The sequence below is a fragment of the Leucoraja erinacea genome, unplaced genomic scaffold (genome assembly GCF_028641065.1).
Source record: "Leucoraja erinacea ecotype New England unplaced genomic scaffold, Leri_hhj_1 Leri_223S, whole genome shotgun sequence".
NCBI lineage: Eukaryota > Metazoa > Chordata > Chondrichthyes > Rajiformes > Rajidae > Leucoraja > Leucoraja erinaceus.
The window spans coordinates 61828-196637 of NW_026576124.1; the positions used below are offsets into that span (position 1 = coordinate 61828).

The 134810-nt window shown below is 46.0% G+C and overlaps 2 protein-coding genes, 1 long non-coding RNA gene and 3 other non-coding genes across 11 annotated transcripts; 5 read left to right on the plus strand and 1 right to left on the minus strand.

Annotated features, from left to right (window-relative positions):
• The first annotated feature begins 29482 nt into the window (after positions 1–29482).
• On the plus strand, positions 29483–29564 carry trnas-gcu (transfer RNA serine (anticodon GCU)). The gene has a single exon. It is a non-coding gene; the product is annotated as a tRNA-Ser (tRNA).
• A 1276-nt stretch (positions 29565–30840) lies between these two features.
• Positions 30841–30922, plus strand: trnas-gcu (transfer RNA serine (anticodon GCU)). The gene has a single exon. It is a non-coding gene; the product is annotated as a tRNA-Ser (tRNA).
• Positions 30923–33934: 3012 nt separating this feature from the next.
• On the plus strand, positions 33935–39077 carry LOC129716377 (uncharacterized). The gene is made up of 2 exons (XR_008726627.1): positions 33935–36763; positions 37058–39077. It is a non-coding gene; the product is annotated as an uncharacterized LOC129716377 (long non-coding RNA).
• A 20586-nt stretch (positions 39078–59663) lies between these two features.
• Positions 59664–89842, minus strand: LOC129716374 (E3 SUMO-protein ligase KIAA1586-like). 4 transcript variants are annotated; one of them, XM_055666246.1, is made up of 4 exons: positions 89597–89842; positions 71516–71717; positions 60716–61067; positions 59664–60140 (listed from the first exon to the last, which is right to left on the minus strand). In XM_055666246.1, exons 3-4 carry the CDS (start codon positions 60882–60884, stop codon positions 59728–59730), a joined length of 582 nt encoding a protein of 193 aa, XP_055522221.1. In that variant the 5' UTR covers positions 60885–61067; positions 71516–71717; positions 89597–89842; the 3' UTR covers positions 59664–59727. The 4 variants fall into 4 exon arrangements, with proteins under 4 accessions (XP_055522221.1, XP_055522219.1, XP_055522223.1 ...); XM_055666244.1 differs by having other exon boundaries at positions 60716–61119; XM_055666248.1 differs by lacking the exon at positions 59664–60140 and having other exon boundaries at positions 60787–61067.
• On the plus strand, positions 76337–76418 carry trnas-gcu (transfer RNA serine (anticodon GCU)). Its single transcript has one exon. It is a non-coding gene; the product is annotated as a tRNA-Ser (tRNA).
• Positions 89843–90692: 850 nt separating the features above from the next.
• LOC129716375 (NACHT, LRR and PYD domains-containing protein 3-like) lies at positions 90693–119331 on the plus strand. 3 transcript variants are annotated; one of them, XM_055666249.1, is made up of 10 exons: positions 90693–90832; positions 91160–91252; positions 94709–94966; positions 101239–101378; positions 104756–104930; positions 105030–105095; positions 110978–112718; positions 117520–117606; positions 118238–118405; positions 118550–119331. In XM_055666249.1, exons 2-10 carry the CDS (start codon positions 91192–91194, stop codon positions 118635–118637), a joined length of 2784 nt encoding a protein of 927 aa, XP_055522224.1. In that variant the 5' UTR covers positions 90693–90832; positions 91160–91191; the 3' UTR covers positions 118638–119331. The 3 variants fall into 3 exon arrangements, with proteins under 3 accessions (XP_055522224.1, XP_055522226.1, XP_055522225.1); XM_055666251.1 differs by lacking the exon at positions 117520–117606; XM_055666250.1 differs by lacking the exon at positions 105030–105095.
• Positions 119332–134810: the final 15479 nt, after the last annotated feature.

The following is a 134810-nucleotide window of genomic DNA, read 5'->3' on the forward strand; positions in this document are numbered from 1 at the left end:
GATTGAGCCTCTGTGACGTTACAGCAAGTTAAGATGACTACACTAATAAAAGAATACATAGTGGATGCCAGAAAATATGTAATATCTATTTACCTTCCTGAATTCTTGGACTCCCGTTCCGATTCCAATTGTATATCCGAGTGACAATCGTGCCCCAGTATTATTTTACTTCGGAGTCACGTGAGTGATTCCGTGAAGAACCCGTTCAGCACGCATGCGCGCCATTACGTCCAGCAGAGCAACAGCGGCAGGCGGGAGTCGGGCTCTCCCGCTATGGAGGTGAAAGAACGGACCGTCAGGTAAGCTGACGTCAGTTTTCTTTCACAGGGAGCCTTCTGCTGTCCGGCAGAGAGGAAAGGCTCTGCAACAAAGCTGTCCCCCGCTCGACTCCACGGAGGAGCGTTTTCCATCGCGGGGGCAGCAACAAGGCGGTAGGACCGCTAACCCAGCGCTCCGCTATCCCGACACCGCGCCGAGCCCAGCCCCGCTAGCGCCTCAGCAGCGGGCTGGAAGTAACGCCACGGAGGCGTCCGGCCGGTGGCTCCGACTTATCGGACGGGACGTCTTTCCACCCGCCCGGGAAGAAAGACAGCCGCTGCACAGACCTATCCCCGCTCGACTTCACGGAGGAGCGTTTCATCTCGCGGGGGCAGCAACAAGGCGGTAGGACCGCTTACCGGGCGGTCCGCTGCCCCGACACCGTGACCGAGCCCAGCCCCGCTAGCGCCTGAGCAGCGGGCTGGATGTACAAGCCAAGGAGGAGGCTTTCCGGCCGGTGGCTCCGACTTATCGGACGGGACGTCTCTCCACCCAGGCGGGGGAGAGACAGCCGCCTGATGCGGCTCTTGGAGCAGGAGCTCCAGCGAGGTGCACCCCAGGAGGGGCGCTCTCGCAGAGGGAGGTCAGGCACTCCCTCCACAGTGCCTTGTGCACTGTCCATTGCTTCCTCCTTTCCAGAGGATAGCTTTGGTGACCAGGACTGGGCTGGTCAAGAACAGGGGCAATGGCTGAAGATCTCGGGAGTATGCAAGGGGTGCAGGAACAGGAAGAGCTGCTAGGTGTGGTGGACAGCTACGCGGAAACCCCACGTGCAGGAGGCCTTTAAAAGCCTGACGACAGCCATCACATCGTTTTTTCTCCTCGTTCCATGGACAAATACGGAGAGACCACAACCTTCGTAAACAAGTCATAAGACCTGCCATAAAATCCTACATTACGGGGTTGTGCATACCCCAGCCACTGAGCCAGACACACTGCTCTTTGGGGAAAAAGCCTCACAAAGCATATGAAGGCATGCAAGAGGTTTTACAAAACTTTCGGCTCATGAGGGCAGGGCCGGGACGAGTAACCAAAAACAGTAATTCCTACGCATCAGCACCCTATCACATCCATCAGTCAACGTCTACCATATCGGACTGATGAAAGCTCGGGGTCCGCATCTATCACCAAAAGTCTTCTTTAGATCAGGGCCCAGAGCGAACCCCATGGAAAATGTGCCACCCCCCAATGTCACCGCCACGTCAGACGGCGTGCAACACTAGTTGGACCGGCAGGAAACAGAAGAATACCCATAACCATGGAGGTAGGTGGGTCTGGTTCCTACCAGTATATAGAGTAATACTACCACATGGGAGTCTATCACGAGTGATCAGTATATACTCAACGTCATTAGTGAATACATTTCATACCAGAAAAATGAATTTAAAAAAAAAGCACAAACACAGAAAGTCCAATACACAACATAACATAAATGGCACCAAGGTGAGGATGGCACCATAGTCCAGCCAGCCTCCCCTCCGTGTTCATCCGTGGTCGGGGCCTTCCGAGCACCCGCAGTCGCCGCCCCGGGTGGCCCGATGTTCAGGCCCTCACGCCGGGCTGGTGGAACGCCGACGCCGAACCCCGACAGTGAGCATCCTCCTCCTCAGCGGCCCGGACCTCCTGATCAGCCACCTCCTGCTGCCGGAGTCTGCAATTCCTGAGTCCACAGGCCGAGCCGGGCAGAGTCACAGGACCCAGCGCTGTCCATCCGCAGCTCCATGATGTCGGTGCAGCAGGTCCAGCACTCCGGGCTCCAGACGGCGACCCCCGGTAAGGCATCGCCAGCCCCGCGATGTTTCAGCGCTGTCCCGCCGCTGCTGGAGCTCCGGTCGATCCCGGCAGGAAAGGCCGCGCCAATCCAGGTAGGTAGGCCGCTGTGGGGGGAGGGGGGGGGGCGAGGACGCAACTCGAATAATAGTCGCGTCCTCACCAGGAAGCGGCTGAAGGACGGTATCCCCCGCACCGTGCCCTCTTCCCCCACATAAAAACACCAAAAAAACACAAAAAAACACACTTTTTCATAACTAAATAAACAAAAAAACAAAACGATACCGGGCTGTAGGTGGAGGCTGCTGGCACCAGCGCCACCGGAAGTACAGTGATATTGGGGTTAGAGTATTACATAGAAACATAGAAATAGGTGCAGGAGGAGGCCATTCGGCCTTCCGTGCCAGCACCATATGGATTGGCGCGGCCTTTCCTGCCGGGGTCTTATAGAAACATATGAAATTATAAAAGGACTGGACAAGCTAGATGCAGGAAAAATGTTCCTGAGTGCAAATGTTGGGCGAGTGCAAAACCAGGGTACAGTCTTAGAATAAAGGGGAGGTAATTTAAGACTGAGGTGAGAACAAACTTTTTCACCCAGAGAGATGTGAATTTATGGAATTCCCTGCCATGGAGGGCAGTGGAGGCCAAGTCACTGGATGGATTTAAGAGAGAGTTAGATATAGTTCTAGGGACTAGTGGAGTCAAGGAATATGGGGGGAAGACAGGCACGGGTTATTGATAGGGGACGATCAGCCATGATCACAATGAATGGCGATGCTGGCTCGGAAGGCCGAATGGCCTCATCCTGCACCTATTTTCTATGTTTCTATGTTTCTATGTAATACTCTAACCCCAATATCATGTGCTCCAATTTTGCCCACTAATCTCCTGTATGGGCCCTTATCAACGGCTATCTGAAAGTCCAGATACACTACATACACTGGCTCGCCCTTATCCATTTTACTTGTTACATCCTCAAAAAATTCCAGAAGATTAGTCAAGAAAGGTTTCCCCTTCATAAATCTATGCTGGTTGATCCTGTGAATGCTATCCAAATGCGCCGCTAATACATCTTTAATAATTGATTCCAACATCAGGCCACCAATGTCATGAAAACTGGTGTATAATTCCCTGTTTTCTCTCTCCTTCCTTTGTTAAAAAGTAGGATAACATTAGCTACCCTCCAATCCAAAGGAACTGATCTAGAATCCATAGAACATTGGAAAATGATCACCATGATTTCTAGAGCTACCATCCTGAATACCCTACGATGCGGATCATCTTTGCCCTGGGGATTTATCAGCCTTCAGTCCCATCAGTCTGCCCAACACCATTTCCTGAATAATGTGAATATCCTTCAGTTCCTCCGTCACCCTTGATCCTCTGTCCGCTAGTACTTCTGGGAGATTGTTTGTGCCTTCCTTGGTGAAAGTACCTGTTCAACTCGTCTGCCATTTCCTTATTCCCCAAAATATATTCACCTGTTTCTGGCTTCAAGGGATCCACCTATCCAAAGTCTTAACTAATCTTTCCTTCACATATCTAAAAATGCTTTCTCTATCATAGAGTCATAGAATGATACAGTGTGGAAACAGGCCCTTCGGGTCCAACTAGCCAAAACGGGCCAACAATGTCCCAGTTACACTAGTCCCACTTGCCTGTGCTTGATTCATATCTCGCCAAACCCGTCCTATCCATGTACTTGTCTAACTGTTTCTTTAACGATGGGATAGTCCCAGACTCAACTACCCCCTCTGGCAGCTTGTTCCATACACCCATCATCCTTTGTGTGAAAAGGTTACCCCCTCTGATTCCTATCTTTTGCCCTTCACCTTGAATCTATGTCCTCTGCTCCTCGATTCCAAAAGACTATGCAAAACTCTGGGCAAAAGACTCTGTGCATCAACCGATCTATTACTCTCATGATGTTACATACCTTTATATAAGATCTCCCCTCGCCCTCCTGCGCTCCATGGAATAGAGACCCAGCCTACTCAACCACTCCCTATAGCTCACACCCTCTAGTCCTGGCAACATCCTTTTAAATCTTTTCTGAACCCTTTCAAGTTTGACAATATATTTCCTAAAGCATGGTGCCCAGAACTGAACACAATAATCTAAATGCGGTCTCACCAACGTCTTATACAACTGCAACATGACCTCCCAACTTCTATACTCGATAATCTGATTGATGAAGGCCAAATTGCCAAAAGCCTTTTTGGCCACCTTATCCACCTGCGACTCGATCTACAAGGAACCATGTACCTGTACTCATTGATCCCTCTGCTCTACAACACTACCCAGAGTCCCACCATTTCCTGTGTAAGTCCTTCCGTTGTTTGACATCCCAAAATGCAACACCTCACAATTTCCTGTATTAAATTCCATCAACCATTCCTCTGCCCAGATCCTGCTGCAATCTTTCACAACCTTTTTCACCATCTGCAAAACCGCTAACTTTTGTATCATCAGCAAACTTACCCTTTATGTTCTCATGCAAATCATTGATGTAGATGACAAACAGTAATGGGCCCAGCACCGAACCCGACGGCACATCCCTAGTCACAGACCTCCAGTCCGAGAAGCATCCTTCCACCGTCTCCCTCTGCTTCCTTCCATGGAGCCAATTTTCTATCCATTCAGCTATATTTCCTTGGATCCCATGCGATCTGACCTTCCAGAGCTGCCGGCCATGCGGAACCTTGCCGAATGCGTTACTGAAGTCCATGTACACAACATCTACAGCTCTGCCCTCATCAACCTTTTTGGTCACGTCTTCAAAAAATTCAATCAGGTTTGTGAGACGCCACCTCCCACATACAAAACCATGCTGACTATCCCTAATCGGCTCTTGCCCACCCAAATACCTGTGTAACCTATCCCTCAGAATACTCTCCAGTAACTTACAGATGTTAAACTCACTGGTCTATAGTTCCCATCATTTTCCCTGTAGTCCTTCTTGAAAAGAGGCCCAACATTTGCCACCCTCCAGTCTTTCGTCAACTCTCCTGAATTTAAGGACAACTCGTAGATTTCAACTAGGGCTCCCGCAATTTCCTGTCTAGTGTCCCACAATGTCCTCGGATATATCTGATCTATCCTCCTTTATATTATTGGCTAGCTAACCTTCGTACTTCATCTTTTCTGCCCGTATTGCCTTTTTAGTTGCCTTCTGTTGATTTTTTAAAAGTGTCCCAAACCTCTGGCTTCCCTATCATCTTTGCTATGTTATACGTTTTCGCTTTTAGTTTTATGCAGTCTTTGACTTCCCTTTACAGCTACGGTCGCCCTTTCCTCCCCTTAGACTCTTTCTTCCTCTTTGGAATGAAATGATCCTGCATCTTCTGCATCATTCCCAGAAATTCCTGCCATTGGTGTTCCATCGTCATCCCTGCTAGAGTCCTTGTCCAGTCAACTTTCAGCAGCTCCTCCCTCATGCCTCCATAGACCCCTTTGTTCAACTGCAATACTAACACTTCTGATGTTACCTTCTCACTCTCAAATTGCAGATTAAAACATAATATTATGGTCACTACCTGCTAATGGTTCCTTCACCTTGAGTAGGACGACACTCCGTGCGCATATCCTGTGCTCCTCTCCACGCTGCATCACCAGCACTCACAGGCATAGCAAACGGTCTGTGACTTTACCCAATGAGTCAACGTGCAGACAGCTTGGGTCCATGGGCGACGGAAGCAAAGCGCGTTATCTTTACTCATGCTGATTACACTTAATCGAGGAATTTGGAAATCTTTGCAATTGACACTGCATGTTTCATACTGTCCCGCGGAAAGTGTGGCCTCTCCAAATGCGTCACACGCTACCTGGTGGGCAGCAGATCTGATGGTTGTTGTTATTTCTGTTATAGTGGAGCAGAGCAATAACATGGATGACTTTGCTCACTTCCTGCTCATAACTCCAATTTGCGCATTAACCAATGTTGTGAGGATGGTCGCGATGGACTGTTCCGTTTGGTTTACTGTGGCTTTCACTTCCGATCGTGGCATCGCCATCTGTTGTCAGAAGTTACGGAAAGAATATTGTACCGAGAAAACTGCGGCTGTGGTGATAGTAGCAGTGACGACGGTGAGCTGTGTGAGCCCTTATTCTTCACCGTGGAGCCTTACGTTGTAATTGACAAGGTCTCTTGGCGTTGCATCCAGACAGTTGAATACTTTACAGCATCCATATGGAAAATATACGAGATATTTGACAATATCACAACACCATTATTACCAATAACTTTCATTCTGTTCTTTAATGCTTTAACAGTCAGGCATATTATTGTGGCAAACAGAGTCCGCCGGGTTCTACGGAACAGCAGCGCCAATCAGAGGGATCCGGAGGTGCAGAACAATAGAAAGTCAATGATGTTCTTGTTCGCTCTATCGGGTAATTTCATCTTGCTATGGATGCCCTATATAGTACACTCTGTCAACTGGCAAGTGGAGAATTATTTTTACGCTGACAGATTTTTAACTACCCCTGTATACATCCTGCAACAATTTGGGTACATGTTCCGGGTTCTCAGCACCTGCACCAACACGTGTATTTATACACTGACACAAAGGAAATTTAGGGAAGAAATGAAGAATGGAATGATATATATATTCACAATAAACGGGCGGCTGTGTAAATAGCAAGCAACCCGACTGATATTGCAGTTCCACTAAATATTCCATGAATGCTAGTATAGAAACATAGAAAATAGGTGCAGGAGTAGGCCATTCGGCCCTTCGAGCCTGCACCGCCATTCAATATGATCATGGCTGATCATCCAACTCAGTATCCTGTACCTGCCTTCTCTCCATACTCCTGATCCCTTTAGCTACAAGGGCCACATCTAACTCTTTCTTAAATATAGCCAATGAACTGGCCTCAACTACCTTCTGTGGCAGAGAATTCCAGAGATTTACCACTCTCTGTGTGAAAAATGTTTTTCTCATCTCGGTCCTAAAAGACTTCCCCCTTATCCTTAAACTGTGACCCCTTATTCTGGACTTCCCCAACATCGGGAACAACCTTCCTGCATCTAGCCTGTCCAACCTCTTAAGAATTTTGTAAGTTTCTGTAAGACCCCCCCTCAATCTTCTAAATTCTAGCGAGTACAAGCCGAGTCTATCCAGTCTTTCTTCATATGAAAGTCCTGACATCCCAGGAATCAGTCTGGAGAACCTTCTCTGTACTCCCTCTATGGGAAGAATGTATTTCCTCAGATTAGGAGACCAAAACTGTACGCAATACTCCAGGTGTGGTCTCACCAAGACCCTGTACAACTGCAGTAGAACCTCCCTGCTCTTATACTCAATTCATTTTGCTATGAATGCTAACATACCATTCGCTTTCTTCACTGCCTGCTGCACCTGCATGCCTACTTTCAATGACTGATGTACCATGACACCCAGGTCTCGTTGCATCTCCCCTTTTCCTAATTGGCCACCATTCAGATAATAGCCTATTTTCCTATTTTTGCCACCAAAATGGATAACCTCATATTTATCCACATTATACTACATCTGCCATGCATTTGCCCACTCAACCAACCTATCCAAGTCACCCTGCAGCCTCCTAGCATCCTCCTCACAGCTAACACTGCCCCCCAGCTTCGTGTCATCCGCAAACTTGGAGATGTTGCATTCAATTCCCTCATCCAGATCATTAATATATACTGTGAATAGCTGGGGTCCCAGCACTGAGCCTTGCGGTACCCCACTAGTCACTGCCTGATATTTTGTGAAAAGGACCCGTTTATTCATACTCTTTGCAGTATATGCCTACTGGTGGTGCTCCGCAATTGGGATCGTTACTCTCAAGCGAATACGGACAAATGGATTTGTTCAAAAAAGAAAATGGGCTAAAAACCAAAGTTACTGGCGATGCAGATGCATTAGTATACTCATTTCGGAGAACTCTCAGATATTTCGTACGTGAGTTTCAATCCCTGTGTTGCAGTTGTAGAAATCTAACGCGACATTAACATTAGTGTCCCGAGCAACTTCTCCCGGCAGTCAGTGACTGTGTGATATTCTCTACCCCAGAGGTTTATGAAGGTCACCTCACCGGGACATTTCAATAAGAAGTAGATATGTTCATCAATGATCGGTAAATGTGGGCTTTGGGGGTTTGTGTAGAGGTGATGTTGAGGCCTGTGGGGATCAGCCGCGATCAAATTGAGCGACGAAACAAGCCCGAAGGGAACATCTACAGCTTTGCCCTGGTCGATCTTCTGGTCACGTCTGTAAAAAAAATCAATCATATTTGTGAGCCACGACCTCCCATGTACAAAACCATGCTGACTATCCCCAATCAGCCCTTGCCCATCCAAATGCCTGTATAACTTATCCCTCAGAATACTCTCGAGTAACTTTCCAACTACAGATGTTAAGCACACCGGCCTATAGTTCCCAGCATTTTCTCTGCAGCCCTTCTTGAAACAAGGCACAACAATTGCCACCATCCAGTCTTTCGTCACCTCTCCCGTATTTAAGAAGGACTCGTAAATTTCAACCACGGCTCCCCCCAATTTCCTCTCTTATTTCCCCAAAGCCCTAGGATATATATGATCACGCCCTGGTGATTTGTGTAATGTCATACACGATTGTACCTTCAGTACTTCTTCGACAGTAACATTGACTGCTCTCAAGCCACTTCCATTGACTGCCCCAAGTTTCTCCGTCCTACTGTCTTTCTCCTTTAGTGCAGTTTAGTTTCGAGATACAGAGCTGAAACAGGCACTTCAGCCCACAGGGACGGCCAATCAGTGATCCCCTCATATTAACACTATCCTGCATGCACTAGGGATATTTTTTTACATTTACCAAACTAATTAACATAGAAAATAGGTGCAGGAGGAGACCATTCGGCCCTTTGAGCCAGCACCGCCATTTATTGTGATCATGGCTGCTCGTCCCCAATCAATAACCCGTGCCTGCCTTCTCCCCATACGTACATACATGTACGTCTTTGGAGTGATCAAGAAGGAACTGTAGATGCTGGAAAATCGAAGGTATACAAAAATGCTGGAGAGACTCAGCGGGTGCAGCAGCATCTATGGGGCGAAGGAAATATGTAACGTTTCCGGCCGAAACCCTTCCTCAGACTGATAGGGGTTGGCAGAGAGAAGGAAGGAAAAAAAGGGAAGAGGAGCCCGAGGGCTGGGGGACGGGAGGAGATAGCTCGAGGGCTAAGGAAGGGGAGGAGATAGCAAGGGCTAACACAATTGGGAGAATTCAATGTTAATGCCCCCGGATGCAGGCTCCCCAAGCGGAATATGGGGCACTGTTCCTCCAATTTCCGGTGTTGCTCACTCTGGCAATGGAGGAGACCCAGGACAGAGAGGTCGGATTGGGAATGGGAGGGGAAGTGCTAAGCCACCGGGAGGTCAGGTAGCTTCTTGCGGACCGAGCGGAGGTGTTCGGCGAAACGAACGCCCAACCTCAGCTTAGTCTCACCGATGTAGATCAGCTGACATCTAGAGCAGCGGATGCAGTAGATGAGGTTGCAGGAGATACAGGTGAACCTCTGTCGCACCTGAAACGACTGCTTGGGTCCTTGAATGGAGTCGAGGGGGGAGGTAAAGGGGCAGGTGTTGCATTTCTTGTGGTTGCAACGGAAAGTGCCCGGGGAGGGGGTGGTATGTGAGGGAAGGGAAGAATTGACAAGGGAGTTGCGGAGGTAGCGGTCTTTGCGGAAGGCAGACATTGGGGGAGATGGGAAGATGTGGCGAGTGGTGGGGTCACGTTGGAGGTGGCGAAAATGACGTAGGATTATTTGTTGTATGTGACGGCTGGTGGGGTGAAAGGTGAGGACTAGGGGGACTCCTTGTTGCGAGTGCGGGGATGGGGAGAGAGAGCAGTGTTTCAGGGTATGGAAGAGACCCTGGTGCGAGCCTCATCTATGGTGGAGGAGGGGAATCCCCGTTCCCTGAAGAATGTGACATTTCTGGTGTGGAACGCCTCATCCTGGGAGCAGATTCGGCGTAGGCGGAGGAATTGGGAGTGGGGGATGGAGTCCTTACAGGAGGCAGGGTGGGAAGAAGTGTAGTCCAGATAGCCATGGGAGTCAGTGGGTTTGTAGTGGATGTCGGTCAGAAGTCTGTCACCTGCGATGGAGATAGTGAGGTCAAGGAATAGTAGGGAAGTGTTGGAAATAGTCCAGGTGTATTTGAGTGCTGGATGGAAGTTGGTGGTGAAGTGGATGAAGTCAATCAGTTGTGTGTGGGTGCAGAAGGTGGCCCCAAAGCAGTCGTCGATGTAACGGAAGTAGAGGTCGGGGATGGGGCCCTGGTACGTATTGAACAAGGAATGTTCGATGTATCCGACAAAGAGGCGGGCATAGCTGGGGCCCATGCGTGTGCCCATAGCTACGCCTTGTGTTTGGAGGAAATGGGAGGAGTCAAACGTGGTTATTGAGGGTAAGGACCAGCTCCGCTAGGCTGAGGAGAGTGTCAGTGGCTGGGTATAGGTTGCTCCTCTGGTCGAGGAAGAACCGGTGAGACTAAGCAGAGGTTGGGTGATCGTTTCGCCGAACACCCCCGCGCGGTCTGCAAGAACCTACCTGACCTCCCGGTGGCTCAGCACTTCAACTCCCCCTCCCATTCCCAATCCGACCTCTCGGTCCTGGGTCTCCTCCATTGCCAGAATGAGCAACACCGGAAATTGGTGGAACAGCACCTCATATTCCGCTTGGGGAGTCTGCATCCTGCGGGCATGAACATTGAATTCTCCCAATTGTGTTAGCCCTTGCTGTCTCCTCCCCTTCCTTAGCCCTCGAGCTGTCTCCTCCCATCCCCCAGCCCTCGGGCTCCTCCTCCCTTTTTCCCCCTTCATTCTCCCTGCCACCCCCTATCAGTCTGAAGAAGGGTTTCGGCCCGAAACGTTACCTATTTCCTTCGCTCCATAGATGCTGCTGCACCCTCTGAGTTTCTCCAGCATTTTTGTGTACCTTCGTCTTTGGAGTGATCTCGGTGAAACCCCACGCAGGTCGCTGGGAGAACTTGCAAACACCGTACAGACAGCTCCCGTACTCGGGATCGAACCCGGCCACCGGCGCTGCATTCGCCGTAAGGCAGCAACTCTGCGGACCTTGCCCATCTCCTGTGGCTCCACACAGAATCAACCATTTTGATTCCTGGAGGTCCCACTCTCTCTCTAGTTATCCCTTTCTCCCTTATGGCGGTGGTGTCTGCCTCTACATCAATCCACGCTGGTGCAAAACAGTTGTTGTCAGAGAAGAACTGTGCAACCCTGACATTGAACTCTTGGCTGTCTCCCTGTGTCCCTTCTACCTTCCCAGGGAATTCCCACAACTGTTTTTCATTCTGGTTTATATCCACCCCAGAGCAAATGCATCCACTGCTACGGAACATATAAGAAATATGGTCGACAGACTCGAACTGATATCTCCGGATGCCCCCAAATTCATCATGGGTGACTTCAATCACTGTTCAATTGACAAGTCACTTAAAGGATTCTACCAGTATGTCAACTGTACCACCCGTCTAGGGAAAACACTGGACAAATGCTATGGGTCAGTTCCAGACGCCTACAGAGCCGTCTCCCTCCCTCCCCTAGGCTCTGCTGACCACAGCAGCATACTGCTCGTTCCTGCCTACACACCTGTGGTAAAGAGAACAGAGAAAGTCATCAAGGACATCAAACAGTGGACACCGGACAGTATTGACAGGCTTCAAGGGTGTTTTGAAATCACAGACTGGAAAACCCTCACATCCTCCTCCACCAACATCAGTGAGCAAGCGGATATAGTCTCAGCATACATCACTTTCTGTGTAGACAATATTATCCCCTCCAAGAAAGTCACAATCTTCCCTAACAATAAACCCTGGGAGACTAAAGATCTAAAAAACATATTGAATAAGAAAAAGAGAACATTTTTTACCGGTTCTGAAGCTGAGAAGAAGGAGGTAAACAGAGAGGTCAAGCGGGCCATAAAAATTGCCAAGCTGAAATACAAGAACAAAGTGGAGCAGACCTTTGGAAAAGGGAACCTCCGTGCGGCTTGGCAGGGCCTCAAGAACATGGCAGCAGTGAACTCTGTCTCTACCAGCCGCAAGCCCATTCAGGTAGCAGGAAGCAGCTTCACTTCACTCCCGAATGATCTCAACTGCTTCTACACCAGATTTGAAAAGGACAATAGCACCCAGCTAGAATCAATCGTCTCCACACTCAGACCTGATGACTCCGGCCTCAACATCAACACATCAGAGGTGGTGAGAGCCCTCAAAAGGACTAAAAAGAACACAGCTCCAAGGCCAGACAACATCTGTGGGCGGACCCTATGGCACTGTGCTGAGCAGCTGGGAGGTGTGTTCCAGCATCTGTTCCAGGGCTCTTTGACCAGCAGCACAGTCCCCGCGATGTGGAAAAACTCAACAGTGATTCCCATCCCAAAGAAGGGCACCACCAAGGTCCTGAATGACCTTAGACCGGTGGCTCTCACCTCCCTGATCATGAAGGCCATGGAGAGGATCATCAAGGAGCACATCACCAAGGCAACTGGCTCGATGATGGATCCATTGCAGTTTGCTTACCAGGCTGGCAGGGGTGTCGATGACGCAAAAATATTCATCTTAAACACCATCCATAAGCATCTGGAAATCCCCAAGGCCACAGCCAGACTTCTGTTTGTAGACTTCTCATCAGCATTCAACACCATGCAGCCACATATTTTGGCTGAGATGCTCATCACCCGCTTCCACCTCAACCACCAACTCACTCTGTGGATTATAGACTTCCTCACCAACAGATCACAGAGGGTGTTGGTGAACCACACCTTGTCCGACACCCTCTTCACCTTCACTGGCTCTCCACAAGGCTGTGTCCTCTCCCCACTTCTCTTCATTCTCTACACTGATGACTGCAGATCCACCCAGCCAAACTGCCACTTTGTAAAATTTGCTGATGACACAGTTCTCCTGTCTCTTCTTCCCAGCCACACACAACATCACAGCTCAGCCCTGCAGGACTTTATAGTATGTGGTGAAAAGTCTTGGCTTGAGCTAAATATAAGCAAAACCAAGGACATGATTGTGACTTTTTCCCCCACAACAGAGACAGATGGCTGAGGCAGCCACCACTATCATCCAGCAGGAGCCAGTGGAGATAGTGGAGGTATACAAATACCTGGGAACAGCCTTCGACAACCTGCTAAGGTTTTCCTCTAATATAGAGGAAATCCTTAAAAAGTGCCATCAGAGACAGTACCTACTCAGGAAGCTGAAGTCATTTGGGATTAACAAAGACATTCTCACTACATTCTACTACGCATTCATTGAAAATGTAATAACCTTCTCTTTCACTAGCTGGTTCCACTCCATCACCCTGCAAAACAGAAACCGCCTGGTGAATGTGGTCAAGGTCTGCTCAAAAATCATTGAGCAGCCCGTCCGAACTCTCACTGCCCTATGTGCCCAACAGTCTGTAACGTTAACACGCAGGATTCTTCAGGACCCCTCTCACATCCTGTTTCCTGAGTTTGAGTGGCTCCCCTCAGGACGCAGACTCCGCTGTCCGGGTTGCCGGACACAGAGGAGGAAGGCAACCTTCATCCGCAGGGCTGTCCAGCTTTTTAATGCTGATCACTGACTCATGAACATATGAAATTAAATAACCTTCTATAATTGAACTTTTTAATTGAAGCACTTAGGAAGCACTTTAAAACTATTGCTATGTGTTGAATGTTGATGTGCGGTGTGTGTTGTGTGATTGTGCAGTGTGTCTGTGAAATGCGTGTGCTGGTTGATTGTGCAGTATGCGTGCTGCTTATGTTTGTTGATTGTGTCCCTTTTTAAAAAGCTACTGTAATGCGCCTTTTTAAATTGCCCCTCGGGGACGAATAAAGTGCTTTGAATTGAATTGAATTGAATTGAATTGAATTGAATTATGTATTTATAAAAAAAAATTGGGATTGTCCTTAATGCTAGCTGCCAGGGCCATCTCCTGGCCCCCGTTTGCCCTTCTGATCTCCTTTTTCAGTTTACTCCTTAGTTCCCGCAACTCCTCCAGGAATGCACTTGACCCCAGCTGCCTAAACCTGTTCCATGCATCCTTATTGTTTTTGACCAATGCCCCAATTTCCCACATCAGCCAAGCTTCCTTACATTTGCCTGCTTTGCCTTTCACTCTAACGGGTACATACATATCCTGAGCTTTCGTCAGCGCACTTTTAAAAACATCCCACTTGGCCGAGGTTCCGTTCCCCTCAAATAACCTGCTCCAGTCAACTTGAGCAAGACCTTCTCTCATGCCCTCAAAGTTGGCCTTACCTCAGTTGAGCATTTTAACACGTGGACCCTCTCGATCTCTATCCTTAACTATCTTAAACCTTATCGAACTGTGGTCACTGGTCCCAAAAGGCTCCTCCACAAACACTTCATTAACTTGCCTTTCCCAATTTCCCAATACTAGATCCAGTGTTACCCTCTCACGTGTGGGGGCCTGCACATCCTGCTTAAGAAAATTCCCCTGGACACCCCATTTAAACTCTTCACATCATGATTTACCCAGTTTACATTGTGAAAGTTCAAATCCCCTACTATTTGACCCGCATCTGTCTGCAGTCTCCCGGCACATTTGTTCTTCTAATTAACGTTGACTATATTTGGGGGTCTGTAATAGACTTCCAACAACGTGACCACCCCTTTCTTGTTCCTCAGCTCCATCCACATGACCTTACTGGACGAACCATCCGTAATGTCACCTCTGATCACTGCAGTGACAGCGTCATATACCAACAATGCATCCCCTGTCCCCTCCTCTTTTTCCTTCACTCCTGTCTTTCCTGAAGCTCTTGTACCCCGGAACATTGAGCTGCCAGTCCTGCCGCTCCCTTAACCAGGTTTCAGTCATGGCTACAACGTCCCAGTTGCTCGTACTTATCCATGCCCTAAGCTCATCTGCCTCATCAGGCCGCTTGCATTAAATGCGTGCAGTTTAAACCAACCTTCCTTCCTTGCGCTTCGTCTTTCACCTTCCTATTCTGTCCACCAACCTTCCCCACACCACACTCCATAGCAACTTTGAGCCTCTCACTGCCTCTGTCCTGTACGAGATCCCAGCCCCTGCCAGTCTAGTTCAAACAGTCCCGTGTAGCATCAGCAAAACTGCCCGCTAGGATGTTGGTCCCCGATGCAACCCGTCTCTTTTGTACAGGTCACCCTTGCCACAGAAGAGATGCCAATGATCCAGAACTGTAAATCCATGCCCTCTGCACCAACTCCTCAGCCACACACATTCTTCCTGTTCTTATCTTCGCCAGCACGATGTATTGGAAGCAATCCATTGTCTATTGTCTATTGTCATCCTGAGATCACTACTCTGCAGGTCCAACTTTTCAGTCTAATGCCTAATTCCGTAAACTCGTGTTGCAAAACCTCCTTCCTCTTCCTACCGATATCGTTAGTGCCAACACGCACAACAACCTTCGGCTGCTTCCCCTCATCTTGAGGATGCAGTGGAACCGGTCCGAGACGTCCTGGACCCTGGCACCAGGGAGGCAGCACATCATCCTGGAGTCTCGCTAGTTGCCGCAAAATCTCCTGTCCGCAACTCTGACAATCGAGTCCGCCACCAACACCGGATCTGCCTGAGGTCACTTTTCCACGTTGAGCCTCAGCACCAGGGTTGGAGTCACAGCTCAATCTTCCCGTGTCAGCCACACCGACTGCTCCCAAGAGCGTGTACCTGTATTCAATGGGTACAGTTTTCTAAAATTGCGCAAAACGGTACCCTATATCGCTAAGATGTTTAAGCCACCTCACTCACCGTTCTCCTCTGTTCCTAGCGCACAATAAGTTTTGATCCGATCGGTGAAATATTCGAAAAGCTATTGGTGTGTTCTTCGCCAGGATAGCGACGCCCAGTGCGAGCGGGGGCTGTGTTCTGCGAGCGGGGGCTGTGTTCTGCGAGCGGGGGCTGTGTTCTGCGAGCGGGGGCGGCGACCACCACGACGAGCCGGAAGCCGATGTGTGCAGCCGCGGGTCCTGGAGCCGATGAGTGCGGTCGGAGTCCCCCCCCCCCCCCCCACACACCACCCCCTCTCACCCCACATCACCCCACACCACCCCCTCCCCCCCAACCACACACACCCCTCCCCCCCTCCAACATATACCCCTTCCCTACCTCCACAACCCCCACACGTTTTTTTACGTTTGTGGTTGTTTAAGCCACAACCAAAAACGTAAATGTATTTTATTGGGATTTTATGTGATAGACCAACACAAAGTGGTGCATAATTGTGAAGTGGAAGGAAAATAATACATGGTTTTCAAATTTGTTTACAAATAAAAAACTGAAAAGTGTGGCGTGCAAAAGTATTCAATACTTTGTAGAACCACCTTTCGCTGCAATTACAGCTGCAAGTCTTTTGGGGTATGTCTCTACCAGCTTTGCACATCTAGAGACTGAAATGTTTGCCCATTCTTGTTTGCAAAATAGCTCAAGCTCAGCAGATTGGATGGAGAGCGTCTGTGAACAGCAATTTTCAAGTCTTGCCAGAGATTCTCAATTGGATTTAGGTCTGGACTTTGACTGGGCCATTATAACACATGAATATGCTTTGATCTACACCATTCCATTGTAGCTCCGGCTGTATGTTTAGGGTCGTTGTCCTGCTGGAAGAGGAACCTCGCCCCGTCTCAAGTCTTTTGCAGACTCTAACAGGTTTTCTTCCAAGATTGCCCTGTATTTGGCTCCATCCATCTTCCCATCAACTCTGACCAGCTTCCCTGTCCCTGCTGAAGAAATGCATCCCCACAGCATGATGCTGCCACCACCATGTTTCACAGTGGGGATGGTGTGTTCAGGGTGATGTGCAGTGTTAGTTTTCCGCCACACATAGCGTTTTGCATTTAGGCTAAAAACTTCAACTTCAATTTTGGTCTCATCTGACCAGCGCACCTTCCTCCACATGTTTGCTGTGTCCCCCACATGGCTTGTGGCAAACTGCAAACGGGACTTCTTATGGCTTTTTTTCAACAATGGCTTTCTTCTTGCCACTCTTCCATAAAGGCCCGATTTGTGGAGGGCATGACTAATAGTTGTCCAGTGGACAGATTCTCCCACCTGAGCTGTGGATCTCTGCATCTCCTCCAGAGTTATCATGGGCTTCTTGGCTGCTTCTTTGATCAATGCTCTCCTTGCCTGGCCTGTCAGTTTAGGTGGACGGCCATGTCTTGGTAGGTTTGTAGTTGTGCCATACTCTTTCCATTTTCAGATGATGGATTGAACAGTGCTCCGTGAGATGTTCAAAGCTTGGGATATTTTTTTATAATCTAACCCTGCTTTAAACTTCTCCACAACTTTATCCCTGACCTGTCTGGTGTGTTCCTTGGGCTTCATGATGCTGTTTGTTCACTAATGTTCTCTCACAAACCTCTGAGGCCTTCACAGAACAGCTGTATTTACACTGAGATTAGATTACACACAAGTGGACTCTATTTACTAATTAGGTGACATCTGAAGGCAATTGGTTGCACTGGATTTTATTTGGGGGTATCAGAGTAAAGGGGGCTGAATACTTTTGCACGCCGTACTTTTCAGGTTTTTATTTGTAAAAAAATTTGAAAACCATGCATAATTTTCCTTCCACTTCCCTGCACCTCTCTGCGAGTAGCACTGTCTCAATCTGTCGGTATTCCTGCCTCTCACTGTGAGTGTTGTTTCCTCCGTCTGTGAGTGTCCCTCGCTCCATCTGTCACTGTTTCTGCCTCGATCTTTGACCATTCCTCTCACTATCATTTCTTGCCTTTGTCGGTGAATGTATGATTTTTGAGTGATCATGACTCATTAATTGTGTTTCTGCCAGTGAGTATTCATGCCTCTTCCAGTGAGTGTCACTTCCTTTGTCGACAAGTGTCCCTGCAACTATCTGTAGGGGTCCCTCACACTGTGCTTGGATATCGTGATTTTTCTCTGTTACTATCACTGCCTCTCTCTGTGATAGTGACTGCCTCTATCTGTGAGTGGTTCTGCCCCTGCCCGTGACTCCACCTGCTTCTGTCTTTGACTGCTCCTAAGATAGATAGAATGCTACAGAATGCTGGAGTAACTTAGTGGGTCAAGCAGCATCTCTGGAGAAAAGGAATAGGTGAATTTATCGGGTCAAGGTCCATCTGCAGATTGCTCCGGCCTCAGGCTGTGTGTTTTGTTGCCTCTGTCTGTGAGTGCTCCTGCATCTACCTCAAGTCAAGTCAAGTCAAGAGAGTTTATTGTCATGTGTCCCAGATAGGACAATGAAATTCTTGCTTGCTGCAGCACAACAGAATATTGTAAGCAAAAATACAGAACAGTTCAGTTCAATATACACATAAATAAGCAAATAAAGTGCAATAGGCTGTTACAGTTCAGAGTCTGTGTGTTGGTGAGTTTAATAGCCTGATGGCTGTGGGGAATTGCTATTCCTGAAGCTGGATTTAACAGATTTCAGGCTCCCGTATCTTCTGCCCTGTGGTAGCGGAGAGATGAATGCGTGGCCAGGATGGTGTGGGTCCTTGATGATGTTGGCTGCCTTTTTGAGGCAGCGACTGGGATAGATCCCTTTGATGGTGGGAGGTCAGAGCCGATGATGGACTGGGCAGTGGTCACAACTTTCTGCATCCTTTTCCGCTCCTGGACGCTCAAGTTGCCGAACCAAGCCACGATGCAACCAGTCAGCATGCTCTCTACTGTGCACTTGTAGAAGTTCGAGAGAGCCCTCCTTGACATGCCGACTCTCTGTAATCTTCTCAGGAAGTAGAGGTGCTGATGTGCTTTCTTTATAATTGCATCAGTGTGCTGGGACCAGGAAAGGTCTTTGGAAAGATGCACGCCCAGGAATTTGAAGTTCTTGACCCTTTCCACTATCTTCCCGTTGATATAAACGGGATTGTGGGTCCCTATCCTACCCCTTCCAAAGTCCACAATCAGTTCCTTAGTTTTGCTGGTGTTGAGAGCCAGGTTATTGTGCTGGCACCATTTGGTCAATCGGTCGATCTCACTTCTATACTCTGACTCGTCCCCATCAGTGATTCGACCCACAACAGTGGTGTCTTCGGCGAACTTGATGATGGAGTTCGCACTATGTCCGGCTACGCAGTCATGAGTATACAGTGAGTACAGCAGGGGGCTGAGCACGCAGCCCTGAGGTGCTCCCGTGCTGATTGTTATTGAAGATGACACATTTCCACCAATACGGACAGACTCTGGTCTGTGGGTGGTGAAGTCGAGGATGCAATTGCAGAGGGATGCGCAGAGACCCAGATCTGAGAGTTTGGTAACCAGCTTGGAGTGGATGATTGTATTAAATGCCGAGGAGTCAATGAATAACAGCCTGACATATGAGTTCTTGTTGTCCAAGTGGTCCAGAGCAGGGTGGAGAGCCAGCGAGATCGCATCCACCGTTGATTTGTTATGGCGGTAAGCGAACTGCAGTGGGTCGAGGTTCTTGTCGAGGTAGGCGTTGATTTGCGCCATAACCTCTCAAAGCACTTCATCACCACAGACGTTAGTGCCACTGGTCGATAATCATTGAGGCACATCACCTTGCTCTTCTTGGGCACCCATGAATCTACATGTCTATGAATCTACGTGTGTGTGCGGGTATTCCTGCCGTTTACTCCATATGCCTTACTGTAGTTCTGTGTTGACTTCTGTGATACATCTCCCAATGTTTGCCTTTGTCGTTATCAGCCAGTATTTGTTTAGTTGCGTCCAGTTGTGGAAATGCCCGTGACAATTTGGAACTGTATCCGTCTCTTCCTAAAATTGTGCCTGCTTCTTCATCTCTCTGGGTGATGATCCTTCAAGTATCCTGGCTGATCAAAAGCAATTACCGTTCCCCTGTGTCCTTTTCTACCTCCATCTTCCCGTTTTATCCCTATGTGCGTGTGTGTGTCCCAATTTGTGTTTAGCCTCACTGACAATGGAGGAGGCCTAGGGTACAAAGGACAGTGTGGATTAAATGGGAATGAAAATATTTTGCAACCGGGAGATCGGGCAGCTCCAGGTGGACTGAGCGAAGCTGTTCATCGAAACAATCGCCCAGTCTACGTTTGGTCTCGCCAATGTATAAGAGTCCATATCTTGAACAATGGATACAGAAGATGAGGTTGGAGGAAGTGCATGTGAACCTCTGCCTAACCGGAAAGGACTGTCGGGGTCCCTGGGCACAGTCGAGGGAGGAGGTACAGGGCCAGGTGTGCAATCTCCTGCAGTTGCAGGGGAAGAGTGGTTTGGGTGGGAAGGGATGAGTTGAGGTAGAAGTTACGGAGGGAATGGTCTCTCCAGAAGGTGAAGACGGGTGGAGATGGGAAGATGTGACTTGTGGTGGGATCCTGTTGGGGTTGGCGAACATGTCGGAGGATTATGTGTGATATGCGATGGCTGATGGGGTGAAAGGTAAGGATCAGGGGAGCACTGTCCCTGTTGTAAATAGGGGGAGGGAGAGAAAGGGCGCAGATGTGAGATACCGAGGAGACACGTGTGAGGGCTTCATCTATCTTGGAAGAGGGAAACCCCCGTTCCCTAAGAATTAGGACATCTCGGAACACATCATCTTGGGCGCAGATGCCGCATAGACGGTGGAATTGGGAGTAAGTGATAAGATTGGAGGAAGTGCATGTCTTTGCAGGAAGCAGGGTGGAAAGATGTGTAGTCAAGATAGTTTGTGGGAGTCAGTGGGTCTCGACCCGAATCGTCACCCATTCCTGCCACTGCTGCATGGGTGGGTTTAAACTAAATAGTGGGGGGGAGACAAATTGGAAATACAAGGATGGAGTTAAAGGGAAAGTGAGTATTGGAAACGTTAAGAAAGACACCAGAATGAACGGGACTGAAGGCTCACAAAGGGATAGGAGAGTATGGCCAAGTGAAATAGGAATCGATGTGAAAGGATAGGTGAGTATGAGTAAAAGTATTATATATATGAATTCGCAGAGTATAAGAAGTAAAGTGGATGAGCTTGAGGCTCAGTTAGAGATTGGTAGATATGACATTGTGTGGATTATAGAGACATGGCTGCAGGAAGATCGGGACTGGGAACTGAATATTCAGGGTTATACGTCCTCTAGAAAGGACAGGCAGGTGGGCAGGAAGGTGGGGTAGCTCTGTTGGTGAGGGATGAAATTCAGTCCCTTGCGAGGGGTGACATTGGGACTGACGATGTAGAGTGGCTATGGATAGAATTGAGGAATTGTAAGAAGACACTAATGGGAGTTATCTACAGGCCCCCAAACATTAGCCTGGGGATAGGGTGCAAGTTGCAGCAGGAGTTAATATTGGCATGTAACAAAGGTAATGCCACTCTGGTTATGGGAGATTTTAATATGGAGGAGGACAGGGAAAATCAGGTTGGTTCTGGACCCCATGAAAGGGAGTTTGTAGAGTGCATATGAGGTGGATTCTTAGAGCAGTTTGTACTGGAGCCTACCAGAGAGAAGGTAATTCTGTATTTAGTCTTGTCCAATGAACCAGATTTACTAAGCGAACCCGAGGGTAGCTAATGTTATCCCACCTTTCAAGAAAGGAACGAGAGAGAAAACGGGGAATCACAGCCCATGTTCAGGAAGGAGCTGCAGATGCTGGAAAATCAAAGGTAGACAAAAATGCTTGAGAAACTCAGCGGGTGCAGCAACATCTATGGAGCGAAGGAAATAGGCAATGTTTCGGGCTGAAACCCTTCTTCAGAATTATAGACCAGTTAGCCTGACATCGGTGGTGGAGAAGATGTTGGAGACAATTATAACAGAAGTAATAACGGCGCATTTGGATAGCAGTAGACAGATTGATCCAAGTCAGCATGGATTTATGAAGGGGAAATCCTGCTTGACTAATCATCTGGACATTTTTGAACATGTGACAAGAAAAATGAATGAAGGAAAGCCAGTGCATATAGTGTATTTGGACTTTCAGGATAAGGTCCACCACAGGAGATTAGTGGACAAAATTAGAGCACATGGTATTGGGGGTAGGGTATTGATATGCATAGAGAATTGGTTGGCAGACAGGAAACAAATAGTTGGAATAAATGGGTCCCCATCAGAATGGCAGGCAGTGGCGAGTGGAGTGCCTGAAAGCACTTATGCCTGGGGCCGCAACTATTTACAACGTATATTAATGAGTTTGATGATGGAACTAAAAGTAACACTAGCAAATTTGCAGATGATGCAAAGCTGGGTGGCGGTGTGAAATGCGAAGAGGATGCTTGGGAGATTGTAGGGTGACTTGGACAGGTTGAGTGAGTGGGCAGATGCATGGCAGATGCAGTATAATGTAGATAAATGTGAGGTTATCCACTTTAGCGGCAAGAATCAAGAGGCAGATTTTTTAATCTCAATGGAGTCAGATTAGTAAAAATTAAAGTGCAATGAGACCTGGGTGGCCTTGTACACCAGTCACTGAAAGTAAACATGCAGGTATAGCAGGCAGTGAAAAAGCTTATGGCATGTTGGACTTCATAACACGAGGATTTGAGTATAAGAGTAAAGATCCTTCTGCAGTTGTACAGGGCCCTGGTGAGTACGCATCTGGAGTGTTGTGTGCAGTTTTGGTCTCCTAATTTGAGGAAGGACATCCTTGCTATTGAGGCAATGCAGCGTAAGTTCACGAGGTTAATCCCCGGGATGGCAGGACTGTCATATGAGGAAAAATTGGACAAACTGGGCTTGTATTCACTGGAATTTAGAAGGATGAGTGGGCATCTCATTTATAGAAACATGTAAAATTATAAAAAGACTGGACATGCTAGATGCAGAAAGAAAGCTATGGAAGAAATTAATGTAGAGGGAAATTAAAGGAAAATGAAAATCAACAGACCTCGTACGTTTGCTTCAAGAGACTTTATAGCATGATATCACGGAGAGATGCCGGCAGTAAACTGCCCACCAGTTCTCTGACTTTACAGCAGAATTAGCCGACAGTTATACTGCGGAGTAAACAACTTTATTTGTTATTTTTTAATGCTATCTATTGTCTTTTCAGGTTTATTATACCACTGCAAGAAAGCATTTTGCTGTGTCATTGTGGTTACATATCACAATTAAACACTCTTGACTCGACTCTCTGGAAAAGAATGGAAGGGTACGGACCAAGACGGGTAAATCGACATGGACATGGTGGGCCATGAGGGCCCGTATCTGTGGTGAACGTTTCTATATTTATTTGAATCTAATGACGAGGGCCTGTCCCGAGATGTGCGAGGAAATTACGAAGCATCTAAAGCTTTAAAACTGGTGCTGATGACAGAGGGAGAGATGATGTTCAATACCATTGTCCCCTCCAGACTTCCTGAGAAGCTGCTGGAATTGGCGCTGAACACTCCCCTGTGTGCCTGGGTCCTGGACATTCTCACCGCCAGGCCCCAGATGGTCAAGAGGGGGAGACATACCTCCAAACCCCTCACCCAGAACACAAGATCCCCCCCACGGTCGCGTCCTTAGCTCCCTACTGTACTCCCTGTATACACATGACTGTGTGACCAGGTTCAGCTCCAACTCCATCATCAAGTTTGCTGATGAGTGGTGGTGGGCCTCATCTCCGATAACGATGAGAAGGCTTATTCTGATCGAGACAGCTCCTCCCAACTATAACTTTATTGATGTATGTAGATCTGGAAAAAGAGGTGGAGGGGTTGCTGCTATATTTTAAAATGTATTTCAGGGGAAACAGATGTCACTTGGTGATTTTCCATCATTCGAATACCTTTGTGCTGTATTGAAATGTTCCCCCAGAGTTCTCCTATTAATTATTTACAGGCCACCTAAATATTATGCAAATTTTTTCAATGACTTTACAGAATTATTGCCTAGCATCTCCACTGACTTTGACTGTCTAGTTATAACTAGTGATTTTAAATGTCATACAGATGATTTGAATGACAAGGGTGCAAAATAATGTTTTACTATTTTAGACACATTTGAACTATCTCAACATGTGAAAGAGGCTACTCATTGTAAGGGGCACACCCTGGACTTATCACCCTGGACGAAAATATCAGAAACATTGAGACCCTTTGTGATAATCTTCCCTACTCTCAATGGGAAAAGCTTGTCCACGTCAACTCTGTCTATCCCTCTCATCATTTTAAAGACCTCTATCAAGTCCCCCCTTAACCTTCTGCGCTCCAGAGAATAAAGACCTAACTTATTCAACATTTCTCTGTAACTTAGTTGCTGAAACCCAGGCAATATTCTAGTAAATCTCCTCTGTACTCTCTCTATTTTGTTGACATCCTTCCTATAATTGGGCGACCAAAATTGTACACCATACTCCAGAATTGGTCTCACCAATGCCTTGTACAATTTTAACATTACATCCCAACTTCTATACTCAATGCTCTGATTTATAAAGGCTAGCATACCAAAAGCTTTGTTTACCACCCTATCTACATGAGATTCCACCTTCAATGAACTATGCACAGTTATTCCTAGGTCCCTCTGTTCAACTGCATTCCTCAATTTGCTACCATTTACCATGTACGTCCTATTTTGATTTGTCCTGCCAAGATGTAGCACCTCACACTTATCAGCATTAAACTCCATCTGCCATCTTTCAGCCCATTCTTCCAAATGGCCTAAATCTCTCTGCAGACTTTGAAAATCTACTTGATTATCCACAACACCACCTATCTTAGTATCATCTGCATACTTACTAATCCAATTTACCACACCTTCATTCAGATCATTGATGGACGTGACAAACAACAGTGGACCCAACACTGATCCCTGAGGCACCCCACTAGTCACCTGCCTCCAACCTGACAAACAGCCATCCACCATTACTCTCTGGCATCTCCCATTCAGCCACTGTTGAATCCATCTTGCTACTACTGCATTTATACCCAACAATTGAACCTTCTTAACCAACCTTCCACGAGGAACCTTGTCAAAGGCCTTACTAAAGTCCATATATACAACATCCACTGCTTTACCCTCATCAATTTCCCTAGTAACCTCTTCAAAAAATTCAAGAAGATTAGTCAAACATGACCTTCCAGGCACAAATCCATGTTGACTGTTCCTAATCAGATCCTGTTTATCCAGATGCTTATATATATTATCTCCAAGTATATTTTCCATTAATTTGCCCACCACTGAAGTCAAACTAACAGGTCTATAATTGCTAGGTTTACTCTTAGAACCCTTTTTAAACAATGGAACAACATGCGCAGTACGCCAATCCTCGGGCACTATTCCCGTTTCTAATGACATTTGAAATATTTCTGTCACAACCATATAACCATATAACCATGTAACAATTACAGCACGGAAACAGGCCATCTCGACCCTTCTAGTCCGTGCCGAACACATAATCTCCCCTAGTCCCATATACCTGCGCTCAGACCATAACCCTCCATTCCCTTCCCATCCATATAACTATCCAATTTATTTTTAAATGATAAAAATGAACCTGCCTCCACCACCTTCACTGGAAGCTCATTCCACACAGCCACCACTCTCTGAGTAAAGAAGTTCCCCCTCATGTTACCCCTAAACTTCAGTCCCTTAATTTTCAAGTCATGTCCCCTTGTTTGAATCTTCCCTACTCTCAGTGGGAAAAGCTTTTCCACGTCAACTCTGTCTATCCCTCTCATCATTTTAAAAACCTCTATCAAGTCCCCCCTTAACCTTCTGCGCTCCAAAGAATAAAGCCCTAACTTGTTCAACCTTTCTCTGTAACTTAGTTGCTGAAACCCAGGCAACATTCTAGTAAATCTAATAGCCCCTGCTATTTCTACACTAACTTCCCTCAATGTCCTAGGGATTATCCTATCCGGACCTGGAGATTTATCCACTTTTATATTTTCAAAAGTGTCAGTACTTCTTTTTCTTTGAATCTCATAGTATCCATGGCTACTCTACTTGTTTCCCTTATCTCACATAATTCAATATCCTTCTCCTTGGTGAATACCGAAGAAACAAAATTGTTCAATATCGTAGGCTAGATTATTGTAACTGTCACCTTGCCGGTCTTCCAAAAAATACTGTCAGCCAGCTACAGCTTGTTCAGAACGCTGTTGCTAGAGTTCAAACAAAGACCAAAAAATTTGAACACATTACACCAATTCTTAAATCCTTACATTGGCTCCCTGTATGTCAGAGAATTCATTTCAAAATCCTGCTGCTCACCTATAAATCACTACATGGTTTAGGGCCAAAGTATATCACTGACATGCTTGCACTAAGCCTTCTAGACCGCTAAGATCTTCTGAGACCAATCTGTTAGTGATTCCCAGAGTAAATACAAAACATGGGAAAGCAGGATTTAGTTACTATGCAACAAATAGCTGGAATAAACTTCCTGAAGATTTAAGGCTTGCCTCAACTTTGACTACTTTTAAAACAAGACTGAAAACTTTTATGTTCAAGAAGGAACTGCAGATGCTGGAAGATCGAAGGTACACAAAATTGCTGGAGAAACTCAGCGGGTGCAGCAGCATCTATGGAGCGATGAAAATAGGCGACGTTTCGGGCTGAAACGTCGCCTATTTTGTGTACCCTGAAAACTTTTATGTTTACTGTAGCTTTCAGCTAAATCTTATCTACATTGCACTTTTAACTTTTGCACTTTTTATAATGCATTTTTAACTTTGCTTTTATTTTATTTTAATTCTTCTATTTTATTTCATTTTATTATTTAATTTTATTGGATGACATGTTTTTATGTGAAGCACTTTGAGTCTGCCTCCTTTATGAAATGTGCTATATAAATAAAGTTGCCTTGCCTTGCCTTGCCTTGCCTTGCCTACCGGCAGGAGGTGGCTGACCTGGCTCTCTGGTGTCAGAACAACAGCCTGATCTTGAATGTCACAAAAACAAAAGAGCTGATTGTGGACTTTAGAAGGGCTCAACATCCGAGGACATACACACCACTGGTGATAAATGGGACAACTGTGGATAGGGTGAGCAGCTTTGAATACCTGGGAGTCCACATCACAGAGGATCTGACATGGAGAACACACGCTGCCATCAGGACTGTAAACTCTGATCTCACCAGGAACCAATTTACTAATTCACTGTTGTGTTGTGTCTTTTAAAAAAATCTAAAAATGTTTCCGGTTCTGTTCTATTCTGTTATGTTGTTTTTGCACAATCCACAGGCATTGCCAGTTTCATTTCACTGCACATCTTGTATGTGTATGTTACAAATAAACTTGACTTGACTAGATGGATTGATGGCGAGGCAGTGAGAGGCGCTACACAGGGAGAATTCCCTTCATCGGAGACTCTGTGAATACCGGGAAATTAGGTTTTGGTGATCTTAATTCCAGTGAGTACAAGTTCAGTCGCTCCATTCTTTCATCACATGACAGTCCCGCAATCCCGGGAATTAACCTCGCGAACCTACACTGCATTCCCTCAATAGCAAGAATATCCTGAACCTACACTGCATTCCCTCAATAGCAAGAATATCCTTCCCCGAATTAGGCCAAAACTCCTAATTTGGGGAAGGATATTCTTGCTATTGAGGGAATGCAGTGTAGGTCTCTCAATATTGTCCCTCAATAACAAGAATATCCTTCTTGCTATTGAGGGAATGTAGGTTCAGGATAGCTTGAAGGATATATTTAGGAGGCCAAAACTGCACACATTATTCCAGGATTCGAACCCACGCCTCAGTGGGGACTGCGACCTGAAAGCAGTGCCTTAGACCGCTCTGCCATCTACATATGGTTAATAGACAGTTTATTTGGCCATAGAAATCAGTGAAAAGGATTACAGCCCACTCTTGTTGTCCATGCCTCAGGCTCTCACTCGTTGTATGCCCATCTATGCATTGTGGCTCTGTTTCCAGACGACGTCCTTTCCCAAACAAAACCTTCAGGTACCTGAAACATTTGGTTTAGATCACACATTGTTTGCATCTATTTGAAGAAACGTCAGCTCGGACGAAGTAACTAACGTGACAATTATGCCCCCAGCCGTGATATCATACTCATGCTTCACCTCTCAATCGGATCGTATTTGATCTACTCCAGGTCTTAAGACCTTCTCCTTTGGAAATTTTCTTGCTACGCAAATCCTGGTCTTTCAAAATATATCGCCCACTAAATGTAACAAACATAAATCTCGTCAGTGGAAACTCTCAGTGATTCGCTGCGCTTTGCGAAGACATTTATGCGTCTGAGAAGAAAAGATATCACATACTGTATCCTGGAACCAATACTAATACCTGGACGAGATAAGTACCTCAATTTTACACGACTGATCCCGTAATTTGAGGTAATGTCCCCTCGTTCACGCGCTCGGCGTGAACACATCTTGGCATCTACCAGTCTGAAGAAGGGTTTCGGCCCGAAACGTTGCCTATCTCCTTCGCTCCATAGATGCTGCTGCACCCGCTGAGTTTCTCCAGCTTTTTTGTGTAACCTTGGCATCTACCTTGTTGTACGCCTTTGGATCATATATGTAAGTTCTCTTTTATTCCCCCTAAATTCTATAGGATATGGACCAAATATGTTTAGGCTCTTGTGATAGGCGACAAGAACTGAACGCGAAGGAGGAATGGGCCACTCTCTGTGTAAACATCAGTGGTGCTGAGAGAGATGACAGCAATTATTGTGTGTAGGATGGAACTGCAGATGCCGGTTTACACCGAAGAGAGATACAAAATGCTGGAGTAACTCAGCGGCCCAGGCAGCATCTCTGAAGAAAAGGAATAGGCGACGTTTCGGATCGAGACCGTTCTTCAAACTGAGATTCAGAAAAGTGAGTAACGAGAGGTTTTGAAAAGGTTCGGGACAAAGCAGAGATTACTCTGATGACCAAAGAGCCCACAATGTTCCATTGTTGAATGAGGAGGGGGTGAAAACGAAGGGATAGGAACAGTGAAACTAGCAAAACGACTGGTGTGGGGGAGCGACGGGGAGTGCGGGAGAATGAAAGGGTTACCTGAAATTAGGGACATCAATTATCATACATGCTGTGTTGTTAGGAATTAAATTAGATTCATTTAAGATGTTTCATGTACTACAGAATTTATTCATTGTGTGCCGAGTCCACCGTTGTGCTTCAATAAACTCACCGCGACAGACGTTTAGGTGTGAAGTTAGAAATGACTTCAACAAGCAATGGGTAGATGATATATCAGAGCTGTTATAAGGCAACTGAACCATCCTCTCACCGTCTATGGAGAGGTCCTGGCTTTCCATCTACCTCATCGGAGATATTCGAGCTATCTTTGATCGGAATACACTGGACGTTATATTGTACGACAGACAGTGTGGATTCAAAAGCTTCACTGTGTTCCCAAAACATAACAATAAGCCTGGAAATTGGAAGCGTATTAGGTTTTTCCAAAATCTGCCATTGGAAAGCGAAGAGAGCCCACAAAAGTAAAAGTGCAAAACATGAAAGCAAACTATCAGAGATGGAAAACAGACCTAACCCTCCAGAAAAGCAGACGAGGTGGCCGAGTGGTTAAGGCGATGGACTGCTAATCCATTGTGCTTTGCATGCGTGGGTTCGAATCCCACCCTCGTCGTAAATTGTGACATTTGGCAGACTTGGGTGGGTTTGATTAAATCCTTTCGAAATCTGAGCTTCTCTTATCACCATTTATCAGTCTCATTTATGTTTCCTGAAAGCAGAAGGTGAGCACAAGAATAAGTCTCCATAAAGATGGGGTGAAGATCCGGCCCTCCACAACCACGGATGAAACCAAGAAAATAACTCAGTTACCACCGATAATCATGGAGGTAGGTGAATCTGGGGCTCCAGAATTAATAGGGAACACGGAAGTTGGAGGGACATTGCAACTTCATTTGGAAGCATGGTGTAATATAACTATGGACAGATATATCCTTAGCAGTATTAAGGCATATCTGATAGAGTTTCTACACAAACAAAACCCTCCAGTACAACATACACCGGACAGAATATACATGCTTACTAAATTGGAACAAGCTAAAGCTCACATAGAACTACAAAGATTATTCACTAAAGGGGTAATTGAACAAACCAAACCTGAACAACAGGAATTTGTCTCAAACATATTTATTAGAAATAAGAAAGATGGGGGTTGCCGTATTATTATTGATTTATCAACGCTTAACAATGTCGATAAAACCAAAAGACTCAACACATCTCCGGAAATTTCCCTTTAAAATAGCTACAGAAAAATTCAAATATTTGGGAATTGAAATTATTAGAAATTACCAGGATATGTTTAAAGCCAATTATAATCCCTTACTCAAGAAATTGAATAATCTGATTAAATTCTGGAAAACACTTCCGATATCCTTAATAGGCAGAATAAATGCTATTAAAATGATTTTCTTACCACAAATCCTATACCTATTTCAATCAATACCTATATATCTCCCAAAAAAGTTTTTCAAAAAATTGGACTCAGACATTACAAATTTTATATGGGATTATAAATCCCATAGAATACAAATAGCACACCTCAATAAACGAAAAGAGTGGGGGGTTTAGCGCTCCCTAATTTTATGTATTATAATTGGGCAGTAAATATTAAAAATATGATTCAATGTAAAGATTCGCATGCATTTGATGTGATTGAATTGATTGATCCTATAGATGCACATGACGTTTTAATCGTCAGCATGCAGAGACCTAAGATCACTGGCACCAAAACCTCATTTCCCGGTATTCACAGTCTCCGATTCTGCATACTGACGGTTAAAACGCCGTGAGGTACAGGATCAATCAATTCAATTACATTAAATGCATGCGAATCTTTACATTGAAAGCAGACTATCAGAGATGGAAAACAGTTCTAACCCTCCAGAAAAGGAGACGAGGTGGCCGAGTGGTTAAGGCGATGGACTGCTAATCCATTGTGCTTTGCATGCGTGGGTTCGAATCCCATCCTCGTCGTGAATCGTGAGTGTTTTAGATTAAATGATTTCGAAATCTGAGCTTCTCTTATCAAGCCATTTAGTAAGCCATTTAGTCTGAAGATGCTGCTGCAACCGCTGAGTTTCTCTAGCATTTTTGTGTACCTTGCTATTTATCAGTCTCATTTATGTTTCCTGAAAGCAGAAGGTGAGCACAAGAATCTCCATAAAGTCTCCATAAATGATGAGGTGAAGATCCGGACTGCTTCTTTCTCTCCATTCCTCCTTTGCGTTCAGTTCTTGTCGCCTATCATAATAGCCTAAAAAAGTTTGGTCCCTATCCTGTAGAATTTAGGGGGGATATAGGAAATTTAATAAATATATATGATCCAAAGGGGTATAACAAGGTAGATGCCAAGATGTGTTCACGCTGAGCGCGTTTGCAACGAGGGGGCGTTGTCGCGAATTATGGGACCAGTCATGTAAAGTTGAGGTACTTATCTCGTCCAGGTATTAGTATTGGTTCCAGGATACAGTATTGGGTATCTTTTCTTCTCAGACGCATAAATGTCTTCGCAAAGCGCAGCGAATCACTGAGAGTTTCCACTGCCAAGATTTATGTTTGTTACATTTAGTGGGCGATATATTTTGAAAGACCGGGATTTACGTAGCAAGAAAATTTCCAAAGGAGGAGGTGTTAAGACCTGGAGTAGATCAAATACGATCCGATTGAGAGGTGAAGCATGAGTATGATATCACGGCTGGGGGCATAATTGTCACATTAGTTACTCCATGCTATCTGGCGTTTCTTCAAACAGATGTAAACACTGTGCAACCCAAAGAAGATGTTTCAGGTACCTGAAGGTTTTAATTGGGAAAGGGCGTCGTCGGGAAACAGTGCCACAATGGGCATACAACGAGTGAGAGCCTGAGGCATGGACAACAAGAGTGGGCTGTAATCTTTTTCACTGATTTCTAAGGCCAAGTAAACTAACCGCATGTATCAATAACCGCCTGTCGTCAGGATGGCAGAGCGGTCCAAGGCACTGCTTTCACGTTGCAATCCATTGGAGGCGTGGGTTCGAATCCTGGAGTATTGTGTGCAGTTTTGGCCTTCCTAATTTGAGGAAGGATATTCTTGCTGTTGAGGGAATGCAGCGGAGGTTCACAAGGTTAATTCCCTGGATTGCGGGACTGTCATATGATGAAAGGATGGACCGACTGGTCATGTAAAGATTAAGATCACCAAAACCTAATTTCCCGGTATTCACAGAGTCTCCGATGAATCTCAGTGTCTCAGTGATTCTCTGCGCTTTGCGAAGGAAGAAAAGATACCCAATACTGTATCCTGGAACCAATACTAATACCTGGACGAGATAAGTACCTCAACTTTACATGACTGGTCCCATAATTCGTGACAACGTCCCCTCGTTGCATCGGAGACCTAAGAGGGTCTAGCGGAATCAAGGGTTATGGGGAGAAGGCAGGAACGGGGTATTGATTGTGGCTCGACCAAAAAAACGCGTAGTATGACGTGTGTGACCGTCGACGCCATATTGTTAAGCATTTATTGGGCTGTAATGGCGCCCTTATCTAAATCTTCATCTCACTGCTCTGCTATCAATTGTTCTAATCGTAAATCTAAACGACCCGACCTGTCATTCTTTAGGTTCCCCAATAAAAAAGAAAGGTGAGAAAATATTTTTATTATTTTCAGTCGATATTCTGTCGTGAAAATGTTATTTTCTGTTCTCCCATCAACGGCCATTGGGAAACTTGGTTTGTCGGTACATTAGAAAGTTATTAGACTTATTTTTAATAGTTCTTTACTCACCACAATAATAAAGACAATTTTAACACTTCTGTACGTTTTTGGTTTTGTTTTGTATGGGATTAGTCTCCACAATATGGCCCGCGGACACATTAGGTCCAGTGACCAGGAGATTTTTCGAGCTCAGATTCAAGTCCGAGAATGGGCGGCTGTTACCCATTATATTCCTCGAACATAGGGACATAGCAAACAACACTCACATACGTACAAGACATCACAAGCAAAGATCACAAGCCCGCTGTGAAGAAGGGTGCAATCAAATATTATATAACTCTGCTCTATCATCTTTGGGTGCAATGGTGGGTCGGGGGGTTCGGTGGCGGCGGCCGCAATCAAAGATACTAGTGGAGCTCTGCTCTATAATCTTTGGTCGGAATGGGACGGCTGCGCGTTATAATGTGCTATCGTTCCACTCTCCCTCTCCCCCTTTCCCTCCTGCTCTCCCCCTTATCCCTTGTCCCCTTCTCCCCTCCCCCCCCCCCTTTCCCCCTCTCCCCCCCCCCCTCTCCCCCCTTCTCCCTCCCCCCTTCTCCTCTCTCTCTCTCGATCTCTCTCTCTCTCTCTATCTCTCTGTCTCTCTCTCTCTCTCGATCTCTCTCTCTCTCTCTCTCTCTCTCTCTCTCTCTCTCTCTCTCTCCCCTCTCTTCGCGATCTCCCTCCCTTCCCTCTCTCCCTCCCTTCCATCTCTCCCTCCCTTACCTCTTCGTGAGAGTTGGCAGCTCTGCTATGCCTTGGGTCCAAAAGAGGATAGATAGAAAATACTTAATGGTCTTTGTAAGAAGATTTTAATAAGCTCTTCTACATTTAAGGTAAATTGACATATTAGAGCCAAAACGCATTTTCAATATACAGGTCTCTCCACACAACTGAAAACAATTGCATTTAAGTGATATATCATCCATTGTTCAGGCAAGTAGCACTAGGTTACAATAAACTTCTTACATATTCCAGGAATTCATCTCATAAAAATGGGAGAGGCTTAAATGCATTGTAAAATCATAAATCCATGTTGACTTGGACTAATCCTTTTACTGCTATCCAAATGCCCCATTATTACATCTTTAATAATTGACTCCAGCATCTTTCACACCACCAAAGTCAGGCTAACTGGTCTGTAATTCCCCGTTTTCTCTCTCGCTCCTTTCTTGAAAAGTGGGATAGCATTAGCTATCCTCCAATCCACAGGAACTGATCGTAAATCTATTGATCGTTGGAAAATATAGAAACATAGAAACATAGACAATAGGTGCTGGAGTAGAGGCCATTCGGCCCTTCGAGCCTGCAACGCCATTCAATATGATCATGGCTGATCATCCAACTCAGTATCCCGTACCTGCCTTCTCTCCATACCCTCTGATCCCCTTAGCCACAAGGGCCACATCTAACTCCCTCTTAAATATAGCCAATGAACTGGCCTCGACTACCCTCTGCGGCAGAGAGTTCCAGAGATTCACCACTCTCTATGTGAAAAAGGTTCTTCTCATCTCGGTTTTAAAGGATTTCCCCCTTATCCTTAAGCTGTGACCCCTTGTCCTGGACTTCCCCAACATCGGGAGCAATCTTCCTGCATCTAGCCTGTCCAACCCCTTAAGAATTTTGTAAGTTTCTATAAGATCCCCTCTCAATCTCCTAAATTCTAGAGAGTATAAACCAAGTCTATCCAGTCTTTCTTCATAAGACAGTCCTGACATCCCCAGGAATCAGTCTGGTGAACCTTCTCTGCACTCCCTCTATGGCAATAATGTCCTTCCTCAGATTTGGAGACCAAAACTGTACGCAATACTCCAGGTGTGGTCTCACCAAGACCCTGTACAACTGCAGTAGAACCTCCCTGCTCCTATACTCAAATCCTTTCGCTATGAAAGCTAACATACCATTCGCTTTCTTCACTGCCTGCTGCACCTGCATGCCTACTTTCAATGCCTGGTGTACCATGACACCCAGGTCTCGCTGCATCTCCCCTTTTCCTAGTCGGCCGCCATTTAGATAATAGTCTGCTTTCCTGTTTTTGCCACCAAAATGGATAACCTCACATTTATCCACATTATACTGCATCTGCCAAACATTAGCCCACTCACCCAGCCTATCCAAGTCACCTTGCAGTCTCCTAGCATCCTCCTCACAGCTAACACTGCCCCCCAGCTTAGTGTCATCCGCAAACTTGGAGATATTGCCTTCAATTCCCTCATCCAGATCATTAATATATATTGTAAATAGCTTGGGTCCCAGTACTGAGCCTTGCGGTACCCCACTAGTCACTGCCTGCCTAATGAAGAACTCAACCATATTATGGTCACTCTTGGTACAATGAAATTATTGGCTTTGCTTCAGCACAAGAGAACATAGTAGGCATTGAATACAAAACAGATCTGTGTGTCCATACACCATTATATAAATATATACACACATGAATAAATAAACTGATAAAGTGCAAATAACAGATACTGGGCTATTAATGTTCAGAGTTTTGTCAGAGCCAAGTTTAATAGCTTGATGGCTGTGAGGAAGTTGCTATCACTGAACCTGGTTGTTGCAGTCTTCAGGCTCCTGTACCTTCTACCTGAAGGTAGCAGGGAGATGAGTGTGTGGCCAGGATGGTGTGGGTCCTTGATGATACTGCCAGCCTTTTTCAGGCAGAGACTGCGATAAATCCCCTCGATGAAAGGGAGTTCAGAGCCGATGATGGACTGGGCAGTGTTTACTACTTTTTGTAGTCTTACTCTATGGGTGCTCAAGTTGCGTAACCAGGCCACGATGCAACCGGTCAGCATGCTCTCTACTGTGCACCTGTAGAAGTTAGAGAGAGTCCTCATTGACAAACCGACTCTCCGTAATCTTCTACGGTAGAGGCGCTGATGTGCTTTCTTAATAATTGCACCAGTGTTCTCGGACCAGGAAAGATCTTCATAGATGTGCACACACAGGAATTTGAAGCTCTTGACCCTTTCAACCATCCACCCGTTGATATAAACGGGACTGTGGGTCACCATCCTACTCCTTCCAAAGTCCACAATTATTTCCGTGGGTTTGCTGGTGTTGAGGGCCAGGTTATTGTGCTGGCACCATATGGACAGTTGCTCGATCTCTCTTCTATACTCTGACTCATCCCCATCAGTGATACGTCCCACAACAGTGGTGTCATCAGCGAACTTGATGATGGAGTTCGGATTATGACTGGCTATGCAGTCATCAATATAGAGTGAGTGCAGCAGGGGGCTGAGCTCGCAGCCTTGAGGTGCTCCCGTGCTGATAGTTATCGAGTCTTAACACATTTCCACCAATACGAACAGACTGTGGTCTGAGAATGAGGAAGTTGAGGATCCTATTGCAGAGGGATGCGCAGAAACCCACTTCCGCGAGTTTGGTAACCAGCTTGGAGGGGATGTATGTATTAAATGCCGAGATGTACTCAATGAATAAGAGCCTGACATATTAGTTTTTGTTGTCCAAGTGGTCCAGAGCACAGTGGAGGGCCAGCGAGATTGCGTCCACCGTTGATCTGTTGTGGCAGTAAGCGAACTGCAGTGGGTCTAGGTTTTTGATGCCCTTTTGAAGCAGGTGGGAACCTCAGACCTCGGAAGTGAGAGATTGCAAATGTCCGTAAAAACTCCAGCCAGTTGGTCCGCACAGGTTGTTTATCTACGTAGTTTTGATTGTTACCCATACAAAATCGTGCCAATGACGATTTATTTATCTATATTACTATATTACTCCACGGCAAGCCCCCTTGATGTGGTTGCAAAGTGTTTGCCAAATTGTCTTGGCTTTTAAAGACTCTTCAGAAAATGTGTTGGCTACTTGCAAAGTGTTTGCCAAATTGTCTTGGCTTTTAAAGACTCTTCTGAAAATGTGTTGGCTGCTTGCAAAGTGTTGGACTGATTGGCTTGGCTCTTAAAATCGTCGCAACAGTATGCAGTATGCGGATGGATAAAGCGGCAATGTGGTGCTGAGTGGGTACTTTCAGGTTCGTGGCAAGATGGCGCTGACTGCAGAAGGCACCGAGTGAAGACACCGCTGAATAATTCAAGAGAGCTGACTACTCTGTCAATGGTGAGTGTTATTGTTGGACGTTATTTAAAGCACGTATTTGCTTCAACAGCAGGAGCCTCTACAGGAGGCTTTAAACATTTGAGTGAGTCTGTGTGTGTGCGAGTCTGTGTGTGCGTGTGTGTGTGTGTGTGTATAGATGTGTGTGAGTCTGTGTGTTTGTATATATGCGTGCTTTTATAAAAGTGTGCTTCATTGAATGATGACCTGATATAAATTATCAGATTTTCTTTGTTAAAGTCTGACCGCTGAATCTCTGTCTATTGAAATTGTCTCTTTTTTTTATCAACAACAAAGAGACATAAAGATGCAGTGAGCAGCAACAAGAGGCACAGCAAGAAAGAATTATACTCATCTTTGACATTTAAAATGTTGTTATATTTTAAGAGATGTTAAACTTTAATAAATCATTTTTCCACTTTTCATGCCTGCGTGTTCTTCATCACAATGGGAACCTAATGGGCAGGAATGGATACTCTGTGGGAGTATCTTGCTTCTGCCCAAAGATAGGATCTTCCCTTCGGCCTCTGCACAGATCCTATAGTGGAGCAAACAAACATAGAAAATAGATGCAGGAGGAGTCAATTTGGCCCTTCAAGCTAGCACCGCCATTCATTGTGATCGTGGGTGATCGTCCCCTATCAATAACCCGTGCCTGCCTTCTCCCCATATTCCTTGACTTCACTAGCCGCTAGAGCTCTATCTAACTCTCTCTTAAATCCATCCAGTGACTAGGCTTCCACTGCCCTCTGTGGCAGGGAATTCCATAAATTCACACATTTCTCTGGGTGAAAAAGTTTCTTCTCACCTTAGTCTTAAATTACCTGCCCTTTATTCTAAGACTGGCCCCTGGTTCTGGACTCACCCAACATTGGGAACATTTCTCCTGCATCTAGCTTGCCCAGTCCTTTAATAATTTAATATGTTTCTATAAGATTCCCCCTCATCCTTCTAAACTCCAGTGAATACAAGCCTAGTCTTTTCAATCTTTACTCATATACAGTCCCACCAACCCAGGGATCAATCTCGTAAACCTACGCTGCAGAAGAACCTCTTCACTCTATACTGAAATCCTCTTGTTATGAAGGCCAACATTCCATAGCTTTCTTTACTGCCTGCTGTACCTCTAAGCCAACTTTCAGTGGCCGGTGTACAAGGACGCCCAGGTCTCGCTGCACATCCCCCTTACCTAACCTAAATCTATTGAGATAATAATCAGCCCCCTTGTTTTTGCCTTCAAAGTGGATAACCTCACATTTATCTATAGTATACTGCACATGCCATGCATCTTCCCACTCACTCAACCTGTCCAGGTCACCCTGCAACCTCCTAACATCCTCTTCACAGTTCACACTGCCACCCAGCTTTGTGTCATTTGCAAACTTGCGAGTGTTGCTCCTAATTCACTCTTCCAAATCATTAATATATATGGTAAACAGTTGCGGCCCCAATAACAAACCTTACGGCACTCCACTCGACACTGCCTGCCATTCTGAAAAGGACCCGTTCACTCCTACTCTTTGCTTCCTGTCTACCAATCAATTTTCTATCCATGTGATCACCCTACCACCAATACCATGTGCTCAAGATGGACCACTCCTGCAAAAAACAATCGGCAATCGGCAATGTGGGCAATACGACTTGTCTTTCTTCAGGTTCCCCATTAAGGAGGAAAGGTAAGAAAACATTTATTACTTCTGGTTAGTTCATTGAGCTCAGATAGTTGAGTCCTCATGGCAACATCCTTGTAGAAATCTTCTCAAGAGCATTTTCTTTCTACATCTCTGTTATTTAATGCAGAATAAGAGCATATTGACTGCAGATATTTTCTGTAATTTCAGATGTCGACATTGGACATGATCTACACCGAACTGCGGAGTATTTGTGAAATAACTGCCCTCTTATGTACATTGTGTGAAATTGTGATTTGCTAACTGCACAAATATAATGCGAATGGCGATTTATTTATTATTGTATCTATGTTGGACATTTTGCTGTTTGGTGAAGCAGGGGTGGGGCTATCATTGTGTTACATACGTTAAATTGTACATCACTTTCACTGGTTAGCTGATATGCTGAACTGCAACCCTGTATAACTCGCGCACAGAATAATGTGAATTGTGTAAATCTTATCCCAACGGGTCCCACTTAGTCTATTGATTGTGTATAAGCTGCAAATTTTGTCCTTTGTTTGAAATGTGTAGAATGTGACATCACTTTTATTGATTATCTGATATTCTAAATTCTGCAAATTCTGCAAGCCTGTATATGTCGTGCACAAAATGATGTAAATAAAAATTGTTTTCCTGTTTAAGAAGTTCAATTGAGAATTATTTGAAATTGTGGGGGTTGATACAAAATACTGTTGACCCACAAATGTGTTGATATGAGACATTCACATTTTAAAAAATCCATGTCGCAAAAAAAGCAAGAAGGTGCCCATGTTATTTGACCAACTTGCCAGATTAATTTAAATATACACAATACACAATACAATTTATTTGTCACTTGAACCTCATAGAGGTTGTTGGAGCCCCCGGCGTGCGCTAGAAAAGTGCCGCAGCCATTTAAGCCACGCCGGGCGATGATGTAAGGCCCCGCTCCAGGTCATCCTCGACCCCCGCTACTCGGGCGGAATAATTTGCCGTTGCGGAAGCCCCGAAAAGCGGTCTCCCAGCAGGGACCCGCAGGCTCCGATATTACTGTCTGCCAGGCCTGCGGTTGGAGCCTCCGAATCTCCGGGGCTCGGGTCACAGCAGCGCATGGGTACATATGTAGGTATGTATGCATTAGTTTTGCTCCTAATTCCCTTTTCAAAATCATTAATATATATGGTAAACAGTTGCAGCCCCAACACCAAGCCTTGTGGCAAAAAAATCCAGAAGATTAGTCAAACATGATTTTCCTTTCATAAATCCATGTTGACTTGGACAGATCCTTTTACTGCTATCCAAATGCCCCATTATTGCATCTTTAATAATTGACTCCAGCATCTTTCACACCACCAAAGTCGGGCTAACTGGTCTGTAATTTTCCGTTTTCTCTCACGCTCCTTTCTTGAAAAGTGGGATAGCATTAGCTATCCTCCAATCCACAGGAGCTGATCGTAAATCTATTGATCGTTGGAAAATGATAATATATATAAATATATATGTATGTGTATATATGCATGTATGTGTATATATGCATGTATATGTGTGTATATACGTATGTATATATATATATATATATATATATGTTTATATATATGTATGTTTATATATGTGTATATATGTATGCATATAAATGTATCAATATGTATGTGCATTTGTGTATGTGTGTATATATGTGTGTGTATAAATATATATATATGCATATATTTATTATTACTATATAATTATATATATAATTGCCTTTATGGTTTATGTATATCATCTTACAAGACAAATAAATTAATAGTGATGATTTAAATCAAAGTTGCTTCTGATACATGAGAATAAACTATTATCTCTAACTTGCCTCTCACACACAGACACACATTCATATAAATATATTAAATATATATACGTTAAATTTAATTTTTTGCAGTGTGTGTTAAAGCAATACAATGCAAGGGAAACTACACAAAGGAGGGGTCTGTTCCCGCTACAAGATACTTGAGGATCTTTGCTTTGGATCAAAGATTATAGCGGAGCTCTATAATCTTTGCTTTGAATCACAGCGGGTGGAATACCGGAAGTCATCATCCTTCAGTCCCATTAGCCTATCCAATACTATTTCTCGCCTAATGAAAATGTATTTCAGTTCCTCTACCCCCTTAGATCCTCTGTCCTCCAGTACATCTGGGAGATTGTTTATGTCTTCCTTAGTGAAGACAGATCCGTGTGCCAAATTGCCTTGGCTTTTAAAAAGTTTTCAGAAAATGGATTGGTTGTAAAGTGTTTGCCAAATTGCATGTCTTGGTTTTTAAAATCGTTGCAACAGTTTTCAGATGGGTAAGGTATGAATAAACATTTTATTAGACCTGGACCAAAGATTGATCAGGACCATCGGGACCTGTGTTTAATTGCAAATTGGCGCTCATTCCGTAATTTCTGCTTAGTGACAAGATGGCCCCGATTACGTCATTTACAGTACCCCACGTGGATACTGGACTTTCTAACCAACAGACCCCAGTCTGTGAGGTTAGACAAGCACACCTCTTCAACCCTCACCCTGAACACCGGCGTTCCTCAGGGCTGTGTGCTGAGCCCCCTCCTCTACTCCCTCTTCACCTATGACTGCACACCTGTACATGGTACTAACACCATCATCAAGTATGCAGATGATACAACGGTGATTGGCCTCATCAGCAACAACGATGAGCTGGCCTACAGGGAGGAGGTCCAGCACTTAGCAGCATGGTGCGCTGACAACAACCTGGCCCTTAACTCCAAGAAGACCAAGGAGCTCATTGTAGACTTCAGGAAGTCCAGAGGCGGCACGCACACCCCCATCCACATTAACGGGACGGAGGTGGAACGTGTTTCTAGCTTCAGGTTCCTGGGAGTCAACATCTCCGATGACCTCTCTTGGACCCACAATACCTCTACTCTGATCAAGAAGGCTCATCAGCGTCTCTTCTTCCTGAGGAGACTGAAGAAGGTCCATCTGTCTCCTCAGATCCTGGTGAACTTCTACCGCTGCACCATCGAGAGCATCCTTACCAACTGCATCACAGTATGATATGGCAACTGCTCTGTCTCCGACCGGAAGGCATTGCAGAGGGTGGTGAAAATTGCCCAACGCATCACCGGTTCCACGCTCCCCTCCATTGAGTCTGTCCAAAGCAAGCGCTGTCTGCGGAGGGCGCTCAGCATCGCCAAGGACTGCTCTCACCCCAACCATGGACTGTTTACCCTCCTACCATCCGGGAGGTGCTACAGGTCTCTCCGTTGCCGAACCAGCAGGTCGAGGAACAGCTTCTTTCCGGCGGCTGTCACTCTACTAAACAACGTACCTCGGTGACTGCCAATCACCCCCCCCCCACCCCCACACTTATTATTTTTTATTCAAATCGTTTGCTATGTCGCTCTTCAAGGGAGATGCTAAATGCATTTCGTTGTCTCTGTACTGTACACTGACAATGACAATTAAAATTGAATCTGAATCTGAATCTGAATCTGAATCTGAATCTTACGGTTAGCGGCAAGATGGCGCTGAGCGTGGGGGAGAGATTAACAGACAGCTCCATCAGTACTACTCTGGAATGTGCCACTACATCAGTACTACCCCTAAGAGTGATACTTCATGAGTACTACCCGGCGTGTCACTTGATCAGTATTACCACACAGTGTGTCACTTCATCAGTACTAGCCCACAGTGCATCAGTACATCTGACCAAAGGGAGAGATATGGGGAAAATAAGAAAGGGGGAGAGATGGAGGAAGAGTGAACTATTAAAAGTAGAATGGGAGGATGAAGAGAGGGGAAGTTCAGTGCGAGTGGATTGGCAAAAGGGAGCGAGGAAGGGTCAGATACCTACAGAGAAGATCTGTATTTATTCGTTGGATCGTTGGAGTCCCTGGTAGGTGAGAGAACTATTCAATGGAGACATTTCTCAGTGAGAGGTAGAGGGGGTATTAAGGAGGAAGGGTTGACAGAGAGAGGGCGGAGTAGAGAGGGAGAATAGAGCGGGTAGGAGAGAAAGTATCAGTTCAGTGACAGGACAACAGTAAGGATGGAGGGAGAGAGAAATGGAGAAATTGAGTGATGAAAGAGTGGAGGGGGTATTTTAGTCAGAGGCGAACTGTTGAACGAATTCCTCAACCTGTGGATAAAGGTTGCCCAATCCACCTTCAAACTGGGCACCAGAAGCGCTGAGAGGGTCCCAGGAACTTGGGATTGCCTTGCTGAGCGAAGTGGATTGAAGGGAATCAGATCAACAACATGAGGTGGAGAGTTGGATCTGATGGAGTTTGAAACATTATCCTGTTTGCTGGAACAATGCCGCTCCCAATTTCCATCGCGCAATATCGCAACAATTTCCAGTCTTTGGATTTTCTCAATCAAATCTCTGAATAAATCACGACCTGTCTCAGCAGGGATTTCACTCGGCTGATAATAATAATAATAATGCATTTTATTTGCTGGCGCCTTTCTGGACACCCAAGGACACCTTACGGGACATAAAATCGCAATACATTTATCAATAATAAAATCAAGTTGATTAAAAACAAAAAACACAAAAAACAAAACAAAAAATACACGAAACGTTTTAAGTTATTAAAATCAGGGTGAATATGGTGGAAGTTATGTCGGGTATGCTAATCTAAACAGGTGTGTTTTGAGTTGTGATTTGAATTGATCGATAGTGTCCAGGTGATGGATGGGAGGTGGGAGAGTGTTCCAGAGACGTGGGGCAGAGCAGCTGAAGGCTCTGGCACCCATGGTGCTGAGTCTAAATGTGGGGACAGTTAAAATTGCAGCTGGGGAGGAACGAAGTGACCGGGAAGGAGTGTATGGTAGCAGCAGGTCAGAGAGGTATTGGGGAGCAAGGTGGTGTAGGGCTTTGAAGGTCAGCAGTAAAATCTTGTAGTTAATCCGGTGGTGCACAGGTAGCCAGTGGGAGCTGAGTGAGGATGGGTGTGATGTGGTCCGATGATCTGGTGCGGGTGATGATCCGGGCTGCAGAGTTCTGAATGCATTGGAGGCGATGAAGAAGTTTATTGGAGGTGCAAATGAGAATGGCGTTGCAGTAATCGATGCAGGATGTGACCAGAGCGTGGATGAGGACTTTTGTATTGTCTTTGGAGAGGGAGGGGCGGAGTCTGGAGATGTTACGGAGATGAAATTATGCATGGCGTGTGATATTGCTGATGTGGGGGCCAAAGGAAAGTGTACTGTCAAGAATGATGTCATCTGTTCGCGAATAATTTCACCATCTCTATTTTTAAACTGTGTTGAAACTCCACTGTCCCTGTGGAGACGGAAAATGGTATAAAATCTCGGGGAATGTTCTGCTCCAGCATTTCATTGCGAGAGATTACCACTTGCTCACGGGGACACGTCGCTGACAGAGAAAATGGGGGGAAAGCTGCAGGAATATGACAAGGTGGAGAAAATCTTGTATGTGATAATTGCTGTCGTTGGAGTCCCTGGTAAGTGAGCAGAACAATTCAAGTTTTATAACTCCGTGTGTTACCCGGTGTTGACCTGATTTTGATAATGTTACAAACCTCCCAACTGATGATCGTTGTACAAGAATATGTGAAGTCTATCAAGCCTCTCAGTCGGCTATTTTTGAATTAACGCTGTGATTTTTCTTATTTTCAATGAGCAGAATCTAGCCTTCTTTTTCTCTCACTGCCGGGACCCACTAGAATGATGTTCCTGCCTTCAGTGGGACCTTGCCCAGAGTTGTCCCAGTGCTCGGGACAGACAGCTCTCCGGGACGGTGTGACTGGGAGGGGTTTCACTGTGTCTGAGTTATCGATCAGAGTGAACACCCGCTCCTGTTGACACAGTGTGTCAATATGGAGTCTGTCACAGTCGGATTCCACCGCCTATTGGTCAATAATTGGATCGATCTCCTGGACCAGTGGCTGCTGATCTATCGGCGTGTGTTGTTACTGAACTGAACACAATGTGTGGAATTATTCCATTAACTGAGCCACTCTGCTGCTGGATTCTAAGTGATCCCTGCCTTCCCTCTGGAACCCTCCTCATCCCCATCAGATGCCGAGTTCCCAGAGCCCTGGTTAAACGCCGCTGGTCACGGGTAAGTCTGTGAAACCGGCCCCATCAGCGACTATGAGCAGGGTTAACTATAGAAAGGACCACTGCGCCTGTTGTAGTGGGTGGCTGCTCGTTCCCTCTCTCGCCCTTTCCCCCCCCCCCCCCCCCCCCCCCCCCCGTCGCCTTATCTCTTTACAGGGGCTGTAAAGCTGCGTGTATTTATTTATTTATGTATTGCCAGTGCAGGTGACGGGTTATTGAGTGCAAGGAAAATTACTGAAGACTAGAATTGTTTAGAGACAACAGTGCGTTGTGACAGCATATGTAAGAAAGGCCGATGACAATGTCAACAATATTATACACCTTGCTGGGCTCTCACTTACTTTTTTTCTCTGTTGTCAGCCGGACAACCTTGGCAGCTTTTTAAGTTGCGATATGTCAGTTTAGGTGGTTATTTAAGACGGCTTGCATGATGTGAAAGGTGAGATGCGTAAGGAATTAAAAATATTGTATATGAATGCGCGAAGTATAAGAAGTTTTCTTATGCTTCAGTTTTGGTCTCCTAATTTTGGGAAGGACACCCTTGTGATTGAGGCAGTGCAGCGTAGGTTCACGAGATTGATCACTGGGATGGCGGGACTGTCAGATGAGAAAAGATTGAAAAGACTAGGCTTGTATTCACTGGCGTTTAGAAGGATGAAGGGTGAATTATAAAAACATATAAAATTGTAAAAGGACTGGACAAGCTAGATGCAGGAAAAATGTTCCCACTGTTGGGTGAGTCCGGAACCAAGGGCCACAGCCTTAGAATAAAGGGGGGGTTATTTAAGACTGAGGTGAGTAAACACTTTTTCACCCAGAGAGTTGTGAATTTATGGAATTCCCTGCCACAGAGGGCAGTGGAGGCCAAGTAACTGGATGGATTTAAGAGAGTTAGATAGAGCTCTAGGGGCTATTAGTATACAAACTTAAAGCACAAGGCATTGGGGGTTCAGTATTGATGTGGATAGAGAACTGGCTGGCAAACAGGAAGCAAAGAGTAGGAGTAAACGGGTCCTTTTCACAATGGCAGGCAGTGACTAGTGGGGTACCCCAAGGCTCAGTACTGGGACCCCAGCTATTTACAATATATATTAATGATCTGGATGAGGGAATTGAAGGCAATATCTCCAAGTTTGCGGATGACACTAAGCTGGGGGGCAGTGTTAGCTGTGAGGAGGATGCTAGGAGACTGCAGGGTGACTTGGATAGGCTGGGTGATTGGGCAAATGTTTGGCAGATGCAGTATAATGTGGATAACTGTGAGGTTATCCATTTTGGTGGCAAAAACAGGAAAGCAGACTATTATCTAAATGGTGGCCGATTGGGAAAGGGGGAGATGCAGCGAGACCTGGGTGTCATGGTACACCAGTCATTGAAGGTAGGCATGCAGGTGCAGCAGGCAGTAAAGAAAGCGAATGGTATGTTAGCTTTCATTGCAAAAGGATTTGAGTATAGGAGCAGAGAGGTTCTACTGCAGTTGTACAGGGTCTTGGTGAGACCACACCTGGAGTATTGCGTACAGTTTTGGTCTCCAAATCTGAGGAAGGACATTATTGCCATAGAGGGAGTGCAGAGGCGGTTCACCAGACTGATTCCTGGGATGTCAGGACTGTCTTATGAAGAAAGACTGGATAGACTTGGTTTATACTCTCTAGAATTTAGAAGATTGAGAGGGGATCTTATAGAAACTTACAAAATTCTTAAGGGGTTGGACAGGCTAGATGCAGGAAGATTGTTCCCGATGTTAGGGAAGTCCAGGACAAGGGGTCACAGCTTAAGGATAAAGGGGAAATCCTTTAAAACCGAGATGAGAAGAACTTTTTTCACGCAGAGAGTGGTGAATCTCTGGAACTCTCTGCCACAGAGGGTAGTTGAGGCCAGTTCATTGGCTATATTTAAGAGGGAGTTAGATGTGCCCCTTGTGGCTAAGGGGATCAGGGGGTATGGAGAGAAGGCAGGTACGGGATACTGAGTTGGATGATCAGCCATGATCATATTGAATGGCGGTGCAGGCTCGAAGGGCCGAATGGCCTACTCCTGCACCTAATTTCTATGTTTCTATGTTTCTAGTGGAGTCAAGGGATATGGGGAGAAGGCAGGCTCGGGTTATTGATAGGGGATGATCAGCCATAATCAGAATGAATGGTGGTGCTGGCTCGAAGGGCCGAATGGCCTCCTCCTGCATCTATTTTCTATGTTTCTATGTTTCTGTGCGTGCGATAATGAGCTTGGACGAATTGCGTAGTTACCAGTCAGAATTATGCTCAATGAAGCATTCACATATTATTTCTGCTTCAAATAAAGTCAGAAACTAAACATATTCACCAATCAAGACATGATATATACCACAATGACATGCAACAAAATTATATTACAGTGTCTCAACTATTATTACACATGGAAATGAATGTAATTTCTATTATTTATTTCCACTTCCAAACAAAAATGTGGTTGGATTATTCAGCCTATGATCAACCTCGGTAAGACCAAGCGCAGGCTTGGCGATCGCTTCGCACAACACCTCCACTCAGTTCGCAATAACCAACCTGATCTCCCGGTAGCTCAACACTTTAACTCCCCTTCCCATTCCGAACCCGACCTTTCTGTCCTGGGCCTCCTCCATGGCCAGAGTGAGTCCCACCACATATTGGAGGAGCAGCACCTCATATTTACTTGCGTAGTTTACACCCCAGCGGTATGAACATTGGCTTCTCTAATTTCAGGTAGTCCTTGCTTTCTCCCTCATACCCCTCCCATTTCCAGCTCTTCCACAGCCTATTGTCTCCGCATCTTCCTTTCTTCCCCCCCCCCCCCCACATCAATCTGAAGAAGGGTCTCAACCCGAAACGTCGTCTATTCCTTCGCTCCATGGATGCTGCCTTACCCGCTGATTTTCTCCAGCTTTTTTGTCTACCAATAGGATCCCACCACTGACCACATTTTCCCATCTCCTCCCCTGTTAGTTTTCCGCAGAGACCACTCCCTCTGTAATTCCCTGGTCAATTTGGCCCTTCCAACCAACAATAACCAACTTGATCTCCTGGTGGCTCAGCACTTCAACTCCCCCTCCCATTCCGAATACGACCTTTCTGTCCTGGGCCTCTTCCATGGCCAGAGTGAGGCCCACCATAAATTGGAGGAGCAGCACCTCATATTTCGCTTGGGCAGTTTACACCCCAGTGAAATGAACATTGACTTTTTCAATTTCAGGTAATCCCTGCTTTCTCCTCCCCTTCCCAGCTCTCCTTCAGCCCACTGTCTCCACCTTATCCTTTCTTCTTCCCATCCCCCCCCCCCATCCTCATATCATTTTGAAGAAGGGTCTCGACCCGAAACGTCGCCTATTTCCTTCACTCCATAGATGCTGCCTCACCGGCTGAGTTTCTCCAGCATTTTTATCTACCCATTCACACAAGTTCTGTTATCCCACTTTCCTCACCCACTCCCTACACATTAGGGGCAATTTTACAGAGACAAGTTAACCTACAAAGCCAATGCACCTTTGGGATGTGGGAGGAAACCCACACGCTTGCAGGGAGAATGTGAAAATTCAACACAGACAGTGCCCGAGGACAGGATCGAACACAGATCTCTGGCGTGTGAGGCAGCAAGTCTACCAGCTGCGCCACTATATTTTGTTTTCCAACACACAAAAAATTATACGTTGATAACTTTGGTTACTAAAGAAATGAAAATATTCATTTTCAGTTTTAAATCTCCAAGTGACGCTATGTCTCCCTTTACAGCTACTGTATGTTTCAGTTAAGTTCAAGACTATGGGGCAGTACATTGGCCATAAATTTGCTGCCTAAAAGTGCCAGAGACCTGGAATTGATCCTGAATATGGGTGCTGTCTGTATGGAGTTTGCTCATTTTCCCTTTGATCGCATGGGTTTTCTCCGGGTGCTCTCGTTTCCTTCCACATTCCAAAGGTGTGCAGGAACCTATTTCAGACACAACCCAAAATGTAATATTTTCCTTTTGTCCAGAGATTCTGTCTGACCTGTTGAGTTACTCCTGCTTTTTGTGTCTATCTTCAGTTTAAACCAGCATCTGCAGTTCCTTCCTACGATACTTACTATACGATAGAACTTTATTAATCCCAGGAGGGAAATTGTGTATGCGTGGGTATATATATTACACACACACACACGCATACATATATATTTATATAGTTATATAATCATATATAAATATACAGTTTTGTTTTCTCGTTTATAACATTGTTTACACAGTACTATGTTTACATATTCTGTTGTGCTGCTGCAAGTAAGGATTTCATTGTTCTAACTGGGACGTGAGAGAATAAAACACTTGACTCTTGACTTGCTCCACTAATGTGTGGGATAGAACTAGTGGATGGGTGATCGGTGGTCGGCGTTGACTCGGTGGGCCGAAGGACCCATTTCCACGCTGTATCTTTAAATTAAACTAAAAACGCTAAAACCAGAGGGAGTCTAAAGAAGGGTTTCTACCCGAAACATCACCCAATTTCTTCTATCCAGAGTTGCTTGCTGCTCCATGGAGTTCCCCCGCACAATTAATTTTCTTATAGAAGCTTACAAAATTCTTAAGGGGTTGGACAGGCTAGATGCAGGAAGATTGTTCCCGATGTTGGGGAAGTCCAGGACAAGGGGTCACAGCTTAAGGATAAGGGGAAAATCCTTTAAAACCGAGACGAGAAGAACTTTTTTCACACAGAGAGTGGTGAATCTCTGGAACTCTCTGCCACAGAGGGTAGTTGAAGCCAGTTCATTGGCTATATTTAAGAGGGAGTTAGATGTGGCCCTTGTTGCTAAGGGGATCAGGGGGTATGGAGAGAAGGCAGGTACGGGATACTGAGTTGGATGATTAGCCATGATCATATTGAATGGCGGTGCAGGCTCGAAGGGCCGAATGGCCTACTCCTGCACCTAATTTCTATGTTTCTATGTAAAGCATGGTATAGTCTTCACCCTACCGTAGTTACCCAACCAGATGCAACTATTTTTTTTTTTTTAATACATTTTTATTAGAGGCATCTGCATGGGATGGATGTGCTTGAGAGGCGTATGAGGCACAAGGTGCAGGTCATCCTGAAAAACCCCGGGCATCCCCTGCATGTAATTCTGGAGAGTCAAAAGAGCACTCGGAACAACAACCGGCTCCTCGACCTGCCCTGTAGAACGGAGCGGTTCAGGAGATCCTTCACCCCTGCAGCCATTAGATTTAATAATTCGGACTGCTAGGCTGTAGGGGGACGCATTTTTGCAATTTTTAATTGTTAATTATTGGTCTTTTTAAGTATTTATTGCTCTCAGGTAGTGTCCACAGTGTATTCTATGTATTTTCTGTCTGCGTTTTGAATCTGTGGGTTTATTGGTTGGGGGCTTCTGGACATCTGAATTTCCCTGAGGGGATCAATAAAGTATTTATTATTATTATTATTATTATTATTATTATTACATAGTCCAAACCAATACAGACTTTGTTTAACGGTTACATATTAAATATCTAGGTTTCCAGGGACAAGTAGCTGGGATCCTCCTTTATCGGTTACATATTAACATTGTCTCTAATTATTTATTCATATTTATAGATATGAAAAAGAAAGAAAGAAAGAAATTAGAAAAGTAGGATAAACTATCAATAATACAATTTAGGAGATAAGTCCGTAGGTCAGAGAACATATCTATTCATCTAGTCCTGGATTCAGGTTTCAGTCCGGTCTCCGCGCCGGCCCAATCTACCCCTTCAAATAATCTATAAATGGAGACCATATTATAGTAAATAATTCTGGTTTGTCAATTAAGACAAATCTATTTTTTTCCAAATGTAAGGTCTCTGACATCTCCATAATCTATAACTTGTTTGTGGGGGTAGTTTGGTTTCCAAAATTTCCAAAAGACGCAACTAGATTTAAGGTATCTCTTTTTTCCCCCCAAGAACCCTTTATTGCTTAAGTTCAAGTCGAGAGTCAAGAGAGTTTTATTGTCATGTGTCCCAGATAGGACAATGAAATTCATGCCTGCTGCAGCACAACAGAATATATGAACATAATACAAAACAGGAGATAAAAGTTCAGTGTGTTTATATACCATAGACCATATATAAACACAATAAATAAACAGATAAAATGCAATAGGTTGTTATTGTTCTGCCCTCCAGTTTAAATTCCATTTAGAATATTTATGAAGGACCAGGAAACCAGAAGCAAAGGTTACTCCAGGGAGTTAATTGAGTTCCAGGGTCAGGGAGTGATTCTGCGTTGGTTTTCAGCAGTCGCGGCAGGGTGGCGACCGGACAGCAATGGAGGCCAGATCTCCCACAATTCAAAGCGAGGGAGAAAGTGCCCAGCGCCGACCAGTTGCCGTGGCAGTGCGCATGTGTAAGTCGGCCTGCCATGCCGGCGGATGAGAAGCGAGCGGAGAGCGGGAACCCGGACATGGATACGGATGGTGGGCGGAGACGGAGATTGACAGACACAGAGAGAGAGAGATAGAGAGAGAGATAGAGAGAGGGGGGGGGGGCCCGCCCAGAGTTGAACGGCAGGTATCCTGCCTTGGCCGGAGGCCGCCTAGATTTCGAGGCCCTAAGCTTAAACTTGTCAGACTTATACACAAACCCGGCCCTGCAAGCAGGTGTTCAGCCCCGGAGACCGTGTTCAGTAATGCCCAGTGTCCATTCCCTTCTCTTCCTGCAGTGAATTTCATGGCGATTGTGATCCTGTCCCGGGGAAAATGCGGCCTCTCCACCTGCACCACTCGCTACCTGGTGGCCATGGCAGCGGCCGATCTACTGGTCATCATCACCGAGGTCATTTTGTGTCAGATCAAATATCATTACTTTAATTGGAGTTTCCTGTCCATCACCCCTGTGTGCAGTGTTGTCCTCGTACTGAGGTCTGCAGCTCCAGACTGTTCTGTCTGGTTCACCGTCACTTTCACGTTTGATCGGTTTGTCGCCATTTGTTGCCAGAAGCTGAAAACTAAATATTGCACCGGGAAAACTGCGGCTACGGTACTGGCAACAGCCGGTGTTCTCATGTGTCTGAAAAACGTCCCCCGCTACTTCACACGGGAACCCTGGACAATCATCGACAATGTCCCGTGGGGCTGTGACCCGCTGGACAGTTATTTCACTGACCCCGGGTGGGTGGCATTTGACTGGATCGACACAGTTTCAACTCCGTTCCTCCCTTTCGCTGTAATCCTGCTGCTCAACGCTGTGACAGTCCGGCATATTTTAGTGGCCAGTCGGGTCCGTAAGGGGCTGAGGGGTGAGAGCAAGGGGGGGAACCGCAGTGACCCAGAGATGGAGAGTAGGAGGAGGTCTGTCGTTTTACTCTTCACCATCTCCGGCAGCTTCATCCTCCTGTGGCTGACGTATGTTGTAAACTTCGTCTATTATCAGATCACAGGAACTGGAAATAGTTGGAATGATTCTCAATATATCTTTATCTACGTCGGGTATTTGCTGAGGAATCTCAGCTGCTGCACGAACACATTTATTTACGCAGCGACCCAGTCCAGGTTCAGGGAGCAGTTGATGAGCACGATTAAATATCCGCTCACCTCAGTGCTTCGGCTCATTCATGAATCCGCGCCCTGAGCACAAGAGGCGGCCGCAGTCTCTCCGCTCCGAGCTCCGGCTCCATTATAGATGTTGATCATCATGGGGATTCTGAATAAGAGGGGGAGGGGGAGGGGGTGATTTTTCGTGGATACGGGGGGAAACGGCTTTTTTGTCGCCTTCTGCTGGGAACAGGCAAAAGTCGGCCATCTTGACACAGGCTGTTGTGAGATAAAGAAACTTTCACTACTTGTAATTAACTTAACTTTATTTAAGCTTTAAGCAACTTATTTCTGCAATACACAAACTCAGAAACGTCTGGCAAACATGGCTGATTCTGCAGGCTTTTTCCCGCCCGAAATACTTTGCACATGCGCACACTCCCGAAATGTCCTGCGCATGCGCACACACTAGAAGAGCTCCGCACATGCGCACATGCGCCCACTTCATTCTCCCCTCCTATTTATAAGTTGAGACGGTCAGGAGGTTTAATACGTCTTGATGACCGTCGCAGCACTGGAGCCTCAGGAGATACCGGTGTTTCAATAGCCGAGGGTAGATATATTGCTTGGTCATCAACTTCACTCATAGTGTTATTTAGATTTTCAATTTTAGAATTTCTTGTAGAAGTTTCCATAGAGGATGCTGGAAGTGTTGGAGGAAATTCCCGATCAGTGTTATCAAGAAGCGACGGAGCTGACGGAGGAAGTTCTCGATTAGTGTTATCAGGAAGTGACGGAGCTGATGGAGAAGATGGACATGGTGCAAGGTCACAAAGTGAGACAGTTGACTGACGTCCATCCCGATACTTGATAGTTGCATAAGAAGGGTTGACATCAGTCAGTTCAACTTCATCAACAAAAGGTTCATTCTTATTTAATCGGACATACCGACGAAGCAACACAGGCCCAGGGCTCGTCAACCATGATGGCAGAGAAGTACCACTAGAAGAACGCCGTTTGAAGTTAAAGAACCGCTCGTGTGGAGTAGTATCGGTAGCAGTTGACAGTAGAGATCTGATGGAGTGTAATGCATCTGGTAGAACACATTCCCACTGCTGATCTGGTATATCATTCGACTTTAAAGCCAGTTTCACTGCTTTCCAAATGATTCCATTATACCTCTCAACCTGACCATTTCCAATAGGATGATATGGTGTTGTTTTACTTGTTGCAATTCCTCTCTTAGAAAGGTAGTCCTTTAAATCTTTTGACATGAATGAGGTGCCCCTATCAGAATGTATGTAACTTGGAAATCCACAGAATGAAAACAGTTGATCTAAACATTTGATAACCATAGCAGCTGAAATATTTGGACAAGGAAAGGCAAATGGAAACCTCGAATATTCGTCAACTAAGGTAAGTATATAAACATTTTGAGAGGAGGATGGTAAAGGCCCTTTGAAGTCAATACTCAAACGTTCCATAGGTTGAGTAGCTTTGATCAATCTTCCTTCTTCAGGACGGAAGAACCTTGGTTTCAATTCAGCACTGATTCTACATGAAGCACACGTCATCTTCACATCTTCTGTAGAGAAAGGTAAATTTTTGGAACGAACATAGTGTAACAGACGAGTGACTCCAGGATGACACAGCCCATTGTGAAGATCAGTGAGTGCAGAAGAATGAACAGAGGCACAAAATGCTCGAGTTAATGTGTCCGGAGCAACATTATCCTTACCAGGGCGGTACTCAATTGAATAACTATATGCAGATAATTCAATCCTCCATTCATGAATTTTACTATTTTTAATCTTCGTTCGTTTCCGATTATCCAGCATAAAAGCCACTGAACGCTGATCTGTTATCAAAGTGAAGTGCTGGCGAGCAAGGAAATGACTCCATTTCCTCACTGCTTCAATAATTGCTGTAGCTTCCTTTTCGACAGTTGGGTAGTGCAATTCACTACCTTGGAGAGTACGAGACATAAAAGCCACTGGTCGTCCTCCTTGATTTAATGTAGCTGATACTGCTAAATCAGAGGCATCACATTCAACAACAAAGGGGAGATCCTCATCGATGGCGTGCAATGTCGCAGATTCCAATTGTTTCTTTAAAGAAGTAAAGGCACCAATTGCTGTAGAGTCAAGGGGGAAAGATTTCGCTCTAATCAAAGGTTGAATTTTGTCAGAAAAATTTGGTATCCATTTAGCATAATATGCAAACATCCCAAGAACCCTTCGTAGAGAGTTTAATGTTGCTGGAACAGGTATCTCTTGGAGTGGGCGGAGTCTTTCTGGATCAGGCTTGATTATATCATTTCCAACCCAATAACCAAGAATATTAATTGATGATACTGATGTTATTGACTTAGCCTCATTTAATGTTAGATTTTTAGAATGTACAACATCTAAAAACCGTTGTACATTTTCATCATGTTCAGTTTGGTCTTTTCCTGCAATAGTGATATTATCAAGATAAGGGAAAGTATCTTTAAGGTTTTCCTGTTCAACAAGTTTGTCCATCTCCCTCTGAAAAACAGCCACGCCATTAGTTACCCCAAAAGGAACTCTGCAGTAGTGATATAATTTCCCATTTGCTTCAAATGCAGTGTATTTCTTCTCTGATTCCTTCAGAGGAATTTGATAGTAAGCACTTTTTAAGTCAAAAGTAGAGAATATCTTATACTTAGCTAATGTGTTGATAATCTCTTCTATTCGAGGTAATGGATATGCATCAAGCTCCGTGAACTGGTTTATAGTTTGAGAGTAATCAATGCAGAGTCTCTTTCTATGTCTCTCCAAGGGGTCCAAAACTCTCTCCCCCTCTCCCCCTCTCTCCTTTCCCCTCTCTCTCTTCTTCCCCTCCCCTTCTCTTTCCTGCTCCCCCCTCTCTCCCCCTTTCTCTCTCGCCCCTCTTTCTACTCCCCTCTCTCTCTTCCCCCTCTATTTCCTTTCCCCCTCTCTCCCCTGACTCTCTCACCTCTCTCTTTCTCTCTCCCCTCTTTATTTCCCCCACTATCTCTCTCCCCCTCTTTACTTTCTCTCTCTCTCCCTCCCCTGTCTCTCTCTCCCCCTCTTTCCTTACCCCCTCTTCCTCTCTCACCATCTCTCTCTCCCCACTCTCTGCCTCTCCCCTCCCTCCCCCTATCTTTCCTTTCCCTCAACTCTCTACCACCCTCTCTTTCCTTTCCCTCACTTTCTCCCCTATCTCCCACTTCCCCTCTCTTTCTCCCCCCCCTCTCTCACCCTCTTCCTCTCCCCTCTATCTCCACCCCGTTTCTCTCACCCTGTCTCTTTCCCTCCTCTCTCTCTATCTCTTTCCCCTGTCTCAACCCGTTCTCTCTGATCTGAAACTCCACCACCTGTGTAGATGTTGAGCAACATGGGGGACTCTGGATAAGGGGGATGGTGATTTTTTTCATTGATAGGGAGGGAAACGGCCATTTTGTCGCTGGAAACAAACAGGAGGCAAATGTCGGCCATTTTGAAACAGGCCCCAAACTCTCTTACCTCTCCACTGTCCCTCTCTACCCCTCTATCTCCCCTCTCTTTCCTCCCACACCACACCCCCTCACTCTCCTCTCGACGGGATGCCGGGGCTACCTGAAGGGAGATAAATCAATATTCATACCGCAGGACCGTAAGCTGCCCAAGCAAAATTTGAGATGCTGTTCCTCCAATTTACGTTTTCCCTCACTCTGACAAGGGAGCAGACCAAGGACAGGAAGTTCTGTGCAGGAATGGGAAGGAGAATTAAACTATCCAGCAAAGGTGAAATCCGGTTGGTTAACGCAGGGTTCTGCGAAACGATCGCCCAGTCTGCGTTTGGTCTCGCCAATGTATAAGAGCCCACATCTTGAACAACAGATGCAATAGGTGAGGTTGTAGGAGGTGCAAGTGAACCTCAGTCTAACATAGAAACATAGAAAATAGGTGCAGGAGTAGGCCATTCGGCCCTTCGAGCCTGCACCACCAGTCAATATGATCGTGGCTGATCATCCAACTCAGTATCCTGTACCTGCCTCTTCTCCATACCCCCTGATACCTTGAGCCACAAGGGCCACATCTAACTCCGTCTTAAATATAGCCAATGAACTGGCCTCAACTACCTTCTGTGGCAGAGAATTCCAGAGATTCACCACTCTCTGTGTGAAAAATGTTTTTCTCATCTCGGTCCTAAAAGATTTCCCCCTTATTCTTAAACTGTGACCCCTTCTTCTGGACTTCCCCAACATCGGGAACAATCTTTGTGCATCTAGTCTGTCCAACCCCTTAAGAATGTTTTAATTGATCCTCCCTCAATCTTCTAAATTCTAGCGAGTACAAGCCAAGTCGATCCAGTCTTTCTTCATATGTCCTGACATCCCAGGAATAAGTCTGGTGAACCTTCTCTGTACTCCCTCTATGGAAGAATGTCTCCTCAGATTAGGAGACCTAAATTGTACGCAATACTCCAGGTGTGGTCTCACCAAGGCCCTGTACAACTGCAGTAGAACCTCCTTGCTCCTATATTCAAATCCTTTTTCTATGAATGCTAACATACCATTCGCTTTCTTCACTGCCTGCTGCACCTGAATGCCTACTTTCAATGACTGGTGTACCATGACACCCAGGTCTCGTTTCATTACCCCATTTCCTAATCGGGCACCATTCAGATAATAGTCTACTTTCCTGTTTTTGCCACCAAAATGGATAACCTCACATTTATCCACATTATACTGCATCTGCCAAACATTTGCCCACTCACCCAGCCTATCCAAGTCACCTTGCAGTCTCCTAGCATCCTCCTCACAGCTAACACTGCCCTCCAGCTTAGTGTCATCCGCAAACTTGGAGATGTTGCATTCAATTCCCTCGTCCAGATCATTAATATATATTGTAAATAACTGGGGACCAAGCATTGAGCCTTGCGGTACTCCACTAGTCACTGCCTGCCATTGTAAAAAGGACCCGTTTACTCCTACTCTGCTTCCTGTCTGCCAGCCAGTTCTCTATCCACATCAATACTGAACCCCCAATACCATGTGCTTTAAGTTTGTATACTAATCTCTTATGTGGGACCTTGTCGAAAGCCTTCTGAAAGTCCAGATATAACACATCCGCTGGTTCTCCCTTATCCAATCTACTAGTTACAACCTTGAAAAATTCTATAAGATTCGACAGACATGATTTACCTTTCATAAATCCATGCTGACTTTGTCTAATGATTTCACCACTTTGCAAATGTGCTGCCAACCTATCTTTAATAACTGACTCGAGCAGTTTCCCCACTACCGGTGTTAGACTAACTGGTCTGTAATTTCCCATTTTCTCTCTCCCTCCCTTTTTAAAAAGTGGGGTTACATTAGCTACCCTCCAATCCTCAGGAACTACTCCAGAATCTAAAGAGTTTTCAAAAATTATTACTAATGCATCCACTATATCTGGGGCTACTTTGTTAAGTACTCTGGGATGCAGCCTATCTGGCCCTGGGGATTTACACACAATACACAATACAATTTATTTGTCACTTGAACCTCATAGAGGCTCAAATGAAATGTTGTTTCTGCAGTCATACACACATGAAAAAAAGACCCAAGACACAACACAATTTACACAGACATCCATCACAGCGCATCTCCTCCTCGCTGTGATGGAAGGCAAAAACTTATCCCTCCCCTGCACTCCCCATTCCCCTCCCGATGTCAGTCAAAGCCCCCGGCAGGCGATGGCAATTGTCCCGCGGCCAATAACGCCGCGCTGGGTGATGCAAGGCCGCACTCCGGGTCTTGGTGTTGGAGCCCCCGGCGGGCGCTACAAACGCCCCGCAGCCATTGAAGCCATGCCGGGCGATGATGTAAGGCCCCGCTCCAGGTACTCTTCGACCCCGCGACTCGGGCTGATAAATAACAAAAAGACAGACGGACTGCAGAGGTCGGCCTTTAATCCATTCAATTTACCTAACACCACTTCTCGGCTAACCTGGATTTCACTCAGTTCCTCCATCTCATTTGACCCCCGGTCCGCTGCTATTTCCAGCAGATTATTTATGTCTTCCCTAGTGAAGACAGAACCAAAATAGTTATTCAATTGGTCTGCCATGTCCTTGTTCCCCATGATCAATTCCCCTGTTTCTGAGTGCAAGGGACCTACATTTGTTTTAATTAATCTTTTTCTCTTCACATATCTATAAAAACATTTGCAGTCAGTTTTTATGTTCCCTGCCAGTTTTCTTTCATAATCTATTTTCCATTTCCTAATTAAGCCCTTTGTCCTCCTCTGCTGGACTCTGAATTTCTCCCAGTCCTCTGGCAGGCTGCTTTTCTGGCTAATTTGTGTGCTTCATCTTTTGTTTTGATACTATTCCCGTTTTCCCTTGTTATTCACGGATGCACTACCTTCCCTGATTTATTCTTTTGCCAAACTGGGATGAAATATTGTTGTAGTTCATCCATGCAGTCTTTAAATGCCTTCCATTGTATATCTACCGTCAACCCTTTAAGAATCAATTGCCAGTCTATCTTGGCCAATTCACGTCTCATACCCTCAAAGTTACCTTTCTTTAAGTTCAGAACCTTTGTTTCTGAATGAATTATGTCACTCTCCATCCTAATGAAGAACTCAACCATATTATAGTCACTCTTGCCCAAGGGGCCACGCACAACAAGACTGCTAACTAACCCTTCCTCATTACTCAATACCCAGTCTAGAATAGCCTGCTCTCTCGTTGGTTCCTTTACATATTCGTTTAGAAAACTGTCCCGCATACAATCCAAGAAATCCTCTTCCTCAGCACCCTTGCCAATTTGATTCACCCAATCTATATGTATATTGAAGTCACCCATTATAACTGTTTTACCTTTGTTGCACGCATTTCTAATTTCCTGTTTGATGCCATCCCCAACTCCACTTCTAATTCCAGAGAAGGATTCTGGTGGAAGCCTCTGATTGGTGGAAGAGGACCAGAGGAAGCAGCTGGTTGGCTTGTATCCCGGGTAAGGCTTTATTGTATTCGAATAAGGGGGAGAATGAGGGCCAGGGCAGTTTACTGTTCTGGATGTCAGATGTGGGAGGTCATGGAGTCTGAGTGCTCTCCAGACGTCCACATCTGCGCCAGGTGCGTCGAGATGGGGCTCCTAAGGGTCCGTGTTAGGAACCTGGAGCAGCAACTCGATGACCTCTGTCTGCTCAGGGAGAGCGAGGAGGTCATAGAAAGGAGTTACAGGGAGGTGGTCACTCCAAGACCACGGGAGACAGAAAACTGGGTCACAGTTAGGAAGGGCAATGGGCAGAGGCAGGGACTGGTGAGTACCCCGGTGGCTGTACACCTTGAAAATAAGTACTCATGTTTGAGTAAGGTTGGGGGAGACACAGTGGTGTAGTTTAGTTTTTTGTAGTGGGTATACTGTGATGATTCCCTCCTAGCCTCTTCCACACCCGTCCTATAAACACCGCCACACTCACTGTCGCATACAGTAGCCTACACCCACCATAAGTAATTGAGATTATTCAACACTCGATATTTTCTAGGACAATAAACAGTCAAATTAAAATCACCGTTAGGCACTAGCATCAAATAAACTATAAAGCATCAATAAATAAATAACTGTTGGCTATATAAACACTGTACTACTGTATATGTAACCGGCCTGGCCCCAGTACTAATGTGCGAAGGAGACGACGGGATACTTGAGTCTTTTGCACAGGACATTTATTGCTGCTGCTGCTGCATGCTCTGTTTTTGTCTGCATCTTTTTTGCTATGTGTTCCACAATTTTTGTTGAACTGACCTTGAGTGCAGACTTGTGCCCATGTTGACACCGTTTTTTTCCTGAAGTGCAATGAGATTGTCATGGTCAGAGAAAGGTCGGTTCATCTTGGCAAGATAATATGCTGTTCTGAATACAGCATTTGTCTCAGCTAACACAGTGTCTGACACAGCTCTCACAAGATTCCCAAGTAAATCCTGTCCACCCTTTTCAGTGAGCTCCTGAGCTATTTCGTGTGCCCTGGACATCACATGCCGTCTGATCTTGTTTCTCAAGGAGGCCAGGGCTGTTGGTCTGCTTGAGCCTGATGACTGGATCTTAAACATCGCCCACTCCTCAGATATGGAAATTCTTTTCTCTGTTAAGACGCCAGTAGATTTTGTTGAGCTGCAAATAACACAACCTGGAAGTAAACAAAAACATGACTAATTAACATCATACTTTTTTGAATCTATATTAGCAATAACACCTTCTGAACTGGATAAGAATCTATTCAAAATAATTGAATGAGCTGTAAATAAGCTTCACTGTGACAATATCATTATAATTTAATTGTATAAAAGTGAAATTAATGTATCTTTAAGTTGAAAATAAACCAGCTATACTCTCATTTGCATAAAGTTGACTTCATGTATTTATACCAGCTTTACAAGTTGGCTGATATTTACCTAACTTTCTGTCCTTCCATTCTAACCAAGAATGCCTGCTTTTAAACTCCCTAGCCTGACTCTCAGTCCATAGGGCTGGCCAGGAGTTATCATCTAGAAGGAACAAGGAGATATTCAGCACACACACACTCACAGTCTCACAGTAAAATATGTACTACGTTATTTACTACTTTACTACAACAAGATTGAGCTAGCAAGGCCGTTTAGTGAATATATGTGTGGTATTCATTCAGTTTGGGAAATCTCTTATAAGCTAGTAGCTAGTAGTCTAATATCTGCTAAAGTTCACTTGTATACGACTTTCACTTACCCGATACACTGCTGGCATCAGGCTCCGCTGTAGTTCCCTCTTCTTCATCTAACGTCCTAGTGACTGCTGGAGTGTCATCCGAGGCAGAAGCAGGCTTGTTTTTTTTTTTTAAATGGCTAAGGGTAGTTTGTTGCTTCTGCTTCATATTTACTGTTGAGCCGCTGGACATCACCTCGGCGCCGACTGAGTTGATATCGCTGTCGTCTTGGTGACGTGAAGTCAGGTCTAGGTCACGGGCGGTCACCACGGTCACGGGCGATGGACGGAAGCCTCTGTATGGCTATTATAATGCTGCGTTCCATTGTACTGGGAACTCGGGACTTTCCGACTTCCGACAAGGAAAAGTGCGACTCTGATAGAGACACAGCGCACAGGTTGAATTTATGAATGAAAGTATGACAGTTCTGTAACAGAAATGTCATACTTTCATTCATAAAATAAACAGAATTTCTGTCACTATCGAAGTTGATACGTGTCATTGCGCATTTCTAAGTGGGCATACGGAAATGTTGGAGCTTTCTTAGTGGGTATATGGCGTATACCTGCGTATCACGTAGACTACACCTCTGGGGAGCCTACCTGGGGGCAGCGAAAGTGGCCGGGCCTCTGGCACAAAGACCGGTCCTGTTGCTCAGAAGGATAAGGAAAAGAAGAGGAGGGCAATTGTAATAGGGGACTATAGTCAGGGTGTCGGATAGGCGATTCTGTGGACGTAGACAGGAGACCCGGATGGTAGTTTGCCTCCCTGGTGCCAGGGTCAGGGATGTGTCTGAACATGTCCAAGAAATCCTGAAATGGGAGGGAGAGGAGCCTGAGGTTGTGGTACATATAGGTACCAACGACATAGGTAAAAAAAGAGAAGAGGTCCTGAAAGAAGAATTTAGGGAGTTAAGTAGAGAGTTAAGGAGAAGGACTGCAAAGGTAACAATCTCAGGATTACTGCCTGTGCCACGTGACAGTGAGAGTAGGAATGGAGTGAGGTGGAGAATAAATGCGTGGATGAGGGACTGGTGCAGTGGGTATGGATTCAAGTTTCTGGATCATTGGGACCTCTTTTGGGGAAGGTGCGACCTGTACAGAAAGGACGGGTTGCACTTGAACTCGAGGGGGACCAATATCCTGGTGGGGAGATTTGCAAAGGCTATTGGGGAGACTTTAAACTAGTATGGTTGGGGGGAGGGACTCGAATTGGGAAAGCTAGCAATCAGTGTGTAAGGCAGGAGGCAGAGAATGGTAGCACTCTGACCCAAAATGTAGGGGAGAGAGAAGAAAAAGAAAATAAACAGAGAATAAGAGATGGTGGGTTTCTTAACTGTGTATATTTGAATGCTAGGAGCATTGTAAGAAAGGTGGATGAACTTAGAGCTGGATTGACACCTGGAAGTATGATGTTGTGGCGATCAGTGAAACATGGTTGCAGGAGGGCTGTGATTGGAAACTAAATATTCCAGAATTTCATTGCTTCAGGTGTGATAGAATTGGAGGGGCAAGAGGAGGAGGTGTTGCATTGCTTATCAGGGAAGATATTACAGCAGTGCTTTGGCAGGATAGATTAGAGGGCTTAAGAGGGAACTGCAGATGCTGGAGAATCGAAGGTTACACAAAAAAGCTGGAGAAACTCAGCGGGTGCAGCAGCATCTATGGAGCGAAGGAAATAGGCAACGTTTCGGGCCGAAACCCTTCTTCAGACTGATTGGGGGCGGGGGTGGGTGGGGACAAGAAAGGGAAAAGGAGGAGTAGCCAGAAGGCTGGGGGATGGGAGGAGACAGCAGGGGGCTGAGGAAGGGGAGGAGACAGCAAGGACTAACAAAATTGGGAGAATTCGATGTTCATGCCCCCGGGGTGCAGACTCCCCAAACGGACCTCATATTCCGTTTGGGGAGTCTGCACCCCGGGGGCATGAACATCGAATTCTCCCAATTTTGTTAGTCCTTGCTGTCTCAGCCCCCCTGCTGGATCCCCCAGCCTTCTGGCTACTCCTCCTTTTCCCTTTCTTGTCCCCACCCACCCCCGCCCCCGATCAGTCTGAAGAAGGGTTTCGGCCCGCGTTGCCTTTTCCTTCGCTCCATAGATGCTGCTGCACCCGATTGAGTTTTCTCTAGATTAGAGGGCTTGTCTAGGGAGGCTATTTGGGTGGAACTGAGAAATCGGAAAGGGGTAGAAACACTTATAGGGGTGTATTATAGACCGCCAAATGGGGAGCGAGAATTGGAAGAGCAAATATGTAAGGAGATTGCAGATATTAGTAGTAAGCACAAGGTAGTGATTGTGGGAGATTTCAATTTTCCACACATAGACTGGGAAACACATTCTGTAAATGGGCTGGATGGGTTGGAGTTTGTAAAATGTGTGCAGGATAGTTTTTTGCAGCAATACATAGAAGTACCTACTAGCGAAGGGGCGGTGCTGGACCTCCTGTTAGGAAATGAGATGGGTCAGGTGGCAGAGGTAAGCGTTGGGGAACAGTTCGGGACCAGTGATCACAATACCATTAGTTTCAATATAATTATGGAGAGGGTCAGAACTGGACCTAGGGTTGAGATTTTTGATTAGAGAAAGGCTAACTTTGAGGAGATGCGAAAGGATTTAAAAGGAGTAAATTGGGACAGTTTGTTTTATGGGAAAGATGTGAAAGAGAAATGGAGGACATTTAAAGGTGAAATTTTAAGAGTACAGAATCTTTATGTCCCTGTTCGGTTGAAAGGAAATAGTAAAAATTGGAAAGAGCCATGGTTTTCAAGGGAAATTGGACACTTGGTTCGGAAAAAGAGATCTACAATAATTATAGGCAGCATGGAGTAAATGAGGTGCTTGAGGAATATAAAGAATGTAAAAAGAATCTTAAGAAAGAAATTAGAAAAGCTAAAAGAAGATATGAGGTTGCTTTGGCAAGTAAGGTGAAAATAAATCCAAAGGATTTCTACAGCTATATTAATAGAAAAAGGATAACGAGGGATAAAGTTGGCCCATTAGAGAGTCAGAGTGGACAGCTATCTGCAGAGCCAAAAGAGATGGGGAAGATATTGAACAATTTATTTTCTTCGGTATTCACCAAGGAGAAGGATATTGAATTATGTGAGGTAAGGGAAACAAGTAGAGTAGCTATGGAAACTATGAGGATCAAAGAAAAGGAAGTACTGACACTTTTGAGAAATATAAACTTGGATAAGTCTCCAGGTCCGGACAGGATATTCCTAGGACATTGAGGGAAGTTAGTGTAGAAATAGCAGGGGCTATGACAGAAATATTTCAAATGTCATTAGAAATGGGAGTAGTGCCGGAGGATTGGCGTACTGCGCATGTTGTTCCATTGTTTAAAAAGGGGTCTAAGAGTAAACCTAGCAATTATAGACCTGTTAGTTTGACGTCAGTGGTAGGCAAATTAATGGAAAGGATACTTAGAGATAATATATATAAGCATCTGGATAAACAGGGTCTGATTAGGAACAGTCAACATGGATTTGTGCCTGGAAGGTCATGTTTGACTAATCTTCTTGAATTTTTTGAAGAGGTTACTCAGGAAATTGATGAGGGTAAAGCAGTGGATGTTGTATATATGGACTTCACTAAGGCCTTTGACAAGGTTCCTCACGGAAGGTTGGTTAAGAAGGTTCAATGGTTGGGTATTAATGGTGGAGTAGCAAGATGGGTTCAACAGTGGCTGAATGGGAGATGCCAGAGAGTAATGGTGGATGGTTGTTTGTCAGGTTAGAGGCCAGTGACTAATGGGGGTGCCACAGGGATCTGTGTTGGGTCCACTGTTGTTTGTCATGTACATCAATGATCTGGATGATGGTGTGGTAAATTGGATTAGTAAATATGCAGATGATACTAAGATGGGTGGGGTTGTGGATAATGAAGTAGAGTTTCAAAGTCTACAGAGAGATTTATGCCAGTTGAAAGAGTGGGCTGAAAGATGGCAGATGGAATTTAATGCTGATAAGTGTGAGGTGCTACATCTTGGCAAGACAAATCAAAATAGGTCGTACATGGTAAATGGTAGGGAATTGAAGAATGCAGGTGAACAGAGGGACCTGGGAATAACTGTGCACAGTTCCCTGAAAGTGGAATCTCATGTAGATAGGGTGGTAAAGAAAGCTTTTGGTGTGCGGGCCTTTATAAATCAGAGCATTGAGTATAGAAGTTGGGATGTAATGTTAAAATTGTACAAGGCATTGGTGAGGCCAATTTTGGAGTATGGTGTACAATTTTGGTCGCCTAATTATAGGAAGGATGTCAACAAAATAGAGAGAGTACAGAGGAGATTTACTAGAATGTTGCCTGGGTTTCAGCAACTAAGTTACAGAGAAAGGTGAAACAAGTTAGGGCTTTATCCTTTGGAGCGCAGAAGGTTAAGGGAAGACTTGATAGAGGTCTTTAAAATGATGAGAGGGATAGACAGAGTTGACGTGGATAAGCTTTTCCCACTGAGAGTAGGGAAGATTCAAACAAGGGGATATGGCTTGAGAATTAAGGGACTGAAGTTTAGGGGTAACATGAGGGGGAACTTCTTTACTCAGAGACTGGTGGCTGTGTGGAATGAGCTTCCAGTGAAGGTGGTGGAGGCAGGTTCGTTTTTATCATTTAAAAATAAATTGGATAGTTTTATGGACGGGAAAGGAATGGAGGGTTATGGTGTATGGGACTAGGGGAGAATACGTGTTCGGCACGGACTAGAAGGGTCGAGATGGCCTGTTTCCATGCTGTAATTGTTATATGGTTATACTGTTAGGTGGCCTGTACACAACTCCCACTAGCGTTTTCTGCCCCTTAGTGTTTTGCAGCTCGACCCATATTGATTCTACATCCTCCAAGCTAATGTCCTTCCTTTCTATTGCGTTAATCTCCTCTCTAACCAGCAACACTGCCCCACATCCTTTTCCTTTCTGTCTATCCCTCCTGAAAATTGAATATCCCTGGATGTTCAGCTCCCAGCCTTGGTCACCCTGGAGCCATGTCTCCGTGATCCCAACTATATCATAGTCATTAATAGCTATCTGCACATTCAACTCATCCACCTTATTACGAATGCTCCTTGCAATGAAACACAAAGCCTTCAGGCTTGTTTTTACAACAATCTTACCCCTTATACTGGTATATTGGTCGGTGGGGGCGCTACAATGGCGGCAGTCCTGTCAGGAGGAGCAAGATAGACCACTCCGCGAGTTCTTTGGTCAGCAGCGCGTTAGTTTTTTCAACTTTTTTAATTTTTTTAGTATGTTTTAAAGTATGTTTTTGATGTTTCTTTGTGTGTTTTGTGTGGTGGGGGGCGGGTGAGGGGGAAACCGTTTTGGCCGCCTCCTCCATGGAGAGGCGACATTTTCCAGGTCGCCTCCCCCGTGGCCTAACAAGGAGGATCGGGCGGCCCTTCCCGGAGACGCGCCCGGGGCTTCAGCGGCGGGCGCAGCGTGGACACTCGGCATGGAGCGGGCGAGCCCTCGCTGGGGCTCGCTGGAGGGGAGTGCTCCGTTTCGCTGGCCCGGGGCAGCTGGCAGCCTGAAGCCGCGGTCTGCACAGCTCCAGCTGGCGCGGCGTCTACAGCCCGGGATCCCTCGTGGGGGAGCCGGGGGGGAAGAAGAAGCCATCACTGCCGGCCCGCGGCCAACTTCTACTGCGGGCCCGGCGTGAACTTACCATCACCCCTGTAGGGGATCTTCAACCGCCGGCCCTGCGGTCTGCGTTGCTTCTGGCCACAGCGCGTCGGGGACTTTAAATCAAAGATCTTTGCTTTAAATCTTCGACCGCCGGCCTGCGGCCTACTCAAACTTAAAACAGCGGTCTCCGGTGGGGAAGACCCGACTCTGGACTTACCTGGACTTGTACCTTGTCCTTACCATCTGGACGCCCGCAGCAACGGCTGCGGAGGGTTGAGGTCCCGACCACGGGGGAAAATGGAGGAGGACTGGCCAAATTGTGTGCCTTCCACCACAGTGATGAATGCTGTGGTGGATGTTTATGTTTATGTTAAATTTTTATTGTGTTTTTGTGTGTGTTCTTTATAATTGTACCGCTGCTGACATATTCATTTCACTTGCACTTATGTGCAATGTGACTAATAAACCGTATTGTATTGTATTGTAGTATACAATTATGTTGAAAAGTGGCCCTTTTGATTTTTGCCCTGGATTTGTCTGCCTGTCACTTTTACTTTTCACTTTGCTACCTATTGCTTCTACCCTCATTTTACACCCCTCTGTCTCTCTGCTCACACATTTAAGAAACCCTTTCCCTTTAACTCCATCCTCAACTATCCCATTTGACACCCCACCCCTCTTATTCAGTTTAAAACCACCCGTTTAGCAGTGGCAAACCTGCCTGCCAGAATGCTGGTCCCCCACCTGTTAAGATGCAATCCGTCCGTTTTGTCCAGTTCCACCTTACTCCAAAACACATCCCAGTGATCTAAGAATCTAAATCGTTGCCCCGTGCACCAGTTCCCCAGCCACACATTCAGGTCCCGTATCTCCCTGTTCTCGCCAGCAAGAGGAACTGGAAGCAAACTGGAGATAACAACCCTGGAGATCCTGCTTTTCAGGATTTTTCTGAGCTCTCTATAGTCACGCAGAATATTCATCCTCCTTTTTCCGACATCGTTTGTGCCGATATGCGTTACCACTTCCGGCTGTTCACCTTCGCCCTTGAGGATTTTATGCACTCTGTCCGTGACATCCTGGAACCTGGCACCAGGAAGGCAGCACACCATCCTCGCATCCCGTCTGTTGCCGCAGAAACCCCTGTCCGTACCTCTCGCAATGGAGTCTCCCACTACAATGGCGTTTTATGACGTTGGCCTCTTTGGTTTTGGCTCAACAGCCCTATTTGCTTCGCAAGGCAGTCTGCCGCTCAGTGTAATAATTTCTTCTGTCCCGACAGCTTCTAAGTGGATGAATCTGTTCACAAGAGGTACAACACCCAGGGAACTTTGCATTCCATGTCACCCACCTTCTCACTTCCAGTACCTTAGTTGTAACAATCTTACTGTAGGACTTGTCGAGGGACGACTCAGTTTCTCGGAAGAACCTGAGGTCATCCACTTAGTTCTCCAGTTCCCCAACACGGTCCTTCAGGAGCTGTACCTGGATGCACTTCTCACATTTGTAGCAGCCAGAGGCACCAGCGGTGTCCTTGACCTCCCACATACAGCAAGCATCACACTGAATCAGCTTGCTTGACATCTCCTTCTTTCGTCTCCCTCTCCAGCATTTTGCGTAGCCTCCTCTCCTCGCCGAAGACTCTCGAGCCAAAGACTCGCACTATTCTCACAGCGAACTATTCTCACAGGGCACTTCCCTCACAAAGCCGCTCCCTCACTGCCGCTACCTAAGAGCCTTCTTGCTTATATTGACTGATAAATTGCCTAATTTACCAATTTACAAACCAAATTCCTCTGTTTTCAATTGTTTCCCCCCTCTGACTCACTTCTCTCTCCTCCCACTCGAGCTAGAGCCAATCAGTGTTTTCTCCTGCTTCTCTTTGTTGCTGTTGCTTCAAAATCCACGGGAGCTCTGAGTCTGACCTGAAAGGACAGTTGGGTCCCTGAACAGAGTCGAGGGAGGAGGTATACTGACAGGTGTTACATCGTCAGCCGTTCAGGGGAAGATATATGGGGAGTGGGTGCTTTAGGTGGGAAGGGATAGTTAACCAGGGAGTTGCGAAGGGAACAGTCTCTGAGGAAGGCGGAATGGGGTGGAGATGGGAAAAATATAGCCAGTGGTGGGATCCCATTGGAGGTGGCAGAAATTTCAGAGGATTATGTGTTGTATGCAACGGCTGATGGGATGGAAAGTAAGGACGAGGGGAAGTCTGTCACTGTTGCTACCAGGGGGAGGGGGTGCAAGCACAGATGTGCGGGGTACTGAGCAGGCACAAGTGAGGCTGTCATCTATGATGGGAGAGGGGATCCCCGTTCCCTAAAGAATGAGGACATCTCAGATGCTCTAGTGTGGAACACCTCATCTTGGGCACAGATGCGGTGTGGGTGGAGAAATTGGGAGTGGGGGATACAATCAACTGCAATTATGCAGGTCCCTGGTGAGACCGCACCTGGAGTATTGTGTGTAATTTTGGTCTGCTAATTTGAGGAAAGGCATTATTGTTATAGAGGGAGTGCAGCGTAGGTTCACCACGTTAATTCCTGGTATGGTGGGACGACATATGATGAAAGAATGGGTTGACTGGGCTTGTATTACTGTAATTTGGAAGGATGAGAGGGGTCACAGTTTAAGAATAATCGATAGGCCATTGAGGACTGAGATGAGGAAAAAGTCTTCACCCAGAGAGTTGCGAATCTGTGGAATTCTCTGCCTTAGAAGGCAGTGGAGGCCAATTCACTGCATGTTTTCAAGAGAGAGTTAGATTTAGCTCTTATGGTTAAAGGAATCAAGGGTTATAGTGGAAAAGCAGGAATGGGGTACTGATTTTAGATGATCAGCCATGATCATAGCAAAGGATTTGAGTATAGGTTCATAGCAAAAGGATTTGAGGATTTGAGTATAGGAGCAGAGAGGTTCTACTGCAGCTGTACAGGGTCTTGGTGAGACAACACCTGAAGTATTGCGTACAGTTTTGGTCTCCTAATCTGAGGAAGGACATTCTTGCCATAGAGGGAGTACAGAGAAGGTTCACCAGACTGATTCCTGGGATGTCAGGACTGTCTTATGAAGAAAGACTGGATAGACTTGGTTTATACTCTCTAGAATTTAGGAGATTGAGGGGGGATCTTATAGAAACTTACACAATTCTTAAGGGGTTGGACAGGCTAGATGCAGGAAGATTGTTCCCGATGTTAGGGAAGTCCAGGACAAGGGGTCACAGCTTAAAATCCTTTAGGACCGAGATGAGGAAAACATTTTTCACACAGAGAATGGTGAATCTCTGGAACTCTCTGCCACAGAAGGTAGTTGAGGCCAGTCCATTGGCTATATTTAAGAAGGAGTTACATGTGGCCCTTGTGGCTAAAGGGATCAGGGGGTATGGAGAGAAGGCTACTGTTGAATGATCAGCCATGATCATATTGAATGGCGGTGCAGGCTCAAAGGGCCGAATGGCCTACTCCTGCACCTATTTTCCTATGTTTCTATGTCCTGTGTTCCCAATGTGGGTCTGTACATCGGCGAGTCCAAGCGTACAGTCGGTGACCATTTCGGTGAACAGCAGCAAAAGATAAGACTGCTGGGTACTCTTGTAACATTGTCGGCGCAAACACGTGGAGACAATTGTGTACTGCATAGTTTGTATGCAAAACAAAGTATTTCCCAGCTTATGTACCCTAGGTACCTGTTGCAATAAAGTTTCATTCATCCATACATTCATTCATTCAATCATACATTCTTTCATACATACATTCATTCATTCATTCATTCATACATTCAATTCATTCATTCATACATTAATTCAGTCGTTCGTTCATTTGTTCATTCAATTCTGGACTGTATATCTCACTGTATACGTGAAAGTCTCACACACTCCAAGATCCCAGCAATCAACTGCACACTTACGGACCATTCGTCTACATTTGTTACCACCAGGGGCAGTTGCGCCAACAGTCTGTCCGTGTTTTCGATTAAAAAAAAAATTGTTAGTGTGTGTTAAAAGTTTGTCTTAATGTTCCCCAGTTTGTTTTATGTGGGGTGGGGGGGGAGGGGGGGTGGAGGAGGTCGGAGGTATTTCTTTCCAGGTTCTTACTCTGCTGAAGGGATGCAAGCAGTAGGTATGTTACAAAACCTACCTGAATCGTGGCTGAGGATCTGCCCAACCCCGTGTGTGTGATTTTGGCGCTGTTTAGAGGGGGCGGGTTTAAAACGCGATTTTTACTAGGCTGTTGCAATCGAAAATGTTCAGCCTAGTAAATCATTAACGGAAAATCGCTGAAAGACCCCGTCGCAAAAGGTATTATTAGTTTTTATGGCCTTGTATAATAGTTATAGTAGTTTAAAAATCACTCTCTAAACTCGCAACCTCTCGCAGCCCCAGGGTTTTATAAAGCAAACAGTTAAAGGTATGTACCTTATTTTTACATTAAAAGGGGCTTCTTAAGAACCCTGTATATAAAGTTTTCTATAGCGAGTAGTTCATTTTGGGCTCTTTATATCCCGCAGTATTTTTCTGGCACTTGAGGGCACAAATCCAGCGCAATGTGAACGTTCTAAACCAGCGCGTTCACAGGAACCCACTAGAAAGCTCATTTAAATTGACTTTAATTTACAGCAATTGAACACTAAATTCCTTCCATTTGGCCTATAAATTGATGTAAATTAGATTTAAAAATCATGTTTTATTGTGAATTATTTGTGAATATTATTTGGACACTTGGGCTATTTAAAAATGTTAATCATTTATTAAGAAATGGATAGATGTTTAGATCTAGTAATTGAAGTTTGAAATTAGCTACAATTGGGTAACTAATTAATTATATGCTTTAATTTCAGGTCATTCAAGTAAGATTATTTTATATTTGTTTCAGAATGCTTCAATCTATGATAACTGAAAATTTCATTCAGTTCTCTTAATTTTTAAGAAGGTTATGGGCTTTTGACGGTCCACGATCACAGCTTTTTTGTTATGTCCATAGAAAATCAATAGGGAACAAGATGCTAATTTCCGAGTATGAAAATGGCCATAACTTTTTTATTACTTGAGATATGAAAGTGAATTAGGTGTCAAATTAAACTTATTGAGATGCGATCAATTTCAGTCTCATCTCTGGTCGCTCTGCGGCCTATTATCGATGGAGCTGGAGGCCTCGTCGGACTGATGTGATCCCTTACCTGGGATCGCTCCAACCATGGCCTGCGGACTTACCATCAAGAGCTGGCAGTCGCGGGAGAGGCCGTGCTTGTTCGGTGCTCCAACATCGCGAAGGCTCGACCAGCCCTGGCGCGGGGTCCGATCATCCGGCACGGGGGAGCTGACATCCCCCCGAAGCAGGAGCCGATCGCCGCCGGCTACGGGAGTCAAGACCGTCCCAGCAACGGAGGGTTCGAGGCCCCAGACCACGGGAGAGCTAAGGGAAGAAATGTGAACGTTTTTTCGCAGTCCATCACAGTGAGGAATGTGGAGGAGTCACTGTGGTGGATGTTCATGTTAAATTGTGTTTTGTGTGTTCCGTTGCTTTTTTATCTGTATGACTGACTTGGCAAATTACTCGTGTGTTGCAAAACATACTTGGCTGATAAAGTATTATTGTGAATTTGATTGTGATCGTGACATTTATGTCCAAGTCATTTATATATACATATATATACATATATATACGATAAACAGTAGATCCCAGATCCCTGTGGAACTCTCTATTGTGATCAATCGACGGTAACGCAGTTGCCCGCGGTAAGAAAATCCCAGATGCCAGGGCAATCCACCACCGCAGGATCGCGCTCACAGTGAATACACTGGGGAAGCCTTCATTGTGCCCGGAAACCTGGTTCATGGGGTGGTTTACGGAAACGCAGGGGAATCTGACACCACCTACCGTGACAATCTCTTCCCAACAGCCATCAGGCTATCAAACTCTACAAAACACCAAATAACTATGGGCTATGTTGGCTACACTCGGATTCTGACTTATTGACACTAATTTTGGGGTTATTCATTATTTTTTAATTAAGATAATTATTTTTATCTGAATATTGTCTTTTCAGGTTTATTGTGATATGGACCAAAATGGGTAAATCGTATTGGCGTAGAGGGCGTCACTGTTGACATGGACATGATGGGCCACGAGGGCCCGTATCTGTGGTGAACGTTTCTATATTTATTTGAATCAAATGTCGAGCTGCAGATGCTGGTTTACACCGAAGAGACACACAAAATGCTGGAGTAACTCAGCGCGCCAGGAGAAAAGGACTCAGCATCTCTGGAGAAAAGGAAAAAACAGAGATTACTCTGATGACCAAAGAGCCCACAATGGTCCATTGTTGGCAGAGGAGGAGGTAAAAACGAAGGAGTAACAACAGTAAAACTATCAAAACGACTGGGGTGGGGGAGTGACGGGGAAAGAGGGAATGCAAGGGTTACCTGAAATTAGAGACATTAATTATCATACTTCCTGTGGTCTTCGGACTGACATTAGATTCATTTAAGATGTTTCATCTTCAATAGAAATTAATTCATTTGGTGCAGATGGCACTATTGTGCTTCAATAAAACTCATCGCGTCGGACATTCAGGTGCGAAGTTAGGAATGACTTCGACAAGGAATGGGTAGATGATATATCAGAGCTGTAATAAGGCAACTGATCCGTCCTCTCACCAGTTGTAGAGCGGTCCTGACCTTCCATCTACCTCAATTGAGACATTTGAACTATCTTTAATCGGACTTTACTGGACGTTATCATGTACTAAATGTTATACATTTAAGTGTAACCATTACGTTGTACGTCTAAGTCTGAAGAAGGGTCACGACCCGAAATGTCACATATTCCTTCTCTCCAGAGATGCTGCCTGTCCCGCTGAGTTACTGTAACATTCTGTGTCTCTCTCCGGTTCAAACCAGCACCCGCATTTCCTTCCTGCGCGTCACCTTTATCTGCACACTGTGGACAGCTTGATTACAATCATGTAAAGTCCTTTCTCTGACTGGTTAGCACGTAACATACAGTTTTTCATTGTATCTCGCTGCACGATGTAATGGTAAATTAATGTTAGTTAAATTAAACTGATATATACATATTGTTTGTGACCAAAGATAGACAAAAAATGCTGGAGTAACTCAGCAGGACAGGCAGCATCTCTGGAGGGAAGGAATGGGTGACGATTCGGGTCGTGCCCCTTATTCAGATCTGCAGAACTTTGCTACACACATTGTCTGTGACCACGTTGCGCGGGATAGTGATGGGCTAGAAAGGTGTCACAGGTGACATTCAATGATTGCGCATACTTTCGACGGAACATATTCGAGGGCCGAAAGACCTCCTCCGATCACTGTGCTTCTGTTCTGTTTTAACAAGTTGTGGTCTGGGATTTGAGCATCGATCAGACCAATGGGAAAACCTCCTCTGTTCCGCCTCTGTCCCTGAAGTTGCAACGTTTACAGGGCGTGTGGTTCAGTGACCTGAACACAGTCTTCGTCGGTCAAGGACTGAGGTGGAAGATGGCGAGAATTCTCTGTTTCTCTTGTCTGGTGAGATCTGTATTCGGAAATGACAAAAATGTTCAGCAGCGGGATTACCACATCTGATGAACACGGTGCGTTATATAAAATTGACACAGAATTAGGTGAACGACTATGGCCAGATTCATGTGTTGGAAGTGAACTGGGTTTCCTTCAGCAGTGGTAAAGTAGCCGAAATAGCTCAGTTGGGAGAGCGTTAGACTGAAGATCCCTAGTTCAATCCCGGGTTTCGGCAAACGTGATTATTGCTCTACATGGTCTACGGCCGCATCTGCATGAGGCTCTCCTCTATAATCCCGCAGCTCCGCCCTCACTCCCCATCAAGGACACCTTATCTCACTCCCCAACACCTTCCACCCTACCTCCGACATTTTCGCCAAAACCGTTCTCCCCCAATTCGTCCCTTCCCACCCATCCCCCCCATCCCCCCCCCCCCCCCCCGGTACTTTCCCTTACAACAGCAGGAAGTGCTACACTTGTCGTTCTCTCTCCCCCCTCGACTCCATCCCTCGACTACATCCACGGACCCAAGCACTCTTTCCAGGTGAGGAAGAGGTTTACCTGCACCTCCTCCAACCTCAGCTACTGAATCCGCTGCTCCATGTGTCAACTTCTCTACATCGGTGAGCCCAATCTACATCAGCCCAAATGCAGGCTTGGCGATCGCTTCACCCAACGCCTCCGCTAGGTTCGCAATAACCAACCTGATCTCCCGGTAGCTCAGCACTTCAACTCCCCCTCACATTCCGAATCCGACCTTTCTGACCTGGGCCTCCTCCATTGCCAGAGTGAGGCCCAGCGCAAACTGGAGGAACAACACCTTATATTTCAATAGACAATAGGTGCAGGAGGAGGCCAATGGGCCCTTCGAACCAGAACCGCCATTCACTGTGATCATGGCTGATCATCCACAATCAGTACCCCATTCCTGCCTTCTCCCCATATCTCCTGACTCCGCTATCTTTAAAAGGTCTATCTAACTCTTTCTTGAAAGTATCCAGAGAACTGGCCTCCACCGCCTTCTGAGGCAGTGAATTCCACACTCACAACTCCTCATCTTCGTTGTAAATGGCTTACCCCTTATTTTTTAAACTGTGGTCCCTGGTTCTAGACTTCCCCAACATCGGGAACATGTTTCCTCCCTCTAGCGTGTCCAAACCATGAATAATCTTATATGTTTCAATAAGATCCCCCTCATCCTTCTAAATTAGTTTGCACCCTAGCGGTATGAACATTGACTTCTCCAGCTTCAGATAATCCTTGCTTTCTCCCTCCTTCCCCTTCCCTTCCCAGCTCTCCCATAAGCCTACTGTCGCTGCCTCTTCCTTTCTTTTTCCCGCCCCCCTCCCCCCCGACATCAGTCTGAAGAAGGGTCTCGACCCAAAATGTCGCCTATTCCTTCGCTGCATAGATGCTGCCTTACCCGCGGTTTCTCCAGCATTTTCGTCTACCTTTGCTAATAGATGTATGATTTATTCTAAAGCTTTCTAAAACGGTGCTGGCTCGAAGGGCCGGATGGCCTCTTCCTGCACCTATTTTCTATGTTTTGCTAGTAACGCAGCCGTCAGTGCCGCTCAATCAAGGTTCAACGTTAACCTCCAGTGTTCTTTGACTCTTTGACTGTCTTTCTGCCTGCACGTATCCAGCAGGTACCCCGATTTCCACTCAATTACCACAGACGTACGGTCGGAAAATAAATTGGACATGTAGCTCACCCTTCAGAACGGGGCTGTTTCGTGCAGTTAAAGAAGGGTATACCGCGGGGTATAATCCCGGTTACATAAATAGGAAAGATATGGACGATAACATTTTAACGGAGAAAGAGTGAGATGTTGCGCTTGGGCCCATTTCAAACTCTACTCACTCCGACCTGCATTAGATAACCACTGGTGAGGTGTTTGCGCAGTAACCAACCAGAACCCTCTACCTGATTGGGGAACTTCGAAATATCTTTAATCGGACTTTACTGGACGTTATATTGTACTACAGACAGTGCTATTTGGAAAGCTTCAATATGTTCCCAAAACATAACAATAAGCATGGGAATTGGAAGCGTTTTAGTCCCATCTGGATTATACACAAACTGCCATTGGAAAGCGAAGAGCGCACACAAATATAAAAGTAAAAAACATGATGCAGACCATCAGGGATGGAAAACAGACGCTCTGTAAAAAAAAAGAGATGAGGTGGCCGAGTGGTTAAGGTAATGGATTAATAATCCATTGTGCTTTGTATGCGTGGGTTCGAATCCCATCTCGAATCGTGACATTTGGCAGACGTGAGTGGTTTTGGTTGAATCATTTCGAAATCGAAGCTTCTCTTATCATCCAGCAATTTGTCATTTATCAGTCATATTGATGTTTTCCGAAATCACAAGGTGAGCACGAGAAGAAGTGCCCATCTAGATGGGGTGACGATCCTGTAACTCATCGAAGAGCCCACACAAAAGCAAAAGTGGAAAACATGATGCAGACTATCAGAGAAGGATAACAGACCTAACGCTCCCGAAATAGAGACGAGGTGGCCGAGTGGTTAAGGCGATGGACTGCTAATCCATTGTGCTTTGCATGCGTGGGTTCGAATCCCATCCTCGTCGTGAAGCGTGACATTTGGCCGACCTGCTGAGTGGTTTTGTTTAAATCATTTCGAAACTTCAGCTTATCTTATCATCAAGTAATTTGCTTTTTTTTTAATCAATCTCACTTATGTTTTCCGAAGCACAAGGTGAGTACTAGTGAGCTGCTTCCTTCTCTCCGTTCCTCCTTTGCGTTCAGTTCTTGTCGCCTACCACAAGAGCCTAAACACGCTTGGTCAAGTCAAGTCAAGTTTCATATCCGCCGAGAGCACATCCTCCACGTTTGACCAACACCTGTCTGAGTGCAGTAGGGCCAGATCATCTCCGTATACATACTGGTACAAGGTCGTGCGTGGAAGATTGCTGATATAGAGATTGAAGTGCATGGGGGCCGGTGGCCGGTACCCAGTCTTGGGGGACTAATCCGTTTCTTAGGCGTCGCAGTCGGCTAGATTGTCCGTTGCTGGTCTTGAATACAAAACTGCGGTTTGCAAGGAACTGCACTAAATAGGTATGTTACAATACTTACCTTCTGCGGCGCTGCAATTTGCCACTGGCCGTGTGCGCGATTTTGGCGCCTTTGATGGGGGGGGGGGGGTTAAAACACGTTTTTTTTCCTACCTTGTCCTGGATTATATTTGGTTGGAGTGCAAGCTTTTGCTGAAGAATCGTTCCGTCGGCCGTTCTGTGTATTTTTTTTTAATCGTCCGACTAGTTCAGCGCTGGAGTCATTTTAAAATCAGCTTCTAAAGCCGTCAACACCGACAACGGGGACGGATTTCATGTAGGTGACAGGTAAAAGAAAGCCGTTTATTTTTATGTATAAAAGTGGTCCTTAAGATGCCTTTTGTTCACATTTTAAGTTGCGAAACGGTGATTTAGTCCCCATACGAACCGGCATGCCGATATGGGGGTCTAAAACACAGCAAACCGCAACGTTCCAAATGATGGTGTTCCAGAAAAACCCACAGGCAAGATGATTTAAATGGCCATTAATTTACAGGTATTAAACATTAAATTCCTTCCATTTGACCTATAAATCCATGACAATGAGATTTAAAAATGATGTTATATTGTGAATTCTTGTGTGAATGTTATTTGGACACAGGCTATTTAACAATGTTCATCCATTCTTCAGAAATTGATAGATGTTTAGATCTAGTAATTGAATTTTGTAATTAGCTACAATTAGGTAACTAACTAATTATATGCTTTAATTTGAAGTCATCTAAGTAAGATTGTTTCATATTTGTTTCAGAATTCTTCAATCTATAATAGCTGAAAATTTATTTTAGTTCTTTCTCTTAATTTTTGAGAAAGTTATGGCCATTTGACTGTCCTAGATCACAGCTACTGTGTTAAGTCAATGGAAAAGCAATAGGAAACAAGATGCTAATTTCCGAGTAAGAAAATTGCCATATCTTTTTTAATACTGAAGATATGAAAGTGAATTAGGTGACAAACTAAACTTCTTTTTATGCTTTATCTGATGGGATAAATTACAGGTTTGATTTTTTAAATCTCAAAATTTTGTAACATTGCTACACTAAATGACAGTTAGGAATGGTATGGAGGAGCTTCAGGATCAGGCCCTGGTGCAACACTGTATCGTAGGCGGCGGTGAGGTCCACCAGTGTGATGCCCGCCGTGACCCTTTCTGAAACTACCTTCGATGTCATTGGTCAGCTGGACTATTTGGTGGGTGGTGCAGCATCCATGACTGAGAGGTGATGCATGAGCATGATATGACGGCTGGAGGGATAATTGTCACGTCTGTTACTTAGACCCAACTGACATTTCTTCAAATAGATGTAAACAATTTGCAATCTAAAGAAGATGTTTCAGATACCTGAAGGTGTTGATTGTAAAGGATGTTGTCTGGTAACAGAGGCACAATGCATAGATGGGCATACAAAGAGTGAGGGACTGATGCATGGACAACAACAGAGGGCTGTAATCTTTCTCACTGATTTATGTGGCCAAATAAACTGTGTATTAACCACCTGTAGTCAGGATGGCCTCATTCAAAGTCGCAGTCTCCACTGCAAGCATCGGTTCAAATCCTGGAATAATATGTGCAGTTTTGGTCTAATTTGAGGAAGGATATTCTTGCTATTGAGGGAGTGCAGCGTCGGTTCACGAGCTTAATTCCCGGGATTGTGGGCCTGTCATATGATGAAAGAATGGAGGGACTGGGCTTGTATCCACTTGAATTTAGAAGGATGGGAGGGTATCGTATAGAAACATATAAAATTATTAAGGCATTGGACACTTTACATACAGGAAACATGTTCCCGATGTTGGGGTAGTCCAGAAACAGGGGCCAAAGTTTAAGAATAAGGGGTAGGCCATTTAGAACTGAGATGAGGAAAAACATTTTCACACAGAGAGTTGTGATTTTGTAGAATTCTCTGACTCAGAAGGTCATGGAGGCCGATTCACTGGATTCACTGGATGCATTCAGAGAGAGCGTAAGATAGAGCTCTTAGGGCTAGCGGAATCAAGGGTTTTAGGGAGAAGGCAGGAACGGGGCACTGATTTGGATGATCAGCCATGATCACATGGAATGGTCCATATATCTATGAATCTCGCTTCTGACAATCACATTTTTAATTCACATTTCTCCCTTCTGCTTGGTTCGTTTGTTGGGATGTAGTCCCTATTTCATAGTTACCTGCACATATCCTCCTGTACTTATACCTCATAATCCATATCCATCTCCCTTCATTCCCTGCATATGCACGTGCCTATTCAAAGACTCTTCAATGCCACTATCCTCTCCGCCTCAACCACCAAGTCACTAAACGTTGTTGAAAATCCTACCCCGCACATTCCTTTAAAGTTCGCCCCTCTCAACTTAAAGTCATGCCATCCAATTCTTGATTTTCCATCCCGCGAAACAGGTTCTGACTGTCTTCCCTATCTATTAATCCCAAAATGTTTTACTCCTCTATCACGTCTCCCGGAAATCAGCAGCATTCCAGAGAAAACAATCCAAGTCTGTCCGTCCTATCTATGTAGCTAATAACCGCCAACCAAGTACTCCCTTCCCACCCGAACTACCCCCATAGGAGTTGCAACACCTGTCCTTATACCTCCTCACTTGACTCCATATAGGGACCTCGACAACATTTGCTGGTGAGACCACACCTCCTCTAACCTCATCTACTGTATTTGGATAAATGTGAGGTTATCCACGTTGGTGGCAAGGCCTGGAAAGCAAATTATTTTCTCAATGGTGTCTGATTAGGAAAATAGGAGGGGCAACAAGACCTGGGTGTGCTTGTACATTAGTCACTGAAAGTAAGCATGCAGGTACAGCAGGCAGTGAAGAAAGCTAATGGCCTTCATTGCGAGAGTATTTGAGTTTAGGAGCAAAGAGGTCCTACTGCAGATAGACACAAAAAGCTGGAGTAACTGAGCGGGACAGGCAGCATCTCTGGAGAGATGGAATGGGTGATGTTTTGGGTCAAAGCCCTGCTTCAGACTGGTTAGGAATAAGGGAAACAAGTGATATAGATGGTGATGTGGCGAGATAAAGAACAACGAATGAAAGATATGTAAAAAACAAACCTGCAGTGAGATAAATCAATATTCATACTGCTGAATACCTACCCAAGCAAAATATGAGATGCTGTTTTTCCAATTTGCTTTCAGCCTCACAATGGAGGAGACCAAAGACTGAAATTTCTGTGTGGGAATGGGAAGGAGAATTAAAGTGCCCAGCAACGGGGATATCAGGTTGGTTCACGCAGGCTGAGCGAAGGTGTTCCGTGAAATGATCACCTAGTCTGCGTTTAGACTGTTGATGTCTAAGAGTCCACATCTTGAACAACAGATACAGTAGATGAGGTTGTAGGAGGTGCAAGTGAACCTCTGCCTAACCTGAAAGGACTGTTGAGGTCCCAGACAGAGTCGAGGGAGGAGGTATAGGGACAGGTGATGCATCTTCTGCAGTTGCAGGGGAGGGTCCCTAGGGAGGGGATGCTAAGATGTGAAGGGATGAGTTAACCAGTGTGTTGCGAAGGGAACAGTCTCTGAGGAAGGCAGGAAGAGGTGGAGATGGGAAAATGTAGCTGGTGGTGGGAGCCCGTTGGACGTGGCGGAAATTTCAGAGGATTATGTGTTGTATGCGGCAGCTGATGGGGTGGAAGGTAAAGACTAGGGGGACTGTTGCGATTAGGAGGAGGACGTGCATGGGCAGAGATGTGGGGTACTGAGGAGACATGATTGGATAGATGGCATATAATTCCACAGATTCACAACTCTCTGGGTGAAGAAAATTTTCTTCATCTCCATCCTAAATGGTCTGCCACTAATTCTTAAACTGTGACCCCTGGTTCAGCACCCCCGCCCCCTAACATCGGGAACATTTTTGCTGCATCTAGCCTGTCCAAATATTTAAGAATTTTTTATATGTTTCTGTAAGATACCCTCTCATCCTTCTAAATTGCAGTGAACCCATTCTTTCATCATCATTTCAGAGTGTTCCTGTGTCACACATTTCTGTACTCTTTTCTTGTACTCACTTCCCCTTCAATATCTTTATACTCCCAATTTGTCAATCCCTCCCTCCCACTATTTAGTTTAATGTGTGTAGCCCTAGCCAACCTGCCTGCCAGGACGTCGGTCCCCCTCCAGTTAAGGTGTAACCTGTCCCTTTTGTAGAGATCCCAGTGGTCTATAAATCAAAATCCTTGCTCCCTGCACCAGTACCCTTAGCCACACATTCAGATCCCCTATCTCCCTGTTCCTGTCCTCCCTAGCACAAGGTACTAAAAGCAATCCAGGGATAACCAGCCAATGTCCTACTTTTCAGTCTTCCTCCTAACTCTCTGAACTCACGTTGCAGAACCTCCTTCCTCTTCTTCCCAATGTCGTTTGTGCCCATGTGCACAACCACTGCTGGCTGTTCACCTTCTGTCTCGATGATGTTCTGAATTTGGTTCATGACATCTTCAACCCTGGCACCAGGGAGGCAACAGACCCTCCTCGAGTCTCGCCTGCAGCCACAGAATCTCCAGTCTGCACATCAGACAATGGAGTCACCCACCACTATGGCTCTGCCCGATGTCGGTCTCGCCGGTCAAGTCCCATCTCTAGGATTGGAGCCACCGATGTGTCTGCTGTTCGGACTGGAAGACCCGACAGCTCCGAAGAGGGCGTACCTGTTTACATTAGGCACAGCCACCTGGGTTTCCTACACTGCACGGTTACTACCCTTTCTCTCAGTCATACTCCTTCGTTCTTCCTGTACCTCGGTGTGACAACCTCACTGTAGGTTCTGTCCAGGAAACTCTAATTTTCCCAGATGACCCTGAGGATATCCAGTTGCTTCTTCAGTACCCCAACACGGTCCTACAGGAGCTGAACCTGGACACACTTACCACAGTTGTAGCAGCCAGAGGCTCCACCTGTGTCCCTGGCCTCCCACATCCTGCAAGCATCACATTGTCTCATCTTGTCTGTCATGTGTTCTCCACGTCCCATCCTCTCCAGCTTTTTGCGTAGTCTCCTCTCCAAAGTCTCCTCGTCTGTATGGTCGGGAATAGTCTCCTAAGTCACCCAAAGAGTCGTAGCATTTTTCTGGTCATCGCTGGATTTTGAAATGTTCACAAATGGTCGTGAGTAGTCTCCTAAGTCACCCAAATCCAGACAAATTCAGGGCAAAAATCAAAAAGGGCCACTTTTCAACATAATTGTATAAGGGGTAAGAGTATTGTAAAAACAAGCCTGAAGGCTTTGTGTCTCAATGCAAGGAGCATTCGTAATAAGGTGGATGAGTTGAATATGCAGATAGCTATTAATGACTATGATATATGATGGGATCATGGAGACATGGGTCCAGGGTGACCAAGGCTGGGAGCTGAACATCCAGGGATATTCAATATTCAGGAGGGATAGACAGAAAGGAAAAGGAGGTGGGGTAGCGTTGCTGGTTAGAGAGGAGATTAACGCAATAGAAAGGAAGGACATTAGCTTGGAGGATGTGGAATCGATATGGGTAGAGCTGTGAAACACTAAGGGGCAGGAAACGCCAGTGGGAGTTGTGTACAGGCCACCTAACAGTAGTAGTGGTTGGGGATGGCATCAAACAGGAAATTAGAAATGTGTGCAACAAATCTACATATAGATTGGGTGAATCAAATTGGCAAGGGTGCTGAGGAAGAGGATTTCCTGGAATGTATGCGGGATAGTTTTCTAAACCAACCTGTAGAGGAACCAACGAGAGAGCAGGCTATTCTAGACTGGGTATTGAGTAATGAGGACGGGTTAGTTAGCAGTCTTGTTGTGCGTGGCCCCTTGGGCAAGAGTGACCATAGTTTGGTTGAGTTCTTCATTAGGATGGAGAGTGATATTGTTAATTCAGAAACAAGGGTCCTGAACTTAAAGAAAGGTAACTTTGAAGGTATGGGACTTGAATTGGCCAAGATAGACTGGCAATTGATTCTTAAAGGGTTGACAGTGGATATGCAATGGAAGGCATTTAAAGACTGCATGGATGAGCTACAACAATTGTTCATCCCAGTTTGGCAAAAGAATAAATCAGGGAAGGTAGTGCATCCGTGGATAACAAGGGAAATCAGGGATAGTATCAAAACAAAATTTGACGCACACAAATTAGCCAGAAAAAGCAGCCTACCAGAGAACTGGGAGAAATTCAGAGTCCAGCAGAGGAGGACAAAGGGCTTAATTAGGAAAGGGAAAATAGGTTATGAAAGAAAACTGGCAGGGAACATAAAAACTGACTTCAAAAGTTTTTATAGATATGTGAAGAAAAAAAGATTAGTTAAAACAAATGTAGGTCCCTTGCAGTCAGAAACAGGTGAATTGATCATGGGGAACAAGGACATGGCAGACCAATTGAATAACTACTTTGGTTCTGTCTTCACTAAGGAAGACATAGATAATCTGCCGGAAATAGCAGGGGACCGGGGGTCAAATGAGATGGAGGAATGGAGTGAAATCCAGGTTAGCCGGGAAGTGGTGCTAGGTAAATTGAATGTATTAAAGGCCGATTAAATCCCCAGAGCCAGATAGGCTGCATCCCAGAGTACTTACGGAAGTAGCCCCAGAAATAGTGGATGCATTAATTTTTCAAAACTCTTTAGATTCTGGAGTAGTTGCTGAGGATTGGAGTGTAGCTAATGTAACCCCACTTTTTAAAAAGGGAGGGAGAGAGAAAACGGGGAATTACAGACCAGTTAGTCTAACATCGATAGTGGGGAAACTGCTAGAATCAGTTATTAAAGATGGGATAGCAGCACATTTGGGCAGTGGTGAAATCGTTGGACAAAGTCAGCATGGATTTATGAAAGGTAAATCATGTCTGACGAATCTTATAGAATTTTTTGAGGATGTAACTAGTAGAGTGGATAAGGGAGAACCAGTGGATGTGTTATATCTGGACTTTCAGAAGGCTTTCGACTAGATCCTACATAAGAGATTAGTATAGAAACTTAAAGCACACTGTATTGGGGATTCAGTATTGAAGTGGATGGAGAACTGGCTGGCAGACAGGAAGCAAAGAGTAGGATTAAACGGGTCCTTTTCAGAATGGCAGGCAGTGACTAGTGGGGTACCGCAAGGCTCAGTTCTGGGACCCCAGCCATTTACAATATATATTAATGATTTGGACGAGGGAATTAAATGCAACATCTCCAAGTTTACAGATGACACGAAGCTGGGGGGAGTGTTTGCTGTGATGAGGATGTTAAGAGGCTGCAAGGTGACTTGGATAGGCTGGGTGAGTGGGCAAATGCATGGCAGATGCAGTATAATGTGGATAAATGTGAGGATAAATGTCCAGTACAGAGTTGGTTCACCAGACTGATTCCTGGGATGTCAGGACATTCATATGAAGAAAGACTGGATAGACTCAGCTTGTACTCGCTAGAATTTAGAAGATTGAGGGGGGGTCTTATAGAAACTTACAAGGAGTCACAGTTTCTGGATAAGGGGGAAATTTTTTAGGACCAAGATGAGGAAAATATTTTTCACACAGAGAGTGCTGAATCTATGGAATTCTCTGCCACAGAAGGTAGTTAAGGCCAATTCATTGGCTATATTTAAGAGGGAGTTAGATGTGGCCCTTGTGGCTAAAGGGATGAGGGGTTATGGAGAGAAGGCAGGTACAGGATACTGAGTTGGATGATCAGCCATGATCATATTGAATGGCGGTGCAGGCTCGAAAGGCCGAATGGCCTACTCCCGCACCTATTTTCTATGTTTCTATGAAGCAGCTGCACCAAAGATACTGTAGATATAGGATCTTTGAGCTGCACCGCTCGGCACCATTGGCTGGCGGAGGAGGGAGGCGGTGGGGAGGAATTCCCAACGGCCAAGGTATTGGGCGATGTTGTCCGAGGAGCGCTGACCTTCCTTCCTCCCCACCTCGCCCTCCCCTTCTCTCTCTCTTGTATGCCCCCTCCACCCCCCCCCCCTTTATCCTGGGACCCCTCCTCTACATCCCACACTGATCCCCATTCCTGCCTCTATTCAATCCTCACTGACATCCCCTCCGCATCTCCCACCCCCCAATCTATTCATCCTGCGCTGATCACCCTATCCCCCTCGCATTAATTCTCCTGCCGTCATATCCGCCCCCCCCCCCCCATCTATCCTAAACTGATTCCCCAATTCACCCTGTACTTACTCTTTTCCCATCCATCCTGCACCTCCTCCATCCATCCTGTACCGATCCCCCATCTACCCTGTACTAATCCACGTATTCATCCCGTACTGACCCACCCTCCATTTACCCTGCACCTTCCCCCAATCATCCTGTAGTGATTTCCCATTCATCCTGCACAGACCCTCCGATCCACACTGTACTGACCCACCACCTCCCCCCCCCCATTCATCCTGCGCTGATCTCTCTCCCCCCCCCCCCCCCCATCCATCCTGTACTGATCCTCCCATTTAAGAAGAATGGGGGGAACAGTCTAAAGAAGGGTCTCGACCTGAAACGTTGCCTATTTCTTTCGCTCCATAGATGTTGCCTCACCCGTTGAGTTTCTACAGCACCTTTGTCTACCCCCATACATCCCGTACTGAACCCCCCCCCCCATTCAACACCGCTAACATCCCCTGTGCTCTCCTCTCACACTTTTACCTACTCCAACCAACACGTACTAATTCACCTGCCTCAATCCATCCATACTGCACCGACTTCCTTCTAACCACACCCCCCCTGCCATCTATCCACCCCGCACTGATTCACACAACCCCCCTTCCCTGACCCTATTGTCCTGGAAATGTCTTCAGAGCGAATATTGACTATGTTTGATACGGAATAGATAGATAGATAGATAGATAGCCTTTTATTGTCATTCAGACCGAAGTCTGAACGAAATTGCAGCAGTCATACATATAATACAATACAATAAAACAACAATAAACACACATTAACATCCACCACAGTGAGTCCACCCAGCATCTCCTCACTGTGATGGAGGCAAAAGTCTTAGGTCGCAGTCTCTTCCCTCCTCTTCTCCCTCTGCGCTGGGGCGATACCCCCCCCCCCCCCCCCCCCGGGCGATGTTAAGAACAGTCCCGCGGCTCAAACACCGCGGCCCGGGGTGGTTGAAGCTGCCGCCCACCAGTCCTGCAGAAGCAGCTGCTGGCCCGCGGCCGAACCCCGGACTCAGGCCACCGCCGCCAGAACACTGTCCCAGCCACCCTCACGTGAGTACTGTGCCGTCTTCAGCCTCGGGCTGGGCCGCCCCGACTTGGGCGCCGAACCTCCCCCGGACCGGGCCGCCCCGACTTGGGCGTCGCTTCTCCCCCCGGACCGGGCCGCCCCGACTTGGGCGCCGAACCTCCCTCGGGCTGCCAGCGCCGCACCTTCCCGAGCTCGGCCGCTCCGACGGGAGCCTCGTTCCACCCTCGGGCTGGCCGTCCTCATGGGAGCGTCCCAACCTCTTCCAGCCCTGAGCCGGACCACCCTCACGGGAGCGAGCTCAGAGCGAGTCCTGACGGTGCTCTGCCTCCGGAGCCTCGAGGTCGTCAGCTCCATTAGGCCTCAGCGCAGACGGAGGCAGAGAAGGGGAATACGACAAAAAGGTCGTATTCCCCTGCAGGGAGAGACTGCAAACCCCGTTTCAACCCCCCCCCCCCAAAAATCGCCAATCGCCATCGCCAGCCGGGGGCTATGACTTTGACTCTGACATCGGGGGGGGGGGGGGGAGAGTGCAGTGGAGAGATAAGTTTATTTGGCCTTCCATCACAGCTATGTGATGGATGTTTATGTTAAATGTAATTATGTTGTGTCTGGGGTCTATTTGTGTGTAATGTATGGCTGCAGAAACGGCATTTCGTTTGGACCTCCAGGGGTCCAAATGACAATTAAATTGACTCTGACTCTGACTCTGACTCTGAAAAAAACACAAGCTAAAACCAAAAAACTAGACTAACCAAACAAAATAAACAACATAAAAAACACAAAGACAATGGGACCGCCGGTAAGCCGCTGCAGCCAGAGCCGCGCCGCCACTCCGAACAAGTGCAATCAAATGTATTTTAATTCCCAATGTTATTATTTGTTTTAATCCATAAAGATGGATTCATTAAATTGTGAACTCGTGAAACATTAAAACCGCAGTGTTTGATTGTCACTGCTACCATTGACACGTAATTACAGAATGCATTTTAACGGCTCTTAATATGGAGTATCCGCACTGTAGTTATTAAATGAGCAACATTCACAACTATACGTACGCATATATGTTACCATGGTCCAGGATTTATTGACACAGGTTTATCATACGCTGAATAATCCAACCACATTTTTGTTTGGAAGTGGAAAGAACTAATAGAAATTGCATTAATTGCAATGTGTAAAATGAGTTGAGATACTGTCTTATAATTTTGCTGCATGTCATTGTGGAATATATCATGTCTTGATTGGTGAATGTTTAGTTTGTGACTTTATTTGAAGCAGGAATAATATGTGAATGCTTCATTGAGTATAATTCCGACTGGTAGCTACGCGCTGCGTCCGAGCACATTATCGCATGCGTCATGCAAGCCATCTTAAATGACCACCTAAACTGTCATTTGGCAACCTAAAAAGCTGCCAAGGTTGCCCGGCTGGCAACAGAGAAAAAAAGTTAAGCGAGCCCTGCCAAGTCACCAAACTACAAGAAAATATCCACAGATTTAGATGAAATATAATTGAGAAGGATGTCATAACTCGTCATTGCCGAAAGTTGCACATTAATTATTTAAACTAATTGGAAAATGAGATCAGGAAAGTAAGCGGCATCTAGTGGCCAATGCCCATATTACACGATGGGCAGCCTATTTCCGTGTTGCTGTCCATTTAAACTATATATCATTATACCTATATATATATATATATATTCCAGATAGTAATATAGGTATAATAATATATATTATTATACCTATTTATATTCCAGATAGTAATATAGGTATAATAATAATATATTTAGGTATAATAATATTATATTATATATTATTATACCTATATATATTCCAGATAGTAATATTTGTATAATAATATAATATATATATAATAATATAATCATATAATATATTATTATAACTATATATATAAAAATGACGGCCGTAGGTGGCAGCGTTCTCTCCGAAATCGCAGCACAGATGGCCAAAACCGGTCAAGAACAGACTTTTAGTAATATAGATAATAATATATAATATAATAGGTAATATTATTATACCTATCAATTAGTCTCTGTCACTGAGCTCTGAATGACTGAACAAATGTCTACAGCACTGTGAGTACCCTTAATTTGGTTTGAAAATAAAAATATAGTTAGTTTGAAGTAAAAAAATCACTGCCTGCAAATGGTTGTTTGGGTTGAATTAAAAAGTCATTCTCTCTTTCTCTATCCCCTCCTCTCTCTCCCCACATCTGTCTCTCCCTATCCCTCTCTCTTTCTCTCTCTCTCCCCCCTCTCCTCTCTCCTCCCCCCCTCTCCTCTCTCCCCCTCCCCCTCTCTCCCCCCTCTCTCCCCCCCCTCCTCTCTCCCCCTCTCCTCTCTCCTCTCTCCCCCTCTCTCTCCTCCTCCCCTCCTCCCGTCCTCCCCCCTCTCCTCTTCCCCCCTCTCTCCTCTTCCCCCCCCTCTCTCCTCTCCCCCCCCTCTCCTCTCCCCCTCCCTCTCCTCTCCCCCTCTCCCTCCCTCCCCTAAACCCCCTCCCCTCCACACCCCCTACCCTCTTCTCCCCCACTTCTCCCCCTCACCCCCCTCTCAGCACCCCTCTCTCTCTCCCCCCCTCACCCCCCCCCTCTCTACCCCTCACTCTCACCCTCTCCTCCCCTCCTCCCCCACCTTTCCCCCCTCACCCACCCTCCCTCTTATCCTCCTCTCCACCCCCCTATCCCTCTTGCCCCTCTCTCTGTGTCTCTCTCTCTGCCCCTTCTCTCTCTGCCCTCACTCTCTACCCCCGCCCCCCCTCTCTAGATGTGACTGCAAGTTGGGGCTATGCATCAGTAGATAGGGTGGTTATTGGGTAAAAGGAGCAAATTAATAATATTAATATAATATCAAGGGGGGTGATTAGCGTGGGGGGGGGGAGATAGTTAGTGTGTGGCGCTGCATGCCGCCTCCCCCTCCACAACCGCACGTTGGGGGAACAAACCCAACGGGTCTGCATTTGGTCCAGTACCTATATATATTGCAGATGGTAATATAGGTATAATAATACAATAATATAATATATTATTATATCTATATATTATCCAGATAGATATATTCCTCCTTTTTCCTGGAAACGGCCGCTACGGACGGCACTATGTACGCCCCCACCCGCGTAGAGGATCCGCGGCTCCGCGTTCGCGAATCGGCCGCTTTTCAATTGAGACCGCGGCTTCACTATGTTAAATACATAGGCCCCGCGATCGGAGCACCTTTTCCCGGTAAGTTATCGCAGGCAGTTCCGAGATTAGATGATTACGATTTATTACTCTACAACAAGCTGGCATTAGTGAAAATGTTTAATTTATCTTGTTATTGATACATATAGTTTAGGCCCTCATTAATGAATGTATGATTGACTGAATGAATGAATGAATGATGCATGATTGACCGAGTGAGTGAATGCATGAGTGATGAGTGAATGTACAGCCTCCAAATCTCATTTTTTCACATTATAAAGGGTGCAATTAAATTAATCCATACAGATTAATTTTCATAAATTCAGACTTTAGATCTTACCTTTCAGTTTGAGTTGATTCACAAAGTTTCACAATTTTGTGTTGCAGCACCTCAGCAGGGACTTCGCTTTCAAGACTTTCTTCCACTTCCATCCACTTAACTGCACATTTTTCAGACTTCTTAATGCTTTTCTCACTAAATACAATTACCCTGCTGCATGTTTCCACGCCAAAGAATCTCCATCGGAATCATCAGTAAGACAGGCATCAGTGAAGCCCTCTCAGCTATGATGTGTGCTAGCCTGAAACAAAACGCGTGATTGGCCAACTGGCAGACAACTCAATGTTAAACGTGCTTTGATTGGACTAAAAATACCCGAGATTTTTCCTTTTTTCTCTAATTTAATAAAAATGTGCAAGTCTTGTTCATGACGAGTTTCAGGGATGATTTATATAATTTTTTTACACAATATGTGAACATTTCATGTAGTTCTGTGATTTAGGTCACGAAACACTGGAATAAAGCTCCTCGGCCCACAGCCTACTAAGTGGGACTGGTCAGTCTCGTGCTTTGTGCCTGTTTCTTCAATAGTTAAGGGCCAGTCCCACGAGCATGCGCCTGCATGCGGCAAAGGCGACCAAACCAGAAGCGGGAGCCGCGCAGAGGTCGAGTGAGTGACATGGCGTCGAGGCGGCTGCGGGCTGGCAGGCCGGCAGGCCGTTGCCTCGCGGAATTTTTTAACACGGTCAGTTTTTCGGAGGCCAGCGCGATGTCGGGACCAGCTCCGCACAACTCCATACGGCTCCGGTGATTGAAGTGGGACCGGCCCCGCGAGGCCGTACGACTCAAGCGACCACGTTAGGTCGCGCTTGCCGCATGGAGTCGCATGCTCATGGGACAGGCCCTACACTTAAATGTGGTTTGGGGGAACATCGGAGGCTGGCGGCGCTACGGGGACCTCCGGCCATTGGCGGCGCTGTGGGGACCTCCGGCCGTTGGCGGCGCTGTGGGGACCTCCAGCCGTTGGCGGCGCTGTGGGGACCTCCGGCCGTTGGCGGCGCCTGTGGGGACCTCCGGCCGTTGGCGGCGCTGTGGGGACCTCCGGCCGTTGGCGGCGCTGTGGGGACCTCCGGCCGTTGGCGGCGCTGCCGGAACCCCGATTGCTGGCGGGATTCTCCGGCCGGAAGTAGCGCGACCGGGTCCTGCGGCCATTGATAACGTTACTGGGTCGCTCCCGCCCGTTGGTGCTTGTGGCGGCGGGTCGGCGATGGAATGAACGGTCCATTGTGTGTTGCTGTAAGTCTGGGGGCTTGTTGAAGTACAGATCCCTCGGGTTGCATGTTGGGGATGGGGAGCGGACTCTGTCTTTGGCCCGCTAAAGTTGGAGGGTGGGAGGAGAGGGGTGAGAATGAATAGCCCCCAGGCCAGGCTGCGGTGGGGTGGGAGCTGGGGGATGGGGCAGTGAGTGACCCGGGGAGGATGGGGTCTGGGAAACATGGGAATTTTGTACATCAATGAGGTTATGGTACATTGGATCAGACAGTTTGTGCGTCAGTTCACATGGGATCGTTTTTGTACTGGTGCCAAATATTGTCTAATCCTCCTGTTCATACGTTATTACAGAGTAACATCATTTGGGAACTCCAGTCACCAGCATGGCTGAGAGTGCAGACGGCGGAGGGAATGCAGTGACCTCAACGTCAAACAAAGACAAAGGTTTGTGTAGCCTGTGAAATATAACATATTGTCCTGTCAGTAGGTTGGGATCTGCTGCACTGACCTGCAGTTTACAGGGGAAGATGGGGGAGGCAAAGGAGTATGGAGAGAATTAAAATCTACAGGGGAAGCATGGCCACAGGTGGAAGGGGATAAGAATCTAATAAATCAGCTTTATTGTGAAATTAACATGCAATAAGACAATGATTGACAGGCTTCCTGTGAAGCTGGAGGATAGCACAGCTGTGCAGTGCTGTTGTGCAGGTTGGAGAAGAGTTAGAAGAGCGATAGTGATGGAGTTCGCTTTGCCACATAAATAAGCAGTCTTCTCAAGGGTATAGCAAGAAATGACAGATGCTGGTATACACCAAAGATAGACATAAAATGCTGTAATACTTCAGCAGGACAGGCAGCCTCTCTGGAGAGAAGGAATGGGTGACATTTCGGGTTGAGTCTGAAGAAGGGTTGCATCCCAAAACGTAGCCCATTCCTTCTCCCCTCTCCCACCCGAGTTCCACCCACAAAATTCAGCGGGAAAAAGGCAAAGCCTGTTCCCGTCATGCAGCCCGAGGCATCTGTACCTCAACCTGCCCCACACTTACAGAAACTGATGACAGACCCTTCCCTTGCAGGCCCACTGGGTCTTCTCATGGGGGCGGTGATGCAGCCTCCCTGGAGATAGGGGGGAAGGAGGAGGAACCATCTCTGCTAAGGCGGACCAGTCACGGTTGTCTGTCTGAGGGGCTAAATGTGCCGTATTCTTCAATCTGAATCCAGAAACCATTGCTAGGATGTTTAAATTGTCAGGGGCAAGACAGGTGTGATCTCATGTGCAGAGTGGAGGGGTTCGGTCTCCATCAGACTCAGAAAGTTCAAGCTGCAACGTGTGGCGATGTGACAGTAGTGTTCAGAGCCACTTGTAATAACTGACTAGACTAAGTGGGACCCGTTGGGATCCTGTCACACTGGAGGCCTGATCCCCCAACGCAATATTCCACCACTCACCCCTTCCCCCAACGCAAACCGTTTCCCCCACGCAATATTCCACCACTCACCCATAGCCCCCAACTGCGCAGGCGAGGCTCATTTCCCCTCATCCCCCAGCACTCCCTCCCCCTCCTCTTCATCCTCCTCTCTCTCCCCCCCCCATCCCTCCCCCTCCTCTTCATCCTCCTCTCCACCCCCCCATCCCTCCCTCCTCCTTTCCCCTACCCTCAGTCCCTCCCTCTATTACTCCTCTCCCCTCCCTACCCCTCCTATCCCTCTATCCCCTACTCCTCACCTCCCCCTATTTCCCCCCACTATCCCTCCACATCTCTGCCACTGCCCTCATCTCCCTCTACTCCCCACTCCCTACCTCCCCCCCCCACTCCACTCCCTCTATTGCCCCTCCTCCCCCACCCCAACCTATTTCATCAGTGAAATTTTTAATCCCAGGCAATATCATGGTGAAAGTCCAATGGAATAAAACTGCAGGAGCTGGAAATCTAAACTGTAGAAACAGTTGGAAATTCTCAGCATGTCAGGCCATGTCTGTGCGAACATGCAGATAATTATTGTTGTAAGTCAAAGTGCTTTCCTCAGAACTGGTGAATATCCTCTGCATTCTGTCCAGTTAAACCACATAATTCTTGTTGCGTGCTGACTGGAACTTTATACACTATCCTACATGTTATATTTCTACATATTCTACTTTATCACCATGTAAGAAAATAGTACCCAGACCTCCCTGCACTTGTATTTTATACCCGGCTAGTGAAGGCAAGCATCTGGTAACCGTGTTTAACCACACTGTCCACCTGTGCAGCCAACTTCAGGGATCTCTGGATTTGTACACCAAGGTTCCTTTGTTATTAATGTTCTCTTGAGCCGTATCATTATCGTGTATGTTCGACCCTCAATTGACAACTCCCAAAATGCATCACCTTGCACATATCTGGATTAAATTTAACCTGACATGGCTCTGTGCAACAGAGCCAATGACAGTCCCCAACCACTGGGTTGACTCCAGCCAGACCTGTTGGACTACTTGGTGTAGTAATTCAAATAATTTTGACATATAAATGTGAATGGCTAACATCAGCAATACTAAGAATGAACCTATCAGGTTATTCCAAAGTGCAAAGTAGCTCAATTACATTTTGGAATGGTAATACTGAGACTTGTCAGTAAATCTGCTCTGAAAATTGGTAGGATTTGGCATTTGTTCATAAGATGTTTGTATCTCTAGGAGCAGAGTGAGAGTTTCTGATAGTGTTTAAGCAGCATGCTAGGGGTACTGAAACTATATTCCAAGTTATTTAATTAATTGATTCATTACGTGAGTTTACATTTCCATTGCTGGAACCAGCAATCAGCATAAAAACATAGAAAATAGGCTCAGGATTAGGCCATTCGGCCCTACGATCCAGCACCGCCATTCAATATGCTGTAGACATGACATGAGGACATGATCCAGAGAGTGGGATTAGATTTACAGCAGACTAGTCGTAATGGAAAAACTGATGCTCCTTTGATTAGATCTCTCTATGGATCAGTGGAATAGGTTAGACTGTGCTGTGTGGGGGGTGTCAGATTGTACTTGGAGATATGGCTGATAGCAGCTCTGTCACTGGGTACCAGAGGCAATTATGCCTCGTGTCACGCTGATATGTGTTTAGTTTTCTTCACTTTATTTCACAGATCCGAGCACAACAGTCATTGGGAATTTGTTGCATTGAAGTGATTTTGGATTCAACAGACATAGGTCAGAATGTGACTCGGGGGATGGGGCAGTGTGTGTGATGGGGGGAAGGATAATAATAATAATAATACATTTTATTTTTGGGCGCCTTTTAAAAATCTCAAGGATACCTTACAGAGATTAATTAACAAGAATAATAAAACATATAATCGGAATAAAATAAATAATAAAGACATCACAAAAACACAAATTAAAAACAGAATTCAATACAAAACACAATGTGAAGAGAGAGCAGCAGCAGCTAAAGCGCGCCAGCGTCCACTCTCAAGGATGGGTCAGTGAGTGTGACAGGGAGCATAGGGTAATGAGTGTGATGGAGTAGGATGGGGCAGTGAGTGTGATGGGGAGGATGGGTCAGTGTGGGCAGTGACAGGGGGAGGATGCGGTTGTGTGCCCTGGGGAGGATGGGACATTGTGTGTGACTTGGGAGTTTGGGCCCCCAGAGGATGGGACAGTGAGTGGCCCGGGCAGGATAACAGTGAGCAATTGTTATTAGTATTACTCTGCTTTTTCTGCTGTGTCTCATGTGACTGGCAGTGATATCCAGTCCCCTCCCCTCACATTAAGGTACTTATTCTACCAGTAACCCAGCCGTACCGTCCTGCTGTAGAAGTTGCTCTGCAGACCCATGGCTAACACAGCTCCACCCATTCTGCCAGCCTGTTGCTCTGTTCCTAATTCTCCTGTAATGTGCAATGCAAATCATTTTTCAGGTGGGGAATTAACTCTGATGCAGGAAGTTTGCAAGCGAAATTTGCCAGTCGGCTCAGCAAAGGAAGATGATCAGGACACTGGTATCACAACATCAAAACAGGCTCGGATTGAAGGCAGCGATCCCATGGAATATGATCCGGCCGCGGGTACCAAGGAACAAAGTCTGACCAGAGACACTGGAACTGGCCTAAGTGTGGTGATTCCTCACGTCAGAGGTACATTAAGTCAGGAACCATCAACTCTTGACCAAGGAACCGGTGAGTGAAAGGGAAGGGCATTGGAGACAGCAGAATGTCCTCCTCGGTTTATACCATTGAGCAAAATACGTTGGTTAGGAACTTTGGGACCTGTAATGGAGATGTCTTGAGACCAATACGTATTACAAACAAGATACAGGACATCGGAGAGCGTATAACTAGATACATCTCCTGGGCCTACTCAGATATATCCGAGGATGCTGTGGGAAGCTAGAGAATAAATTGTAGGAGCCCTGGCTGATATACATGCATCATCATTAGACACGGATGAGGTGCCAAATGTCTTGAGGGTCGCTCATGTTGTGCCTCTCTTTAAGACAGGTTGCAAGGAAAAGCTGGGAACTGTAAACCAGTTACCCTAACATCTGTGGTTGAAAAGTTACTGGAGAGAATTCTGAGGGATAACATGAAAATGCATTTGGATAGACTGAAGTTTATACGTAGTCAACACGATTTTGTACGTGGGAGATTGATTCTTACGAATGTGATTGAGTTTTTTGAAGAGGTAACCAAATAGGTTGATGAGCGTGAAGCTGTGGATGTTGTCCATATGGATCAGTAATGCCTTTGATATGGCAGGGCCCTGGCGAGTGTTGTAGAGGGATCGAGGAAACAGGTACATAGTTTCCTGGAATTGGCTTCACAGATAGAAAGGGTGGTCAAGAAGGCTTTTGGTATATTGGCAATGTTTTCACTCAGAAGATGGTGGTATATGGAAAGAGATGCCAGAGGTTGTAACTGAGGCAGAAACTATAACAGCATTTAAAAGACATTTGGACAGGTGCTTGGATGGGAAAGGTTGAAATGGGTATGGACCAAATGTGGGCAAGTAGGATTAGCTTAGATGGGGCATCTTGGTCAGCACAGTAGAGTTTGGGTGAATGACCAGTTTCTGTGCTGTATGACTCTATTTCTCTCATGGGGAAGATCAGAGATGGAGGCATGGAGCAGGAAAATCGAGAAGCCTTGTTGGAGAATCACCGGCAGATAAGGGAAACCAGGATGTGTGGGTTCAGAGCAGTATGGTACATGGGCAGGAGAGACAGTCGGTGGTTTGTGTGTGTGTGGGAGGTGGACCGCACAAATGTAGTACTTGCTCAGGATGTGAATTGGCAGAAATGGAGCTGGTGGTGGTGTTCCCCCGTAACCACTCCTGTTGATGCAAGATCTGGTGTAAGGGAAGCTGTTAGGGTAGATGAGGTAAGTAATTGTTCATTTTACAGCCAGCATGCAATGTATGTGATCCCGACTATGGGTGCTTGTCTGTATGTAGTATGTATGTTCTCTCTGTGACCTGTGTGGCCTTTCCCGGGTTTCCGCCCACAATCCAAAGACGTACAGGATTGTAGGTTAATTAGCTTGATAAAATTGCAAATTGTCTGCAGTGTATGTAGGATAGTGTTAAGATACAGGGATCGCTGGTCGGCACCGACTCGATGGGATGGCCTGTTTCCCCGCTGTATCTCTAAAGTAAACTAAATTAGAAGCCTGAATAGCGAATCAACTCATGCCATTCAATAAGATCTTCTTTCTTTTAGCTCGGTCTTCACTTCCATTTTCCTACCCTTTGAATCCTTACCAGTTCCACTGTCCGGTATTTACTTCCTAAAATATATTCTATATATCAACATCAACATCTTGGTCACCATTTTCCAATGTTCTGTAGATTCAGGATCAGATTGGAGGGTGGCTAATGTTATCCCACTTTTTAAGAAAGGAGGGAGAGAGAAAACAGGGAATTATAGACCAGTTAGCCTGACATCGATGGTGGGAAAGATGCTGGAGTCGGCTATAAAGGATGAAATAGCGGCACATTTGGGTAGCAATAACAGAATCTGTCCGAGTCAGCATGGATTTACGAAAGGGAAATCATGCTTGACTAATCTTCTGGAATTTTTTGAGGATGCAATTAGGAAAATGGACAAGGAAGGGCCAGTGGACTTTCAGAAAGCCTTTGATAAGGTCCCACATTTGTGGGCAAAATTAGAGCACATGGTATTGGGGTTAGGGTACTGACATGGATAGAAAAGTGGTTGGCGGACAGGAAACAAAGAGTAAGGATTAACGGGTCCCTTTCAGAATGGCAGCCAGTGACTAGTGGGGTACCGCAAGGCTCGGTGCTGGGACCGCAGCTATATACAATATACATTAATGATTTAGACGAAGTGATTAAAAGTAGCATTAGTAAATTTGCAGATGACACAAAGCTTGCTGGTGGTGTGAACTGTGAGGAGGATGCAGGGTGACTTGGATAGGTTGGGTGAGTGGGCAGATGCAGTTTAATATGGATAAATGTGAGGTTATCCACTATTGTGGCAAGAACAGGATAGCAGATTGTTATCTGAATGGTGTCAAGTAATGAAAAGGGGATGTACAACGAGATCTGGGTGTCCTTGTTTAACAGTCACTGAAGGTAAGCATGCAGGTCCAGCAGGCAGTGAAAAATGCTTCTGCAGTTGTTCAGGGCCTGAGTGAGACCATATCTGGAGTATTGTGTGCCGTTTTGGTCTCCAAATTTGAGGAAGGACATTCTTGCTATTGAGGGAGTGCAGCCTAGGTTCACAAGGTTAATTGCTGGGATGGCGGGACTGTCATAGGTTGAAAGAATGGAGCGACTGGGCTTGTATTCACTGGAATTTAGAAGGATGAGAGGGAATCATATTGAAACATATAAGATTATAAGCGTTTGGACACACTTGGGGCAGGAAACATGTTCCCGATGTTGGGGGAGTCCAGAATCAGGGGCCACAGTTTAAGAATAAGGGGTAAGCCATTTAGAACGGAGACAAGGAAATACTTTTTCTCACAGAGAGTGGCGAGTCTGGAATTCTCTACCTCAGAAGGCATTGTAAGCCAATTCTCTGGATGCTTTCAAGAGAGAGTTAGATAGAGCTCTTAAAGATAGTGGAATCAAGGGATATGGGTAGAAGGCAGGAACGGGGTACTGATTGTGGATGATCAGCCATGATCACAGTGAATGGCGGTGCTGGCTCAAAGGACCAAATGGCCTTCTCCTGCACCTATTGTCTAGTGTCTATTGTCCCAGCTGCACTTGTCCCACCTGCCGCGTTTGGCCCATATCCCTCCAAACGTGTCCTGTCCATGTACCTGTCTGTTTCTTAAATGTTGGGACAGTCCCTGCCTCACCTACCACCTCTGGCTGCCCATTCCATACACCCAACTACCCTTTGTGTGAAAAAGTTAACCCTCAGATTCCTAATCTTTTACCCTTAACCTTAAACGTGAGTGAGTCCTCTGGTCCTCGATTCACCAACTATGGCAATATTATTAGAGCAGTGCCACTGAATATAAAGGGTAGATGGTGACTTATAAGAAGCTTGAACATTTGAATTTTATCTGTAGACCACTAAACCGCCAACACTGGTGATGTTGCACTTTTGGTGAGTCAAGTCAAATGAGTTTATTGTCATGTGTCCCTGTATAGGACAATGAAATTCTTGCTTTGCTTAAGCACACAGAAAATAGTAGGCATTTACTACAAAACAGATAAATGTGTCCATATACCCTGATCTAAATATATACACACATGAATACATAACTGGTAAAGTGCAAATAACAGAAAGTGGTTGTTCATAATCAGAGTTTTGTCCGAGCCAGGTTTAATAGCCTGATGGCTGAGGTGGAAGTAGCTATTCCTGAACCTGGTTGTTGCAGTCTTCAGGCTCCTGTACCTTCTACCTGAAGGTAGCAGGGAGATGAGTGTGTGGCCAGGATGATGTGGGTCTTTGATGATACTGCCAGCCTTTTTGAGGCAGCGACTGCAATAAATCCCCTCGATGGAAGGAAGGTCAGAGCCAATGATGGACTGGGCAGTGTTTACTACATTTTGTAGTCTTTTCCTCTCCAGGGCGCTCAAATTGCCGAACCAAGCCACGATGCAACCGGTTAGCATGCTCTCTACTGTGCACCTGTAGAAGTTAGAGAGAGTCTTCCTTGACAATCCGACTCTCCGTAATCTTCTCAGGAAGTAGAGGCGCTGATGTGCTTTTTTGATAATTGCGTTAGTGTTCTCGGACCAGGAAAGATCTTCAGAGATGTGCAAGCCCAGGAATTTGAAGTTCTTGACCCTTTCAACCATATAATGATATAAATGGGGCCGTGGGTCCCCCTCCTACTCCTTCCAAAGTCAACAATCAGTTCCTTGGTTTTGCTGGTGTTGAGGGCCAGGTTATTGCGCTGGCACCATATGGACAGTTGCTCGATCTCTCTTCTGTACTCTGACTCATCCCCATCAGTGATACGCCCCACAATAGTGGTGTCGTCAGCGAACTTGATGATGGAGTACGCACGGTGGTTCGCTACGCAGTCATGGGTATAAAGAGTGTACAGCAGGGGGCTGAGCACGCAGCCTTGAGGTGCTCCCGTGCTGATTGTTATCGAGGCTGACACATTTCCACCAATACGAACAGACTGTGGTCTGTGGACGAGGAAGTCGAGGATCCAGTTGCAGAGGGATGCACAGAGACCCAGTTCTGCGAGTTTGGTAACCAGTTTGGAGGGGATGATTGTGTTAAATGCCGAGCTGTAATCAAGGAATAACAGCCTGACATATGAGTTTTGTTGTCCAAGTGGTCCAGTGCGGAGTGGAGGGCCAGCGAGATCGCATCCACCATTGATCTGTTGTGGCGGTAAGCGAACTGCAGTGGGCCCAGGTTTTTGTCGAGGTAGGAATTGATTTGCTCCATGATCAACCTCTCAAAGCACTTCATCACCACCGGCGTTAGTGCCACTGGTCGATAGTCATTGAGGCACGTCACCTTACTCTTCTTGGGCACCGGCATAATTGATGTCCTTTCAAAGCAGGTGGGGACCTCAGTCCTCAGAAATGAGAGTCAGGATGTGTCTGGCGATTGCAGTGGAGCATTCTGGCTTTTTCTTTTTGAAGTTTGATTTTGGGTGAGTTCCACTTTGTTATGTCGACAAAAATGTTGCAGAAACTCAGGGGATGAGGCAGCATCTATGGAGCAAAGGAAATAGGCAACGTTTTGGGTTGAAACCCTTCTTCAGACTGATGTGAGGGTGGGGGAGGCGGGAAGAAGAAAGGAAGAGGTGGAGCCAGTGGGCTGAGGGAGAGCTGAGAAGGGGAGGAGAAAGTAGGGACTACCTGAAATTAGAGGTCATTGTTCATACCGCTGGGGTGCAAACTGCCCAAATATAAGGTGCTGCTCCTCCAATTTATGGTCGTCCTCACTCTGGCTATGGAGGAGGCCCAGGACAGAAAGGTCAGATTCGGAACATAAAGGGGAGTTGAAGTGCTGAGCCACCGGAAGATCAGGTTGGTTATTGCGAACCGAGCGGAGGTGTTCGGCGAAGTGATTGCCAAGCCTACGCTTGGTCTCACTGATGTACAGCAGCTGACATCTAGAGCAGCGGATGCAATAGATGAAGTTGGAGGAGGTGCAGCTGAACCTCTGCCGAACCTGGAAAGAACAGTCTACTTTGTTAGGCTGTTTGTGGACTATACAGTAGATGGGGTGGCCTCTATTGTGTCGTACATATCCAGAGACCTTGACCTAGACATAAGATCTAGCCACACCAAAGTGTCTGAATTAATGAAATGAAGGGACAAAATAAATATCAACTGATACTCAATGGATAACAGACAACCTTGTGGGTGATATCCACATTCAGTGAATACACATGAAACGAATAGATATTGCAGGGTGTTGTATTAATAAATAATCCAAATATGTAGCTCAACAAGATGATGTGACAAATGTTATTCCTTAGATTGTTTCATCACTGAATTCTCAATGATGTGCCGAGTCCAGTAGTAGCGTTCAAAACTTTTTATCTGTATTGGGTGACGAGGATGTATACAGCACCTTTGTACCTTGAAAGGGATTATTGTTCACGGTACCGTCTCGGTTCTTATCGGTTGTAACTTTGCGTTCAAAAGCCGTTCTTTGTCACTCTTCAGTGGATCTGTTCTCGCGGTTAACGGCTTTTAAATAAACTAAGCCCATCAATTCTTGACTACCCCCATCAATTGTCTGCGAGCACCTGCACCAAGAAAATGGGACAAATATTATTCCTGCTGGAATTTTGTACCAGTGAACATTGTCAATGTGGGAGAGGGATGCTGAGTGACATGTTGGAGACACAGTGTATTTTATACACTTTCTAATGATCTGGGCTGTAGAAATATTGAACTTGAGGAGAATATATAATTATATGTGACAGTGAGCGTGGGATGGGTGGAGATTGCAGTGTTGTGTTGGAGGTGCCTAATTCTTCATTTGTGTTCACAGATCCAAAGTCTACAAACTCTGAGTTCTTGACACAGTGGGACGATTATCAGAAGAGACTGCAGCAGGTCATTGAAGAAGGGGTTGAAAGACTCGGCTTCATGTTGAGACAGGAGGCACGTTTCATTGGACAAGAACGTGAGGTGAGTTGTGTTTATGAAAATGTTAATGAACTGATGGCATCAAAAGGGAAGAGAGATTAAGGCCAGTCGCGCTCACCTCACTCTAGGGACTTGACGTTGCATTGGTGATAATGACCTCTGAATGATTTATCCCCCACAAACCTGGCATCAGGGCTAAATAATATGAGCTGGGGACTAGATCCAGAGCGAACTCTTCCTACCAAATGTACCGTGCTTTACATAATGATACGTGGGCAGTGAACTGTTAACAGATGTCAGAACTGATCATCGGATTCATGGTGGCACAGCGGTAGAGTTGCTGCCTTATAGTGCTAGAGATCCGGGTGACCATTCTGACTATGGGTGCTGCTTGTACAGAGTTTGTATGTTCTTCCCGTGATTCTCTCCTGTGTGGATTTTTTCCAAGATCTTTGGTTTCCTCCCACACTCCAAAGACGTGCAGGTGTTAATTGGCTTGGTATAAATGTAAACTGTCCCTAGTGTGTAGGATAGTGCTAGTGTGCAGGGATTGATGGTCGGTGTGGACTCAGTAGGCCAAAGGGCCTGTTTCCATGCTAAACTAAATCTGATTCCAATCCCATCAAGGATGCTGGTTAAATTCAGTTCACTTCATTGAAACACAAGGAATTGCAGCTGTCAAATAGCGATATAGACCCACAGAGTTCACTGCCATCATTGAGGGAAGAAAACCTGCAATTACACCAGTCTGTTCACATTGACTCCAGCACATAACCAAGTGACCAACCTTGCACTTATTTCTTTGGTCCTGAAAGCAATTTCATTGGACCGAACAGCATTAAAAGAATGTCAAGTGAAGTGATTGTAAACTCGCCATATAGTTTCACAGAGCTCAGGGCACATCTTCCTGCAGTGCTGCCTAGAACACGGAGCTCAGGATCCACAATTGGCAGATTTGTCCCAATGACTTGTCAAATCTACTCACTCTTTCAGCTGGGCTAGATGGAAATGCAGGAGAATCACCCAATCCCTGTGGGAACGCAGCCTTCATTCTGAGCAAGAAAAGTAAAACAACTGAGGAACTCAGTGGTTCAGGCAGTATCTCTGGAGAACATGAAGATGAAGACAAAAAGCTAGAGTAACTCAGTGGGACAGGCAGCATCTCTGGAGCGAAGGAATGGGTGATTTTTGGGTCGAGGCCCTTCTTCAGACATGGTTGGGTGCAATTTTGAGTCCGAATCCTTTTCCAGTGGAGGTGGAGAGGAGGGGCAGGATAAAGCCTGGCATAGCACGTTGATGCAGGTGAGCGGGGGTTTTGATAGACAGATATTTGGACAAAGGCCGGAGTTGAAAAGACAGAACGTGGGAGACAAAATGCGAAATGTTGCAAATTATGAAGCTTTGTAAGGAATGTAGGTGAAAAGGGAGGGTTAGGTCTGAGCCCAGGTGGCGCACAGGTACAAGGGGGTGGGGGAGTGAAGGTTAGAGGGGGTGGGGAAAGGCTGTAGGGGAAAAGAAGAAGGGGGTTTGTAGTTACGTAAAATTAGATAATTCAGTGTTCGCATCATTGGGTTGTTAGCTACACATGCAGAATATTAGTTGCTGTTTTCCCAGTTTGCATGTGGCCTCTCTCTGGCAATGGAGGAGACCAGGACAGAAAAGTCTGTCTGGGAATGAGAAGAGGAGTTAAAATGGTTAGCAATCTTGAGATCCTGTAGGATTTGGCGGACCGAGCACGTGTTCGGCAAAGACTACGGGTCGCCGAGTATATGTTTGGTCTCGCCGAGGTACAGGAGACCACATCAGGAACACCGGATGCAGTAGATTTTTCTAATGTTCAAAATAGACTTTATTTGAGAAATGTACAATACATAATCCTTACAAAACTCCATCCAACATTTTCAATACTGTTTGCACAATTTTACCCCACACCCTTGTCGCTAAGCATGCAGGTACAGCAGGCAGTGAAGAAAGCGAATGGCATGTTGACCTTCATAACAAGATGAGTTGAATATAGGAGCAAATAGGTAATTTTGCAGTTGCACAGAGCACTAGTGAGACCACACCCAAAGTATTGTGTGCAGTTTTGGTCTCCAAATTTGAGGACGGACATTCTTGCTATTGAGGGAGTGCAGCGTAGGTTCACAAGGTTAATTCCCGGGATGTCGGGACTGTCATATGTTGATAGAATAGAGCGGCTGGGCTTTTATACTATGGAACTTAGAAGGGTGAGATCTTGTTGAAACATATAAGATTATTTATGGTTTGGACACGCTAGACGCAGGAAACATGTTCCCGATGTTGGGGGAGTCCAGAACCAGGGGCCACAGTTGAAGAATAAGCGGTAAGCCATTTGGAATGGAGATGAGGACAAACTTTCACACAGAGGGTTGTGAATCTGTGCAATTATCTTCCTCAGAAGGCCAATTCTCTGTATGCTTTCAAGAGAGAGTTGGATAGAGCTCTTAAAGATAGCGAAGTCAGAGGATATGGGGGAAAAGGCAGGAACGGGTACTTACTGTGGATGATCAGCCATGATTACAGTGAATGATCGAGACTGGGCTGAACCGTCCGGTCTCGACCGGGTGAACCGCGACAGGGACCAGCATGAAGGGTCTCTGAAGGCATCGTGCAGCTTTGAGTCTTTGACTGTCTCCATCAGGAGCTTAGAAGTGCTGTCCAGTTTGTAGTCGGCGCTGCCGGATTGTCCACCCTCATCGATGAGGGGCCGGGACATGGCCAGCAGCGATGGGAGGTGCTGGAGAACGGCCAGCCCCTCGCTCCGCACGGGTGAGGCGTACACATTAATCTGCCGGTGCTGAGGGCCACGGTACATTACATCCACCACCATGAGATGCCCCCAACCTCCACGCTGACCTCACTGATGGCGAAGTGAAGGGAAGCAAGATCCCCAGACTGGAATTGCGACAGCGCTGAGCTAAAGGCCAAGCTGCTTCCACTGCCCAGTGTGAACGTTGCTCCGTGCGACCCCCATCCTCTGTGGCCCATATTCCTTTATCAACCCACTTCTTGGTACCTGGTTCTTTTGAAGTGATCAAGATGTCAGTCTCTGAGCCCAGGATTATCATTGGTTCCAGCTCTTCTGCTGTATAGAAAGCAATGCCTCACAGGCCCAGAGCTTTGTGTGGATCAGACGTTTAGCACAATGACAGTTACTTGTGCTGAGTAAGAAGTGTAGGAACAAGGAACTGTAGATGCCGTATTCCCCTGCAGTCCTTCTTATTGAGACTGTCACATGCACGTCCTCTAATCTCATCTATTGCATCCGACAACATCTCCAGCTACACAAGAGGAGACTTGAAACTATTGTGAAGTCCCATCACTAAGCAGGTATTTTCTACCCCATTCACTGTGTCCATCAGTCTACTGTTCAATAAATGCATTTTGTTTTTATATAGGAAATCACAGAACTTGCTGAGAAGGGAAACCAGACGACACACAGTACTGCTCTCTTCCTTAGTCCGGTGATGGAGAAAGACTCCCAGTCTCGGATGGTGATGGGGGAATCCTTTGTGAAAATGCGTAATGAATTGGCAAAATTGGACAAAATGCTGAAAGAAATCCAGGAGCTTGGTACGGTAAAACAACATGAACACAAATCACATTGAAACATTGTAGATTTTACCATGTGAGTCAGAGCTGGTTTCGCTAAGGCATTTTGATTTTAATTAGATCCTGATCCACGTGAATTAATGGACATCGCCCCAGGTTTATGTGATGCATCCTCGCAATTGAAAGGTGAGAGATGCACAATCCAAACTATTTAATTGACATAATTGACACAATTGACACAATACACAATCCAAACTATTTAATTGACACAATTGATTCTGAACCAAGGCTGTTTGCAGGTTGGCAGAATATAACAGCCCAAATATCAAGGGCCAGGGAATAGGATGGATTTGCCTTTTGAGGGGTTTTACACTGCGTCATGATTGTGACTTAACTTGGAATTCAAGCTCGGTCAATGGCTACTCTGCATTTGTTACAATTCACACAATTTCCAACACACTGCTAATAACTCAGTTCAGTAGTTTAGCTAATCCATCTGTAAGTTTCATTCGACCTCCACATCTGGCAACCCCCTGCTACACTGCAAAGTCCCAGACACACATGGCAGGATTCTCGTATACCGTGAAAATCCAAAAACCCGTGACAAGGTTACACTCACTGCAAGGACCTGACACACTGAAATCACATACACTCCTGTGAGGATCCTGACACATTGTGAAACCTCACACACTCCTGGCAGAATCCCGAGGTCCTGAAACTACACACCCCTGGCAGGACCTTGATACACTATGAATCCCATACACACCTGGTTGGGTCCTTGTACACTGAAACCCGTACATTCCTGGTAGGGTCTGGACACTGTGAAACCCATACACACCAGAAGGGTCCTGACAAATGTGAAACCCCATACATGCCTGACAGGGACTGACACATTATGAAACCCTTTACTTGCCTGGCGGTATCCTGACCTACATGAAATCCCACATAACAGTAAAGCAAATCCTTCGTCCTGCAATTTGTACTAATGCAGCAATCATATCATTTTATTCACTCCACATTACCATCACTCAGCATTCACCACACCCATGTCATTTCCTCTTACATTTCTGCTACTCCTCCACAAAATAGGGCAATTTACAATATCTACGTAGCCAATCTACTTGCACAGCCAGATATACTCTAAACCCCCGTACACTTCTATCTGCATTACAATAAACTGTGACACTCCATATACGTATGTCAGTGTCCTGACGCACTGAATCCCAACATGCACCAGACTGGGTTCTGAAACATTGTGAAATCCCACACATTCCTGGCAGGGTCCTGACACCCCAGACACTTCTGGCTGGTTCCTGATACAATGGTTGTCTCTTTCCCCTTAATATAGTTTGCAAACGATTTTGCATTTTCCTTTAATATAATCCACCTGTGACACATCATGCCTCACACTGTCCTTATAATTCCTTTTAAGTACCGCTGTCTCTATACACCTATATATTTTCTATACCCCTGAAGGCCCCTCTATTATCTTTATTTGCTCTCTAGATAGAGATTGAGATGTTTCCACAGAAGTCAGCATGGAAACAGGACCTTTCCATTTATCTGTGTTTGGCACTTGTCCCTTTTAACCTTTCCTATCCCTTTACATCCAAATGTATTTCACACACTATAATTGTACCTACCTGTACCACTAGCTTTGCAGATTATTCCAATATTCTAGGTATCATCTCACCAACTCATTGTACAATTGTAAAGTGATTTCCTGACTCCACGACTCAATGCCCACACCAATAAAGGCAAACATGGCTTACACCTTCTTCAATATCCTGCTGACCCAGGTTGTTGCTTTCAGGGAACAATGTACTTTCACCTTTATGTCTCCATTTAACATCACTGTCCAGGCTCTTCCCATTCACTGTGTATGTTTTCGTTTGGTTTAACTTCTCAACCATCATTACTTCACACTTGTCCGAGATAAATTTAATCTGCCATTCCTTTGCCCAATTTCCCAGTTGTCAATGTACATTTGTAACCTTTGACAAACTTCAGTGTCCACAATAATGAACAATTTTAGTGTAATCTGCAAACTTACTTGCTACGCTGCCTTCATACCATTCCACATTTAGCTCCCTGCAAGTGCCAACTCTACAGGTGATAAACAAGGCTTACCTTCATCGGTGGGAGACAGATTTAGTGTAAAGGGCTGGAGGTTATGTTGCGCCACCAAAGAACTTTGATGAGGCCACTTTTGGCAGTTAATGATTAGAATGCGTAGTTGCAAAAGTGGACTGGGCTAACATTGTATACAATTCTGGTTGCCCCATTACAGGAAGGGTGAAGGCTTTAGAGAGGGTGCAGAAGCGGCTTACCAGGATGTTGCCTGGATTGGAGAATGTACTCCAGAAAGAATGGTTGAAAAACTTGGATTGATTTATCTGGAGATGTTGGAGGCTGAGGCGCAGCTGATTTTTAGTTTAGTTTCGGGAGACATTTCGGAACAAGGTCCTTCAGTCCACCGAGTCTGCGCCGACCAGTAATCACTCCGTACACTAGCACTATCCTATACATTGGGGACAATTTACTGAAGCCAATTAACCTACAAACCGACACGTCTTTGGAATGTGTGAGGGAACACCCACAGAAAGCCCACGCAGTCACAGAGAGAACGAACAAACTCTATACAGACAGCACCCTGATGCTCTGTTGTAATGATGGTTTGCTGTAATAATCAGTCTGAGCAGACAGTTCCCCACAAACAGCTGAACTCCACAAGCATTTGCCCTTCTAATTGCCAGCTTGACTTCATTCCTACTGATGCCATCTTCTTAAACCTGACAAAAAGTTTGTTTTTCTGCCTGACCAACCTCATTGGTCATCTATTGATCCCTTACTTTGCTATCCTTATCTGTCCTTAATGACATTGTAATCTTGCCGTTATACCTTCCTCAACCTCCAGACCTGTCTTCATTCAAAGTAATCTTAAAACTTAACATTGTGATCACTATTCCCAAAATGCTCTTAAAGCGCACCAGTCACCTGGCCAGGCTCGCTTCCCAACCCACCAGGACTAGCATGGTCACTCTTCGAGACGGACTATCCACATACTGTTTAAGGAAATCTTATTGAATGCACCTAACAAATTATACTCCATTTAATACTCTTGCCCTGAATAAATCCCAGTCAATATTGAGTCACCCTCTACAACAACCCTGTTGTTGCATCCTTCCATAATCTGTCTACATATCTGATCCTCTATCTCCTGCTGACTATTAGGAAGCCTATAATATCAGAGTCATTACTCCATTCTTATTTTGAGCTTAACACAGTAGACGTACCCTCTCTGAGTACCACCACGACCTTCTCCCTGATTAGTAAAGCAACTCGCTCACTTATTTTACTTTCCCTCTATCTCATCTGAAACATCAAAACCCAGGCATGTTAGGTTGCCAGTCTGGTAACCAAGTTTCCATAACGGCCACAACATCACAATTCCAAGTACTGATCCAGGCTCTAAGTTCATCAGCTTTACCCTTGATACTTCTTGCATTCACATGGACGTTAACGAGGCCCTTTAGAGCTACAGAGAAACGGGCCCTTCAGCCCACCAATTCAACGCCAACCAGTGATCTCCTGAACTAATCGACACACTAGCGACAATTTACAATTTTATCAAAGCCATTTCAACAAACATCTACGTATTTGGAGCGTGGGAGAAAACTGGAGCACCTGGGGAAAACCTACGAGGTCACAGGAGAATGTACAAACTCCATGCAGTCGTAGTAAGGATTGAACCTGAGTCTGTGGCGCTGTAAGGTATCAAGTCTACAGCAGAGCCACTGTGCACTTTAAAAGTTCCACCCAGCTAAGGGCCTGTTTCTGCGCTGTATCTCTAAACTAAACTATCAACTCCAGCATGTCCCATTGACTGTTCAGATGTCTCTTATACAAAGTTGTTCATGTTACAGCTCTCTTCCTCTTAACCGTTAAACAAAATTTTCCCTTTATAAAATAGTTATTTAATTCAGGAGTCATTTAGATTTGTTTGTTATAAAGTCAAGTAGAATACAGGTCAGAATTCTAACCTGTAATTGGCGAATTTGTGGACTGAGGATATGGATTCAGCTTCATCACATGCAATTTCAGAAAAATAATACCGAATAGAATGTTTGGGGCAAGAACACAGACCACCTGGCCCAAATAAAGTGGTCCCGGTGAGAAGCAGCCGTCTGTGACAATGAATTCCATATTCACCATTCTGTGGCAAAAAACAAATCCCTCCTCATTTCCATACTAAAGTTTTGTCCTTTTATTCTGAGGGCGTGCCCTCTGGTTGTACTCTCCCCTCACTGCTAACATCCTGTTCACGTCCACTCGACCATGGCCTTTCATTATCTGATAGGTTTCAAAGAGAACCCCTTCTCTTCCCTCCCTGTCACCCTCTACTTTCTAAACCCCAAGGCCCTGAGCATCCAAACACTCTCACCCATTAACCGAATCATCCCATGATCATTCTCATAAACCTCCTCTGGGCCCTCTCCAATGTCAGCACATCATCCTCAGATTTCGGTCCCAAAACGGCCCACAATATTCCAAATGTGGCGTCACCAGCACCTTACAAATCCTCAGCATTACATCCCTCCTTTTATATCCTAGTCCCTTCAAAATGAATGCTAACATTACATTTGCCTTTCTCTCCACTAACTCAACCTGCAAATTAACGCTTTTGGGAATCCTGCACCAAGTCCCTTTGCTCGTCCAATTTCTGGATCCTCTCTATGTCTTTATTCCTTCTGCTAAAGTACATTATCGTACTCTTTGCTATGCTGTATTTAATTTGCCACTTCTTTGCCCACATTCCCACCTATCCAACTGCTTTTGCAACCTCCCTGCTTCCTCAACATTACTAACCCCTCGTCCTATCTTCCTATCATCTGCAAATTTGGCACAAAGGCATCAATTCCATCACCCAGGTCATGAATACATAAGATGAAAAGTAGCGGACTCAACAACAACCCATGTGGAACATCGCAGCCAACCAGAAAAGGCCTCTTATATTCCCACTCTTTGCCTTACGGCAGTCAGCCAATCGTCTATCCACACTACTACCTTGCCTCTAATCTCATTTAGCACCCTCATGTGCGGCACCTTATCAAAGGCCTTTTGAAAATCCAAAGAAACAACATCCATTGACCGTCCTTTGTCTATCCTGCTTGTTACCCCCTCAAAAAACTCTAATAGATTTGTCAGATAAGACCTTCCGTTTACGAAACCATGCTGACATGTGCTTAACATGTGTTTCCAAGTATCTGAAAGCCTCATCCTTCATAATGGACTGTAAAATGTTACCAATCGCAGAAGACACTAACCGGCATGTAAATTCCTTTATTTTGCCTCGCTCCCTTCTTAAACAGTGGAGCTACATTTGTGAATATCTAGTCCTCTGAAACCATTCCTAACTCTAGTGATTCTTGAAAGATCACTACTAAAGCCTGCACAATCTCTAGAAGAAAGGTTTCGGCCCGAAACGTTGCCTATTTCCTTCGCTCCATAGATGCTGCTGCACCCGCTGAGTATCTGCAGCACTTTTGTCTACCTTTGATTTTCCAGCATCTGCAGTTCCTTCTTAAACAATCTCAATAATATCTGTTTCAGAACCCTGGAGTGTAATCCATCTAGTCCATGTGACCGATCCACCTTCAAACCTTTCAATCAGCTTCCCAAACACCTTCTCCTGGGGTCTGTCCCTGCTTGTTGATCAACTCCAATTCAGTTCAAGTTGGGAAAGGATGAAAGCACTTACCTCCCCTCTTGCCTCTTGTGCTGAATTATTCCAAATGATTTTCCACAAACATTGGGAATTCCACTTCAATGTTACATATATAACAGTCCAATACAACCTAATAGATAGCCAATGTCTTGGCCAAACAAATATATAGCTAGAAATGTAAAAACAAGGAATTGCAGATGCTGGATTACCAAAGACAAGAGTTCTGGAGTAGCTCTGAAATATTCATGGAAACATTAAGATTCACGTATGTAATCTTGAACACTGAATATTGAATTGAGGCATCTAACATTATGTCATGTTCTGTCTGTTCTCATGCAAGATGTTCTGCAAAAACACAAGGAGTTTCTGCGGGTAGAGACCAAAACACTGAGAGTGAACACGCTCCTCAAGAAAGGGAATGCTAATGATTTCCAGCTGGTTGATCGATACGTTGAGCTCACGATCATTTCTACTGTTCGAGATTGGGGAGTGGTGGAACATGAGCTGCTGGCAAGAGGCCGAGAACATGAAAAGTGGAGAGAGAAACACCTCCAGGGAGAGCTGGAAAAAATCCGGACTGATCAATTGGTCCAGAGCAGCTTCTCTCAGAACAAATTAAAAACTGGGAACTCGACAGTGGTGACTGGAGTTGCGGGGATTGGTAAAACAACAATGGTGCAAAAGATTGTTTATGACTGGGCCACAGAGAAAATATACCAACACTTTCAGTTTGTCTTCATTTTCAAATTCAGAGATTTAAATTCCATTAGCTGTCGAATAAACCTGAACAAACTGATTCTGGATCAATATCCTTACTTTAGGAATCTCCTGGAAGAGGTCTGGAAGAAGCCAGAGAGACTGCTGTTTATATTTGATGGTTTGGATGAATTTAAGGGCAGAATCGATTTTGCTGACAACCAGAGAGACACAGTAGAAACTCAGCACATATGCACAGATCCTGAGTGGCGGTGTGAAGTGTCTGACATTGTGTATGGTTTAATCCAGCACAAGCTCCTCACAGGCTGTTCAGTGCTAGTGACCACCCGCCCCACTACGTTACATTCATTGGAAAAGGCGGAGATCGGTGTCTGGGCTGAAATCCTGGGATTTGTTGGAAAGGAACGAAAGGAATATTTCAACAAGTTTTTTGAAGATCAGTTGGTGGCAGCAACTGTTTTCAAACACGTGGTGAAGAACGAGATTCTGCACACCATGAGCTACAACCCCTCATACTGTTGCATCCTTGGCCTTGTACTGGGCCCCTTCTTCGCGCAAAGACACGGGGACCTGCTGCAATTTCCCAAGACCATCACCGAACTATATTCCCACTACATTTACAACATCCTGAAAAACCACGGTTGTGAAAATGAGAGCCCCCGCGAGGTGCTACTGAGGATTGGTCAGATGGCCTTCACAGGAGTGTCCGAGAAGAACATTGTGTTCACAGATGGAGATTTGATCAAGTACGATCTCCAGCCTTCCCAGTTCCTCTCCGGTTTCCCGATGGAACTTTTGGAGAGAGAGGATTCTGCCCGGAGTGGGGCATACACATTTCCTCACCTCACTATCCAAGAGTTTGTAGCTGCACTTGCACAATTCCTGACTCCAGATCCTGGAGATATCGTGAAAATCCTCACTGAAGCCCATAGCAAGGAAGATGGGCGATTTGAGGTATTTCTCCGTTTTGTTGCTGGTCTCTCCTCACCAGGGTCATCTCGGCGACTGGAGGAGTTTCTGGGCCCATTTCCTCATCAAACTACAGTCCAAGTGATTGACTGGGTGAAGGAGGAGGTTAAAAAGCAGATTGGAAATGCATGGAGTCAAACTGGTAAAAGGAGTTTCCTAAATACATTGCCCTTCCTTTTTGAGTGTCAAAATAGTAGCCTTGCGCAGGACACACTGGGATCCATTCAAACACTGTCATTAATTGGAATACGACTAACCCTGATTGACTGCGCCGTGCTGTCTCGTGCGATTGGCCTCTGTGACACAATAAAACATCTCAATTTGTGGGGCTGCCACATTCAGTGTGAAGGACTCCAGCAACTGGGACCCGGGCTGCACAAATGTCAGGATTTGAGGTAACTGCTCATTTCTCTTTTACATTCAATTTTAAGATTGACCCACTTTGTTGTTTGTGAAGGAAAAGAAACAGTTTGATAGTTATATGGATGGGAAGGGAATGGAGGGTTATGGTCTGAGCGCAGGTATATGGGACTAGGGGAGATTATGTGTTCGGCACGGACTAGAAGGGTCGAGATGGCCTGTTTCCGTGCTGTAATTGTTATATGGTTTATATGGTTTGAATAAAATGTATGAAAGCATACTCTGAATATTTGTGCCAAATAACCAGAAGCTTTTATAGTAATTTCTGTCTAAATGACTTCTTGAGAAGGGCAGTTGAAGACATCATTGGATACGTTTTTTGTAAAAGCCATTGATTTCATTGTAATCAATAGCATTTATTGCTCTCCCACACGTCCATTGAGCAGGAAAATGACTCTGGCACCTAGACCAACACTAGCGGCAGCAGTTGGTGTGTTGATACATCCTATCCTTTTCCAGAGGAAGGCCAAGCAACAGATTGTCCAGTCGGAGATTCATGTGATGTGCCAGGTTTAAACCCCTATCCCATTTTCACGACCTAATTGGCGACTTCTGCCGAGTTTGCACATGACTCGTACTCGCAGCATTCTTTGTAACTTTTCCTCCTGCTCGTGAGTGGTCTCCGCGTACTCGTGGCCTCAAGTTGGTCGCGCCGTTTTTTCCAGCCTGATAAAAAATGTCCACAAATTTAAAAAAAAAGGTTGCCATGGAAAAAATGGTTAATTTTTACTCGTAGGTAGGTCGTGATGGTAGTCGTAGGCTGGTAACTGGCCCGAGAAAAAAAATGCAAACATGACATCATTTTATCATGTAATCATTTTCCACTTGTAGCTAGTTGTAGTCGGTCTTAGGTGTGGAAGACTGAGGTCCAGGGGGGTCGTAGGAGGTCGTAGACATAGTTGTAGGAGGTCGTAGACATAGTTGTAGGAGGTTGTAGAGATAGCCGTAGGAGGTCGTAGACATAGCCGTAGGAGGTATTTTACTTCGGCGATTCAACAAGACCGTGACATTTTTTTTCAACTCGTCTAGGGTCTTCTAAACTCGTGGATTAGGTGGTCCAAGTGGGACAGGCCCTTTACTTTCAGAATAACCTTCCAGTATTACAAATTGGCCAACTTGGGGGTGACATCTTCAAGGGCAGATGCTCTCCTGTCCTATTCTTTTGGATACAAAGCATACATAGCTTTTTATACTATTGATCTACATTCACCTTCATCCCCCACCCCCCCCCCCACACTCAAATCTACATCCCATGCTTTGTGAGTTAAAAAGATAAAGGATTTCATGATTACTATGCTGTATATAGAGTGCTGTATGTGATAAAATATGTGAATTGTACAATTTCATGTAGGTACAATGCTGAATTGCACAACCCATTCCTTGATTGTGGTTGCTAGGCAACATCCAGGCAGAGGCTCATGTAATGGTCACTTTAATTGCAACTGCTCATTGAGACTGACATAATCCAGTTTCAACCAAGTTTCAGTGAGACCGCTAAACGGGGCTCGAAATTAGCGGTTGCCCGGGTGCCATTGACCACCCAAAGTGCTGCCGGGCAACCTAAACGCCGGTTCATTTTGCCCGGCTTGGCAAGCAGATACTGGTTTATACCGATAGACACAAAAAACTGGAGTAATTCCACGGGTCAGGCAGCATCTCTGGAGAATAGGAACGTGACGTTTCGTGTCGGCGGCGGCGGCTGTGTTCCTCTAGTATCTTTGATTGCGTGGTGATGAATACACAAAAAAAAATTTGAATACAATACAATGAAGGGTCGGAGCGAATGACAGGCCCCGAACAGCGGCAGCAGCTGCCGCGATAGCGACTACACCGCCTCCCCCTCCCACACCCTGCCTGGCGGAAGGAGGCCTCCCTCTCCCTCCCTCCCTCCCTCCCTCCCTCCTCCTGGCCTCGACGTGCGAGAGTGGTTGTTTTGAAAGCGCCGTTGGTGGATTTGCAAGCAGCGGCCACTATCGCCCTTATAACGGCCACTGCTTGTAAATCCGCCAACGGCGCTTTCAAAACAACCACTCTCGCACGGCGAGGCCGGGAGGAGGGAGGGAGGTTTCCTTCCGCCGTCTGAAGCAGCTGCACGTCAGATCCTATAGCTATAGGATCTTTGAGCTGCACCGCTCGGCCCAGCACGTTGCTGTTGGCTGGCGGAGGATGGGAGGCGGTGGCGAATATATCCCAACCGTTTCCCCCTTGGCGGCGGCACTTTGGCGTTGGACAGGTATGGCCAAGGCAGCGGGGTGATGTCCGAGGAGCGCTGACGTTCATTCCTCCCCATCTCCTCTGCCCTTTCCCCCTCCCTCCCCCTCTCTCTCCCTCTCGTACTCCCCCCCCCCCCCCTCCACTCCTCTTATCCTGGGACCCCTCCTCTCCATCCTGCACGGATCCCATTCCCTTCTCTATTCAGTCCTCACTGACATCCCCTGTGCTCCCCTCCCCATCTAACTCCCCCCCCCCCTAATCTATCCATCACCCTACCCACCTCGCATTGATTCTCCTACCACCCCCTCCCTATCCATCCTACACTGGCCCCCAATTCATCCTGTACTGAAGGTACACAAAAATGCTGGAGAAACTCAGCGGGTGCAGCAGCATCTATGGAGCGAAGGAGATAGGCAAACGTTTCGGGCTGAAACCCTTCTTCTCATCCTGTACTGAACCCCCTTCGCATCCATCCTGCACTTCCCCCCCATTCATACTGCACTGATCGGCCCATTCATACTGACCAACCCTCCATTTAGCCTGCACCAATGCCATCATCCATCCTGTAGTTTATCTCCCCATTCATCTTTTACTGATCACCATTCATCCCGTACTGTACCCCCATTCTATTCTGATCCCCTCATTCATTCTGTAGTGATCCCTCATTCATCCTGCACAGACCCTCCGACCCAAACTGACCTGCCCCCCCCCACCCATCCATCCTGTACTGACCTGCCCCCCCCCCCATTCATCCTGTGCTGATCCTCCACCCATCCATCCTGTACTGATCCCCCCCCGCCATTCATCCCGTGCTGATCCTCCACCCATCCATCCTGTACTGATCCTCCCATTCATCCTGTGCTGAACCCCCCCATCCATCCCGCACTGAACCCTCCCATTCAACACCACTGACATCCCCCGTGCTCTCCCCTCACAATTTTACCTACTCCAACCAGCACATACTAATTCACCTGCCTCAACCCATCCATTCTCAACCCCCCCACCCCTCCCATCTATCCACCCTGCACTGATTTGCATACCCCCTGACCCTATTATGCTTCATGGTCTTCAGAGCGAACATTGACTATGTTTGATAACAGAATGCAATCAAATGTGTTTTAATTCCCAATGTTATTATTCGTTTTGACACCTTTAAACATATTACCAAAAGAACATTTGCTGTAGTTATGTCCTTTGGCCATCTCTTGTTAGTTAGTGTAATGTTTAACCTGTCAGATGGGTATGGTCGGTTTTAACAGCTATTATCATAAAATGCCTTTAGAAATTTTCTTGAACATAATATGTGAATGCTTCATTGAGCATAATTCCGAGTGGTAACTACGCACTTCGTCCGAGCACATTATCGCACGCGTCATGCAAACCGTCTTAAATGACCGCCTAAACTGTAATTTGGCAACCTGAAAGCTGTCACGGTTGCCCGGCTGGCAATAGTGTAAAAAAGTTAAGCGAGAACCCTGCTAATGCTGTCTTGGGCAACATCTTGGGCTGATCTAAGTTAGTCCACTGTCCACTCCAACCCATTAACTGCCTTGACACATTGTCCCTTTTTACCCTACGCCCCCCTCCCCCCCCCCTTTCCTGGCCACACCTTGTCCATTAGTTGGAACACACATCAATTGGTACCATTTCTTCCGGATGATCAGGCCTTAGGCATCTCAATATATGTCCAATTCATCTGTGTGGCTCTCGCATCCCACAGTTCCCCATTTATGGTAATGTTGGCTGCGCCTCCTTCCTCCCTTCCCCCTCCCCCCATATCTGAGTGTGGGTAGGTCTGGCCCCCTCTCACTTAGTTCTATTTTCCCCCTCCCTCATGCTACTTCACAATTGGCAGGGAGCGAGTTTCTCTGTTAAGCAGTGTCCTGAAGAAATTATTGACCTGCATCAATAAACAGGTGTTGGGTAGTGAGGGGAAATCTGATCATTCATTTGTCAAAGGATGAGAGGAGATCTCATTGAAACATATACGATTGTAAAGGGCTTGGCAGGAAAGGGGCAGAGGCAGGAAACGTGTTCTCGATGTTGGAGGAGTCGAGAACCAGGGGCCACAGTTTAAGAAAAGGAGTAAGCCATTTAGAACGGAGACGAGGAAACACTTTTTCTCACAGAGAGTTGTGAGTCTGTGGAATTCTCTGCCTCAGGCGGTGGAGGCAGGTTCTCTGGATGCCCACAAGAGAGATCTAGATAGGGCTCTTAAAAATAACGGTCAGGGGATCTGGGGAGAAGGCAGGAACGGGGTACTGATTGGGGATGATCAGCCATGATCACATTAAATGGCGGTGCTGGCTCGAAGGGCCGAATGGCCTACTCCTGCACCTATTGTCTATTGATTTATTTTTTCTTGAAATATCCAGGTAAGAGAAAATGTATCAGACATGAGATTTGAATTCTGAAGTCTGAAGAAGGGTTTCGGCCCGAAACGTTGCCTATTTCCTAAGAAGGGCTTGTTGGTATAGATGCTGCTGCAACTGCTGAGTTTCTCCAGCATTTTTGACTACCCATGGGATTTGAATTGGTTTGTTTCTTGCTGTTTGTGTTTAGACTGGAGAACAATGCATTGGGAGATTCTGGAGTGAAACTGTTGTCTGTGGCTCTGAGGCATCCTGACTGTAAAATACAGAAACTAGGGTAAGTAGCAGACTCTGAGAGGAAGTGTACAGTTATTGTGTGTCTGACACTGGACATTAATACGGGTTCAACTCTCTTGTCCGGCATTCTGTGGTTTTGGATCTGTCCTACAGTTCTGCACAAATTAAATTCTAGCTATGTTCTGGTTAAGATCTAAAATCAACTGAAATTTACACTCGCCAGCTTACGCAGTAAGCGAGTTACGTAAATGCACTTACAATTCACAATAGGTGGTCCCGTTTCCTGAATGACCTTTGTCATTGCAACAGGAGGCTGGCGATGGCTTCCTGATCGCTTCATGGTTATATAAGCATTGCCTGGGCTCACTGCTCCTTCAGTTTGGGCCACTGTTGGTGCGACACTGGGAAGGCGAGGGAGGCAGTGGAGAGCAACTCCTGGCCTAGTTGCTGACATCTTCTACAAGGTGCTCCAGCGAGCTTTCCTCTCACCTGCTGCCGCTTTTTCAGCTCCTTCCACCACCCCCTCCTCATTCTCCTCCTCCTGTCACTGTCCGACAATGATTAGTCTGGATGACAGGTGATTGTGGATGACACTGACCAATGACAGGTCCCAAGGATTGTTTCCAGTCTTTCTGTATCCCTCATTCTCTCTCTCTCTCTCTCATTTCCAGGCTGAGAGATATTGGTCTCACAGATTTTTGCACCAACTATCTCATCTCTGCACTCAGTACAAACCAATCATTGACTAATCTGGACTTGGGGAAAAACTCCTTAACAGACCAATCGGTGCCCGGTCTCTGCTACCTGACACGGATGCTCCCGAGTCTGACATGGATCGGGTGAGTGTTTGTGTGAGCATTTAATGTAACAAAATATCAGTCGATCCGTGAGCTTTCCTGGTGTTGAAATATTCATCACGGCCTTTGTTATAGACACTGTTGTGTGATCTGCTTATTCCCTCCTTGTTTTTCAATCTGTTTCAGGCTGTGGGAGAATAAATTCAGTCAAGGTGGAGAGAATCAGCTGAAGTCTCTGCAGGGAACCAGACCTGGACTGAGTGTGTCTTTGTGAACATAATGTATATGTGTCTTGGGTTGGCAATGGGCCTGGCCTGTTTCCTGCCCTCCCCTTTGAAGGTCTACACTTTGGATTTAGAATCCAATGGTTCCATCGGTACCCAGGCAGACCCGAACTTGTAGTAACGGTAAGAGGTGGCTCTGCCATGTCACTCAGCTGCTGATCCACACCACATTGCCTCTGCCGTTTATAGGGCTGGGTGTCCATGGTGGGAACTGGGGAATTGCAGACAGGAACAACCCAGGGGGGAGGGCGTTTCAGAGACCAATAATAGCATTTAGGGTTCTCTGGGGCCAACATTTTTTCAGATCAATCTCCATGCTGAAGGACGTTTGTCTCACAGGTTCTTGCACTGAAAATCTTGCCCCAGTTCAAACCACTCACTGATGGGTCTGGACGAGGGGAACAACTCCTTCAGAACGATCTGAAGAACATGTGGCATGAAGATTTACTCCAGTCCATTCAATGGCCTGACCACATAGTATTAATATTTCAAATATCTCGATAGTTGGATCTGCTGCAATTCCTGAAATTGTGATTTGAGAGCCAGCAGTGCCCCTCATGCAGTGACAATAACAGTGACAAACTGGACAAATTGTTCAAGCCATCACTCGTTGTCAGATATTTGTTAATTGTTTGCGATTGTATCTGAAGTATGAATAGTTTATTAAACCACAGATTGGCAAATTCCTCAGCTTTCAGATTATAAATACAATGGTGAAATCAGTAAATTATTGTCAGCTCCTGTCTTGCTGTCTGACCTATGATGGCCTTCATGAACGTGACCTTCAATCAGTTTGTGGAGTTCTGGGTTGCTCCCAGCTCTGATGTTCAGACTCTCCCTCCCCTTTCCCCACCCTCATGCCCCCACCCTCATCCCCCCCCCCCCCAACCCACCCCCCATTCCCCACCCCCCTCTCCCCATTCCCTACCCCCTCTCCCCATCCCCCTTCCGTCTCCCCATTCCCCGCCGCCACCCACCCTCCCTGTCGAAACTACCAGCTCCCCCTCCTTCCTAAACACTCTGCACCGCAATCACTAAAGCAGGATCCTCACCGGGCGCCTCTGACCGTTGGATGCGCGTCACCGTTGAGCGGGAAACTCCTCACAAATGGCCAGGACCAAAGATACTAGAGGAGCTAGTATCTTTGTTATAAAGCCTCACATTACATTCCTGGTTTTATATTCTAGTCCCCTTGAAATAAATGTGAACTGGAGGTTGCCTTTTTGACAGGAGAGGTTATAGCAACAGTGCTCACCGAGGATATTCTTGGGGATCATCCAGCGAGGCTATATGTATGCAACTTAGTACCAAGTAGGGGATGATGACTTTGATGGGACTGTTGAATGTCTGCAGGAATTAGAGGTGTTTTGGCAGATCGCAGATCACGATGTATAATAAGGTATATATTGGGACGGGAAATTGCAACCTTGTTTTGACTAATACAATCAACGCGACGTGTACAAATAGAAAATCAAATAGAACAAGTTGTCATACAACTTTAGGCTGCGCACGCCATATGTAAGAACAAGAAAGGGTGTATTATACCCCATTATATTAGCGGGAGTTTAACTTCCTCAATGTTGACTGGGTCACCCATAGTGCCAAGGACTTGGCCGGGGTGGGATTTGTAAAATGTAATCAGGAAAGCTTCCTTAATCACTGTACAGAGAGCCTTGCTAGAGAGGGGTCAACACTGAACCTACTCTAAAGGAACAAGATAGGGCAAAGTGTGAGTGGGGGAGCACTTTGGGAACTGTGATCAGGAGTCTACATAGAACAATACAGCACAAGAAGAGTCCCTTCGGCCACAATGACCTGCCAAACACAACGCCAAGCCTGCGCATAATTCATATCCCTCCGTTGCCTGCAAAATCATATGCCTATCCAAAAGCCTCTTAAATGCCACTATTGCATCTGCCTCAACCATCGAACCTGGCAGCACATTTAAGGCACTCACCTCTGAAAAACGTTTCTCTGCACATCAGCTATGGAGAAAGAACAGACAGGCCCACAAGTTAAGGCCCTAAAATGGGGCAAGGCCAATTTTGGAGGCATTAGAGGGGAACTTGCAGAGGTCGATTTGGTGAAACCTTTCACAGGTAAAGGGGCATCGGCCTAATAGGGGGCTTTTAAAAGTTGGATAGCAAGAGTTCAGCGACAGGATGACCTGATTAGAGCAAAGGGCAGGTTGGCGAGTTTGGGGAACCCTGGCCGATGAGCAATAATATTGAGGTTCTGGTAAAGAAAAAGATGGCACCCTGCAGGTGTAGGTAGTCGAGACGAAATTAATCACTCGCCGAGAAGCGTGGGAGTAAACCTAAGAGGGAAATCCGGAGGGTAAAGAGAAAGGATTAGATGGATCTGGCAGTCCAGGTAAAGGAACATTCCAAGAGATTCCACAGGTATATTGAGAGTAAAATGGTGCCCAGGGTGTGAAAAGGTCCCTTTAAAGATCAATGTGGCTATTTGTGTGGAGGCAAAGATATATGTGAGATTGTAAATGAAAATATCTCATCAGTTTTTACTGTATAAAATCATGGAAGCTGAGGAATTAAGACAAATGAGCTGTGATGTATTGGGCCATACACAAATTTCCGAAGAGGATGTCTTGGTGGTCCTAAAGCACATTAGAGTAGCTCAATCCCCAGGGCCTGATCAGGCGGGAATATTTAAAAACCGGCAGTTGGAGGTGAGAGTCAATGTGGGGCTTGAACAGCGAATAAAAGGAGGGCAGGCTCCATCGGAGCAGCCATTTTGAGGTGCTGCTGTTGATCAAAGTGTGGCGTTGCTGAGTTCTGGGAGGTGGCCAAGCAGCACACAGGCGAGGGCAAGGATGGTCATTTCACCTTTTCCCCAGGAAGATACAATAAGTTGGAGTAACTCAGCGGGCTCAGACAGCATCTCTGGAGAAAAGGTATAGGTCACGTTTCGGGTCGAGACCCTTCTCCAGACTGAGAGTCAGGGAAAAGGGAAACAAGATATAGACACGGTGATATAGGGAGATATAAAACAAATGAATGAAATATATGCAAAAAAGTAAGCAATATCAGAGACAGGCCTTTGTTAGCTGTAGGGCCAGGTGAAAATGAGTTACAGACAATGAAACTCACCATCATGACATTGAAACTAGTACAACCACTAGGGTAGGAGAGGGTCGGAGAGACGGGTTGCAAGGGATACTTGAAGTTAAGAAAATCAATATTCATACCGCTGGGTTGCAAACTGCCCAAGTAAAATAAGAGGTGCTGTTCCTCCAATTTGCGTTTGGCCTCACTCTGACAATGGAAGAACCCCAGGACAGAAAGGTACATGTGGAATGGGAAGGGGAATTAATGTGTTTGGAAACCGGAAGATCAGGTAGGACCAGGCGGACTGAGCGAAGGTGTGGAGCAAAACGATCACTCAGTCTATGTTTGGTCTCCGATGAACTATAGTCGACACCATGAACAACGGATACAGTAGATGAAGTTGGAGGAGTTGCAAGTGAAGTTCTGCCTAACCTGAGGGGTCCATCAGGGACCCAGGACAGTGGAAGGAGGAGGTATTAGGGACAGGTGTTACATCTCCTGTGGTTGCTGAGGAAGGTACCTGGGGAGGAGGTGGTCTGGGTGGGAAGGGATAAGTTAACTGGAGGGAACGGTCTCTCCGGATGGTGGAAAGGAGTGGAGATGGGATGATGTGACTAGTGGTGGGATCCCGTTGGATTCATTTAAAGGTCAGTTGATCAAAGTGCAGGATCAGCATGTTCCAGTGCGGAGGAGAGACAAGGTTGACAAAGTATTGCAACTGTGGATGTATACTTGGTCAGGAATCAAGTTTGGAAAATACAAATATGGCAAGACAGTTTGAGCGAGAAAGAGGTGGTGCTGAGGCTCTTGAAAAACATTAAGGGCAGGGCCGGATTTAGATGAAGAGAGGCCCTTCGCTATTTCACTTGTGAGCCCCCCCCCCCCCCCCCCCCCCCCAATACCCCCCCCACCACCACGACCACAGTGACAGTGTGACACTTTTAGACCTACTGTATGTTGTCATTAAATAGTTGGTTTTAAAATACAAATTGGATTCACCGCGGAGCGGGCGATGCCTTATCTGGATCGCCGTTTGAAGTTCTGGAGTGTTGGGCCTGCTGCTTCAACATCATGGGGCTGTGGTTTGCGGAGCTCCCAGCCTCAGGCTGCGCTGATTTAAACATCGTGGAGCCCTGGGATCTCTTTGCCGAGGGCCGCCAGCGTGAATCTCCGCCCTGCTCTGCCTGTGGACTTCGGGTGGTGCGGGAGGGAAGGGAAGAATTGACCTGAGAGTTGTGGAGGGAGCGGTCTTTGCGGAAAAGGGGGGGAGATGGGAAGATGTGGCGGCGAGTGGTGGGGTCATGTTGGAGGTGGCGAAAATGACGGAGGACTATTTGTTGTATGTGGCGGCTAGTGGGGTGAAAGGTGAGGACTAGGGGGACTCTGCCCTTGTAACGTGTGGGGGGATGGGGAGGGAGAGCAGTGTTACGGGGTATGAAAGGTGTGGTGGGGGGAGGGGGTGGGGGGTGGTCGGGGTAGGGGCGTATGAGGACTAATGTGGGGGGGGAAGAGCAGGGGTCACATGGTTTGAGGGGGGTGGGGAAGACCCAGTGGAACAGCCAGGGAGGTTACCAGGGTTAGGAGGACTAGCACTAGGACCCAGTGCAGTCAAACCCAGGGGAGTGGGAGTTAGCAGCGTGGAGGCTTCAGGCCTGGTGCTGGGTCCTGGTTGCAGGTAAGGCGACGGCTGCGGGCTGCTGGATGGCGGTGGAGTGACGAGGGTTGGCGGACCCGATGGTAGGAGCGCGGGAGTAGAGTCCGGGTCGGCGGGCGATGCGTGGGAGGTCGGTGGGGCGGCGCGGTTAGGCCAGCCCAGTGAGGCGACCAGGTGAGTAGGGCCCAGTGCGGCGGCAATGTTGTGTGGGCCCAGTGCGGCGGCAATGTTGTGTGGGCCCAGTGCGGCGGCAATGTTGTGTGGGCCCAGTGCGAGGTGGGTCGGCCAGGTGCGGATGCGAGGTGGAGAGGCCCCAGGTGCGGCGGCGAGGCCAATGTTCGTTTCTTTAAGAAATTAAACAAAATCCAGGGAACTGTAGTCTGGTGAACTACACGTCCGTGCTGGGGAAACAAATGGAGAGAACTCTCCGAGATATGGTGTACTCCTGTTGTACCCGAATATGGTATCAACTGGCGCGTCTAATAAAATAATCCAAACCAAGGATTAGTACAACTAAATCTTTATTTACATCGATTTACTTAAGCATGCATGCAAACTGTTGACTTCTAAGAGGTGCTCATTTATTTTATTGTTTCAACTCATCACTTCTTAAACGAAATTACAAAACTCTTGACTTTGACTCAGATATTACCCGTATGAATGATTTGGGCAGATTCTCTCTGATGGTAGGGGGTAGTATTCTCCGATTTACAAGTTCAGGAATCTCGTTCTTACTCCAGTGGTGCCCGGGTTGGCGCTGTAGATCCCTCGGACTGCCATTCTTTTAAATATTTTTTCCTTCCATTTTCGAAAATAAGCCTTTGTTCTAACCCAAGGCTCCCATGACTATGAAGTCAATAATTTCAAGTTGTCACTCCTCCAACGGCTGAATAAACACTACGCATCTTAGTTCCTTATCAAGCTAGAACAGCGTTTCTCAACCGCGGTTCCCCGGAGCACTGGGGTTCTGCGAGGGGTCGCTAGGGATTCAGATTGAAATAGTGATAGATAGGCTAATTGTATGTAATTGCATTTTGAGTTATTTTTGTGTTTAATGTTATATTCGTAATTCTCCGGCTATATTACCCATCTCAATCCTCCCGCTACATAGACCCTCACATTCTCCCCCTCCTCCCTCATGCGCTTTCATCCCCTTCTCTCCTCTGTTCACTCTCCCCTGTGGCTCTGCTCTCCATCTCTCACTGTTCCTGTCTTTCTCTCGCCCTCTGTGAGTCGTTTTCCTCTTCCAATTCAGCATTCTCCCTCTCTGGTTCTTCGCTCGCTCTTCTTTCTACCTCGCTCGTATCCCTCGCTATCTCACTATCCATTCCCTATCTCCGAATTATTTATTGCCCTCCTTCCTTTGCCCTCCTCTCTCTCACCCAATCACCCCGCTTGATGTTTGGCCTCCTCCTCCTCTCTCTTTCTATCCATCACATAGACCCATCTTGGCCGTGCAACTCTCACTCTCCCTCCCTCCCTCCCTTCCCCACAGATGGGTGATATACGATGCTGAGAACATCTTTTCCATTTATAAACCGCCACAAAATCTTGATACATGTACATCTACAAAACGTCACAAGGTTCGATCTTCGTGCCACATATTTATTGCTGGGACATGTCGGTCGGTGTTGGCAGGTTCGGCCGAAAGGCCTGTTACACGCCATGTCTCTACAGCATCAGCACGGGCATCCGCAGGCACTGTTGGACGGATGGGCATGGCAGTGAAGGAGTGAGGAAGGTGAGTCGTATCTAACTTTAGAAATACACGGATGAAAGAGGACCGACTGTCAACTGAAGTGTCAGTGCCGGGTGGGTGAGGCCGATCTTAGGGTAGGGAGTCAATGACGCCCAAACACAGAGGGAGATTACAAGAGATGAACCACGTTCAGCATGGAGATCGGAAGGTGATCCTTGGTGGAAGAGCACGCTCAGATGTGGGAGATTGAAGGATCATTCTCGGCATTTTTATTTCAGACGGACCTCGTTCAAGAAGCTTATCGGGCCTGCGGAGGGAGATGGGACTATTGGTCGCAAGGCGGAGTCCAGGAAAATCTGGTGTGAATGTGAGGATCACGATCACGGCCAGAGAGGCTGCATCCGCCTGTAGGATGCTCTCATCACGGGCATTTATTCATGAGCCGGAGCACTGAAGCGAACGGATATTTCACCGCTCCCTTCATCTGCTCTCTAAACTTGGACTGGGTGGCCACGTAAATAAATGTGTTCGTGCAGCAGCTGAGATCACTCAGCCAATTCCCGAGGTCGTGAGCGATGTGAGCAGCAACATTCGGACCTTTTGATTTTCCTCTTATTTTTATTATAGACGAAGTATAAAACCAACGTCAGCCATAGTACGATGAAGCTGCCGGAGATGGTGAAGAGTAAAACCACAGACTTTCTCCTGCTCTCCATCTCCGGGTCACTGCGGCTCTCCTCCTTGCTCAGACCCCTCAACCGCTGACGGACTCGACTAGCCACTAAAATTTGTCGGACTGTCAGACCATTGAGCATTAGAATTACAACGAAAGGGACGAGCGGATTGGAAGCCTTGTTGAAGTAGGTAAATGCCTCCCATCCGGGGGTAGTTGTAACACTGGCCAACGTTTTACAGCCCAATGGGACATTGGCGATGATCCTAGCGGGTCCACTTACGAAGTAGAAAGGGACGTTTTTCAGAAACATCAGAACGCCGGCTGTTGCGAGAACCGCGGCCGCAGTTTTCCCGGTGCAGTATTTTGTTCTCAGCTTCTGGCAACAAATGGCGACAAACCGATCAAACGTGAAAGTGACGGTGAACCAGACAGAACAGTCTCTAGCTGCATACTTTAGCACCAGGGTAACACACAACACAGGGGTGATGGCCAGGAAACTCCACCGAAAGTAATATATTCGGATCTGATACAAAATGACCTCGATGATGAGGACCAGTAGATCGGCCGCTGCCATCGCCACCAGGTAGCGAGTGGTGCAGGTGGAGAGACCGCATTTTCCCCGGGACAGGATCACAATCGCCATTAAATTCACTGCAGAAAGGGAAGTGAACAGACACTGGGCATTGGCGTCATAGTCATAGAGTGATACAGTGCGGAATCAGGCCCTTCGGCCCAACTCTCCCACAGCGGACAACAATGACCCAGTTACACTAGTTCCACTTGCCTCCGCTTGATCCCTATCCCTCCAAACCTGTCATATCCATGTACCTGTCTAATCGTTTCTTAAACGATGGAATAATCCCAGACTCAACTACCTCCTCTGGCAGCTTGTTCCATCCGCCCACCACCCTTGTGTGAAAAAGTTACCCCTCGTATTCCTATTAACTATTTTCCTCTTCACCTTGAACCTATGTCCATTGGTCCCCTATTCCCCTACCCAGGGCAAAAGACTCTGTGCATCTACCCGATCTATTCCTCTCATGATTTTGTACACCTCTATAAGATCTCCCCTCATCCTCCTGCGCTCCATGGAATAAAGACCCTACCAACTCAACCTCTCCCTATAGTGCACACCCTCTAGTCCTAGCAACATCCTCGTAAATCATTTCTGAACCCCTTGCAAGCTTGACAATATCTTTCCGAAAACATGGTGCCAAGAACGGAAGACAATATTCGAGATGCGGTCTCACCAACGTCTTATGCAACTGCAACATGACCTCCCAACTACGAGACTCAATACTCTGACTGACGAAGGCCAAAGTGCCAAAAGCTGTTTTGACCAACTGATCTACCTGTGACTCGACCTTCAAGGAAATATGCACCTGTACTACTAGATCCCTCTGCTCTACAACATTACCCAGAGGCCTACCATTTACTGTGTGGATCCTGCCCTTGTTCGACGCCCCAAAATGCAACACCTCACACTTTTCTGTATTAAATTCCATCAACAATTCTTTCGACCACCTGGCCAATCGATCCAGATCCTGTTGCAATCGTTCACAACCATCTTCACTATCTGCAAAACTACATTTGTATCATCAGCAAACTTGCTAATCTCGCCCTGTGTGTTCTCATCCAAATCATTGATGTAGATGACAAACAGTGAGGGGCCCAGCACCAAACCCTGACGCACACCACTAGTCACAGGCCTCCAGTCCGAGATGCAAACTTTCAACATCACCCTCTGCTTCATTTCATGGAGCCAATTTTCTATCCATTCAGCAATCTCTCCTTCAATCCCCTGCGATCTTACCTTCCAGAGCAACCTGCCATGCGGAACCTTGTCAAATGCCTTACTGAAGTCCATGTACACAACATCTACAGCTCTGCCCTCATCAACCTTTTTGGTCACGTCTTCAAAAAATTCAATCCGATTTGTGAGACACGACCTCCCACATACAAAACCATGCTGACTATCCCTAATCAGCCTTTGCCCATCCAAATGCCCGTATATCATATCCATCAGAATACTCTCCAGTAACTTACCAACTACAGATGTTAAGCTCACAGGCCTATAGTTCCCATCATTTCCCCTGTAGCCCTTCTTGAAAAGAGGCCCAACCTTTGCCACCCTCCAGCCATCCGGCACCTCTCCTGTATTTAAGGACGATTCGTAAATTCTACCAGGGCTCCCGCAATTTCCCCTCTAGTTTCCCACAATTTCCTCGGATATATCTGATCAGGTCCTGTAGATTTGTCTATCTTCAAACACGACAGTAACTTCAGTACTTCTTCGACGGTATCCTTGACTACTCTCAAAACACTTCCAGTGACTGCTCCAATTTCTTCCGTCCTACTGTTTTTCTCCTCGGTATGTGCAGAGGGAAAATACTAATTTAGGACCATGTGGCTCCATTTCCTGTGGCTCCACACCGAGGTGACCGCTTTGATTCCTGAGAGGTCCCACTCTCTCTCTAACCCTTTTCCCCCTTATGCATTTATGAAATATTTTGGGATTGCCCTCAATGCTACCCGCCAGAGCTATCTCCTGGTCCCTGTTTGCCTTTCTGATATCCGTGTTAGTTCACTCCTTAGTTCTCGAAACTCCTCCAAGGGTGCACTTGATCCCAGCTGCCTACACTTGTCCCATGCAGCCTTGTTTTTGATTAACGTCTCAATTTCAGTCGTCAGCCAAGCTTCCTTACGTTTGCCTGCTTTGCGCTTCACTATAACCGGGACGTACACATCCTTAGCTTTCTTCAGTACACTTTTAAAAACATCCCACGGCCGATGTTCATTTCCCCTCAAATAACCTGCACCAGGAAACTTGAGTGAGACCGCAAGATGGCGCCTGCCTGCGGAGCACCAGAACAGAAAAGGTTCACCTCCAACTTCTATCAACTCACCAGGATCAGGGAATCGGCAGTACTCGGTGCCGTTTCACACAAGCTGCTTGGGCAGCTGAAAACGCTGGCAATTTCGCGATCACCCGCAGCTGCGTGAGCCACGCTTTAAACTTCCCCACGCTGGCTGTAAAACTCCCGACCTGACTGAGTACGGTACCTGGAGACCCCGGGATGACCCACAGAGCCGATGGGCTGGATTTCCCAGAAACAATGAAGCTGGAGCGGCCGACTTTGGGGGAACCCCCGATCGTAACGGAGCTGGAGCTGCGGTCTATGAGGAATGCCCGTTCCAGCGCAGGTCCGCAGAAACAGCAGTAAATACAGTACCTGGATTCAAAGGGGGAAGTCTCCATTGTGTCCAGAAACGTGGCCGACGGGCAGGACTTCAGGTCAGACTGAAGCGCAGGGGACTTCGGCCCCCTCTCCCTTTTGGCCAACGTACAGTCCCTTGAAAATAAAGTGGAGGACTTAAGGGCAAGGCTGCTTTATCAAAGCGAGCTGAGGGATTTCTCTGTGTTCTGTTTCACAGAGACATGGCCCACCACCAGCTCCCCAGACTCAGCGGTCCAGCCTGAAGGTTTCTCCATCCACCGTATGGACCGCACACTGGCATCTGGGAAAGGGAGAGGAAGGGACGTCTGCCTCATGGTCAACTCTGCGTGGTGCTCAGACGTGGCAGTCCTGTCCAACTCCAGCTCTCCGGAACTGGAACATCTGGCGGGGAAGTGCCACATACGGCTTAAGAAAACTCTCCTGAACACTTTTGAGGAATTGCGCCCCATCTAAACCCTTCAAGCTATGATCTCCCAGTCTATATTGGGAACGTTAAAATCCCCTATTATAACAACCTTATTCGGCCTGCAGCTCTCTGCAATCTCTTGGCACATTTGTTCTTCTAATTCCCGGTGACTATTCCAGGGTCTTTAGATCATCACGTTCTTGTTCCTCAGCTCCACTCATATGGCCTCACTCGACGATATGGGCCCATTACCGAACTTGTTCTTGATGGCTGACTCAGCATGATTTATCTAAAGTTCAAGAGTGTTGCCCTTCTCAAAATATAGTTAAACAACATCTACAGCGTTTCTCCTGCCTGGCCTGCTATTAAAATCCTCAAGGAACTCCAGCAGACTCGTCAGGCAAGATCTACCCCACAAAACCATACTGACTTCAACCTGGTTCATCGTGAACTTTTAAGTCCATCGTAACCTCATCCTTTGTAATTGACTCTAAAATATTACCAACCACCGAAGTCAGGCTAACCGGCCTGCAGTTTCCACTATTCTGCTTTGCTGCCTTCTTGTACAGCGGGGTGATATTCACAATGTTCCAATCTTCAGGAACAACCCTAACTCTAGTGATTCTTGAAATAACACAACTGAATAATGCCTCCTCAATTTCTGAGGCTACCACCCTCGGACCCCAGTGGTGCAGTCCATCCGCTCCAGGTGACTTATCCACCTTCAGACCTTTCCGTTTTTCCAGCACCTTCTCCTTAGTAATCGCCACTCCACAACTTTCACCCACTGAGTCTCTCGGACCACACGCGCACTACTGGTGTCTTCCACTGTGAAGACGGATGCAAAACAGTTATCCAATTCCACTGCCATTTATTGATTTTCCGTTATCACTTAGCCTGCATCATTTTCTAGCAGCCCAACGTCCAGTCTTGCCTCTTTTTTTACTCTTCATATTTCCGTAGAAACTCTTGCTATCCACTGTTATATTACTGGACATCTTATATTCGTACTTCATCTTTTATCGCAGTATTGTCCTTTCAGTTAACTGTTGTGGTTCTTTAAAAACATCCAAATCCTCTGACTTAACATCTCAGATGACCTCTCTTGGACCCACAATACCTCTACTCTGATCAAGAAGGCTCATCAGCGTCTCTTCTTCCTGAGGAGACTGAACAAGGTCCATCTGTCTCCTCAGATCCTGGTGAACTTCTACCGCTGCACCATCGAGAGCATCCTTACCAACTGCATCACAGTATGGTATGGCAACTGCTCTGTCTCCGACCGGAAGGCACTGCAGAGGGTGGTGAAAATTGCCCAACGCATCACCGGTTCCACGCTCCCCTCCATTGAGTCTGTCCAAAGCAAGCGCTGTCTGCGGAGGGCGCTCAGCATCGCCAAGGACTGCTCTCACCCCAACCATGGACTGTTTACCCTCCTACCATCCGGGAGGCGCTACAGGTCTCTCCGTTGCCGAACCAGCAGGTCGAGGAACAGCTTCTTTCCGGCGGCTGTCACTCTACTAAACAACGTACCTCGGTGACTGCCAATCACCCCCCCCCCCCCCGACACCTATTATTTATTTTTTATTCAAATCGTTTGCTATGTCGCTCTTCAAGGGAGATGCTAAATGCATTTCGTTGTCTCTGTACTGTACACTGACAATGACAATTAAAATTGAATCTGAATCTGAATCTGAATCTTAACACTCATCTTTGCAATGTTATATGCCTTCTCCTTTGCTTTTATGTTGTCCTTGACCTCCCTTGTCAGCCTTTGTCGGCTTATTCTCCCCTGGAATCTTTCTTTCTCTTTATAATGAAATGATCCTGCACCTTCCGAATTATTCGCAGAAATACCTGCCATTGCTGCTAAAGCCCCTTATCGGTCAATCTTTGCCAGCTCCTCCGTGCCTCGGTCGGCCAATTTACTCAGCGGTAATACCGACACATCCGGTTTCACCTGTTCCTTTTCTAATTGTAGGTTAAATCTTATCATATTTTGGTCATTACCTCCGAGTGGTTCCTTTACCTCAAGTTCTCTTATAAATATGGTTCATTACACAACCCAAAATGTAGCCTTATACTATCAATGTCACAAAATGTTGAGATTTAAAAAATCAAGTCTGTAATTTATCCCATCAGATAAAGCAGAAAAAGAAGTTTAATTTGACACCTAATTCACTTTCATATCTTCAGTATTAAAAATGTTATGGCCATTTACATATTCGGAAATTAGCATCTTGTCCCCTATTGCTTTTCCATTGACAACACAAAAGCTGCCATCGAGAACAGTCAAAAGCCCATACCTTTCTTAAAAATTAAGAGAACTGAAAGAGATTTTCAGTTATTATAGATTGAAGCATTCTGAAATAAATATGAAACAATCTTACTTAGTTGAATGGAAATTAAAGCATATAATTAGTTAGTTACCTAATTGTAGCTAATTACAAAATTCAATTACTACAACTAAACATCTATCAATTTCTTAAGAATAGATTAACATTTTTAAATAGCCTAAGTGTCCAAATAACAGTCACACAAGAATTCACAATATAACATATTTTTAAAATCTCATTGTCATTGGTTTATAGGCCAAATGGAAGGAATTTAATGTTTAATACCGACTGTGACAGACTCCATTGTGAGACTCCATAATGAAACTCCACTGTGAAATTCACCCCATTGTGAACTTCACAAAGTAAACCCCTCTCAGTCACACATCTCCGGATAGCTGCCTTTCCCGAGCAGTGAGGCAACTCAAGGCAAGGTACCACTGAAGTCACGAACAACATTCTAGTGGGTCTCGAGATTGACAAGAATAGAGAGTTGGTTTCTGATAGAGAGGGAGCACGGTAAAAATTAAAATAAATTCGGTGTGACTTCAACGGAGAGGATTAATATCACTGACATTCGTGTACACCGATCATCATTTGGGAAACTTGCAAAAATGATCAGCATCAGGACAAAACATTAAGACACGGATTTATAAACAAAATAATTATTCTGCTCACTTACCAGGGACTCCAACGACAGCAACAATCACGTACAAGATTTTGTCCACACTGTGATATCTCTCTATCATGTCTATCATTTTCTCTTCTCAGCCACGTCACCGTATGCAACCTATAATCTCCCGGAATGAAATGCTGGGGCAGAACAATCCCGGAGATTTTATACCATTTACCATCTCCGCCGGGACAGTGAAGTTTTAACAGAGTTAAAAATAGAGACTTTGAATTTTTTTCGAAACAGATTACATCAGGCAAGTGAAATCCACGCTGTTAACAGGTTGTGATTATTTTTTAAATTATGGTTGCGAAACATCAAATCGTGGCGAAATTGAGGAATGGGATTTGGGAGCGGCTTTGTTCCAGCAAAGGGAATATTGTTTCAAACTCAATCAGATCCAACTCTGCACCTCAAGTTACTTGTCTGATTTCATTCAGTACACTTCACTGAACACGGTGGTCTCAAATTCCTGGCACTGTCTCGGGGCTTCTGGTGCCCAGTTTCAAGACAGACGGCGACCACAGGTGGAGGAATTAATTCAACGTGATTGCGGTCATCGGATTGTAACCGTAAAACGAGAATCCCAGCGGCGCTGGAAACCGCACACTTTGCCTGCCTGGAATGTATCTTATTTTGATGCTGGCAAAGTAACATTCTATGCCTTCATCACCTCTGAGGAAATCCGGAAAACATTATTCCTTAACTACCAACTGCACATTCGATTCGTCAACCGTATTTCGAATGCTCCTCGCGTTGAGGCACAAAGCTTTCAGGTTTATTTTCCCTTATCTCCCTTCTCCATTATACCTTTTGCTTCTGTCCTCCTTTTATGTCCCTTTGGGTCTCCGTGCATTAGTTCCCATCCCCCCTGCCCTGTTAGTTTTCACGTGACCTTTCCTACACTCTCTTTTACGCTAACTGCACCAACGTCCACGCTTTTGACCCCCCCCCCTTCCCCCACACTGTTAACGACCACAAATGAGAGCATTCTTGTCTGTAATTCCCAGGTTTTGTACGTATCTTTTTAAAGAAAGGGTCATTGGCCACACTCCAGTCTTCAGCATCCTTACCGCTCGCGAAACGATAATTCCTCTTCAATGGTACGCCACACCAAGACATGGATATTGCCCTTTTGGAAATGACAACTGTGCAGGTTTTTCCACGGTAAGAAAATCGTTATAGGAATATCCATCGAGGAACCGCTCACATCACTTGCAGAAGCTAGGATAGATGAACCAATCATCGAGTACTGAGGCATCCGAAAGCTAAGATATATTTTGGACAAGATCAGTGACCATGGTTTGAAAATTAACCTACAAATTTTCGGTCCCAGTAATTATGTGTGGTTACAGATTACGTGGACGAACAGGCAGGCTGAAAGGCGGAGAGGAGGAGGATGGTTGGTTACAATACACGATTGAACTGCAGGAACGGACGCGAGTAAGGCAGATGAGTAGGCCTGGAGGGGGTACGAGTGAATAGGACATGTACCCAGGACGAGAACCAGGATTAAGGGAGGGACAGGACATGGCAATTAAATATTACGGGGGGAAGGAGACAGGGGCGAGTGAAAAGAGCGGGAGGGTTTGCATGTGGAAAGGAGGATGTCACGGCTGTGATAAGAGGGGAGCTAGGACGGTTGTGATTGGGTGGGAGCTGAGAAACAAGAAAGGGTATAGGACTACATTGTTTGTTGGGGGGCATACAGACCCACGAATAGCATAAGGGAATAGAGACTCAAATGAGCCATGAGATGGCATACAGGTGCCGGCAAATAAGGTGTGGTAGTCGGAGTTCTCTTACAATATTTAGATTGGGGAATCTAGTGTGAAGGGTTTAAATGGAGAGTGCCCATTCCGCAAAATGTGTTAAGGGGGTTTCTAAGCAGTGTGTAGAGGCTCACATGTGAGAGGGCACGCGGGATCAGTATTGGGACATTGCGATGGGGCGTTAATTATACTAGTTTGTGGTTGGCGCTTTGGTCCCGTGGCCACAGTCCCCATTAGGTTTCGCTCGTCAGGTGGGGACCGCGTGGGGGACGTGTTACAATGCTCAAGGTAGGCCTGGAGCGGTTGAGGGTACCGGCCTCGGCCAAGTGGGAGGTTTTAAAAGTGTCTGCAGAGAGCTCGGCTATGTCGTTCCCATTAGAGTGCCCGGGCAAACAGCCCCGGAGGGAGCTTGGCTGCCCCGAGGTACCCTAAGACAGGAGGAGGACGTGTCTGGCACAACTGGCTCAAGTGCTCCTGGCTGGTTTCCGTAAGATAACGGCTTACCGACACTTATCTTTCCGTCACTGCCCATGTACGAAGGTTAAGGACAAGCAGATGAAGGAGGCTAGCAGAGCTTATTTAGGTATTTGACGCGGGCAAAACCCATGGATACACCCATTAGACCGTGACGCCATACGGGTGC

What these genes read in the sequence shown, in the direction of transcription:
- LOC129716374 (XM_055666246.1), bottom strand. Translation starts at nt 60,884, where the DNA reads ATGTCCAGCGGCTCAACAGTAAATATGAAGCAGAAGCAACAAACTACC. An exon ending in TGATGCCAGCAGTGTATCGG is followed by an intron (nt 60,141 to 60,715) that starts GTAAGTGAAAGT and finishes GTTTACTTCCAG; the next exon opens with GTTGTGTTATTTGCAGCTCA.
- LOC129716375 (XM_055666249.1), top strand. Translation starts at nt 91,192, where the DNA reads ATGGCTGAGAGTGCAGACGGCGGAGGGAATGCAGTGACCTCAACGTCA. An exon ending in AACTCTTGACCAAGGAACCG is followed by an intron (nt 94,967 to 101,238) that starts GTGAGTGAAAGG and finishes TTGTGTTCACAG; the next exon opens with ATCCAAAGTCTACAAACTCT. An exon ending in TGTAAAATACAGAAACTAGG is followed by an intron (nt 117,607 to 118,237) that starts GTAAGTAGCAGA and finishes TCTCATTTCCAG; the next exon opens with GCTGAGAGATATTGGTCTCA.